General features: G+C 44.4%; 2 protein-coding genes, 3 long non-coding RNA genes and 1 pseudogene across 12 annotated transcripts; 2 read left to right on the top strand and 4 right to left on the bottom strand.

The window, feature by feature from the left end:
- Positions 1-5,104: 5,104 nt before the first annotated feature.
- Positions 5,105-32,733, bottom strand: LOC113976189 (potassium voltage-gated channel subfamily A member 5-like). 5 transcript variants are annotated; one of them, XM_027701139.1, is made up of 4 exons: positions 29,335-32,733; positions 28,718-28,988; positions 8,215-8,346; positions 5,105-5,782 (listed from the first exon to the last, which is right to left on the bottom strand). In XM_027701139.1, the coding sequence occupies exon 1, from the start codon at positions 32,731-32,733 to the stop codon at positions 30,820-30,822; it is 1,914 nt and encodes a 637-aa protein (XP_027556940.1). In that variant the 3' UTR covers positions 5,105-5,782; positions 8,215-8,346; positions 28,718-28,988; positions 29,335-30,819. The 5 variants fall into 5 exon arrangements, with proteins under 5 accessions (XP_027556940.1, XP_027556941.1, XP_027556937.1 ...); XM_027701140.1 differs by having other exon boundaries at positions 28,718-28,963; XM_027701136.1 differs by having other exon boundaries at positions 28,718-32,733.
- A 5,070-nt stretch (positions 32,734-37,803) lies between these two features.
- On the bottom strand, positions 37,804-52,378 carry LOC113976190 (annotated as a pseudogene).
- Positions 52,379-66,866: 14,488 nt separating this feature from the next.
- On the bottom strand, positions 66,867-108,615 carry LOC113976204. Of its 3 annotated transcripts, XR_003537040.1 has the most exons (4): positions 108,582-108,615; positions 108,328-108,401; positions 103,217-103,292; positions 102,118-102,274 (listed from the first exon to the last, which is right to left on the bottom strand). It is a non-coding gene; the product is annotated as an uncharacterized LOC113976204 (long non-coding RNA). The 3 variants fall into 3 exon arrangements; XR_003537041.1 differs by lacking the exons at positions 102,118-102,274; positions 103,217-103,292 and adding an exon at positions 66,867-67,067; XR_003537042.1 differs by lacking the exons at positions 102,118-102,274; positions 103,217-103,292 and adding an exon at positions 77,222-77,348.
- Positions 108,616-108,909: 294 nt separating this feature from the next.
- LOC113976198 lies at positions 108,910-111,489 on the top strand. The gene is made up of 3 exons (XR_003537033.1): positions 108,910-108,995; positions 109,541-109,626; positions 110,678-111,489. It is a non-coding gene; the product is annotated as an uncharacterized LOC113976198 (long non-coding RNA).
- A 6,719-nt stretch (positions 111,490-118,208) lies between these two features.
- LOC113976182 lies at positions 118,209-120,084 on the top strand. Its single transcript, XR_003537031.1, has 3 exons — positions 118,209-118,294; positions 118,860-118,943; positions 119,839-120,084. It is a non-coding gene; the product is annotated as an uncharacterized LOC113976182 (long non-coding RNA).
- A 7,074-nt stretch (positions 120,085-127,158) lies between these two features.
- KCNA1 (potassium voltage-gated channel subfamily A member 1) lies at positions 127,159-133,758 on the bottom strand. Of its 2 annotated transcripts, XM_027701149.1 has the most exons (3): positions 133,414-133,758; positions 133,108-133,295; positions 127,159-132,357 (listed from the first exon to the last, which is right to left on the bottom strand). In XM_027701149.1, exon 3 carries the CDS (start codon positions 131,881-131,883, stop codon positions 130,408-130,410), a length of 1,476 nt encoding a protein of 491 aa, XP_027556950.1. In that variant the 5' UTR covers positions 131,884-132,357; positions 133,108-133,295; positions 133,414-133,758; the 3' UTR covers positions 127,159-130,407. The 2 variants fall into 2 exon arrangements, with proteins under 2 accessions (XP_027556950.1, XP_027556951.1); XM_027701150.1 differs by having other exon boundaries at positions 127,159-132,156; positions 133,108-133,758.
- Between the last annotated feature and the right edge of the window lie 10,421 nt (positions 133,759-144,179).

Raw genomic sequence — 144,179 nt, 5'->3', positions numbered from 1 at the left:
CAGAGGTCTGTAATGCAGTTGAGGAATGTGGCCCACCTATAAAATAGATCCTAGCTAACATATAAATAGCACTGAAGCTGCTGCCACCCCTTCGGTTCCCAAAGGCTGCTCAGCTCATTCCTCACTCTTGGACACTTATCCTTGCTGGAATCCCTGTTCAGATTGGAGAATGGCCTGTGGCACAGAAGCAAGCACTCTGCTGTGCTTCCTAAGCAGGAGGGGAAGCAATCACTCACAGTTCATTAACTGCTGGAGCACACATCTGTTCCTAACTTCCCCACCTCGCCCAGTGAGGGCAGACCCCAGAGACAGCAAAGGAAAATTAATTCTTGCCTTCTACCTCCTTTTCTTCCCAAAAGCTACTTTAAGCTTTGCTCTTTATGGATAGAAACCAAGGGCCCTTGACTCAGCCAGGACTCAGCACAGTTCAGTAAGATCATAGAATCACATAATGATTTGGGTTGGAAGGGAACTTAAAGATCATCTCGTTCCAACCTGCCCCATTGTAGGCAGGGATACACCTTCCACTAGACCAGGTTGCTCAAGGTACTTATTCCTTCCTTTCCCTGGTTGACTGAGGAGGGAATAAGGGATCATTGTCACTAAATGACCTCTCTGCAGCAGCACTGATCCTTCCATTCCCAAAGTAAACCAGAATTTGGCCAGTTCCATTCAAGAAAAGCTCCCACACAGAGCTCCCACATCCCCAGAACCCATTAACTTAACCTGACTCAAAACACCAGGTTCAACTCCAGTCTAAAAGGCACTTTTAAACCCAGAAGCACACAAACACAGAGCTCCTCTGCCTTTACTCTGTGAGTGAGACAGGTTCAAGGTCTGGGTTACTCCACCCTGAAAATGAAGCAGGATGCTCACTGCAGAAACTGGACCTGTTTAACTCTGCAGCAGGAAAGATCACCCTGACCACAAACTAGCTTCAAATAAATGTCTTCTTGCTTTGCCTGCTGCAAAGTACAGGAGTGGGGAACCCCCTCAGAGCCAGAAAAGAGGGCTGTGGTGGCAGCTCCTGCTGCCTAGGAAGGGAGGGAGAGGGAGCAGTGAGTGGAAAGGGACTGACACAAGCAGAGCAGCTTTGCTGTAAGTAAAGGCTCTCCAGCTGGGGCTGCGTGGGAGGGAGCAGAGATTCTGCCAGCAAGCAGAAAGGTGCAGGATTTGTCGTGATGTGGTTATGTGTTTTTTTTTTAAACACGATCTAATTTCATTCTCCTGTGGCCCCTTCCTCGTGTAGAGCTCTTGATGGTAAGAGTTCACAGCTCTTCAGACCATACTAAAGACAAACTGGGCAGACTCGAGTTGTATTAACAATCTCAAGCATTTTAGATCAACAGCAAAGAACCCATCCAAAAGTATCCCCTCCCTATCACCAATAATATATGTTTGGTCATTATCAGATTTCTCATCCTAAGGCAACTCCTAATGTCCTATCCTTGTGGCCCATGGAGCTGGAAATCGTATGTGGGTACATGCATGAGAAACAGAGGAATGACAGCTGAGATCCTTTTAAAGTTGTGGAAATCCAACATGATTTCTGTGGGGGAAAGAATAATAAAAACACCCGAAACAAATCAAATTCTTTATGCTTCTTTCCCATCCTTAGTTTGCTTGCACTCAATAAACAGGGGTAAGAGCTGTCTCAGAGCACAGCATTAGTATTTTTTTGCCATCATCTGCTGTACCCAGACAGAAATGCCTCAAGCCCTGCCCCAGCTGTACATCCCCCAGTGCAGTTAATGTGCTGAGAGGCACTGTTTTGGCCTGGTAATCTTGTTTACACATGTTTCCGCTGTATTTTATTTCCTGCATGCCTGTAATCTCATTTACCGGCCTCAGAGGTAAAGCAAAAATAAAATGAGATCCCAAGAACAAAAAAGAAAAGGCAGGAGGCTCACAGGGATGCCCTCGGTCATCTCACCCAGGCAGTCGTGTGCTTTTTCACCGCTGCCACGTGACTAATTGCACCTCTGGACTCGGTGTTCCCCTGTTTTTCTGACTGGGCAGGACAAAGCAAAGGGATTTGCAGGCGGTTAATTCAGATAATTGTATTTTCCTGCTGCCTGTGTAGCGGAAATGCCAGAGCTCTGAGGGCAGGGGATTCCACGTGCGCTCGCGCGGCCTTATGTAGTGCACCGTATGCCTGCAGCTGCCCTCCCCTAGTCCCATCTGTTGGAGATTGATGTTGATTTTGCTCATCTTGCCTCCTAAAAACCCAGCAATAATAATGAATGAACTCAGTGCTCAGGAGAGTGTTGGCAGCCCATTCAGCTGAGGGCACATTGCAGGCACATGCTCTGCAATGGTTTCTGTGCTGCAAACACGCTCGCAAGGGTATGGAACTGGATCCTGTGGTTAAGTGTCCTGCAGACAGGTCTTTGCACTTGGATTTCAGTCTCTCACCTTTCTTATTGTTAGATTTTTCTGTCGTGTTTCCTGCCTGCCTTGGTCTTTTTTTTTATCCTGTGATTACAGGCACAAAGCCCAAGCACAGGGCTGGGAGCTGGTTAGGGACAGAGTCAACTTCTAAGCAAACTCCCCTTTTCAGGTTGAAGATATTTTTGTCCAAATTTAATTTTTATTGTAAACTGCAAGCTGATATATAGAATCAATGTGATTTGATTGGCCCAATCTGAAACTCAAGCTTTTTAAACCATGAGCATATTTGCTGGTTTAGCTTTTCATCCCAGCCCAAAGTGGAAATCCTCCTCAGAAGCCCCCAGTTCTCAAAGAATGAGCAATTCCAGTTGAGCTATCTATGTGCTTTGATCCTGGCACACAACTTTGCAGGCTTTCAAATCTACCCTACTGAGGAAGGGTAGAACCCTTACTAGAGCAGCCCACGTAGCTGAGATTATAATTCTTCAAATTGTTGTCATTTTTGTTGCTATCTTTTGCCTGAACCCCCCTACCAGTTTTTTTCCTTGAACAAGAAATTCTGTACTGGAGCAACCCAAAATCTACTCATCCTGTGGCAGGTACTTAAGGAGGAATGTTAGAATCAGAATGTGTCCTCCTGGCCCCAGTCAGTCAATAGGGGACTTTCTGAAGTGAGGTCTCAGAAGAATGAAGGAAAAAAGGGAATAGAGAGAAAAGCCATTTGCCACACATAATAAAATCAATTTTTGAAAACAAACAAGTTTCTCCAGGAGGTAAAAACTTGCTTCCTGTCCTCTAATAACGACAAGAAGGAGCTAGAAAGAAATTAATGGACATGCCTTTGGCAAAACAGCAGCAGTAGTTCACCTAAAAGAAAGATGATGTCTATAAATAGAAACCCTCATTATAAGCCGGCCCCAGATGTTTGTTTGCAGGAATGTATCTTGTTTGTGATTGAAGATGTCTATATGTGTGTACTATACCTCCAACATGCAAGAGGAGTCAGAAGCTGTCATTTTAGGGCACATGAGAAAATGCAACTGCAATCAATAGTTGAGTGATGAAGGTAAGTCTTGGTGTAGGTAAGTCAGACTGTCATCATGACCACTGGCCTCTCACAATCCTCAGACATCTCCTGGGAGGTCCCATTGCCCTTCCCCTGTGGTAAATACCCCACAGAGAAGCAGATTGAATTGGTTCAGACTTCATTGTATTTAAACTTTGCAATTTATATGATTTAAAATCCTGAACAGAGGCCAGCATTAAATGGAGAAGGACAAGAAATGTCTTCCCCTCTTTGACTGCTTTGTAAATAACTGTACTTGATGGAGTCTTACTTGCAGCAAGGATATGTTCCTGAGTGTGATGGAAAATTTCCCACTGACTTCACTAAACTTTTGAGACCCAAAGGAATATTACAGCAGTAAAAAGCTAGTACTGTACAATGGCCTCAAGTTTCTCCTGGCAGTGAACATCTCCTACCAAACATGCCAAAAAAAGCTGAGTCTCCCCAAAGCAGAAGAGACATTGAATGGTTTCACGTCCTTGCTCTGAGGGACTTTAACGTCCATGAATGCTTGGAGCGCTCAGAATTTTGATAAGTTCACTCTGAGATCTCAAAGCCTGTGTCCAGAGACTCAAAAATCTCCTCATTAAAGCCCCAGTCCCACATCCATCTGTGCATCTGTTCATGTCAGCTAGGACTGTACTTCAGCACAGAACTGAGCACCTCACTAAGTCTGCCCAGCGAAGGAGAAGCACAGAAAATCAAGGGCGTTGTAAAGAACCACATGACAAGGATGAAGGTCTTCCAGTTAAGGGCCTAAGACTTACATCAGTCCACAGATCCCCCAGGTTGTGTTACTCTTTTCCTTAGTAGAGAGGATTTAAAAAAATAAAAATCCCTTTAAAAAGGTTGTGCTTCATATAAACAAGTTTCATTTAAATGCAGCTAAACTCTCAGGTTTTCAGTGGGTAAAAATCAGAAGAGCTGAACTAATGTCAAGGAAATTAAGCCAGTTCATGCCAGCTGAGAATCTGCCTTAAAGACTTTAAGAAGGCAGAGCCAGGTCAAAGAGCATTAAGTTCAAAGAGCAGCACAGGAGAGTACTGTCCTCACACAAACTTCTCAGAGCCTTCTCTTTTGTTCTAACTCCAAATGGTGGAGCAGAACAACATCCATCTCTTAGACCTGCTGCTTTGGTGCTCACCAGGCTCATCCTGGAGTATATTCCTTTTGAATCACATAATGACTGAGAGCTCTGAAAGGTTACTCCAGCACTCTTAGAAATTTGCATATTCTATGACAAAGGACTTGTTGCAGTCATTTATTTATCCCTGAGCTGTAGTGACATAAAAGACACGTACAGCCTGATGAAATGGGTTGACTCATTTCACTGAAGCCTCCCTTGACTCATGTAATACCAGCTCTAAACTTAGCCATGGTGAGAACTGAAATAAAGAACATAAACCTTTATGGAACAGGAAAATCTATTTTTCAAGTCCAAACAGCCTTAAGAAGAATTATTTCTGAGCTGAGCTTACTGCTCCCTGGTATTTTTTTCCCCATCTCAAATCCCACATCAGAAGAATTTCAGGCTGTGACAGATAGATATAGATTATATATAGATATAAATATACAGATTAACACACATATAATTATCAGTCATTATTATTCAAAAACTGTTATCACTGTTACGCACATGTGATATGGTTCTGCAGAATGGGGACATTATTTTATTGAGTTATAGATGGGGAAAAGGCATAAAGAATACAGGTAATGCACATATTTGAAATAGCAATATAAACAGAAACAGAAAAATGTTCAAGTCAAAGTCACATGAAAAATTAGACTAATCTTCAGATGCATTCTAGACTTGTATGTACAGCATTTTTATGCTAAAAGTAGAAATACAAACTCCAGAGATGAAGCACATCTCAAGAATACAAAATAAATAAACAAAGATGAATGGCAAGAAAAGAAAGAGAACAAACACTCAAATCTTCTTCCAGAATGATGAGAAATTTTGATATGTAAGAACCACGGTAGAAGATGCCCAATCTATGACAAGAACTCATTTATTTCCAAACAGAATCTCAAATAATAAAGTCTTGTGCCTGGGAGCGAATGCAAAGCATTTTAACTTTTATCACTCCTTTTGTGGAGTTGAACAATTCCTCTACAAGAGAGACCTCCAAGCAGGACAGTGTTTCAACAATCCCAGTGAAGAAATCCAACTCACTGGGAACGTGTGCTTGGTGGGAACATCACAGTTATTTATCCAGAAGGAAATTTTTCGGCAACTTCTAATCCAAGGTTTCTTGAGAACGAGGAATAGATAGATGGGTTGGGTTTCAGAGTCTGCAGCAGTGTCTTCCTAATGGTCAGGATCTGCAGGAGGAAAGCAATCAAACTGTCAGGCAAAAAGCTGTAGTAAATATCAAGAGAAAAGCATTAAGCTCCACACCAGATACAAAATTATGGATTACAACTAAGTAGTGGAATATATCCCTGTCCATGGCAGGGGGTTGGAACTATATAATCTTTAGGTTCCCTTTTAACCCAGGGCATTCTACAGTTCTATGATTCTATGAAAGATGCACCATTATTTCACTTTCTTTTCAAGAGCATTACTATTAATTGAATGACACCAAGGACCATCAGTGGTTTTTTCTCCTGCTGGAAATTTCTCCTTCATCAATTTGTTTGCATAACCAAATATCCTAGAGAAAAACAAGCATTGTTTCCACTCCTACAGTCCTTGCAAATTAGATTTTTATGGTAGATTTTTTTTTCTCTCCAGAAAAATAGGTCAGTTCCTCTGCAGTAATACACACAATCCGAGGCCCACGTTTCTGCTTGGAATGAGCACATGGAATGCAACTGCCCCTTTGAGTTGGGCATCTGCACATGGCACCGACCACTTCAACTGCTCAAATGACTATTTGCAAGGCACAGATTTCCCCCGACTTCAGAGCTGAAGTGAGGCCTAAATACTTAAGCCTTTTTCTACTTCCAATCTCTCTCTCTCTGAAAATATGGACCATAAATATCCTCTCCCAGGAGATTAGTCCTGGAACCTTATTGGGCTTAAAGTTACGTTCAAACAATGTCCTAATAAAAACAGTGGCTATTGAATAGTAAATAAAGTGTGTTCCAAGGACATCAAATCATGATTACAATGACTTCCATTTTTGTAGAACTTCAAAACTAAGTGTTTCTTTCTCTACGTATTGGAAAATAAAAAGACTTGGTATACAAGAATAAGTTAAATAGATGGAAATATAAATGTAAAAAATAACAGAAGATTGCTTAAGAACAGCGGTTAAAAACAGAAAAGTTATTCCCAGGCAGCCTGTGTAAGACAAAATAGAAAAGAAAGAAGAAGGAAAAAAGGGATTTTTCCAAGTAGCTTCAACTTAGTGGGATCAAAGAAATTGGTTTAAACAGGGTCTGAAAGGGAACAAGGAGTATTCTGAGCACAACTGCACACCTAACCCACACTACTTCACACAAACACCTGCCTTAAATCAAGTCACCTTAAATTGATCACGATTTAACAGTGTCTTTTTTCAGAACAAAACGTGAAAATGCTTCACTTCCTAAGGTAGCTCTGGAAGGGAGACAGAGCCCTACAAATATTGGTCATCCACATTCTGAGTCCTGCAGAGTGGGAACCACACAGCCACCTCACTCCTTGCCTCAGGTTGCCCTGTCATTTTTTTTTGCACATGCCCCAACTTTCAAACTTTTCCACAGTTTTGACAAAGCCTGAAGGTGACTTACATGAAAAAATAAAAAAAAAGGAAAAAAAGATTTTGAACTGAATCTGTGTGAAATAAAATAAACATTTCTCCCCACTCTGAAATAAAAAAGGCACAGCCTCCATCAAAAGAGCTCTCTATGTGTTAATCTGCAGTGAAGCCTCAGTGCCAGAGCTGGCACCCTTTGAAGTTAAAGGAAAAGCTCCTGCTGTCTTTATGACGCCAGATTCCTGACTGAATTGAAAAATAGGAAACTAATAGGCTTTCTAAGCTCCCAGTAGCTCTTGGAAGATCACTGTCTTGCTCCAGTGATCATAGGAGATGCCAAGGGGACTGGGTTATGTACCTCACACTGGCTGAGCTGACAACCAGAGCTGCCTAGAAGGGCTCCTGATCTTATTGTGAGGGATCTCAGAATGAACCTTAGCCAGGATAGAATGGCAGATTTGAACAGAAGAATAGAGATCCATATCTCAAAATAAAATACTTGGCTTTTCTTTTGATGTCACCAATTCCACTTTTCTTATTTTTTTTTCCTACTGATTCATGTTAGCTAGAATCAAAATTGATTTTATGGCAGTTTTTCATGGTATTTTCATACATTTCTTCTTTATTTTCTCCTCTTGAAGGAAGAGGGAGAGAAAAAAATAGAAATTTGGAAAAAGAAAGGGACTTTAATAGAGATATAAATTAAAGTTTGAATCAATATTTTTTTTCAGTTGATGTTAAATTAACAGAATTTGATGTTTTCATATAAAATATAAAAAATATGAATGCAGCATTTTGATACTCTTTGATTATATATTTTCTACTGCAGGGACTTCTTGATTAAGAATTTTCAGCCAACTTAAAGGCACAAGTATTAGAAACCCCTGCAATCTGGCATCCTGAGCCATAATCTTTCGGAGTAGCAGAGAGAGATCTGTTTTGAGCAGCAGAGCATCCACGGCATAACATAGTAGTGTATGTAATACAAGCTAGGATAACACAGGGTAAGAGATTAATATTCTGCATCATACTGTGCTCTGTTATTTTTATCCTGCTGTTTCTTTCACTCACCATCTCATGACTCACACCCTCCCCACACTGGAATTTCTGTCTCAGTCTCGTGGCTCACTGGTGTGTTACGGAAGACGATGCCGTGGAAAAGCCATCTGGAGAACAGCGCTACTGCCAGGGCTCCAGGTCGCTCTTAAAAACAGACAGACATAACAACATTTACTGATTTATCACATAACTCCTCTGAATATTGCAGTCTCTTTAGCAGACTGCCTTCAGTAGCTGTGAGGGTTGCAGTTCTCCGTGTTTTTACAGCTTTAGTGATGGTGCTGGATATACGTCCAAGTCACCGTCCCATGGAAAGCTGACACTGCACAAGCCTTTAGAAAAATTACAGGACTCATCCTGTGAGGTGATGGAAGGGCTCTTGTGAGGCAGGTGAACGTAATCCAATATTTGTAAAGGAGCTGTTCCTTACACATTTCTCAGTTAACTTTATCACCTCAGGGACACGGTCCTCGATGCCCCACTAGACAGACCTTCAGGGCTTCCTGAGGCCAAGCCACAGTTACTTGATGTGGGCTGGGAAGGCCAGGTCAGAAGAGGAATTAGATGTTTAAATCCTTATTAATAGCACATATAGCTACTGTGATCCAAAATGTAGAACATCTAAATCCCAGTTCAGTTTGCTGCTGTAGAATCCTGCAGTCATGGTTCCTAACAGACTCAGTTTCCCAAGTGCCTCTGTTTAAATCCAGACTCTGGCCCCTGTTTAAATCCAGAGATAATATCACTAGTTATGAACCTAAATTCTGCCACATCCCAGAAATCAGGGTGATCACAGGAAGCATAATTGTTTTTTCTTACCTCCTAGATGAGTGTTAAGAGCCCCTGCTCAAGAATTGCAATTCCCTCTTTTATCTGTATCTGAACTTTCATCTCTACCTTCCTGAGGGCTATTTCTAAGTAGTCACAAGCCAAGATCACAGAAAGTTCACTCTTTATATAAACAAGTAAACATTCCCTAGGCTAGAAGGAGAGTACTTCAATCAGCATTTGGACACCCTATCATCCTTAAAAAAAATATTCCTACCAGAAAATAGCTAGTCAATCTCAGGCTAGAAAGTCATGTTTTCTCCTCTTTTGCCCTGACACTTTGAAAAATGAACTCCACTGGAAGGAGTCAAAGAAGCCTTGTCCACAGAATATTACCAAAAAAGGCATTTGTGTGGGGAAAGGGGAATAACATCCTAATTCAGGTACAGTAGCAAGATTCCTCTCATGTAGGTAGTGAAGCAATGAGCTCTCCAAGGACCTTAGTGTGTATCCAGCCAAAGCAACCTGCCATTTTGCTGAGATAGATGGGAGTCAGCTTGGTTTTGGAGCAAGTTTAGCAGAAGGATCAGTCTTGCTCCACTGTGTTATTCCAGCTTTCACAAGAAAATGTACCAAAGGATGTCAACCAGCCCTTTATCACAAGCTTTTAGATCCACTGGCCTCCTGCTTTCCTGCTCTGTCAAATCTGGCTCTACAGGTGACACTGGAAAACATAAAGCCTGTTTTACTTCCATGAATGTTTTGTTCTCCAGATTTGCCTTGGGGCAGACTACCTTGTCACCTCAACTCGAGTCCTTCACATGGATTTCTGATGGTGACTCAGGACAGACCAGGAGTCTTTTGTTGGTGAAAAAGCCTAATCCAGCAGAGGCACTTTGTCTCTCTGACACCAGCTCAAGTCACCCGTCACATCCTCTGCCCTCTCTTCTTGTCCATTCCCAACATAACTGGCTGCCTGGAGGGGGGCAGATGTGCATGACAGAGAAGGAAGGCTGAAGGCTTGCACATCCATGCCACATTCAAATGTCAGGTCTTCCCTGAATCCAAAGGGCAGAAGCTTCCTTCCCTCAGTCCACCCTCAATCCAGAAACGTGACATCAACTCAACAGTCATGTCCTTCCTCTCAGACAATTCCCCCAGCTGGAGGATGATCAATGCAAGGACCCGAGGAGAGCCTGAGGAGGATGTGATTAGTGACCTGAAATGAAGCCTGTGCAAACTGCAGTAGAAGCTTCCACTAAAATCTCTTCCATTGGAGTCAGCACCTCAGGACAACAAATGCTGCTGCAGTTTGAAAGACGATTACCGAGAAAAAAAAAATTAGAAAAGAAAAAGCTATAGGGAATTGGAGCAGCCAGAGAAAATCTTGTTAATGCAGCAGTGTCCTGCTGGGAGCTTTCTGTTCAATAGTCAGGCTCCTTGGTACTACTGAGTGAAACAAGTTTTTGCTGTCTAACTCTGAGCAGTCCTTTAGAGTGATGTTTGTCCTGAGCTGCAGTTTCTTGTCCTGAACCTTTCTTGGTCTGCAGCTGTTCTAAGTGGAACACTATCTGTTGTGATCTTCAAATGTTGTACATTTGATAGTGTTGCTGTGTGTCCATCCCATCTTCTAGTTTGTATATTTACATCCTTTTGTCACTGTTAAACCACAAAGCCATGTGTGTACTGTTCTCTTCTGAACTCACCCCATCTTAATCCTATGCCTGGGAAGTTTCATCCTTACCTGCTGGAGGATTTCCCATACTCATTTTAAACCAGATTTTTAATATGAATTCTAAAAAAAAAAAAATAAAATTAGTATAATTTTCTATTAGTGATTCAGAAGAAGAGGTTGGGACCTAGAAGGTAAACTGAATACTATAATATATATAATCACTACAATTTCCAGGGAGCAATGATCAAATCACGTAACATCTCTACGCTGCATTCCTTGTAACTGCATCTTCATGGCAAATGAGTGTCTACCATTGGATATAAAAATCATCTGGCACTGAAAACAACAGAGAAGGATGTTAATTCCTCGCTCAGTGCATCACTGGAAAGCCTTAAAATTACTGATGCAAGATTAGAGCCTTAAAAAATAAAAGTGCATCATTCAAGAACAAGAATTTTGCCTTGAACATGAAGTGTCACCAGCTTTAAGACTAGTACTATTTTTGGAACAAGAATTAATAGGAAAGGAATCTGCAAAACCCACACTTAAAATTTCTGTGTGTCAGATATTTCTCCATCTTACTTATAATTTCTGTCCTAAGACGAAAGGTTCACAGTTTGCTTTTTCAAGACACAACAATTTTTGTACTTTCTAGTATTAACTGATTTATGCAACTTTTATAGTTCTTCTGTCCATGAATTAATTAGTTGCCAATCTCACTGTGTTTTAAGTAAGAACAGCACCAGATGGAGACCAGATTTGCTTATTAAGGGGTTTTATCAAAAAAGGAATTCAGCAAATATACGTCTGAAATCCAGTATCGATACTAAAAAGTCTGACAAACTTTTCTAAGAAACTGCCTAATGCTGTGGTACCTGGGTTCAGTTGTATTGACAGAGAACAGTATCCTCCCCTGGAACTGTGCTGTGTAAAATGTCTAAACTGAGCACTGAGCTCAGTTCTGACCCCGGTGAAGTCAGTGACACAACGCCAAGTGTCTTCCATTGCCTCGGGACTGTGACTATTGTTTTTAAGACAAGTACTTGGCAATTACCTAACCTGCACCCTTTGACTGCCACCATAAGGGCTCGATTGGCTCTTTCCTCTCCATATATGCAGGTTAATTACATCAGATACTTTCAGCACTATGAGAGCAGTCACGAGACATGCTTTTCCTCCATTCCTGCTCTACACAGGCTCTGTAAGTGCAGACTTTTTCTCTGTGAACTAGGAGTGTAGACCAGGAGCACCTTCACATCAGAAAAATACAGGGTTTACTGAAACAATGCCAACTCTCTTAATATAAAGTAGCATCAGGTCAGGTTCGCCTGTCAGCAAAGGCAAATTGAGGCTGGCAAGGCAGTGTTGAGTCTGACAGTGTGTAACTTCCCCAGGTGCTGTTGGAGCCTGTAGGAGGTGTTGCTCTGACTCATGGAGGCTGTCAGAACTAACAGGACAGCTTGATAAGACAGTCTTGCTAAAAACTCTGGTGGTTGTACAGAGAACCAGGCCATTCACAAACTGAAAAGGAGAAAAAGATGTTTCAGTAGAGTCCCACCACCAAGGTGCACAGTTTCACTGCAACAGCTGAACATCTCAGAAATAAGATCAGTGCACTCAGAATGAGTAATGGACACAGTGAGTGTCCAGTGGAGTCCTCAATCATTCACTGTGTTGAAGCACTCACAGCCTAGCTTGGCCTGCTACGAGTCACAGAAACAACTAGACCAATGCAACTAGATCCCAGCAGGTCATAACCTCTTTGTTCATGTTCAAAGGACAGTGAATGCATCAGTCATTTCACAGAATCATAGAATGGGTCCCAAAATGGGCTGGAAGGGAACTTAAAAATTGTCTAATTCCAACCCCCTGCCATGGGCAGGGACACCTTCCACTGTCCCAGGTTGCTCAGAGTCCCATCCAACCTGGCCTTGGACACTTCCAGGGATGGGGCAGTCACAGCTTCTCTGGGCAACCTGTGCCAGGGCCTCCCCACCTTCACAGGGAAGAATTTCTTCCTGATATCCAATCTAACCTATTCTCTGTCAGTTTGAAGCCATTGCCCCTTGTCCTGTAACTCCAGGCCCTTGTAAAAAGTCCCTCTTCATCTTCCTTGTGGGCTCCCTTCAGAAACTGGAAGGGATTTGTTCCTGCAAAGTCTGTACCTGCTTAAAGGCTGAATGTCCACTGTCAGGGAGTGACACACTTGGTGAAATCATGGGAGAAGACCAGGCCAGGGTCCCTGGTGATCTTGTTTCACTGAATATTTACGTTTTTTTGGAAAGGTAGAAATGAGATAGAGCAGCCTGCAAATGCTCAATTTTTTTTTTACAGTAGTTGGGACAAAAGGCATTTTGACACCCTTCCAATAAAGAGGAAAAAGCCAGAATAACACAGAGCAAACTGGTCAGTAAAACTTTCAGCTGCTTAATTTGTAAGAAAAAATCCTCACATGTATTACAGCGACCTGAATGTCTGTATATGTTTTGAAAAAGGGCTTGGGCACCTATGGGTATTTATAGATATGCTGTTTAGAAAGAAGCTAGCCCAAATTTAAATCTGAATCAGCCTGACACTTAGCACAGTGAATATTCAAGAGATCTGACTGCCACCACTTCGAGTCAGTGCTCTAATTCTAACTGTGAAAAATCACCAATGTAGTCTCATTACCTGCAAAGGGAAGGTTTGTGTCCACTGTGCAAGGTGCAGTCAAAGCTACAAAGGTGACAGGGTGAATGTGGAGAAGAGAGTGAAGCTGAAAATGTCACGTCATCTTTAATCAGTGCATCAGCCCATTCTGGGATCCAGCTTTAGGTCCTCAAGTTCAAAACACAGAAGGCTTACAGGAGATGAGAGAATGATCCAGGGCCTTGATAAACTGTCATACTGAAAGTTGTTGGAAAGACTGGACTATTTTCCTCACAAAGAATACAAATAAGAAGAATCTAGTCAAAATATATGCTATATAGAGCATGGTAAATCAGATAAACTGGGACTTTTTGTTCTCTGAAAAAAAAGTGATAAAAAGGCCAGGGACAGTGATATAAAAGGCAGAAAATTTATAAACAGGAAAAGAAATTACTTTTTTACACAAAACAGAATTAAGCTATGGAACTTAGTGAAACAGGTAATCATACAAACCTAACTGGATTCCAAAGGGACAGAATACTTAAGGGAATATCCAGATTATAAACTACAGACAAAAAAATCATGGAACAGATTGTTATTCCAGCTATCTTTTCAAATACTTAGTACTAATCTGGCATGCTGTGACGCTATACAAGGTCTTTACACATCAGTTCATCGCTTGTAACCTCTCAGACAAGTTTTCTTAAGGTAAGTCCAAAAGTCCCGTTTGCCTTAAATTCCTCCCATCTTCTGCAGCTCCATTTTCCCCAGATGAGGCATTATCTACTGACAATGACACCCTGACTTATATAATGCCCTGTGGTGCCTTTCCAAAGAGCACAGAAACAGACTGAACCATAATTTAGGCTCCAAGCTGTTAGTGAATAATAATTGCTTCATTCCCATCCTTTTCCAGAATGATTTTTGTCACTAGTTCAGAACATGGCTCAGACCAACCGCTGCTCAATCCAGCCAGCAGTGGGAAAGTTTACTGAAAACGGCAGCAGTGCTGTTTGATCCTCTGTCTGCTGAAGCCAGATACAAAATTTCCATTTAATTCTAGGGTAGAATAGGTCTTCAGAGTCCAAACATATTTTGACTTGAGAAAGGGCGGAGCGGGAATCTCTCTGGTCCATGTTCCAGTCACAGAATCACAGAATGGTTTGGGCTGGAAGGGAACTTAAAAATCATCTAATTCCAACCCCCTGCCACAGGCAGGGACACCTTCCACTATCTCAGATTGCTCAGAGTCCCATCCAACCTGGCCTTGGACACTCCAGGGATGGGGCAGCCACAGCTTCTCTGGGCAACCTGTGCTAGGGCCTCCCCACCCTCCCAGGGAAGAATTTCTTCCTAATATCCAATCTAAACCTCCTCTCTGTCAGTTTGAAGCCATTCCCCCTTCTTCTGTCACTCCAGGACCTTGGAAATAGTCTCTCCCCATCTTCCTTGTGGGTTTCCTTCAGGTCCTGGAAGGCCACAATTAGGTCACCCCAAAGCTTCTCTTCTCCAGGTTGAACAATCCCCACTCTCTCAGCCTTTCCCCACAGCAGAGCTGCTCCATTCCTCTGATGGATCCTCCTCTGGCCTCGCTCCAACAGCTCCATGTCCTTGCTATGATGGACCCCCAGCACTGGAGGCAGCTCTGCAGGGAGGTCTCACCAGAGTGGAGTTTACAGCTTCAGAAAAACCCTATCTCCAATGTCTGGTCTTTCCCTCATTTATTTGGGGATTTGCCTTTCCTTTTTTTCCTCTTTTCTGTTTTCTTTTTTCTGGAAAATATGCTTTTGTAAAATATTCCTTGCTTTTAGCCTGTGTGCTTATAGCATTATTTTAAAAAGCCACTAGGCAGATGGTTCCCAAATGTGAGTTAATAACTTGTAGGTAGCTTTTGGGGAAGCTTTTTGAAATCCTTTCATGCAAAATGATTTCACAAACTGCCTGCATGACATTCTTTGGCTATTTGGGCAGACTATTTCAAAATGGCCAGGAGAAAAATGGCAGATTATTTTTTATTTGTTTTGCAGCAGACTGTTATGTTTCTTTTGCAGTGGTAAAAGAATATAAAGGGAAAACAAACCATGCACAAATCTTCCACTGAAGATTCTTCTGGACCCTGGAAGTCCTGACTGGCTTCAAGGTGAGGATGTTTGGGCCTCTGCCCTCTTTTGCAGCCCTTCTACAGCATTTCTTTCAAAATAAGGCTGCTTGTTACATAGTAGCACAGGCTGAGTATTCAACAATCATGAGTGAGACTTCATGGCATCACAAGATTAATTTAAAAATCGGATTTCAAATATGGGGCTCTTGCTGTTCACCACTGGTCTGTTAAAAATATTGTATGTTTTCCATGGTTTAAAGTAAAAAGTATTGCTAGTGTCTGGTCAGGTGAGCATCACCAGTTTTTTAACAGATTTCATCACCCTCTTTTAACAGATTTCACCACCGTTTTTGAACAGATTTCACAAAAAATCCATCACCACACCGATGACAAAATTTTGCTGTCTCTCTTAACAATGACAGCAGATCAAATGCCTTCCAATCCTGTGAACCAATGTGAACCAATCAAGTACAACTGCCCTCTGTCCTGGGTGATTCATAGCTTTAGAAAATGGAATAGAAAAATAGAAAATAGAATATTTTCAGTTGGAAAGGACCTACAGTGATCATCCAGGCCAACTGCCTGAGCACTTCAGGGCTCACTGCTAAAGCATATGATTAAAGGCATAGCCCAAATGCCTCTTAAACACTGACAGATTTGAGACTCTCTGGAAGCTTGTGCCGGTGTCTGACCAGCCTCTTGGTAAAGAAATGTGTCCTAATGTCCACTCTAAACCTCCCCTGGTGCAGCTTTGAACCATCCCCATGTGTCCACTTCCTGGATACCAGGGAGAAGAGATCAGCACCTCAGCCTCCTTTTCTCCAAACTAGACAAACCAGGAGACCTCAGTCACTCCTCACAGCACATTCCTTCCAGCCCTTCCACCAGCTTTGTTGTCCTGCTCTGGATGCCTTCAAGGACCTTCACATCCTTCTGAAATCGTGGGGCCCAGAACTGCCCCCGGCGCTCCAGGGGGTCCCAACCCAACGCTGGGCACAGCAGGAGGATCCCCTCTCTGACGGGCTGGGCAGGCTGTGTTTGATGCCCCCCAGGATGGGCTTTGCCCTGGGGGCTGCCAGGGCACACATTGCTGCCTCACAATGCCCCTGCACCCCCAGATCCCTCTCTGCAGGGCTGCTCTCCAGCCACTCCTCCCCCAGTTTATACCTGTGCCCGGCATTACTCAGTCCCAGGTGCAGAATCCAGCACTTGTTATATTTCACCCCAGCAATCACAGCCCAATGCTCCAATCTATCGAGGCCTCTTGTCCCTGCAGGGAGCCAACAGCTCCCCCCCAGTTTGGTGTCATCAGCAAACTTGCTAATGGTGCTTTCAATTCCTTCATCCAGGTCGTTGATAAATATATTGAACAGGTCTGGCCCGAGAACTGAGCCCTGAAGAAACAGAACTTTGGCCCAAGGTACTAAAAACATCAGCTCAGAGCTCCAAGTTGATTTTAAAGCAAGATTTTTCTTTTTTTCCTGAAGTTCAACAAAACCTCCTACTAAGAGGGACCTGGAAATAACACTTTCTTTGGGACAGGGACAAAATTTGCAGGACAAAGGAAACTCCAAGATGTACTTTTTTCTCAGAAATCACATAGTGCTAATATATAAGTACCTATATTTTCTTTTTAACCCCCCCCAGTTGCTTCACTGCCCAGAGAAAACCAATATATGAGGGCTATTAGCCATGTTTTATATGGCATTTATACATCATTGGAAGGGTCTCATCCAGACAATCTGTGATGAACACAGTATAAAAATATAAATAAACCAGATTGCATTGGCTAGACCAGAAGGGTAAAGTCTAGTGATTAGAGTGATAAACATGTATGCAGATAACACAGAAAAGTGCATTTATCCCACTAGAGAGCAGTAAATTGACAGTTATTTGGCTGGGTATACCTTAGAGTTTCATTTTAGTTTATGTCCATAAAATATATGAGTAAAAAGTGTGACCATGCGGTCCTTAAAATTAAAGTATTACTTTCCCCACCAGGAAATGGGCCCTACTCTTCTGCACCCCAGCATTGTGTGATCTTGGAAAGTTGTTTAGAGCTCAGTTATGCTTCTCAGTTCCAGTCTTAACAAGGCTCAACATAGTGACAATGCTTTGTTTTTCTTCCTGTCCACACCCAAACCAGGCCAGAGAGTCCTACAACAAATGCCAGCAGTGACATAATAGGTATGGATAGTTGGTTAGTGGGTAGGTAAGAATCAACCAACTCTTTGCAGAGCTCTTTATGCTTAGAAAAGCAAATAGAATGAGCTATTACTCAGCTTCAGGAGGTAAAGAAGCTGCTGTTGTGCAGGTCTCCTAAGCAGATACTTAAACCCAACCTATTTAAAGCCCAGTAGTAAAGATCCATCCTTCTTGTAAACTCTACTGTCTACTTCTGTCCCTCCAAGCTCAAAAGGATACAAGCAGAAAAGGATACAAGCTTTAAATCCATGATTTTTTTCCCCCTCAACTTGTCAAACACCAGGATGGCATGTGCTGGACCATGACAAACCTGACCCCAAACTCACTGAAATCATGAGAGTTCTCTCTCCTTGCCCTTCTGTACCTACCCAATTACAACACACTTTAGAACAAGTTAGATGTCTGAAAAATGTACTGAAAAGGAGGGAGGGAGGAAGGAAGAGAGGAAGGAAGGAAGGAAGGAAGGAAGGAAGGAACTCTGCCTCAAGACCCAAGCCACTGTTTGCCTTATTTTTAAGCACAACTCTGCTTCTTGCTGTTATTCTATAAATCCCATCTATCAGTATTTGCAGCACTTCAGAAGAGTCTGTGTTCACCATGTCTGTCCTTTTTCGATAGAGTAACAGTTTAGGAGAGCTAATGCCAAAGAGAAGTAGTTTTAATTCTGGTCTGTCTTTCCCCCAGGCAGTCAGCTACCTTTCCAAAAGCTGTAAAAAGAAATCCTCTTCAAAGCCAGTGTCCTTTTGCCAAATTTGGCTGAGAGAGCCATCCCACCTGGAGGCACCACTAAGCCTCAGTGTCCCTGTGTGGGGAAGTCATCCACAGCATAAGCCAACCCTTGGAGTGCTGCCAGGGCCAGAAAATGTGCTCCACAGCACATGGGCTGGTATATGGAGCACAGGGCACAGCCACATCCCCTCAGCCTTGTCAACACCTGAGTGTAAGGCAAACAGAAGGGAGATGATGATGATGATGATGATGAGAGAGAGCTGCAGCCTCTACGAAGCAGAGAGAGGGATGGGAAAAGGGTGCTGACAAGCAGAAAAGCACCCTGCCATGCATCAAGCAGCTTGTGATGCATCCACCAAAGCACAAGGAGAGCCACCAGTGACCACGGGGCAGCTCAGCAGGTTCTGCTTCTCACCGAGGCAGGACGCTGCCAGTCAGCAGAGCCGGCTCAGCACTGAGCTCCGCCGGAGCTGGGAGGCCCCGCCGCTCACTGACAACTGTTTTGCCTCAGTGAAAAGCACCAGCTCCTGGCTCCAGGCTCCTACTGAGATCCAAACTCAACAGAGCCAGCAAAGCAGCGGGAGCTGGCTGCAAACCTGAATATAGACACAGTGGATCTGCTCTCAGCGAGCTGATATTGCACCCTCAGAGCGCTTTAACCCCTGTGCAACCCCCTGTGAGCCTCCGAGCTGCTAACGAGACGTTTGCTCTGATGAGGCAGATGATGCGAGCACGCTGCAAAACCTATAAAAATTACTGACATTCATAGCATCATAAATCAGCAGCGCTCATCCTCCAAGCTCCATCATCCCGCCGGGAAATGGAAAACTGCAGGTTTGATTCACTGCACATCAGCTCAGCTCTGCGCTGTTTTTGTCCCGGTCATGTCAGCACCCAACTGGAAGGAACAGCCACAGATCAGGCAGATTTGTCTGAACCACTTTGTTACCCTTACAGTTAAACCTTGGAAAATGCCTTTTTTGCCAGGAACTTTTCCCTGTTGCTGCTTCTGGGAAAGATCTTTCCCTTTGGGAAAGATGCTAATTGGCTGTTTGTCATCTGGTCAGAAAGGGGAATGAGTCACAGCCTGCTGAAATTCATTCCTGCCCTTTCCTTAAAAAAAAAGAATGCATTCAGGGCACACACCTGGGTAAGACACTCTATGAGTAAGGCTTCTTTTCAGTACAGGTACCTGGCTCATGATTCCTATTCAGCAGAGACTAAAACTTTAGAAAATCAGCCACTGGCAGCACTCCCAGGATATTTTTCCATTCGCACATATTTCTAAAAATGTCAACACCAGCCTAACCATTCTCATCTGGGAAGCCTGACATCAGATGTACATTAGCCCAGGGAAAAAAAAACCACACAAAACACAAGCCCCTTCTAAAAAGGAAAACAAATTCGAAGTATGTTACACTGGGTTCTGCCTCTGGGCTCTATGCAAACAAGAGGAGAAAATTTTACAGAGTGGTTTTACACCCCTGACAATGGCATTAGAAAGTCAGACAAGGGTTTCACAGGGATGAGAAGTGGATAGTACGTGAGCTTCTTATTCCTGTATGTTTGGGTTTGTTGCCCAACAGCAAACAAAAAAAAAGTCCCCGGCAGGACCTTAAGAACCATGTGCAGTCCTGGAATTTAATCCAGACAGCTAAACAGCACTGTGTCTGACTGTGGGAGAGCTTCCCCGGGGAGAAAGCATTTTGGCTTGAGCATTTTGTTCCAGTCATCAGTCTCGTATTATCTTCTCTTCCAAATTCAGACCCTTCACACACCTCCCCAGCATCACCTGCTTTGTCTGAGAGACTTGTTTAGACAGGACGTGCCCTGATGCCATTTTGCAAGCTGAGTTCAGGCAATAAGCAATATTGTTCCCACACTGTCCTCACACCACATGCCATCAGCATTTTATCGCTGTTAGGAGAGATCTCCATTTAATTTGGTCTGTCAGGAATCAAGGAAAACAAAGGATGTGACTGCAAGCCTCGAGTCTATCTGAATAGGATTCCTGGAATGGACTAATCTGTAACTACAGAGTGAAAAGAGAGCAGGATGTTCTTCCAAAATATTTTAAATTTATATTTCACTGTCCATGAATGCTGCAAAAATGGTTTTACAATTTCTGTCTCTCTGGGAAATTAATAGAAAGCCCTCCTCCCGCCTTACTGGCTTTGATGATGATTGAATTTTCCTCCCTCCAAGAAGAAGGAAAGCTCTTGCATTACACTTTTGCTTCCTTGCAAATCTTACTTCTTTTCTACACATGCATTTTAACTCTGTGTCCTCTCTCTAAGTATTAACTCATAGATATGATAAACAGAGTTTTTAACCTTACTCATTGTTGAAACAGACCTCGAAGACTGATACCCTGACATAAAAACTTTCACCAGACTTTCCAGAGGGGGGATCTCAGCATTCCAGACTCCACATTCTGGTGGCCTTTTCTACATGACACCCACACTAAACCATCTGCCCACTCATCTGCTGAAGGAAACCACCTCCACATGAGGAATTCCTCAGAAATTCTATTGTCCAGAACATTTGCCATCATCAAAGAGCCTTTCAGTACTCCGGGGTCTTGTCCTGCCACTCCTGCTGAAGAATGACAACCTATGTCAGAGGACTGAGACAATGGAGAAAACTGAGTCACCAGGAGAAGGACTATGTTCAGTGGAATATCATATGGGATGCTTCTGGGGAAAAAAAAAACAAACAAAACAACCCTAAAAAAGGGAAGCCCATTGATAGGTTCACCTGTCTTTAGTGGTTCCTTCAGAGGGACTTCTCACCCACTTGCTGGTGTGGTTGACAGCATCAACATCTTAAATTATTGTAGTTAGAGATGTCAAGATCCATGGATTACAGTGTCAGAAAAGATTTTAAGTGGAAGTTTATTTCTAGACTTGTGCTCTTTCTTCTCACTCTGACTGAATTTAACTCATGATCCAGTCCCTGGGGACCACAGCAGAGCAGCTGCTGGGATCCAGATTCACTTTGAAGTCACAGAAGAATTCTAGTGGTGGTCCTGCCCATGCTGGGTGGTCCATGGTTTCTATAGCACTAAAACACACCTATGCATGCCTGGAATATTTTTGCATCCAGTGTTACATCCAAAATCCCAGTATTTTGTAAGGGAAGCTTAGTGATGCTTCAGTCCTTGCACACCCATTTTTCTGAGGCTCCCTCAAAGCATTTGGAGAAGTCAAAACCACGTGGAAGCTAACGATGCTCAAAAGTACATATTTATCTTTTCCTTTTGTTGTTTCCTTTTCAGTTTGTAATTAGTTTAGGACCAAATTATCCTTTCAGCACAAATGCAAAGGTAAGTAAACTTAGTCCACAGTGAAAACACTCTGGACCAGCACAGAAGGGCCTTGTCCACGTCAGAGAGGCCAGGCAAACATCTTCAGGAGATCATTTAGGGTGAGGCTGACCATGAACTTTTCTGCATACAGTGTGTGTCCAATCCTTTTTTTTTTTGTTGTTTTGTTTTGGGTTTTTTTGTTTGTTTGGGGATTTTTTTTGTGGCTTTTTTGTTTGTTTGCTTGTGGTTTTTGTTTGTTTCTTTCTTTTTGGTGTTTTTTTCCTTTTTTTTTTTTAATTTCCAGTTATTTTATGGTGCAGCCTGATACATAAGCAAGACCAGGGAATGTGCTTGGGCACCAAGGCCTCAGTTCTGATTCCAAGCAGAATTAGAAGATGCAGTGAGTGAAACACAAGGTACACCCTACACTAGGGCTGCGCAAACAGGAAAATCAGTCAAAAAACAAAGCAACAGTATCCCCCTCTCACTTGTGCTCCTCTGTGTGCAGTTAGAAAAGCCAGGGATTTGTGTGGTGACTTTTAGTAGAGTTGAATATAGATGAGCACAGGTGGAAGCAGAGTTAGATGAGAACAGATTTGGGCAGAAATAACTGCTCAGTGAATAGAGACTGGTTATTGTTTAAGGTAAGAATGTACCAACAGGGTGAACCTGTAGAGCTTTTAAGATACTCTCAAGAAATTGCCTGAGGGCAAGATGCTGCAAGCAGGGCTATATTTGCACTTGCCACCTAACCAGTTTGAGAGAATGTTCCCATGGAATTAATCACACTCAACTACCCTGTTAAAGGCTCCTGGTCACGGTGGTAAGTCTGTACCCAAGAACTGCCTCCCAGAATACTTCCTAGGCACAATGTGGGAATCAGCAGAGGCCAGGAACAGAGCCCACTAGGCAGTGTGCCCAACACCTTGTTTTAGAGGGAGCCTCCAACAGCATGAACACAGGCTGCTCCTGCCAGCTGGCCCCAGTGCCAGGGAATGGTCCTGGGCACATTTCATTTTCTAATATAGATGCAGTCAGGATGTCTATGAGAATTCGTATCTCATCCTTAGTGGAATATCCAGCTTCCTTATTAAGAACAGAACCTACCCCATTTTTCCACTAGCAAGAGGCAGTGCAAATTCCATTTTGAAATACACAAGTTTCCAAGCCTCCCAGAGAGTTTTCTCTCTCATGCACCAAAGCCCTAAACTTCTCAGCCTCTGCTCTGTTGTCAGTGTCACTTGTCAACATCACTCGGGTGGAGATCAAGTGGGCAATGGGAATCTGACAGAAACTTTGTCACTTGCTGAGACTTAGTCCCCCAAGTGTGCAGGAAGATGCCAGTGTCTGCTTTGGATCCACACTTTAGCACACTCTCCTAAAGATGGGTACCTGTATCCTTCCTTTCAAAGCACTGAGCGAGCTTTTGACACACGATCCTGAGAGATATTCTGCAGGTATTTTGCCCAGTGGTTGAAATCCAGAAAGAACTCTCTGAGCCACCATTCCTCACTTAGGCAAATGCCCTGATATCTCAGCTATAGACTCCTGCTCTTGCCTTTGCTTCTTATTTGGCTTCAGGAAGATTGTCTCCTTCAAAGCACAGTGGTTAAGCTTTAGCTAGAGGGTATTCCTTCCCAGAATGATCTTTGTCACCTTGCAGACTGACTGTTTCTTTGCCTCATTCTCTTGCATAATAAAACAACATGTATTTTCACATTAACCTTCCTTTAAATAAACCTCTTATGCAGCACTGCCTTGAAAATTATAGTGTTTTCTGAACTAAAAAACCCATAATAACTTGCTCTGCAAATTCATGGTAAAGCCTTCCCTCTATTACACTCCCGTGGATTTTCAAATCAATTTTAAACAAGACAGAAAAAAAGTTATAAGGCTACACTGCTTACATAATTCAAATAATTTTTCACCTCCAGAGTCTACTTACAAACAGGCAGGAAGGAGAGGAACTGGAAGAAGAAGAAGAGGTTTTCCATGTGTTGAACTTGCCTGAGCAAATGAAGTAGCATATAACTAATCCCTGCTAATTCTGAAGGGAACAAGGAAAATCCTGGTATATAGTTGTGAGATTTTTGGGGGGGAAAAGGTGCTGGGAAATCTCCATTGGAGTGCAACCATACAAAGGAAGGAATTTACCTCAAGATTGTAAATTACAGTCTCCATGGCACACCATAGTTGAAACACAGAAATAAGGTATATCTTCCTTTTCTGTCTGCAGCCTGTCAGTCAAGTATTAAAACCTGTGCTGATTTATTTGGAAACATCCCACTGATGAAAGTGAATTTCTAATACAGGAGAGAATTTTGCAGATTACTGTTGGTAAATTCTACATACTATCTGGAAAATTATTAATTCTGCCATAATCATATAGATTATGTGTTCTGGGAAGACCCCCCTCCAACGAAAACATTTTGTTGCCAGCTGGGAAGGTTATTAATTTTACTATTAGATCAGGTCATTTCTGGAGATCAGGTGAATTTCCTGAAAATTCGAAGCAACATTGTTCCATTGGAAAGGGTACCCTCATTTTCATGTCACACCAGGTCAAACTAAGGAGAAATTCACTGAAAACAAAGGATGCTGCAGTCCAAATAAGGACACTACATTACTACATTAAACAAGTAAGAAAGCACTGCAATATATAAACTAATTGTGTGTGAATGCTGTTCTTTGTCTTAAAACAAGTTGATATTTCTCTTTGCAGCTTCTAATTCCAATTAATTTTTTACTCATATCATTATGAGCTTTACTACTTCCCTATTCCAATTAACATAAAGCTTTTTATTTCATATGACTTTAATGACACAAGGCCCACATCTTTCACAATGTTCCATCATACAAAAATGGGGTATGTTCTGGCCAATGGACCCACAGGTAGTTACTGGAGAATTTCTGTGTTTATTTCTCCTATAAACTGACACAGTGATGTCAGAGAGCATGATACTCACTGAAGAGTATCAGCACCCTGAGGTCCCAAATTTAGGCATGAGCAACAGAACTTTAACAAGCAGACAAGGAGACCTGGGGAGCAGTTAATGCATACAACAAGAAAGTGAAAAGAAAAACCCAAAAAACCAACCAACCACAAAGCAAACACTACAAAAGCTACAAATACACTAAATGACACATTCTTAAAAAAATATTTAGTGGTGCTGAAGGCATAAGCCTTGTCAGAATGATCTTGGAACAACAACTTTGGTTGTTCACAGACTCTATTATTATAAAGACCTTTTCTATTTAATTTTTTAGACATTTGTAGCTATGTTAGCCTATGCAATGAGGCTGGGGATCACACAATGACAGGCTAAAGCTGCACCAAAGGCAGGCAGATGCTCTTAAAACTCTGCCTCACAGTTTCCTTGCTGCCCCTCTGTCCTGAACAGGATCAACCTTGTTATTTTGAGGTGTCTCCAACACACCAACTGCTTGACAACACACTGATCCCACCACCGGCCGAGTAGCAAGGCCAAAGTTTTGATTAGGTGCTTAAAGCCCTCCTTTCATTATTCCCCGGGTCTGACAGCAGTCAGCCTGGAGGCCCTTGTCAAATTTCACGACTTGTCATGACATCTTGCTGACTGACTGGAACAGATGTCAGCAAGGGAGCTCGTCCCTCACCACGGCCCAGTGGCACCATCACGTGCCCACAAACAGTCTCCCCGTTTGACCTCAGCACGAGCTGCACTGATACCACATCAGGAAGAAGAATTTCTTCACAGAAAGGATGGTTAAGCATTGGAAGGGGCTGCCCAGGGAGGTGGTGGAGTCCCCATTCCCGGAGGTGTCCAAGGAACAACTGGACGTGGCACTCAGTGCTCTGGGCTGGAGGACAAGGTGGGGATGGGCACAGGTTGGACTCGATGATCTTGAAGTGCTTTTCCAATCTAAATGATTCTGTGAATACATTTCAGAAGAGTAAGACTTTTTGTGTGCACATGTGTCTTCCACGAGACTGGAAGTGCACTGATATTTGCTTTGTTACCTAGTGAGGAGTGAATGTCAGCTGCTCCAGAGCAGTGCTCAGTGTGGATCAAGAACCCCATCGCCACCACCTCCACCACAACAGGGGTGTTTGCATCATGAGAGTCCAGGGAGCAGCCAGCAGAAGTGCCATGTTCTCCTTACAGGGTCCAAATGAAAAAAGCACACAAAAGAGGGATTTGTTTGTGCCGTTCAGAGCAGCATTAGGTCCCCTCTATGTTCAGTGACCCCACCAGATGGGTCACAGTGCACAGCTGCTGGCACACAGCCTTTGCCTGCAGAGCCACTAAGAGCCAGGCAAGGGACCACAGGGTGAATCTCTCTCTTCCCTGAGTTCTACATTTTATATGTCCCAGTCCAGCCAAGCCCATTCCCATTTGTACCTCTCTCCCCCTTTGAAATGCTCTGTCTTCCCTTCCACAGCCTTTTCTTCACCCTGTTTGTATACAGATCATTGTCCTATTGTTCATAAAGCACTCAGAGGTGAATGGTATTATATAACTGCTAGTTACTGCTTTATCGTTTTTTTTAGAATGATGGAAAAATGGAAAGGAAATGCAGACTCCCCTTGAGGCCAGGCAAAGCAAACTAAACTTACATTACCGGTGACCCAAATGAACATTCACCTCAGCATCCCTAACATGGAAAAATCCATTTTAGTACCTACTGTCCCACACAAAATAAAATGACAAGCCATTGACAACTATGGCATGTAAGCATGTGTGGGGTGAGAAACCTTCTGTGTTGTAGCTCCTACTCAAAAGACTTTACAAAAAAGTGTGGGTTTCTTGTTCAGTTGGGTTTGTTTGGTTTTTTTTTTATCTGTTTCCAATGATTTGCTATTCATTAAGCTTATCTTGATGCTTTTGATATGGCAAAGAGGTTTTATTCAGCTTGCTATTCATTCCAGGCCAGCTAAGATAAAATCAATAATAGTTAGGACTGATTTCCTTCTTGTAATGGGCCTAGAATTGGCATATGCAGCCAAAACTCTCTTCTCGTTTCATATTTCCCCAGTTCTCTCTTACTCTCATACTCTTTTCTGGCAGAAGTTTGCATCATTTAGTGTCCTCTGCACTTCTCTGCATCCCAAGCACGGACACCAGCTGCCTGCTGAGCTCAGTGAAGCTTCTTGATCCTGAAATCCATTACAGCAAAAGCAGGTTCTCGCTGCTGGAAAGTGGAATTACACCCTCACCCAGGCCAAAGCTGCAGTTCTTCATGCAGATAATCCTGGTGCTTGGTTTGCAACTGATCCTGACAGGATCCTGACAGGATCAGTGGATCATGTCAAGAGGACTGCTCTGATGAGTTAGTGGCTGCAGAAACAGACCCTCTTTGTAGTAACAATCTGGTGTTCCCAATACAGTGTCCTACAGCACCACTTCTTTTCCAGCTCACAAACTATACCACAAACCTACATATTTGCCCCAAAGCCCAAGGAGAAGGCCAAGGTTTCAGCACAGTGTGCAGTATCTTCAAACAACCACAGAATACCCTGGGTTGGACGGGACCCACAAAGGATCATCCAAGTCCAACTCCTGATCTCAAAACTCACAATCTCAAAGGTCAGTCCATCAAAAACACCTGCTGAGCACTGTGTGACTTTAAGCATGTGCTTAAAGCTGAGCCCACGCTCAGTGCCTTGCTGCATGTTTCCGGTCATATTACTCAGTTTTTGGCAGAAGTCTCTCTCACTAGAAAGCAAATCCTCTACTGCCTTAAAAGCCAATAGAAATTATGCATTATTTGTAAAGAAGGTGTCAAAGCCGAGTTTGCCTGAACTGTGCTGGACAACTCTTTAGAAACACAAGCAAAAAACCATATTTTTAACCATATTTTGAGAATAATTGGTTTTCTTTTTATTGGAAAGTTCTGTTGCATTATTATGGAAAAACATAGTATATTCAAACTGAAGGTTGAGGAATGATTTGATAAGTTTGTACAGAACTCTTTGCAGCAGTCAGGGTATTTTGCTTTCACTAGGCTTGTTTTCTGTTGGGACTAACTCTACTCTCAGTTGTGGCAGGGCACATATTAGAGATTAGGAAAAATATTCTTCCCTGTGAGGATGGTGAGGCACTGGAAGAGGTTGCCCAGAGAAACTGTGGATCCCTGGAAGTGTTGAAGGCCAGGTTGGATGGGGCTCTGAGCAACCTGGGCTAGTGGAAGGTGCCCCTGCCTTGGGGACAAGGTTGACTGGGGGGTTGGAACAAGATGATTTTTAAGGTCCCTTCCAACCCAAGCCATTCTATGATTCTATATCCTAAATCTGAAGATGAATTTAGCAGCTTGGCTCTCATGGGAAGTTAAAGGCCCTCAGCACCTTTCAAGGCTTAGTCCTGTGGTATCTCTGCAAACATGAAGTAGGGTTTAACAAACAGCCCTGATAATGCCACAATTCACTGCCAGGAAGGGTGAGGATTTCACTCCCCCTTGCTTCCCACTTCCCTGCACCACTGACCTCTCCCATCCCTTCCTTGCGCTGTCTCTGGCGCTCACTTGCTTTCCAGCTCAATAATTTGACAGAAAAAGATCTACTTTGTTATTGCTGCATTGGATTTTCTGTCAGGTGAGTGAGCTCAAGCAGCTCCTGGAAGAGAAGGCAGCGCTTGCACTTCCACAAGGATAGAACCAGTTCAGCGTAAGCAACAAAAGGGCACACAGTGGGAAGGGGAAAACTGAAATGGAGGGAGGAAGACAAGGCCTTCCCTTTAGATCACCAATGGGCTTTAAGATCAGCTCATCCCACCCCCCATAGCCCTGATCTCTTTTTAACCTACATCAGCTTAGTGTTACTCCACTAAATGCAATAACTACAGTGATGTAATTCAGATCACTAATATCCATATGCAGGGTTCTACTGTTAAACAAGGGACTGTATGGACACATTGTCCCTGCTCTGAGGAGCTGACAGTCCAATTCAACACAACATGCAACTGGAAGACCCAACTCTGGATGGCAAAAGTGGTCAGGAAGGTGGGGGGAGTAGTTACAGAAAGACAAACCCAACATTTTATCCTAAAAGACTCACTGAATTGCTTAGCACTTCTTCAGCTGAGTCAGATGGATTTGATCACTGAAAGTAAATCAAACTACTCACCTGAGCAAAAAGCTTTAAGTTCATCAGTGATCTAGATCTCAGCATGTGCAACAGGGAATTATAGCACTTCTTTGTTTCATCTTAGATTCAGCCTCCCCAAAGAGCTGATTCTGCACTTCCCCTTGATGCAAAAACTCCCATCAAAGCAAACAGGAGATCTGCCTGAGTCTGGAGTGCAGCTGCACCGCACACTTTGCCTGTCAGTCTTGTTGCAGCTTCTCAGCATATTATGGCATCGCTTCCCAGCTAAATAAACAAATACACAAGAAACCTACACCTCAACGTGAAAGATGCTGTTCTCTATTATGAGATTCAACATCCTTCCTCTCACCCCGGGGGTTTGGGCTGAGCTCTGTGTTCATGAAAAATACAACTTGCTTGGCACTTATTTTACTGAATGGGAAGGAAAAAAACATGATGCATTTGGGCATTATCATTGGGGGGCCACAGTAAGGGGCAGGGAAGCAGCATTTGTGTCTGGCTAAAGAGAATGTCAGAGCACTGCTCTGCAAAGCTGATTTAAATTTACGGCAGTACGTATATCTGAGGTACTTGCATAAATTATAATCCCAACTGAGATTTACTTAGTTATATTAGAAAATTTGTCAGAAACAAACCTGGAGCGTTGACAACCAAGCCTTCTCTTTCTGCTAGTCTCGCTGTGCCACTGTGTGTGGGAAAGGCATGGAACATCCTTCAGCAATAAAACAGGAGTTTGAGGGGGAAACAGAGATGTCCTTTGCAAGAAAAAAAGCTCTTTGAGTTAAAGGAGCAACCTTCTGTCAGTCTTCACTAGCAAACTGTACCACGCTGATGAAGACAATGAATGTGTCACTCGTCCTTCAACGTCATCTTAACTGTAAAATCCACAGCACTGAGAAGGTTTTGTTTGGAAATAAAAAGCAAACAAGGATGTGTTCTGATGAAAGATGATGCTCTCCATCCCAGTCTGAGATATAAGCCACGCGATGGTTATTGAAGTATCACGGCATGTCACATTAGACTCCTCAGGTGCCATCCATTCCCAGTCCATTATTACTAAAATCAGTGAACTGTGTACACAAGTGGTGTGTGGATACAGAAAGGTGACTGATACACGTGCCAAAGTAATCTGGAGCGTACAACGAAAACAGTTTTGCAGATATTGCACTGATATTCTACTTTCTTGTTATGTCTGTCCACTCCCTCATGCTTTTGATCTGTTGTGCACTTGGATCGAAACCAGTAACAGCAGACAGAAAAGATACTTTCAGTCTCAAAAATATAACAAAGGTATAAAACTCTAAAACTACCAAAAAAAAAAAAAGCTGCACATACTTTCAGAGTGGGGACAGTAAGCACATGACTGAATTATTTAGAAATTCTGAAACAGGAAGGTAATTAATAAAATTATTTATAAAGAAGTATATCTACAATATTTAATAATTTAAGGCTCACAAGAAACTAACATATCAATGACAACAGAATTTTTCTGCTACAGGGTTCAAAGCACCAAATTCACTTCACATACAGGATAACCAGATCTGTATTGATCACAAGTGGAAAACTCTGAAAGTGCTGATCTGCTAATGTTCCTAGTGCTTTAATGATGTCATATTTCACAGGAATAAGAAATCCCCTCTCAACCATAAATACACTCATACAGGTATAAAATATATTGGAATTATTTCAATTTGAAACTACAGTACAAAAGCCCTCAACCTCCCTCCCCCCCGATCCATTCATTCTCCACACACACATCCCCCCAACTCTTTAATACTAAACTTGGAGCAACTGAATTGGTTACAAATTACCCATTTAAAACCAACCACCATTGCTACAATAAGTTTCTACAAATTAGATTTTTCACTGTCATAATTTACCAGCTCCTGCATCATGGAGCGTAGCTTATTCTTAGTCTACTTTAAAAATAGGTGACCCTTTGTGTCATGGAAAAAGAACATAAAAACATGTATTCCTGGAGGACTGCTCAGGACAGTGATCAGTTTAGAAAATACAGCCTGACTTAAAAAACTAATTGGTACTAAAAGAATAATTATAGTAGCAAGTTTCTGACACCAGTAAATCTTTCTACATCTCTGAACTCTAACTCTCTCCTCTCCTTACAGGTCTGTTTCCCTGTTGGTGTCCAGACAGAGAGCATAGAGGGATTTTCTGAGATCTACATTGCTTTTCGCCTTGATAGTGGCTTTTTCTATGGAGCTGGTGCCATTGTTGAACTCCTCACTGTTTTCCAAGTGCACAACAGATTTGTTCAGAGAGTTTGTACTGGGTCTTCTCTTCGCATCTGCCCCCGCTGTGCTGCCCTGAGCACTACTGTGCTCATCTTTGAGGATGGATTGCTCTTCGTGATCAGTCTCCCGGTGGTAGAAGTAGTTGAAGTTGGACACAATGACAGGGACAGGGAGGGCGATGGTGAGCACACCTGCAATGGCACACAAGGAGCCCACAATCTTGCCCCCCACAGTGACAGGTCTCATGTCCCCGTAGCCCACAGTAGTCATGGTTACCACTGCCCACCAGAAAGCATCAGGGATGCTGGAGAAATGAGACTCGGGGTCATCGGCCTCAGCAAAGTAGACAGCGCTGGAGAAGAGGATCACCCCGATGAAGAGGAAGAAGATGAGGAGGCCCAGCTCCCTCATGCTGGCTTTCAAAGTCTGTCCCAAGATCTGCAGCCCCTTGGAGTGCCTGGAGAGCTTGAAGATCCTGAAGACTCTGACCAGACGGATGACTCTGAGGATGGCCAGGGACATGGCTTGCTGCTGGCCCCCTCCCCCATTGCTGCTGCCAGCTCCGGGCTGCTGCTGCTCGTGGGCCAGCTCGGTGCCCAGGGTGATGAAGTAGGGGATGATGGCCACGATGTCGATGATGTTCATGATGTTGCGGGAGAACTCGGGCTTGCTGGGGCAGGCGAAGAAGCGCACGAGGAGCTCGAAGGTGAACCAGATCACGCAGGTGGTCTCGATGATGAAGAAGGGGTCAGCCAGGCTGCTGGGGGGCTGCATGGGTGGGGAGTCCCCAGTGGTGCCATTCAAACCTCCACCTTGTGGGGGCAGGGGCACAGGCAACTCCCTCTCGTCCCTGAACTCGGGCAGGGTCTCCAGGCAGAAAGTGATGATGGAGATAAGGATGACCAGCACGGAGACGATGGCGATGGCCCGGGCTGAGCTGGAGCTTTCGGGGTACTCAAAGATGAGCCAGACCTGGCGCTGGAACTCATTGCGGGGCAGGGGCTTCTCCTCCTCTTTGATGAAGCCCTCGTCCTCCCGGAAGCGCTCCATGGCCTCCTCACCCAGCTGGTAGAAGCGGATCTCGTCGGCGAAGACATCGATGGAGACATTGACGGGCCGGCGGAGCTTTCCCCCGGACTGGTAGAAGTACAGGATGCCGTCGAAGCTGGGCCGGTTGCGGTCGAAGAAGTACTCGTTGCGGAGCGGGTCGAAGTAGCGGATGCGCTTGTCCGGGTCCCCCAACAGCGTGTCGGGGAACTGGTTGAGGGTGCCCAGCTGGGTCTCGAAGCGCAGCCCGGAGATGTTGATCAGCACCCGCTGGTGGTGCATGGCGCCCGGGTTCACCGCCGCCGCCGCCGCCGCCTCCTCCTCCTCGTCTCCCGCCGCCGCCATGGCCATGCCCCGGCGGTGTCCCCCTTCCTCCGGGGGTCCCACGTCCGCGCCGGGGCGCGGGGCGCGGGGCGGCGGCCGGGGCGGCGCGGAGGGGGCGCGTCCCTCCGCCGGCCGCTCCTCGGGGCCGCCCCTGCGGGGACCCGGCGGGGGCCGCTCCGGCTTCTCGTCCCCCGGCGGGGGCCGCTCGGGCTCCTCGTCCCCCGGCGGCGGTGGCATCGGCGGCGGCGCGGGCGGCGGGGCTCCCTCCTTGCCGTCGCTCAGCTGCGGCGAGCCCGCGATGTGCAGCAAGTTGCCCCGCCAGCGTGCCCGGGCGCCGGCGGCCGCGGCATCCTCGCCACCCGCGATGGCCGTGGTGCCGCCGTTCTCCAGAGTCACCAGCGCGATCTCCATGGGCAGCAGCGGCAGCAGCAGCAGCAGCAGCGGCGGCGGGAGGCAGGCGCGTCTGAGGCGGCGGGCATGCTGCGCTCGCCGGCCCCGCTGCCGCCGCCGCCGGGCACCTCCGGGCGGCCGCGCTGCCCTGCCCTGCCCTGCCCTGCCCTGCCCTGCCTTGCCCTGCCCTGCCCTGCCCGACCCGCCTCCCCTCACTGCGCGGCCGAGCGCGGCCGAGCGCGGCCCGGGGGAGCCGCCCGGGGACCCGGATATGAACGAGCGATCATTATATTATGGGCGCTTGACGTCAAAGAGGATCCCTCCTGCTCCGCGCCCCCGTGCAGGCAGCGCCAGCATCCCCCGGGGACAACCGGGATGCCGCGCATCCCATCCCATCGCGCCCCGCCCCGCCCCGCCAAAAGGGATCCGCGTCGAGGCGCGGATGAGCTCCGGGAGCGGGTCCCAGCCGTGGGATGCCCACACGTGCCCTGGGGATGCCCACAGGTTTCGCGGCTCGGGGAGCGCTCCGGGGATGCGGGAAGGCGGGCGCCGCGGGTACCTGTGCCCGGGGAGGGAGGGCTGAGCTCGCCCTCCGCCCCCTGAGGCTCTCGCCCGCTCCCCCAGCCCTCGCCCCCGCCGCGCCTGGGGATTACGGAGCGGCCCCCCACGCGTGGATTTGCTCGCTAAAGGGATTGCGCGCAGCTGCAAACCCCCACTCACCTCTAATGAAAATCAGAACAGACAGCCCGGGGATTCCTGGCGCCTCTTGGCGTGTATCTCCCCCCGCGCTTTTCCCGGTGGAATGAGAACAAAGGAAGGGATTGGGTATTTTTATTTAGATTTGCGGTTGCTCTCCCCCTCTCCTCCTCCCCCCCGGTTTCTCATGGAATTAGTGCAGCTCCGAAAGGTGCTTCCCAAGCCAGCAGACAACATTTCTACCTTCATGTGAGGGTTTGCAAACGGGGCTATTCTTGCCCTCTGATGCATTCTTAAACCCATATCCAAGTCTGAAACATTTTAGTAGATGCACATTTTATTAGAGAAAAGGAATCGAAGCAGCTTTGCACAATGACTTCAGTTACAGTTCAGTAATACAGTCCATGCTAAGATCTCACTTTCTGTATTCAAACCATGAAATCATCCATTCTATTCAAGGTCTACAGGTGAACATACTAAACATGTATATAAACACTGTAGGATGAGAACCTATCTGCATATACACCACTCCACTCTTGTGGAGTTTCTGGGTTTCTAACAAAATCGAATGTAAATATGAAATTAGGTGAAAACCTTTTTGCTTTCCAGTTGGCATCACTGCAGAGACATTTTACCTGAATCCTTATGGTAATATTCATAGCTCCATCAAGCAGTTCACATAGATTCACCGTGCGTAGTGGTTTTCCCTTAATTTAAAACATCACCTCTCTGTATTAAATATGCCCAAAGATATTAAAGGCAGTGCCAAAATAGGAAACCATAATTGCATTAAATAGTTTCTGTAAGTGGTGATTTGCCCATGTTCTGTAATTTGCCTCTGAGAACTGAGCACCGAATCACTGACCTGTTTTGCCACCGTGCCAGTGAAGTAAAGGACTGCTTTACTCACCCAAGTAATTCCTAGAAGCAAAATTACAGATAAGTTTTCTAGAGCAGCCTCTTTGAAAAGAACAGCCCTCTGATTTAAAGCTACTTAATGGCATAATGTATCAAATTTGCAAAATGTAGTATAACAGCCCTTGGGACTAGCAAAGTCCACAATAAATACAGACACACCATAAACACACCTGTGCACTCCAACAAGTAGTAGCTGATCTGCTGCCAAGGCATGTCAGGGATTATAACCAGAGAAGGGCTTCCACGCTGGAAAATTAATCTGGTTTTCCAGCTCTGTCAGCTGCTTTAATGCAAGGCATTCTCCCTCCAAACATTGCCTCAGGAATAATAATATTTCAAGAGGAAACATCTCCAGACATTTGTGATGGTGGGCACCACGCAGAGCACAATGAAGTGCAGAGAGGGCTAGAAAACTTGCTGCCTCTCAAATGGTTGTATCCATTCTGTCATTCCTTCATCAATAATAGGGAATGCCTGGGAGAGATTATGCTGAATTTAAATTCTCCCTTCAAACCAGGTTTCCAGCCTTTCTAAATACTGTGTTGCAGTGTTCACATCCTGAATTTGCAGGCAGATGGGATTATGCTAAAGTGCAGAGAAAGACTTGCCCAAATTCATCAGGATGAAAGCCTCACAGAAAACCCTATGAAGAAAACGTATGTTATTAATTGATATCTCAGGAAAATACAGCTTCTTGTATAACATTTGAGTAACTTGTGACTACTTTGCAGCTTTACCAGTTCTGAGAATCTAGCATGGTATCTGCAGATGTGGGTACAAAGGAAGTAGGGAGAAAAGGGTGAAGAAAAAGGGAGAGGATGATGTTAAAGGGGAAGAAACATCTGCTCCAAGCAGGGATTTGTAAAGGGCAATCTTTATTTAATAGCCTTCATTTTTTGAGTTTGGTGTAAACACCCCAAACTCTTTCTTGAAGAGCAGTCCTACCAGCAGAAAGCCAAGGTACTGGAGAGAAAGGATGACATGCAGAATGGGGAAACATATCAAGTGCTGAGATGTGCTGTTAATGTTTTAATCAGGCACTCCCTGATAAAGACTTTATTTGTCCCCATGCTTGTGATTTAGCCCAAAGTACTTCTACTGCGAGCACATGCACACATGAAATCAGTCCCTAACCCTCCAGCACACCCATACCAAAATCTAGCATTCTCTCCACCTCCCACTGCCACTCAGATCTCCTAATCCACTTATAACACCTGTTGTCCGGTCCCGTGACTGGGATGTTCTTTTTTCCCCCTCATCTTTTCCACACAATGGCATTAGTGACTTATCCCTCATTTGCAGGTTTTCTCCTGAGGCTGGAAAAGTGGGACTCACCTGGCTAGGCAGCATCAAGGGGCGGCCTAAATCCAATTCTTTTAAGATTCCCTACTTTACCAACTAACACCTAGGAAAGGTTCATACAGGTTTTGCAGAGGAAATGCTGCCCAAGCTAGAGATTCTCTTTCACCTAAAGGCAGGTTGTATCCACAACACTGCCTTACCAACACTTCCATGGGGAGAAAACAAGGATAACATCCTTATGCCCAGCAGAGCCATCATGTCAGGGACGTGAAAAATATGTGCCTATGGCACAGGTTGGTCAGAGAATCTGTAGCTGCCCCATCCCTGGAAGTGTCCAAGGCCAGGCTGGATGGGGCTCTGAGCAACCTGGGATAGTGGAAGGTGTCCCTGCCCGTGGCAGGGGGTTGGAACGAGATGGTCTTTAAGGTCCCCTTCCAATCCAGGCCATTCTGTGATCCTGTGATTCTACCTACCCACACCCAAACACACCTACACACACACCACACACCCTCTGGTGCACCTGACTAAGGACACCTTTAGGATCAACCAGTCTTTTCACAGATACTCCCTCTTGGGCCATCCCTATGACTGACAATGAGTAGCAGCATCACAAAAATAAAAACAAAATGCTGAGATGTGAAGAGATGCACACCGGCCTCAAGGCTTAATCTGCTCACAGCCCCCCTGCTCCTCTGTGGCAGTGGGACTCTGTGTGTCTCCCCACAGGAGACTCCTTTTTTTCCCTTCTTCACGTGTTGACTAAATAACGGTGCCATTGTGGCAGATGGTGAGGAAATCACGTGAAGCCGAGAAGACACCGAAGGGGTTAAAGGCAAATCCGTGCCCCCACCACTTGGTTAATTCCTTGCAGCCTGATCCCATGTTGAGATGATTCAGGCCAGAGAGAGAGACTGCCACAGTCCCCAGGAGAGACCCCAGGGAAAAGACTCGTATTTCCTGTTCAGGAGGATTAAGTACAAGGCCATTGAAAAAATCACAGTAAACATCTGGATGTGAGCACTCCATCTATCAAGCCCTAATCCACGAAGCTATTCATTAATGAATTCAGCAAATTCACATGTTCTATATATAGGGTTGTTGGCTAGTAGGTGTTTTACATCTATACCAACAGATTTTTATTTTTTGTATGAAGCAATCTGCTGTATTCTGCTTTTGTTTGATTAATGGTTTAGAGTAATTCTTTTGCCATTTTTAAAAAAATAACACACACCACTGTATTTTCTGACAATATATAAAAATCTAGTAGTTAAAACCCAACCACGTTCCTGCCTTTGCTTTGCAATTTTAAGCCCAAGTTCCTCTGGAAACTTTCCATCACACGGGGATGGAAAAAACATTAAATAGTAATTGATTTTCTTTTCTGTATTTTGTTTTGATTAAAATGAGAATCCCTCTCATTTATCTTCAGACAGAAAGTAAGCATTGAGTAAATGGTCTGGTTAATTCAAAAGTAATTTGATCAGAACATCCATAATTTACATTGACTGGAACAGCAGGAAAGATGCTGAGCACTAGCAGATATCAAGCTTATTCATTTAAACAGACTACTTCCATTACGCTTTACATCTTGTTCATGTAAACTACTCTAAGAACTATAATGACCCACATTTTATAAGGGGGAGACTTACACACAACTCTGCCCTTAAATGTCATGTTAAGCTTGAGCAACACCCCAGCCTGCTCACTGCAAACCAGGCCGTGGAGCTGAGCGTGTTGTTTTCCACACAGCTGTGCCAGCTTGTTTCCAGAGAATTCTGCAGGCTCTGTTATTGATACCAGTGGAATCAGCATTTGGCCCAGAGGTTTTTACAAATCCAGCTGCGACAGGATATTTTCAACTCATCCTCCAAGCTTTGGACTCTGCCAGGCAGCACGAGCCACCCAAACTTGCAATTTGTAATTCCCAGCCCTTTTGACTTCCAGTGCTTTGCTGTGGTGTAATCTTAAACTCCAGGGACTTGATCTTAGAGGGGAAATCCCATTCTGTGCCTTTATTTTCTGCTAAATTCAGGGGCACATACCCGTATTCTCAAGTTTTTGCTCTTGTTACAACAGAATGGCCCAGGTAGACAGTTCCAACTGTGACAACACAATTTAAAACAGAATGAAGACAAGTAAATGAACTCTGAAGGAATAAAATATCAAGACCTGCAGAGCCACTCAGATACATCAATCCAATGTTATCTTCCCTGCTAGTGCAAATACTCTCACAAGTGAATTTTGCTTGCATCAATGCTTCTGTAAGGATTGTACTCCACACCAATGCCTATTCCTCTGTGTTGTTTCTGGGCAGACTTAATCTCTCCTTATCAGTCAACTGAAAATACTTTATTTTCATCCTACGCCATTGAAGTGTCACTGACAAAAAGCTCTTACCAATTCAGAAATGCAAGATCAGGCCCCTCATTCAGGCTGTGAGGAAGAGGGACAGGAACAGGTAGATCAAAGGTTGCATGTCTAGGACAAATATTGTCAGTGGTGTCTGATTTAGGTGACCAGTCACTTATTTCAAGTTGTCAGGTGACAAATTCAAAACTTTTGTATTTTGATACCAGCTATGTGGCCAGTCACACTCCAGAATCCATGACAGGAAGCTCTGTCATACACAGATACAAATTCAGCTGCACAGGCTGCTTTAAAGAAAAACAACCAAAACAAACTAGATGGCATGTTTACAAATTTATATATTTTAAGAAGGAGTGGATTTGCAAAAGCATTGAGTAATCTCATTCAAATTTCCTGCTCATTTCTAATCTTTAAGCAGTTGTGAATTATGAATGAATCAAGGAAAATCAAAATATGTGATGCCTACTCTGATATAAAATTATTAGTGAAGCCTTTGAAATTAGTAACTGCAATCTGAAAAAGTTTATGTGAGGGGAAACTGAAGTTGGGACCTACTCATGATCCCCTCCTGTACATGAGAAAGAGCATTAGATTGCTTTGTAAGCACAGATAATTCACCCAGCTGCAGGAAATTATGCTCTACCATGAAATTAGAGGGCTCAATGTACTGCTGGTTTAAGCAAGAGAGGGTTGTGAGTATTTAAGTGGACAGGAGTAATGAAACAGCTTTGCTTGCACTGAGTCTTCAGTGCTGGAGAGCCCCCAGGAGAAACCCTCAAACTGAAAACAATACATGAGATACACTGCAGGTCTTTCTTCCCTGCCTTTCCAACTAAAGTGAAAGGGAAGAACGAAGGACCCACCCAGAGGTCTGCTACTTAAAATTCTAACAAAAGTAGAATTCCAGTATGCAAAAGCAGGAACATTTATTTGGTAGTTAGCATGGAAAAATATTTGACAGGGAGAAAACCAAACTGCACAGTTGTAAAAATAAGCCCTGCTCTGCTTTCCATACTCACCAGTAACAATCAGAAGAAAGACTGCTCAACTCAAAGGAATGACATTTAAGATGTGTCATTGTGGTTCAGACTAGCTCTAGTCCTCTGGACATTCCCAGTGGAGTCAGACTTCTTTACATTCAAGGAGGATTTGGCTTGGCAATGGCAATGCACCATGTTACCAGTTCTAATCCTCTCTTTCAAGACCTTTGTGTTTCAACTGTGAAAATATCACTACTCCATAATACCAGTTTTAGTCAACAAAGCAGAGTGCAATAAATAAATGCCACTTCGTAGTTTAAAATCTGAATTTAGGCTTTTCAAAGCACTGCCACATCAAAACTTTAACAGTAATTAACTGTCTGAAGATGAATATAAGTGCAAAATTCTAGCTGTAATGGATTTAGGAGTAAAACAGAAGCCAATAAGTCATGTGTTAAAGTCAGTGGAGCTATGCAGCCTTGCACTAGGCAATGAACCAACTTTATACATTTGGTATTAATACAGTAATTAGGTAGTGGAGGTGGTTGCTTATAGTGTTGTTAAACTCTTCATGTTTGATGAGAAGCAAAATTTTAAAATAATAATATTAAAAATAATAAAAATTGGAGAAAAAAATGTTATGAATAGGGAACCTCAGTCTATTCATTCTAGTAAAATTATGGCACCTATAAGGAGCAATACCAAGTAGTCTTCATGCATTGAAAGTTCTCTGTTGTTATGAGAGCAACCAAAGGCAAATAAGCATTCCAGAAAAAGGTACATGGTGGTTCTTACTGCACTTCCTCAGGATGAAAGTGCTAAAAATGTCTTCTTTCACTTCAGGACAGTGAAGGCACTTGTCCAGCCAGACAACATAATGTCCAACTTCCTTCATGCTCATGCTTATATAAAGTTAAATCATCAGGGTCATATAGCTGTATTTCACCCCATTTCTAGCAGGAGCTTTGGGATGCAGTGTACAGGTGAGTGCATCCTGCAGTCCCAGTGAGTTCCTGGCTGCTTGGACATTGCTTGGACAAGGCTGGAGGCACGTGGCCCTGCCTGATCTAGAGCAGCAAGCTGAGTTAGTTTTATTAATCCAAAGAAACCCTCTACAGCCTAAGAAATGAGACAAGGGGGTTGTGGTTGGATGCCAGACCCTGGAAACTGATGGGAGGGAAAAAGAGCTTCCTGTGCTAATTTCCTAAAGCCTGCTGTGCTGGGGACTACTTGGCTTAGTTTTGCCTCAGCCTTATTAAACAAGCTACTCAATACCTTAATCCCTGGCTTTGTCCTTCCTTTTCTCTCCCTAACTTGAGGTGTTTGAAGGCAAGACACAAGCCTCACACACACTCCCCAAAACACATTTTTCTTCCTGCAACCACATTACAGGCAGCAGAGAACGTGCAAGTTCCTCAGCCTGTGCTCAGTGTCCTATTTGATTTTCTTTAAGTGAGCTTCTCCTGCTTCCCCCTAATGTAGGTCCGGTAGTAGAAGTGTAGGAAGAGAGCCATGAGGCTGAGGATGTAGAGGAAGACTGCAGTGTTGAAGCCATCTGGGAACGGGCATTCTGTGAAGAGGTTGTAGGAAGAATGAGCAGCAATGGCCACAAACTGGCACTGGAAGAGGGGGGAAAAAGAAGAAGCCGGATTAGGGAACCTACCTGAGATATAGCTCAACCGACCATTAGGGCCACCACAACAACTGCCACAACCTCCTAGTAGTGCCCTCAACCCAGAGCACCACCTGCCTGCCTCTCCTGACATCCCTGGAAAACTTGCCTTTCAAGCTCAGTGGTGTTTTCCCAACATGGAAGGGTGTCAGCTGTCCATCAAACACTGAGGCTTGTCCACTGCTGGAGGGGTCAGGTTTGGAATCCAGCCTCTCACTGCCCTTGTGCCACTCCTCTGCCATGGGCCAGTAGCTGAGATCTTGGAATATGGAAACTAGAGGTTTCCTCCCCATTGGTAATCAGATTATTATACTCAGGAAGATTTTGATTTGCATTTTAGCTTACAGAGAGGAATTACAGATACTATCTTTATTCATTTAAACATTAATCCTCTTCTTTTTTTTTTTTTGGTATGTTACTAAGTGACCTGTCTCAATACCCTGAAGCAATGAGTTCTACCTACCAAAAGGCTGTTAAATAAAAATTTATTTCCTGTGCTATAATTCATGTAACAAATATTTTTTCATTTTAGTCAATGCTTTTTTTGGTTTGCTTTGCCATTCAGTATAAGTAAGAACTCTGGACCAGCCTTCACTGCACCACTATTTTATATATATACCCTCTTCCTCTTCTCTGGTAATTGCATACTTTTTGTTTGCATAACTTCTCTTTGTGTGGAAATAACTCTCCTACAATCACTGCCCTTGTCTGGAGCATTGCATTTGTGGTGTATCTTTGAAAAAACACAGGGTTTTCAGGACTTGTCACCTCTTCACAGATGAGGGAAAGAAAATCCAAAGGGATGCTCTGCAGAAAGATTCAAACTCACATATTTCTCTTTAACTCACCTGTTTGCTGACAGTTAGACATACCCTTCCTTTTTGAAGGAACCGAATGAAAGCTGCCCAATCTCCTGCCCTACTGAGAATCCAAAACTTCCCCAAGTTACTGCCCCACACCTCCCAAAATCAAGCTGAGTTTCCGGGGCTCCAGAGAGGAAACATAGAAGGGAGAAATCTAACTGTAAAACCACAGGGTTAACTTTTTTCCTCTCCTTCCCATTACAAACCCGGGGCTCATTATTTGGTCACTGAAGGGCCCTTATGAGTTTTCTGAAATTCAGAGCGGGTTCACCTGTCATAGTGGTACAGGAGGACACCTAAGGACATGGTGATTTCTGTGGGAAGCAAACAAAGACTTGAGCCAGGTAGGTGCCAGACAGCAGGGGACATCACACCCAACACACAGAAGGGCAGGGATGAACACATGGAACCAATTACCAGCTGCATGATGGTCAGGTAGCGCTTCCACCACAGGTAATGGTGCATCCGTGGTCCCAGGCTGGCCAGGGCATAATAGCCATACATGAAGATGTGGACGAAGGAGTTCAGCATCCCAATAAAGAAGGCTGAGGAGTGAAGAAGTGAGGGTGAACAAGACACACAACCCATGCAAGACCAACCCTGTGAAGCGCTCACAGCCACCATGATGATGCTTTCAAAAAACATCACATCACCCCTGTGCATGAACCTTCAGTCTAGGCTCTGTCTTGGAAGCATGCCCTATTCTTCCTTTTCCTTTCAGCATACAGAATCACAGAATCATGGAATGGTTTGGATTGGAAGTGACCTGAAAGACCATCTTGTTCCATCCCCTTGCCCTGGGCAGGGACACTTTCCACTAGACCAGGTTGTTCAAAGCCCTGTCCAACTTGGCCTTGAACAGTACCAGGGTTGGGGCATCCCAATATATCCAGCCCATACCTAGACTTTGGAGACAGAGGAGAGCTTCAAAGGCAGAGGAGAGAATTTTTTATCTTCTGATCTAAGCATTTCATGACATTCCGGTGTCAACACCATGTAGCCGAAATGGCTTCCCAAAAAGGAACACCCCAGCATCTTGTATAGGGCCTATTTAGTACTCAGATGCTTCTCTTCCAGAGGAGCAAACAGGAGAAGCACTCTGGATCCGGATCAGAAAGAGCAGTAAACGAAATGGAGAGCCAGAACCTGGGCTGCTGCACCAGGCCCTCCGAGTGGGAAGTGAGGGAGTGCTGACTGGGGATGAGACATACATAGACCTTGTGTAGGATGTTATTTCTTCTGTTTGGACACATTTTGTTGGCACATTCTCATTCTGGATGACGCAGTGAATGCAGCAGTCTAAATAGCCCAAAGAGCAGAGCAGATGGTATCATCTCAAATGCACATGTTTTTCACACCTTTGGAACTAGGTGAGCTTCCTACCTGCCAATCAGCCCATCTGCACAGTTAATGCTACCTCCACAGCCCAAAAAAACCCCTGAAACACTAGGTTTTCTCACATACCTTGTCCTCCAGGCACATATTTGACCCCTGACCACCAGTTGAACAGCATAGTGCCATGATGGTACACGTGCAGGAAAGTCACCTGCTCTTGTTTCTTGCGCAAAATAAAGAAAACCTGGAAGAAGCCAGACAAAGGAAAGCCTTAAGTCGATGTGTTTAGACTAAATATTTCGCAATAAAAAGTTATAAAAATAGCTAATGATGATTGTCAGTCTCCCAAACCCATTTGCTCTGCTGTTGATAAAAACTGGTGAAAAACAACACATGCGATAGATATTACATTATCTAGAATGGGGGGAAACTGGAAAGCAGAATTTCTCCCACAGAGCCACGATTTTTATCTTTGGATTCAGGTCCCAAGGTCTGAAAATGACACATTTGAGACTCTGACTGAGCTTCCATACAATTTGCAGCTGCTTGGGTCTGGTTGGTTTGACATAGATTAGATGTTTGCTGGTACCAGACAATGATCCAAAGAAAAAGCGTTGTGTTGAATATCCAAACCTTTCTGGAATTTGAATGAGTAAAGAGAAGGGTTTTGCCAGATGAATATGTGTCAGGTCACTGTATTTCAGCATGCACATGCTTACACACACATAACAAAAAAATGAACCTGCTTTTCAGGGGCTTAGGATTGTCAAAAAGCTGCTTTTGTTGCTGATGGAAACAGAGAGAGGAATGGCCGAACCACTGGCAATGGGCCTAGAATGGCTCTGGATGCTGATTCACATTTCAGACAGTGTGTTGTCCCCAGAGAACACTAGGCTATGAAGATTTAGGGCAGGACACAGCTTTCTTCTGCTGAGCAAGCAGGGAGGTGGGATTCCCTTGTTAGTTCAGTCATTTAGTAACTTCCTTTGTGAAGTGGTACTTCTTTCAGGTGAGCTTTCAGTGTCACATGGGGCACAAACTTGTAGTGCACAGCTTTGGGACAATTTGTGGCAGCAAAGACACCAGGACGCATTGTGCACTTGCAGTTTCTTTGCTGCCCAACCAGTATTAACCAGTATTAAACCACTGTTGCCAGACATGCAGTGGCACAACAGCTAAGATTTTGGGGGACCCCCTGGCAATAGTCAAGGTGAAAGCCTTTCCCTTAGCGCTGTGCCCACCCATAGGAAGAGTGCTGGGGAATGAGGATGTGCAGCCACTGGGATGGAGACAGACAAATCAGACAGCAGCAATTCCTTCCTGGAAAGAAGCTTTTGAGGAAGCCTTGCAGCACAATATCCAGTGGTGCTGCTGGGCTCTCACAGGCCAAACTGTCAAAAAGCAGCCTGCAGAAGCTGAGCCCTCTTCTTTAACAGCATCAGCCTTCATTCCCACAAACAGGCAGAGCACAACACAGGAAATCAGCTCTTAGTGAAAAGCACCGAGCAAATCAATACAGGATCAGCCGAGGACATTAACTTTTGGCACCTTGCCCCTTTCTGACAAGGAAGTGATTTATTTCCAGCACCAATCCTGCTATGGAGCTCAGCCCTCCTTACCGTATCCAGCAGCTCGATGACTTTGGAGAAGAACTACCAACACACTCTTGCCATCTGCTGGGCAGCACAAGGCACCGCGGTTAGACCTCATCCAAAATCAACATATTTTCAACCATGCACTATGTGAACTCTGCCCACTTGGGAACAGGAAAAATTAAGGAGTTCTTCTGGGCTTTATTTTTTTTGTTTGTTTTTGCCTGATAGCAAATATTTGAAAAGCTGAAAAGATAATATCCATGCTTTCATCTGTTCAAAGCCTGGTTACATCTGGAAGCAAAGCATAGTAACTCCAAATTCTAAATGAAAAAAAATCATGCAGCATTTTGGAAAGTTGAAGCTGGTGTGACCCAACCCCCCTGTGATGACCAGACAAGGAATAATTTTAGTCAAATCCCTGTACTAAGAGAAATGTTAAGTAAGACTAATGTCACGCAAAGTTAAGGATATAAAAATTGGTTTTCTTGTTGAAAGTGATCACCCAGAATCCTTACAATCAATGCAAAGAATCACATATATTTCAGAATTAATTTGAAATATCTAAAATAAACATCTATCTTCAGAATGTAAGATCAACCTCTCTGCAGTGATCGAAGAGCAAACTTAGATGACTGTGTTGACTGATAATGATTAATTTTAGAGAACTAAAGCGAAATGCAACAGTTTAAGCAGATAATTTAGTGAAATAGATTTGCAAGCAATAAATTGGAGTAAAAGCCTTCTTAGGCATGCGAATTGCTCTTTATGAGCAAAATAATCTTCATACCCATGGAAGGGCAGGGCCTAAGACAAGCTTTCTGTAGAACTGTACCCGCATTCCTAGATCACTTCGGCTGTAATCCACTGGCTGGCACAGGTAGCTGTAGTTGCCCAAGACTGAAGTTACCAAAAACTGAAACAAAGGAAAAGCAGTAGAAATCAATTTTCTGTTCGAAGCCATCTGTTCCAAAAAGATATGCATATTAATGCTAAGGTAATAGAGTATTAATCTAATTCTTGCTGACAGAAAATCCATGTAATTTATACAGCTGAGCAAATAATAAAAACCTAAAACAAAGTACTTCACATCCTTGTTGGAATCTCAAAAAGAAAATTTGTCCTTGGCATATTTGTAACTCCTTATGTAATCACTGGAGTGCTCAAACTTACTTCATCAGGTATAGTGAATTCTACTCCTCAGATGAAGCAATGTTTGCTCAAAGAAAAAAAAAGGCAATTTGTGTTAATGTAACAATTGTGATACAAACTAAAAGGGCATATTTGTCAACATCAAAGTGTTTTTGGAATCTATTTGGCTGTGTTCCCTTGAAGAGTTTTTGGTGGCCTAAATAAACAAGGGAAAGGCTTGTAGAAAGAAGAAGCAGGAAACAATGTCCTCAACATTCCCAGCAGCAGGAAGCCACAGCGTGCTTGGCTTGACTCCTGGAGAGGACTGCCCAAGTCTGGAAAATCATAGAATCATAGAATGTTAAGGGGTTGGAAGGGACCTTAGAGATCATCTAACCCAAACCCCCCCTGTCGTGGGCAGGGACACGCCCCACTAGAACAGTGTTTCTCACTTTCAGAGACAGGTCCCCTCACCAGCCAGCCACGAAACAAAATGAGGTTCCACGTCCTCCATACGTTCTGTGTTTAATAGGGAGATCTCAAAACCTTCAGCTCATTCATTCGGGGACGTCTCAGTGTTAATTTTATGAATGACAGGAAGATTGAGAAGCGGGAGGGAATGTGGTACAGCAGGGCAACACTGCTCCTCTTGTGGCAAAACAGGGACACGTCCAACCCAGCTCCCACTCCCTTCATTAAAGTCCATCAGCAAATGCTGTTTCAAATGGTTCTGGCTTTCAAACCCTTCCCAGGGGCTTGCCCAGGAGCCAATCCTGTCTCCTCACCTCATAAAACATGTAGCTTGACAATGCCATCATGGCTAGATTGTAGGCCACCAGCAGACCCCTCAGCTCCAGGGGTCTCTGCTGCCGCATGAAGAAGGGCCCCAGTGCCACGATAAGGAGGTAGGAGGCAAAGATAAGTGCGACTGGAAGTGGAGAGTAGACGAGTGGCCATGGGTCTGTCCTTGGATCTGAAAAGCGAAACACACAGCCAAGGCTGGCACACCCCACACGCTGCAGGGCAGATATCTTTATTTACCTCCCTTCAGCACGCTCCCTGGCAAACAGAAAGTTGGTATCTTGTGTGTCTTTACAAAGCTGTGCCACAGTCCTTCTCCCGCCCTGGAGTGCCAGACTCTGCCAAAAGGCTTTAGCACAACACTGGGGCTGGGACTGCAGTACTGGAAGACCTTTCCTGTGATGAGCTGGAGCCCCTTCCCACAGGCTGCAAGACCGCCCCACACCTGGGCAAAAGAAGAAGTCCAGGGCACTGTGCAGGGATGTACAGAACCAACCAAACCAACAGTGGCTCTTCAGGAGTGTAAATCTTTCCTACTTTTCCCGTTATTTCCTTTCTGCAACACAATTCTGAAGACATCTGAAATTCTCCACACCTTCATTTTTATACCTGTATTCACTAGGAAATGACATTCAAACTCTTATCTCTGCTAAAACAGCCCTTCAGTCCTACAGGAAAGGGAATCTCAATGGACTTTCTGTCACGCCACCTCCTCCTAATCCTGCCTCATCACCCACAGAAGTGCAAGATACATTTTATTTGCAAAAGCATCCCAGTTCCCATTCAAGCTTTCCTCTCCTGTTTCCACTGTGGTCACTGCTCTGTTAAACTTCCTCAGCATCTCCCTTTGCATCCTGACCCGCCATTCCCAAGCTCCAGACCCCTCACACTGTTTTAGCCCCGGGTTGCTTGTGGATATCCTCTATTGAATTTTAGTCATTGGCTCACTGGTGATTTTTTCTTTTAAATTCTACATCTGTCCACACAACTCTGTTAATCCCCATCCATTCTAAACCTTCCAGTTCTTTGCTATGGCTGTAAAGGGCTGTGTCAGGAGCTCTTTGGCAATCCATTTCTCTATTTGACAGTTTGCTAGAAGTCCTGAATCCTAATTTACGCTCCCCTCTGAAATTCAAATCCTGAAACGTTTACAGCCTGAGCGTCATGCCCCACGTCCTCCTCCTGCCAAAGCCAACATGCAGACCTGCCATTCTACCTTAATGGCATTTTGTGGCTTTTCCTTACATCCAGGGACCCAACAGAGCCCTTTTGGACCAAACTGGATTGGCAGAACCTCCAGCTATTGAAGATTTGAAGTCTCCTCACTGCAAAATGTCAAATGTCAAGCCACTGAGGACTGGTTTCTGTCAATATGTCATTTGATAATGGGTTTTACTGGCATCACAAAGAGTTTAAACCTCAAAATATTAACTCTTTGGTCTAATAAGTTTTTCCATGGCACATGAATATGCACTTCCTTTAGTATTCCAGACTTAACAGGCAATCCTGAGCATATATTGCTCCTCGTCCTGTCAGAGACCATTGTACACTGAACATAAAGCTGCTGAGACAGGGGAAATCCCCCATTCTTTCATTCCTTCCTTTGATCCAGCTGGAGTGTCCCTAAGATATATTTAAAGACTTAAGGGAAGTTTGTCACCTTGGAGAAATCTGCCAGATGAAAAAAATGTGGGCTCCTGTGAGGATCATGTTCCCTCTTGGTTTGTCCTTGATCAAGCTAATTATGCAAAAATTCCTGTTTAAAACAGCATTTCTACCTACCTCCACTTTCAAGAACCCAGTTGTAGAATTCCTGAGTTTTCTGCCAGGTTGAAGCCATCACAAGTTCTGGAAAGAAATTAGAATTAGCATCCTCAGGATCATATTAACCCCATTTATCCTAGCCTTGACTGAGTCTTAAATAAGGAGGCTCCTTAGACAAAAGCTCGGGACCACAGCTAATGGAAAGAAAATAGCTTGCTTTCTAGGAACTGAAATTTTAGACCAAGATTAAAGTCACATTTAAAAAAGGAAGGAAGAGAACCCCCTGCAATGATTAGCTATTTAACTTCCAGATTTTATTTATTTCATCAAATTAATAATAATTTAGTATTTAACTTCTAGATTTTGATATTTCGTTGAGGTTTCACCTCTAGAAAGTACTCTGAGTAGCTGCATGTGAACTACCAGAGCCAGGAGCTTCATGTACTATGCTGGGAAATCAATCACACAATATTTTGTGTAAAGCATTATGGTCACAACTTTCACATGAGGACATACACCAGGTGGCATCACTGCATCCTTCTTTCTGCAGGCATTCTTGGATTTTCCCAATGCTAGAAGGCAGTTAGGGATTAATTCAGCACTGCTGCAACTCCAGAGGTGTTAAAAGAGCTACGTTTGTTCTTTGGCTTTCTGAGGTCCAGTTTATACACTAACTTTGTTTTATCTTGTATATATTCTACAATATGGTATATTAAAGTAGAATACTCACATATATAATGATGCTTCTCCTCTTCCCTTCTTTCCTTTAGCAGGGAGACATTTTCAATGGCACTTGGAAGTTCACCTAGAAAACACTTTACTGCAGTTACTTTCAACAGCTCATGTTATCTGATCCAGTTCTCTCCATTAGCAAATACACAGGACCAGCTTCCTCCCAGTCTCATCCCCTGCTGGTATTGAGAAAAGCACATTTTCTCCCTTGACTCTAATGTGCCTCTGCACACACAGGTGACAGACGTGCCCAGATTTCTCTCCTGCAGCCAATCATTGCAATCAACCCCCTTTTTGGTTTCCCTGACACACACCCCGAGATGCACAGTAGGTCTCATACACCTCCTGACACACAGACACATGCCCTTGTAATCCGAGCAGGATCTGCCAGCACTGAGATTACTCGGCGATTATCAGCTGGCACAGAGTCAATCCAGCAGGGATTTCACACGGTTAAATGCCCTCCAACAATCCATACACATTCCAGCTCACTCCACCTCCTTTCCCTCCCTCCCAAACAGTCGGGAAAACCCAGGAAGAAGGGACAGACTCACCCCAGCAGTGCAGCTGGCTCTGAGCATCCCTTTCCTCAGGGGTGTCCTCGGGATGCAGCCACTGGTCGCCTCACTCCGGGTACATGTAGAAGCAGCAAACCAAGGAGCTGCAGACACTATGCTCAGCTTTCTTCTCCTCCAGTGAGGTGAGTACATCAGCTACTGGGTCCCACACAGCTATGGTAGATCTTCATACCTCCTGGGCATGGATCTTCCTGCCTCTTATTTAAGTGTCCCAGAGGCAGCCACCAAAATCCCACCGTGAGCCGCGGGCACTGAGGTGTTGTCTCGTAACTTTGCCAGAGCAGAGGTTACATCACACACTCCTCCCCCACCCTCTCTTGCCTCTGCCCACATGATCTCTCAGATTAGGAGACTGGTAAAAGGAGGGAATAGAATGCAGAAGAGGAATGGGATTCCACAGGAGGGAACAACTGACCTTTAGTGTCACGCTTGGGAGCCTGGCCAAGTGGGAACCAGGCCAGCATTTCTTCTGCAGGTTTCTTCAGGCCATGGCAGCTTTGCAAGCAGTAAAAGATGAGGGATCATGCCTGGAAACTGGTCTGTTTGGAGCACTCCTTCAGCCCATCACAAGGGGCTGTCAACAAGCCTTTTGTGTGCTCAAAATATGTGCAAACCACCAAATGAGGGAGCAGAGAACAGTGGGAACACTCACTCACTCACTCACTCACTCACTCACTCACTCACTCACTCACTCACTCAGGGGAGGCAGAGAAAACTCAGCTGGAGTCATCCCCTCATATCCAGCCTATGCCCCTGGGGGAGTCACATTTACTGTTTTTAAAGGTACAGGAAAACCTTTATTGTTTTTAAAAATACAGAAAAGTATTTTGAGGGGTTTGACAGTGATACCAGGTATCCCCCCCCGTGATCTCCAGCAACCATATCAAGGAAAATGCAGCGAGTCACAGTCAGCAGCAGGTCCAGTCAGCGAGTGCAGTGCCTGTGACTCAGTCCCATGGAGGTGGGAGTGGAGGTGCCAAGGCAGAACCAGCACCCTGGAACCCAGTCCCCACCCACCAAGAAAGAGCTCAAAGCCAAGTGATGGGTCACCAAGCTTGGTCACCTGGGGTGAACCTGACCCTAGGGTGTGGATATGTCCTTTAATTTTCCCAGTGAGCACATTTTATTAGCAGAACTCCCCCCAAAAAAACAAGGGTAACCCCATTTCTCGTACCATTGCCATGTGCCTTTCATCAGATACACCACGAGCATTTCTGAAGGGCAAAACACCAAAGATTAGCTTTTGAAAGCAGCTTTGGGAATTAGGCATATCATGTGGTGGTAGCTTTTCCTTGAAACACATCACCTGTTGATGGTGCTGGACAATTACTCTGTTTCCATGATATGTGGAAACTATGAAAGAATTTAAACAGATACTTTTGGGAAAGGTGATTTAGGGTGAAGGTTTTGAATTTGGGGGGTCAGAAGGGCAATCCAGTTAAGGAAAAGATTTGACTGACCATTGGTATCATATTGTTGATCCAGGTTTTTTTTGATTCAGGTTCAGGGAGACAGTGATGGTGAATTTTACACACTTTTTTTTTTGCTGAGCTTCCTAAAAAGTTGAAGTTTTTTAATTGTTCATGAACCAACAGGTTTCATTTCTATAGTGTTGGTGCCCCAGTCCTTAAAAAGATTCAGTGATTTATCTGTGCAAATCAGGGGAAGTAATAAATCAGACCAGCCCTTTCTATCTGTTATGTGTAGATGGGACTGTATTTTAGTATATCTATCTGGTAACTTCAAGTAATGTTTGCTGAGCTATTTATATTGATGTATAAGACTCAGAATTACAGACACAAACTTCTCCATCAAACTTCTTTTTTACCCTGGTGAAAAAATAAATCAGCTGAAGTGAATTTTCACCAATTTCATTTGGGACAAAGTATTTTATTGTTCATGTAAACTGGATTTTCTTTTTTTAAAAATACCATGAAGCATATTTCATATTTTAAAACGTGTCCTGTTCCTGAAGTATTCCTAGTGGTGCTGCTGCAGATGTTCACTAGCCTGGCTGGCAGATGAAGAGATGACATCAGGAACGTGGTACTTTTACACTCTAGGAATGGGTGTCCTTTGATGAATGACAGTACAACTGTGAGGTCAGCTCTGTAGGGACCACACACAAAAGCCTCAGGGCTTTCAGTTTCAGCAAAAACTCAGTAGAAAAGAAAAAAAAATAAACATTGCTCCTTCACTGGAATAGTATTAGGGGAGCTCTGAATGCCAGAGTGAACTGGGTTTTTCATTCAGTGACTAGTCAAGAAAAAAGGGAACTGCAGGAACGTGGATTACAGCAACTCTGTTGTGCACAGTATGTGACAGCTCAGAAAACTCCATCAGATTTAAGAGTTGGCATATTTTAGCTAATTTAAAACCTGCCTATGTCCTGCATATATTAGAGGTGTTTGCCACAAAATCATTATCAATAACAAGTACCAACAGTGAAACAATTCCGAGAGTTTCTAGACAATGCAATTTTTGCTCTTTGGTCCTCTGTTTGCTGTTGCTTTCAATCAAAACTGTACTAAAAGCACAAATTAGCAAAACAGACCTGCTTCAATACTTAAGACATGGAGGAGGGGGCCAAGCTCATCTGGATATCCAGGCTAGATGATTCTAGTCATAGAATCATAGAGTCATAGAATATACTGAGTTGGAAAGGATACAGAAGGATCATCAAGCCCAACTCCTGGCCCTGTGCAGGACAGCCTAAAGATCCCACCATGTGCTTGAGGGTGTTGCCCAAATGCTCCTTGAGCTCTGTCAGCCTTGGTGCTGTGGCCACTGCCCTGGGGAGCCTTTTTGGTGTCCAACCATCCTCTGGGGGAAGAACTTTTTGCTGATAGTGTGGTGATACTCCCAACACCACAGCAGAGACTTAGCAGATCACAGAATCATGGAATGGCCTGGATTGGAAGGGACCTTAAAGATCATCTCGTTCCAACCCTCTGTCATGGGCAGGGACACCTTCCACTATCCCAGCTTGCTCAGAGCCCCATCCAACCTGGCCTTCAACACTTCCAGGGATGGGGCAGCCACAGCTTCTCTGGGCAACCTGTGCCAGGGCCTCCCCACCCTCACAGGGAAGAATTTCTTCCTGATATCCAATCTAAACCTGCTCTCTGTCAGTTTGAAGCCATTCCCCCTTGTCCTGTCACTCCAGGCCCTTGTAAATAGTCTCTCTCCATCTTTACTGTGGGTTCCCTTCATGTACTGGAAGGCCACAATTAGATCACCCCAGAGCCTTCTCTTCTCTCAACCTTTCCTCATAGGAGAGGGGCTTCATCCCTCTAATCAGTGTGACCAGCCTGTGGGCTCTGCTATTCCTACCTCCACTTCATACAAAGATGATGTACTGTCGTACACACCTGAAGTCCAAAACCTCATCTCTTGTAGCAATGCTCTTTGTAGCTGTCAGCAATTTAACTCTCATCAATCAAAATTCCTTACCCACCTAAAAAGTTTCATCTAATACAAATAAAATTGCTTGAAAAATGAGAACAGCTTCTTGCTGTTAATCAAGCTGTTACAGCAAATTTAAGACATCATTTTTTACTTTTTCAGTCTTTAACCCCTTAGTATGTTATTATTTCAGTTACCCACTGAATCCAGGCCAAGTCCTGCAGGGCAGGACAGTCTCAGACCTGACATCCCATTTATGTTTTTCCCACAGTGCTACAAAGGTGCAAGGCATGTGCATACAACACCAAACACCAATAAGCAACAAGAATATCTAACTAGTTAAGGCACCACAACTTTAATTACCAGCACATATTTAAAGATTTGAAGTGTTCTGCTACCCCCTAAAAGTGGTATATACCAGGCCCTTGGAATACCTGGCATTGAATTCCCTTCCTGTGCAATTTAACTGAACTGAACTTCTCAAGTGTTTTATGCATGCAGATATTCATATTGATATGCAGATATTTAAAATTACTAGTAATTTAAACTCTGTATGAAACTGGCTTCAACAAGACGTAAATGCCAGAGCTGTGGATGCCACAGGACTGGAAGGAAGGTAAAAAACCACACAAATCTCTTATTCAGCTCATATCTACAACTGCACTCTTGCTAAGCAAGGTCTGCAGCCACTTATGGGATAATGTACTTCCTAGTCATGAGAAGTTCAAGGGCAGGATCAGATTGTCAACACTACCAGCAGATGCAGCACTACCTTGTTCCTTGGCAAGACTGTCCTCCAGAGAAAGCTCTGAACTTCTGGAATGGCATTTTCATGAGGACATTTGTCAAGGGAGCTTCATGTGATCTCCCCCTACTTCATTGTAACAATCACATCAGCTTTCAATTGGCAACAACAGAAACAAATGAGAGCTGGTTTTATGAGCAGTCTCTCAACAAAGGGTAACACAATAATAGATGTTTTAACAGCAATAGGTGTTTTAACACCTGCAGAATAATAATTAAATTGCTACACTTGTTTTGCTAATATGCAATTACCAGCTCGTATGTGTTTCTGGAGAAATACAGTGATTTCAGGTGACAACCAACCATCACGAAAACCCTCTGAAAACCTAACCAAATGTTTTTGGGTCTAGTCTGCAAAGCTCTTGTGCACGAAAAAGTCCAAACTCACATCTATTTAAAGCAAACAGAAGTCCTTAAGATGCACAGTGAAGCAGTTGAAGGAAGAAGCTCCTTCTGGCACAGGGATTCTCTTTCTCCATTGCCTCACTTATGCATCATGCAACCAATTGCACAGACCTTGGAAGGTTTAGAACAGATTACAGGAAGAAAGATTTGACAGAGGTACTGAGTAACCTGTCTCTATGTATAGGACTGGAAGATTACAGCAGTTCTTGTGTAAATTATGGTCCTAAAAACCAGAATGTTAATTTTACCAACATAGATTTTTCTTCCGCGTACGACATATGAAGTTTACTCTGAGGTCTCAAAAAAGTCACTCAGCCTCCCCATGCCTCATTTCCCAGACCTATAAAGCAGAAGGAAATCTTGCCTCTCTCACAGGAGTGAGGTGAAGGTGACCTGCAGTTAGTGGAGAGCCAAATCCAGCGAATTCCACCCACTTGTGTGCAAACCAGATTCTGGCTCTGAGGCTGTTATCTTCGTGACCTTGGGCAAGTGATTTCAAGTGTGAACATCTTACAAGACACCTTAATTTAGTTGTCTACATCTAATTAACTTCTACAATGCTTAGAGGAGTTCTAAGGACTGATCCAGCTGCCCACACATAGATACCTATGGACATTCAGGATACCCTAAGGCATCTCACCGACCTCCTGCTGTTCTGGTAGTCCAAGGACACCTGCAAGTTCTGTGCCATATCTGTGAGCTCCACGTGGATCTTAGAGCTATCTTAAGGCATCTCCAGTGGCCCTAGATACCTACCTATGCATAGGCATCTGAATTGAGTCCTCTTTGCTTCTATACCCACCTCTTTTTAGTCTTGCCTACTTACTTGAGCAGTTCTTTGAGGTAAGAATCTTCTCTCATTGTGTGCTTTCGTGACATCAGTCTTGGCTGTAGGAGCCTGAAGCAGCCCTGTCTCCCAAAATGAATTCCCAAAAATCTCCTAAGCCTAAGCCTAGAGAATTCAGAAACCTTTGGCTTTCATCTCCAAATCTACTGTCCATTCAGCATGTCTTGAATCAGTATTGTTTCAAAGTTGCACTGTGACTGGTAAGTGACTTCATGCTGATCCCAAACATCATTCAAAAATCTCCCAGAAATGAGCTCAAAAACATGTCTTGACCAGTTAGGTAATAGCATGCTCTTATTAAAAAAACCTGCAGCCCTTAGGCATGGTGGCAGCAAAGAGGTTTTTATGCTAAAGTCTTGGCCAGATATGAGAAGCCAAAAGAAAGAGAAGGTGATGATTTAGACATTAGGTTGGGGGTTATCTCACCAAGCTTTACATGCTCAGTTCTGAACTGGTGACTCCAGGACCCAGGAATGGTTGGAGAGAGAAACAGGATGCTCTAGTAACCTACTTATCTGCCACAACTCAAAATGTCAGTCTTAGAAGTGTCCCCTGTACTTGCGCCTCTCTCTCAGTTTGCTATAGAAGGAGTTACTGAGGATGAATTGTGAATCAGGGCAATAAAAGTGGAGGAAGAAATCCCAATCCAAGGGATTCCAGGAACATTGTTCTAGTCCTAGAGCTCTACAAAGAACACAGAAGGAACCAGATTGTCCAAGGCCTCTGGTACAAGCAGCATATGGATATCCAAACCCAGACCTCATAGCATTTCCAACATGCCTGAGCCATGGGCAGAACATACATATAATTCCTGATACAACTAGTGAAGCATCCACATCATGAGACTACAATGTTTGATCTGAAATGCTGATCCCTGCCTCTTGTTTTCCCATGTGAAATCAAGGGAAGTCTTCATAAAACTCTCTCTTGGTAATACTTGAATGCTTCAGTCCTTTTGAGAATTTTCCTCTTCCATTTCACTCCCGCACAAACCCACCAACAGCGCTGGACTGAGAAATTAATTCCGACCAGCTGTTCCTGCAGAAGGGAAATGACATACTAGAACTTGCCACTGAACATCCACTGCCACAGGAGAAGGGATTCTCTCTTCCTTTGCCTCTCCCCCACCTTCTGATGTTCCTCCACTCTGTGCACCCAGCTGATCAAGCAGGCCCATCAAACCAGACTTTACTTCAGAAGCTGAAGAGAGATATAAATGGTGCACAGATGTTGTGCAGGCCACCTGCAAATGACTGGGGCTCCCACCACAGGAAAGAGGATGCTCTTGTAACTGAAATGCTGCTGTTAAAAGAAAATTATGTGTATCTGGGTTTTACAATCAGATGCTCTGCATTACCACACCAACATCTATGAGCCTCATGGTGATTCTGAAAGTCTAAGGCATCTCTCCCTCTTCTTGTTCACCTGGCAGATACCCATATCATCTCCCCTCTGCAAAGATGTCCCCACTAAATTAGTCTTAGCTAAGTCTCTCTGTGATGGTACCATGCTTCCATCCCATTCTGCTTCAGCCCTACACCTGGAGAAACCTCCCCACAGAAATTAGTAAGGCTACTGCCTCACTCCTTCTCATCATCAAATCTTTCATTCTCATTATGCCTGAAAATCCCTGACATGTTGTGGTCAGCAGGCAGCTGCCAAACCAGCATGTGATGTCTCCCCAACTCTTACCACTTTACTTTTTATTCCCATTTTGCCTACTCTTGCCTTTATCCTACCTGTGTCTGCAAAGCACTTGATCGTGTCTAACATGCAGATTGCAAGCTCTGCAGAGTCTGGTTCCCCATGCAGTGACTACCAAAGTATTTATGGTAGCAATAAAAATTGAGGATGCAAAATCCTCTTTGCTCCCTTAATGATCTGGTACATCTGCTCCCAGTGATCTGGAAGCCAAATAGAGCAGATATTTATAGGAGCCAGAAAATGAGCAGTTCGACTTTCCAATTTCTAATGGTGAATTGTGTAGCCAATAGGTAGTACAGAATGTTCTAATCTCTGTCCTTCTGATGCAATTACTGTTTGGAGAACAGCAAAAACCTCCCTGAAATTGCCTTACATTCACAATGGCAAAAAAGATTCAGTTTTATCATGGTCCATCCTGAATCTCTGTCTATGCATGGCCTGTGTGAAATAGAAGACTTTGCCTTGAGTTAAGGTAACTCAGAACAAAAGGCACAGTGACATGGAATCTTTACTGAGGCAGTGTGCCTTCATTCACACTGAAAGAGTGGTGACTTCCCCACTGCAGAGAACTTTGGCTGGATTTTATATATTGCTCTCAAAGCAATGATTGTGTTCAAGTGTCCAAGGCCAGGCTGGACGGGGCTCTGAGCATCCTGGTCTAGTGGAAAGTGTTCCTGACTTGGAACAAGAGGATCTTTAAGGTCCCTTCCAACCCAAACCATCCTGTGATTCTATGAAAAGAGAGTGGAGAAAAAATGCTACTCCCCCTCCATTTATTGCAGAAAAAGGATGAGGCTGTGACTCCAGTTCTAGCAGACTCCGCAGTCAATAACTAGCAGGGCCATGTGCAGTCAAACAGCTGCAGGGCTGCATCATAAAAGTAACTGATGTGAACCCTTTAGAACTCCCTGAGGTGTTAAGAGGCTTAATTACTGTTTACATATGCTTAGAGAACTTCATATAAAGACAATATGTCCATGGGAGGCATCATTAATAATACTGCTCTTGCTGGCTAGTGCAGTCCTGGTAAAGGTGACAGCAAATTAGCCAGAGTAACATACAGGAATTCCCAGTCTTCCTGCTGCAAGATGCAGCAGGGGGAAACCTCCTGGTTTCCATGCTCCTGCAGTAGCATTACCTACTAGGGCAACCCAACCTACCCTACTGGCACAGGTCTTGTCATACTTCCAGGCTTTAGGCCAAACCCTGAGGGAGGATGTGGACTAGCAATTCTGCTTTGGTAGCTCACTGCACTTCCAAGTTGCAATATACTTCATCCTTCCTTCTTATCTTAATTACTGCAAGATTTTGGAACTGATCCACTGGGGATTGTACAGGGTCCTGGGTTGGTGGTTTTGTCCTTGTTGCCCTTATGGGGCTTTAGGACACAATCTTCTACATCCCAGTATAGGAAAAACACTCCTAATTATAGAGAGTTCTCCTATCTGGAAGTCAACGAACTACACCTCAGAGAGGAAAAGGTTGATCTCTGCCACAGGAGATAAATAGAATACAGAGTATGCACTGCCATTGGAATGAAAGTCTGCTTCTGACTATGCAGGTCACATGCTGTGTCTCCTTTTTTGTAAAAAAAAAATGGATGGTGTTCAATTTTTCTTCAATTGTCCTTTAACAGATCAAGGAAGCCTTTCAAATGACTTTCTGTCATGAGGAGATTTAGACAATTAAAACATGATATAATGGCTGTATAGCTAGCAGTGCCCAAAGTCATGACATAAAGAAAGCAGACAGAAGAAAAAGGGCCTTCTTTTGCAAAAAAATGTCCACTTGGCTCATGGGTTTCCTTAAGACTGAAGAGACTGTGAACTCAAATTAGAACAATATGCTGAGCCCCAGGTAGGTAGTTCCATCTCTGTGTTAAGTAGGTAAGGCAGAAGCACAGATTTAAAGGTTTCCTGCTGCTCCTTGCAAAAGCATATCCAAAGATATGCATTTAGGACTCTAGTAAGTGCCAGCACAAGTAGTCATCAGGCTGGTTTGTGCAGTGCCAGAATGGCCCTCAACATAATTCATCAGTAGGTCTCTCCCACCCTGCTTTTAAATGTATTCACTTTGGGATTTCACAGCCTCGCCTGCCCAACCCCAGGAGTGACATCCCAGTCAAAAAAACAGCTGCCACGGTCAAAAGTGATGAGAGAAGGGCCGAATGTCACATCTGAGTGCTTGCAGTCATATCCTGGGAAGCTGGTGAGACAACCTGAGAGTTCACTCAGCAGCATGTGGCAAGAAGGTTTCCATCCCTTCTATCCCCATGGAAAGCACTGATTTGTCACACAGGGGATAGACCAGTTGTGGTCCAAATTTGTAGAATAACCCACCCCTCAGCATTGTCAGAGAATCACTTCTGTCAGGTCCCTTATACATCAGTTTAATGCATTATCAGAGATATCGTGTAGATCTCAGGCAAACCTTCATTCCCTCTGAGCCATCCGCAAGTCAGCCATGGATGCCAGGGCTCAGTTGTGGACTAGGGACTGATGCTGGTTATTTCATTAACTGAACATTTTTTTGCCATGTAGCCATGAGTCTTTATTCACATCACAGACTCTTCTTTTGTACTTGGGAACATTAACAGCTGTGTCTGCTGCACAAACAATCTGTTCAGAAAGTTGGCATGAGTTGACTTAGCAATATAGAGCATCCTGAGTGTGAAGGGACCCACAAGGATCATCGAGTCCAACTCCTGGCCCTGCACAGGACACTCCAAGAACTCCATCATGTGCCTGAGAGTGTCCAAACACTTCTTGAGCTCTGTCAGGTTTGGGACCTTGACCACTGCCCTGGGGAGCCTGTTCAGTGCCCAACCACCATCTGAGGGAAGAACTTTTTCCTGAGATCCAACCTAACCTTGCCCTGACACAGCTCCAGCCATTCCCTCAGGTCCTGTCACTGGTCACCACAGAGCAGAGATCAGTGCCTGCTCCTCCTTTTCCCCTCATGAGGAAGTTAGACAGCTATGAGGGCTCCCTTAGGATGCCCTGCAATTGGACTACTGGGATAAATTAAGGGGGTTTTTTGTCATAATCAGGTACTACTTAATAGTATCGTAGAAGTTTTCCCTTTTCCCACAGAATTTCATTAACTGTATGTGATTTCCATCAGGGGACTGGATTTCATCTCACTGGACAGCAACTGAAGACACTGAATTTGTCTTCAAATATAGCTCCAAACAGGTGTGTGAGTACAGGTACCACAAAGAGTGGTGGTTTCCAAGCTTGTGGCTGGAGATCACTGGAATTTCACGGTGGATCATGAGAAGGAATGTTTGAGAAATGTTGGTGCTCTTTGTACCAAAATGATACAATTCACACATCCCCTGGGCAATATTGAGGAGTGTAACAAGGAAAGCCAAAAGAAAGCAATCCATGAGTGTATGAAAGGATGAGCAAGTTCTTTTTTACTCTACCTGGCAGTTTTCAACAGTGCAGATACTTCCTCTCCTGTCTGATAAGCAAAGATAAATCATAGAATCATAGAATGGCTTGGTTTAGAAGGGACCTTAAAGATCACCTAGTTCCAAGCCCCCTACTGTGGGCAGGGACACCTTCAACTAGACAAGGTCCTTTCCATAGACCTATGAAGATCCAAGAAGATCCAAGATCTTTTTTCCAAGAAGATCTAAAGGCATTTAAGCCCAAGATGACGCCTCTAATAGCAATGCATTCACTTCCAAATATGATGTTCTGACTTGAATGCCTCCCTCAACAGAATTTTACCCTCTTCTGCCACCACTTATTCCATGGCCTGTGGTCACACAGGGATTTTGATGTAAATTCTGCTTACACATCCCCTCAGGCACCTGTCTTCCAGAATAGCCTTAAGCTTTCCTCCACAGCTCTTTACTCCCCCAGATATGTAGCCTTTCAGTTGATCTCTTCTGAATCCTCTCAAATTTGGTTACCTCTCCACTACAATGCAGTGCCCAGTGACGAACTCATGGTCCAATAAAGAACACCAAAGTGGAAAAAAGAGTGGAATAATTTATCTTTATAGTTTTTGATCACTTCTGACACTTCTCACTTTTTTGTTTGTTTGTTTTTACATACAGTACTCCTTGGAGACACTATATAACAACCCCTGACCTTGTAACCATCACTGTTTGGAATATGCAGGTATTCCCAGCTCTATTCTACCCAGTTGATGTAATTTTCCCCCACACCTCCAATCCTCTGTAAGTTTCAAGATTACCTTCCGTTTAATACTACCCAAAACACAGGAATCACTACCTTCACATCCTCCAGATCATCCCTCTTTCTGTTCTTTACCTGCAGTTCTCAGCTCCTTTTGAACTCAAGCTTGAGAAGAAAGAAAGCAGTGGGCATGTTATAGAAATCCAGCCTTGGGAGGTATAAGTTCATATCATATTTATCTCAGAAATGAAGCTTTGTTTGAAAGTATTATTATTAATATTAGTGAAAAACCGTAATTTAAAAAAAAAAAGAAAACCAAAACCAAACCCCTCTCTGGGAATTGCACAGTCACTGTCTTGTACTTTGCACAAGACAAATAAATTTGTGCTGAGCAAATAAAATGTTAAATGCTATGAGATCAGCCTGGCAGGATGGGATGCTCTTTTACAAGGACTGAAAGGAGAATGCTGCTGGACAACTAACACCTGGGAATTTGCCAGGGAGGTGGTACCAACCAGGGTTTGAGGTGCACTGACAGGGTCCAGGCACACACAGACCTGGCAGAAAAAGTGGTGGTAAGGCAGATATGGTGTGTCTTGGTTGTAACCTGCCAGACTCACACCATTCTACCTCTTTTGGCTACTACAAGGAGACATTATTGAGCAAGAGTAGGGCTATTCACCAGGTTCTTTTCTTTCTTTTTTTTAACCTAATTTGCTTTCTCATTGTGTTTTTCAGATTAACAGAAAATTGTCACTGGTATCTCTGACCTCTGCAGAATTTCTATTTCCCTCAGGTGAGCAAACTGGCAGGCCAAATCTGTAAACAGGAAGCATTATGCAATTTATTAAATCTGGAATTAAGTACTATCAGGAACTGCTGCAGTTAGGATGGATCCTAATGTAGATTTTTTCATTTCTACCACTAGAGGCCCGTAATGTGCTGCACATTTGGAAAAATACACAACAGTACCAAGAGTACAAATCTACAGAATGATTTTAAAGAAGTTCCTACATATTTAATTTCAACTTCTGAAGACAACTTTCTGCCAATGGCAGAACAAGTTCAAATAAGCAACTGCTCGGCAGTTTAATAAGAGAAAACCCTTAACAGTCAAATCATAAACCATCTAAGCAAGTGAGAAACTTTCCTCAGCCCTCTTTAAAACTCTGATCCCTTGTATGATAGTGCTTAGGTTGGGATCTGCTGAACAAACACCCAGACAGCTAGTTAGGAATAAACAGAAATTTAAGAATAAATATTCACATCTAGCATGTTTGTGCATTTGATTTGAAGCTACAGCATATCTGACATCTTCCCTGGTGTTGGTAGTGTGAAAAAAGTCTATGCATGAAGGCTGTACTTAATGCTATCAGAGAAATAATTTTTTATTCTAAAGTAGTCATAAGAGATGGATATTTCCAAAACAGTAGTGTTGTTTATAATGTTGGGGGGGTTGTTTTGGTGGGGGTTTTTTATCACGTTGATTTGGCCGTCCTTTTGGCAAATTTTCTTCCTGCATAAATAAAACTTTGGTGTGGATTTCAGAGAAACCATTGAGATCTCAGTCTGTAACTGAATCTCTGTGGGTAGAAACAAACTGGGCACTCAGACTGGTGGTTTTCTACCCCTGACATCCCTCAGGCTGCCACTCCAGCTCTGAGAGTTACTCTCTTACACGGTGGCCACGGGTACCTGGGCAGAGCCACTGACCTTTCACAACATTCATTTCAGAGCTGCTGCTTCACACTGAAGAGCACCTTTCTCCACAAGTCACTGCACGCCTTGCACTGGAGGTGTTTGCAGAGGAAGGTGAGGGATGGCAGCAGAAATTGCTTCCTGGGATAAGATTCATCTCACCTAAGTTTACCCGCAGGAAAGTTCGACGTCTTTCAGCAAACCCACAGCCAGTGGAGACAAACCAGCATTATAAGGGGGTGAGTCACTGTGCCTGTCAGATCTACCATGAATCACCAGTTAGCAGTGCCTGGGATTTGTACTCACAAAAGAAAGAGCCTAGACAATTAACTGAGACTCTATGCCTAAGTACTGTAGTTCCAATTAGGCAAGAGAAATGTCCCTTTTCTTGCCCTCAGTCCTGCGTATCGATGGCAGTGCTGCAAACACACGGGTCTGAGGGCTCTGTGAGGTGATTTCTCTCTATGGATCATAAGCAAGTAAAGTCTAGTGTAGAGAAATGGAGAAGCTTTGATTTGCTGGCGCTTCCTCCCCCGGGGCAGTGGGTGTAACTATGCATAAAACATGAGAGAGTCAATGTTACACACAGCCCCATGGCCAGTCCTCTGACAGCCACTGGTGGCACGGGGGAAAGGAGGGACTGTGAGATGCCCACTGCAGGGGCTGTGCTTTTCTGCTCTGCTCTTCCCACACGGGTGGCACTGCCACTGTCCCTCTCTGAACAGAGAATCCAGGGTCACTGCAGAGCCTGAGCGCAGAGAGGCAGTGACAAAGCAGAAGGAGGAGGCATTCTGGAGGTGGGAGCACTTCCCCTGCCACCCAAGCCAAAGCCTGAAGGTGACTCATCCTCCTCTGCACTAACTCTCGCACAGCTCCTCTAACGAGGAGCTTCAGGCGCAGCTCTTCCCTCCCTTCCACTTTCTCTCCCTCCCTGTAGAGGTGATCCAAAAAGTCCTTCTTTCCCCGGAAAGTGATCTTTGTCACTTGGTCACTGGTGTCCCCAAGTCCTGTTATCATTCATTGCTCCAGGCACCACACACGTCTTTAGGCATTTACTGCAGAACAGGGCAGCAAATCTGACACACTTGGTGGAACAAACATTCCAAATCAGGGGCTCAACAGATATAAACTGATCCGGCTCCAGAGAAAATATGACCCTCGGGACTCACTTTGTCACTTGAGACAGCAAATGCAAAATGCCCCTGGTAAAGACTTTGAAAGCAGACTGGTTTAAACTGGGTGCAGCTTTGCTGATTTTAAAGCTGTGCTGCTTCTCATTCACACCAGCATGGGAGTGTTCGATAACAGCCTTATTGTGCACTTCAGTGCACAGCAAAACCCGCCTTCCCACACACTGAAAGGAGGTGTCTTCTAAAATTAAAACGTCACTCTCGTTAGCGTTGTAACACACTGAATTTTCATATCGAAACATGGCATGCTGAAGAGTTGATAAACAAATCCTCAGGGCTGGAAGCTTTGAACAGGAGAAGGCAGCAAAGCAGAGTTATTCTGCCTTTCCCCAGCTGTAGGTTTGGTGCCGTAACTCGAGGGAACAGAGACCATCTGAGCCTCAGTGTCCCTGGCACACTTGTGTTTTTGCTCGTTCTGACAATGCAGAAGAGTCAGAGGACTCAGTGACCCTGGGAAGCTGATCAGATGCTACCTCCAGGAAATTCTCACCGTGGGAAGCCAGCATTCCCTTTCTGGGTTGTTAAAGAGCACACGCACCCCTGGAGTCACCAGGGAAGGCTTGGCTTTTCCCTTTCCCGAGACTACATCAGTAAGCTGATGCAAACATTGCAAAAACCACATGGGAAGTACAGAATCATCCATCTCATCCTAAAGCAAGTCCTTCAGCCTAGCTGAGGCTGCCCTTTAGGCAAACAGCTTAGCTTTGCACACATGAGACAAGCTCCCTCAGCTGCTCTAAGCAGGTGTAGTTGGTCTGACGTCAGGGGACACCAGCTGAGGCTCAGGTCAGACCTTTCTCCTGGGTCCATATGTTTCACAGGACACTGGTGCCACACTATTATATTTGAAGCAGTCACTCAACTCCTGTAATTAATAAAAAGCAAAAACAAGCCTTCTGGCAATGGAGGCAGAACACCTCAGTGTGACTGCACTGCAAATTGTTCTCTTCCCTAAAAAAAAACATGGGGAGCCATCAGATGAAAGGGAGGTGATAACAACCCAGCAACCAGGACCGGGGATCAGACCCCATCTGTTTGCTTCAGCACTTCTGGAAGGCCCTTGCCTACTCACACAAGATGGATATTCACACCAATATCCTTCAGACAAGTTCAAACCACCACTGAAGGATGTACAAGTATCACCTTCTCTGATTCTGTTCCACCTTCTTTGGGAGGGAAGGTGTTCATACTGTCTCACTGGAGACTTCCCCTCATTCCACAGTCTCTGTACAAGAGATCAAGTCTTTAATATCAATTTTACAAATTACTTCTAAATTAGGATCTTAACACAGCTGAAGAAAATACCTGCAACTGGCCAAGGAGAGTTGCTTTTTGGGAATTTGAGCCCTTATTTGTTGAAATGAATTTTTGCCACCTCTGTAAAGTGTTTAAATTTGCAGTTGGTTCAAACCAAGCAATTTGGGGGGTCATCAGGGGGAGGCAGACACCTCTAGTGGAAAACCAGATCACAGAATCACAGGATGGGTCACATTGGAAGGGACCACAGTGGGTCATGTGGTGCCACCTTTCTACTCAAGCAGGGTCATCCCAGAGCACATGGCACAGGATTGTGTCCAGACAGCTCTGGAATATCCCCAGTGAGGGAGACTCCACTCCCTCTCTGGGCAATCTGTTCAGTGCTCAGTCACTGCACAGCAAAGAAGTTCTTCCTCATGTCCAGCTGGAACTTCCTGGGCATCAGTTCCTGCCCGTGGCCTCTTGTGCCATTGCTGTGCCCCCCTGAGCAGAGCCTGGTCCATCCTCTGCCCCCTCCCTGCAGACACTGACACACATGGATGAGGTCCCCTCTCAGTGTCTCTTCTCCAGGCTGAACAGCCCCAGCTCCCTCAGCCTTTCCTCCTCAGGGAGATGCTCCAGTCCCTGAATCATCTCCACAGCCTCCACTGGACCCACTCCAGGATCTCCATGTCCCTCCTGTCCTGAGGAGCCCAGGACTGGACACAGCACTCCATATGTGCCTCACCAGGGCTGAGCAGAGGGGCAGGATCACCCTCCTTGTGCTGCTGGCAATGCTCTTTCCAATGCCCCCCAGGATCCCATTGACCTTCCTGCCCCCAGGACACACTGCTGGCTCAGGGACAGACTGTTGTCCACCAGGACCCCCAGGTCCTTCCCCGCAGAGCTGCTTCCCAGCAGGTCACCCCCAGCCTGTGCTGGTGCCTGGGGTTATTCCTCCCCAGGTGCAGACCCTGCATTTGCCCTTGTTGAGTTTCAGAGAGTTCTTCTCTGCCCATCTCTCCATCCTGTCAAAATCCTGCTGAAGGGCTGCGCAGCCCTCTGGGGTATCAGCCACTCTTCCCAGCTTTGTGTCCTCAGAGGACATCTGAGCTGCCCTTTCTAGCTGCTTTACAGAGAGGCAACAGAGGGACAAGGAGTCACTAACCCACTCAGAGTGGGCCAGAAGTGTGAAAGAAGAGTTTGCTTCTAGTAGGACTGATGTAGATATCTGTATCTCATCAGGTTCTCCTGTGGAGCCTGGACTTTGACTAACTAGCAGGTTTGGATCCAAGCTAACTCACGTCTCACCAGTGCCCATTTAGCCCTAACCCTAACCAGCACCTGACTGTGCAAACCTTTCCACAGGCTCTCAAACTGATACAGTGGGATATGTTTTGACTAAAACATCTGTTTTGAAAGAAGCCGCAATACACTGAAACACCAATATAAAAAGTGAAGAGTTGGCTCTGGTAATTTCATGTGAAAAATCCTCCCAAATGTTTGAAGTTGTTAAAACAGTATTTGTCCAAGTGAAAAAGTGAACATGTTGTTTCCCTAATTTTAAGATGACTGTGAGCTTCAAATTTTACTTAAAATTAATTTCATTTTAAAGTATTCAACACATTAGCAAAGATCCAAATACAAACAAAGTATTTCAGACTTTGCAAAATGGAATTATTCCAGCAGAGCCGTGGAGGTACTTCAGTTTCACAAAACCTGAGACAAAATATTCAGCTTAATCTATGCTGATTATTCAGAAGTTTTCAAGACTGAATGGGGTTCTGGGCAACCTGTGCTGGTGGAGGTGTCCCTGCCCATGGCAGGGGGGCTGGAACGAGATGATCTTTAAGGTCCCTGTCAACCCAGGCCATTCTGTGATTCTATGGATTGCAGCAGGGAGTGTATTTACTAGATGTAAGGCAATTAAATCATGGTAGGAGAGGGTGCTTATAATCCCGTGATAGGGAATTATCAGGAAAATAAAACAGACAGGACAGATACTGCTGCAGCAAAAACACGAGCAACCCCTGCCTCTATAGGAAAAGAATTGGTCACATCAATTTGTGCTTATGCAAAGCATCGAGTCTTCCAGGAGCATCATGAACCCTTACTAGTGCTGAAACAATGCGTGCTTTGCTGAGATGATGATAATTTTATTGCAGTGTATGATCATTCACCTGCCTGAGAAGAGAAGTATGTTGGGACTGGTGAGAAAAACAGGCACACAGGCAAACACACTCACTCTTACTGTGCACATACACAGTTATCTAATAACAGGAGTCACAGAACCACAGAATAGTTTGGGTTGGAAGGGACATTAAAGATCATCTCGTTCCAACCCCCTGCCATGGGCAGGGACACCTTCCACTATCCCAGGTTGCTCAGAGCTCCATCCAACCTGGCCTTGGACACTCCCAGGGATGGGGCAGCCACAGCTTCTCTGGGCAACCTGTGCCAGGGCCTCCCCACCCTCACAGGGGAGAATTTCTTCCTAATATCCAATCTAAACCTCCTCTCTGTCAGTTTGAAGACATTACCCCTTGTTCTGTCACTCCAGGCCCTTGGAAATAGTCTCCCTCCATCTTCCTTGTGGGCTCCTTTTGGGTACTGAAAGGCCACAATTAGGTCACCCCAAAGCCTTCTCTTCTCCAGGCTGAACAATCCCCACTCTCTCAGCCATTCCTCACAGCAGAGCTGCTCCATCCCTCTGATCACCTTGGTGTCCCTCCTCTGGCCTCGCTCCAACTGCTCCATGTCCTTGCTGTGCTGACCCCCAGAGCTGGAGGCAGCACTGCAGGGAGGTCTCCTCAGAGTGGAGCAGAGGGGCAGGATCCCCTCTCTGGACCTGCTGGAGTCCATGCAGTAAAACATAGGTACAATGGAAATAATGACAAGTTTTATTCCCCCACCCCATATCTATTTCTTATCTTGTGGACATAACTAAGGAACAATTCTTAAGCTGATGGAGGTTCTGCTACTACCAGCTTTCTGTCCAGCACAGGCACTCAGAAGGGGTAAAGCTATTAAACAGAACAGGCATGGAAAACACAGAGATTCCCTGAGTGCAAACACAACTTCTGTCTTTTCTGGAAGTGGAAGCCTTCAGAGGGAAGTGACGGAACTCCCACCACAATGGCACCCTTCCTGTTCCCATCTGGGAGCAGAGTGGGTAGCAGGGATTGAGCATCCTGCTCCCAGCATCCCGCTACCGGCCCACACAGCGAAGTCACTGAGGCAAAAGGCTCAGCGGCAGGGGAAGAGGAAGGGGGGAGGAAAACCAAGTTCCTACATGGTTTTCAAAACTACAGCGTAGGTTTAGAACTCCTGAGCAGCCACAGGCTGTATTTTATTCAAGCCAGGTTCAAAGCAGGCAGGTGCTGGGTAAGCAGCCTCTGCAGTGCCATTAATGCCTTTCACTCCTGAGCTGCATTTCCCTGACATCTTGGCACGTGTGGACTGCTCTGACATCTGCTTCCCTTCAAATCTGCTGCCCACGGTCTCAGGGAACAGCTGTGCCCTTTGGGACTCTCATTCCCTTTTCCCCTCCATTCACCTAGGAGACAATGACAGCAAAACCAGAATGGAATAGAACAGAATATTTCAGTTGGGAGGGACCTACAATGATCATTCGGTCAACTTGCCTGGCCACTTCAGGGCTTGGCCAAGAGTTAAGATGTGTTGTTAAGGGCATTGTCCAAATGCCTCTTAAACACTGTCAGGCTCAGGCATTGATCACCTCTCTTGAAAGCTTTTTCCACTGTTTCACCACTCTCTTGGTAAAGGAATGTTTCCAAATTATCAGGTGAAAAATTACATAAGGCAGGAGAATATGCTGCATTTTCTGCTATTGCTGAGGCAGAGAACTGGGAAAATGAAGGATAAAGGCTCCTAGGTACCTTTCTCCTAAAATATAGACTTGGATATCTAAACTATAGCTGCTGTTGTGCCATCATTCATGTTGATATTTGGTGTTGTGGTCAACTATTAAATGCAGGAATCTCTGAGTAAAGGCAGAATGAAGACCAGTCATTTCTTATCTTTCCTTTCTGTTTTCTATGGGTATATTTGTTGAGACAGTGGTATAAAAATGACTACTTTCTTTCCTTTCAAACCTTTTGCCAATCTGGAATTTCTAAGTTGATTTGGAACTTTTTTCTATTATAAATAGGATTTACCTGAAGCTACTTTAGTGAGCTAGAAATGAAAGACTGGTTATTACTTTGAAAGCTGCTTTTACTTCAGTTTTTGACCCTGATTGTGATGACCTTCAATTTCTTGTGGGAAATGCCTGTAAATGACATCCAGTCTTCTGGATTTCTGACTATGACTGTCTGGGAAGAGACCTGCTGCACTTGTAAACTAAAATTAAGTCAGCCCTTCCAGAAAAAAAAAAAATTCAAAAGACTGGACACAAAACCCTTCTGGCACTTCAGTGCATTTGTAGAGCACACACAGGATACATTCCTTTTGTGAATCCATATGGACCCTTCTGTTGCAATTCTCCATGCACAGGAGGTGACAGGATTTCCTCTAAGAAGAAATGAAAGACCTTGTGTGTCCCCACACCGGTACATCCTTTAGGATTCCCATGAGAATTTGGAGCAGCTTATTTGTCATTTGTTAATCCAATTCAAGGGGATTTTTAATGGGAAAAGAGTCCTTTGACCATGACAGTCTAGTGCATTCAGTGAGGGTTGCTCTAGGATACAGGGCGACAGGAATGTTCAGTGCAACTGATATTTGGTTCCAGAACTTTGACCCAAAGACTGACAACTTTTTCTAGCATTTCTTTGAATTCTGTCTATGAAAAAACAGAGTGATGAGGGGGGAAATTGCTCCTTTTAAATCTCCTGCGTGCTGCCACAGTGCTCAGAGCAGCAGACTTACCAATATTTATAACTCGGGGGTCAGCATTGCTAATTGAATTAATTGAGGCTGTGCTGATTTGTGCCACCAGAGAACATGACCCCAAAACACTGCATTTTAATTCAGTTCCCCTCTCCAAGCTTCCTGTTTCCAAACAGCAGAGTACTAATGAGAGACAAACTGCCTCCCCCCCAGCAGTCATGGGGGCACAGCCCAAGCTGTTTGACTCTCCGTGCACAACCAGGAGCAGTGGATGAGGGGAGAACACGCCGAGGATGAACAGGAGGTGGATGGAGGTCTGTTGTTACTGACAGTGTTTGTATGATCTGCTTATCTCCCCCAGTGGCATCACGCTAATCCCATCACTACCAAGGCACCTCTTCCTCCTGATGGAGCACCACTGACGTGGTTTCTGTGCCCCAGTAGAAGCACAGAGCAGAAGTTCTGCTGTAGGAAGCAGTGTTCCCTTTCCCTGTACATCTCTCCAGGATCCAGCCCGGCAACTCAGTCTGACAGTTTGTCCCAGAGACTAATAACCTATTGTCCTGCTTTACATACTGATGCCTGCTCAGCTGGTGCTTAGAAAAAAATCCAGGAGCCATTAGTTGGGGTGAGATAAGAAAGGGTTTAATTGTGCCAAGGCAAGAGATGGTAAACGACGCACAGCCCGAGATGTTACATTTATAACAATATCTGGCCAATCCCAAGTGTGTCCTCCCCGTGGCCTTTGCTCTGGTCCACCCCCTGGCCCACCTCCTGGAATTGGGTTGGGGGGCTTTTTGGGACCCCCTCTTCATCATCCTTCATCATCTTCGGGGTACAGAGAGCAGAGTCACCCAGTTCCTTGACTCTGTCCTGCGGTTTAGGCCAAGATACAGGCGTTCCCCAAACAAGACAGGCTTGCCTTGACAAGAGACAAAACATCCTCTACTGGATATGGGAATAGGGTTGATATGGGGAGTATGGAATGGGGTAAGAGGCTTAAGGAATGTATAAACTAAGGGGTACTATGGGGAGGAGGGAGAAAGGAGTGTTTCTAAAATCTACTTCTATTACCTATAAAACTTATAAGGTAGAAAAATAAGAAAACCATTGGGGTTTAAGGCATCAATACCAACACATAACCTTCTGACTACTCCACTTCTACAGGGGCTTTCTGGCTGCCCATCCATCCAACTGCTCTGCATAAAACCCAGCTGATGCCACGCACCGTGCCCTGTAATGCCGATGAACTCCGGTTCACCCTGCTGCTGCTATCTGTTTACACCTCAGCTGTGTTCCTCCAAATGATGCCTATTGACTTGGTAATTTAAGCCTGGTCTCCCTCCACATGATTATATCATTCCTAGAAACTTCAGTTGACTATGTAATGGAGCAGGTCCTCTTTGCAAGCTCAAGGGTGCTTTCTAGGATGCTGTGATGATCCTCTCAAATTCCCCTGTACTCCTGGTATCACCTGGAGTACCACCAGGCATCACTCTGCTTTGATGCAGAGTGCTGCTCAAGCCACGGATTTTGCATGGTCACAAACACAGAGGAGCAAGTTCCAATACCAATAAACCACTTGCTCATTCCTCTTGCTGCTGTTGTTCATCAGAAGGATGGAAATGGAAATTTAAGCTACAATTATAAGCAAAATATTTATGCCATGTCCTCATGTGATTCCCATGAAAACAGCGTGGGAGAACTTCTAATGGAAGGTGTCCCTGCCCATGGCAGGGGATTGGAACAAGATGGTGCTGAAGGTCTCTTCCAACTCAAACCATTCTGTGATTCTGTGAACTCTGTGATCTTTGGGGCTAAACCTTATAGACACAAGAAAGAATTATCTCCTCATATGCAGAAATTGAGGTACAGGACACCTTCCCATTTTCAACAGGAGATAGAGGTTTGTGGTGTCAAAGGTAGTTAATATACAAGGGATTTTCCACCCCTCAGTCCCTGGAATGAGCTCTGCTGAGAGAGGCCAACTTGAACTGCTGCCTGAATCCTGAAGAAATAAACTTGCCAAGCTGTCAGATGCTGAACCACCAGTAGTCATTCTCACAGAATGGCCTTCAGCTGCCATTCCTTTGACAGGAATCCAGCATTGTTTGGTGGCATTTACCTTGGGGGACAGACATTCTCAGGATAAGGGAAACCAATTTAAGCTTTCAGAACTGTGTATGTATGTTTATTGCTTTTTCTTGTGCTGAAGAATTATTCATGTCACTCCTTATACTCTGACTCAACCTAATTAGCATTGGAAAGGTCATCTCACAGAAACTTAGGTAGATGAAGGACAGGAAGTCTTACACCATTTCCCTTCAGGGCAAGTCTGTGCAACTCTATGCTTGTGCCTGGCTTTGGTTTTGGTCTGAGGAGATGGAATTTATTAGCCATGATTGTTTAAGATTACCTGTAGATAGAAGAGTAAACTTCTAAAACACTGGTTCTACTCTTTTTCTCTGGCTATGCAATATGTTTGAAAATCAGCAAAAACTACTGGATTAGATGGGAACACCCTCTCTCAGGCTGTGTGCTCCTGGACATATCAAATTTAGTAATGTGTATTTAATAGGATGTCATTAAGATGATGTTGAGTTGGCTTTATCCTCATAAATCACACATCTCATTGCATGACCTAACTGGATTGTTCCAATTTTGTTTCAATAATATTTCATAGAGTAGGCAAAGCTATCCCTGTATAGAACAGGCTGATTTTCATGCAGTCCATGCCTACAAGTTCAGCTTTGCCTGATATTTCTATGTCTCATCCAGTAGCTCCCAGATTCTTTCTGAGATGGCAAATGGGAGGTAACTATAATTGATTGTTATTTTTATTTCTGCTTGCAATAAAAACCATCGTGGTTTTGCTGTCTGTGGAGAGCCTGTGGAGAGCCGTTCCTGGAACAAAGACCCTGAAGAAGTTAAAAACTAACTTTCAATCAGGAAAAATGGGAAAAAAAATACAGAGGATGAACTAAAGGGCTTGATCCACTGCTGCTGGTATGGCAGGGGCTACAGCCTCTTTCAAGACTCATACAGGGGTGATTGATAGTCAATAGGTGCCCAGGAGACTAAAGAGGCACTTTGAATGGTAGCTATGCCCCACAGAATCCTTTCTTCTGTCAGACCTTCATTCAAAAGGGACCTTAAAGACCATCTTGTTCCAAACCTCTTGCCATGGGCAGGGACACCTTCCACTAGCCCAGGGTGCTCCAAGCCCTGTCCAACCTGGCCTTGGACACTTCCAGGGATGGGGCAGCCACAGCTTCTCTGGGCAACTTGTGCCAGGGCCTCCCCACCCTCACAGGGAAGAATTTCTTCCTAATATCCAATCTAAACCTCCTCTCTGTCAGTTTGAAGCCATTCCCCCTTGTCCTGTCGCTACATGCCCTTGTAAATGGTCCCGCTCCATCTTTCTTGTGGGCTCTCTTTAAGTACTGGAATACAGTAAGTTGTATGGATGCTGAAGGCTGCAAAAGGACAGGGGGAGAGAACCAGACACCTAGTTTTACAGGCACAGCCTCAAGCCACTAATTTCCACAACATGACATGATGGCTGGTGAATGCTAAAGAACTCCAGAGTGGTGACTCTGAAAGACTGAAGCTGACACTCATTGTTTGGTCCAGCAGGCCAAGGCAAGCAGGCTCATACAGCCACCTTTTTCACTTGCCCCCTTCCCCTAGAAATCAGGGTTTCCTAATGGTCTGAGAACCATGTTACATGATGTTCCTGCCCTTTGTTCCTTACGGGAGCTGTTTTTAATCTAGTGATTCTTACAGCTTTGGGAGTGCTTTTCCTCTGCCTTAAGGCACATTTCAAGAATTGCTTATGCAGTACAAGTTATTCCAGCAGATTATGACATGATGAGGAATCACTGATAACAGAGTACAATGCTGGGGGGAAACAGTGGCTGGAAAAAGTCCAGGATCAGAACAGCAGACCCGGGAAGGAGAAGGCTGCAGACAGTCCTGAGAGCAGAGTCAGAGGCAATCTGCGTGTGTGACAGCTCAACACACGATGGGGTCGAGGAGAGCATCTCTGAGACACAGCAGAACTGTGCTTAAAACCACAGGGTCTCTCTCCCCTGTGTTGGCTTTCCTTCACTGCATCATCTCATAATCATGGTTACATTCAGAAGTTACCAGCAACATCTTTCCCCAGAAACATATCTCTCTCATCTATTTCCACCAGTGCTCCCCCCGGATTTCAGCAAGACTGCTAAAGGGAGACAGAAAATCTCTGGAAATTATCATCCTCAGAGGTCTTGGGATGCAGCTCATCGTGTATGCAAGCACAGTCAACTCTTGTATTCACAGCAATCCACAGTTCACCTGGGGCTAAACCCCCTTTCAGCGTCTGCTGAGCTGACACTCACCTATAGCTCAGGATCAGATTGAAGTGTGGGGGTGGTGACACATGCTTGGGAGCACTTCCAGTAACACACATACACACATCCAAAAGAAAATTCAGAGAGGACTTAACTGCCACCCACTGGGAGCCACCTGCAGCAGTGCAGTCACTGTGAATGCCACTTCTCTGCCATCATGGAGCATGTTCAAAGCACAGGGGTTGCCACAGGTCAGGAACAAGGCAAAGATAATCTGCTGGGTATTAGTGGAAGAATATGTGTAATAAAGGGTCAGCTAGTTCAGGAGAAGCCCCTTTGATGTTTCAGATCTGCCTGACATCTGAGAAGTCCTCTGCCTTATAGAGCTGGCAGCAGGAGCTACTGTTTTTCTCAGGCTCTTTTCCCCATGCCTGTGGCATGCAAAGCAACGACACAATCAGCACTGCCAACCAGCCAGCCTTGAAAACCCTGCTTGCTGGGACAAGGGCACTCCAAGTCCTCACAGGATTAGTGCTGGGGAGACAAGTTTTAAACAGAAAAGGTCCAGAGTTCAATTTCATTCCTGTTCCCACATTGCTCAGCCAGTACGTCCCTTTCCCTAGCTAGGGCTGGCATCCAAGAACACAGATTCAAAACAGCCCTGCTGCTAAGATACTACCACTCTGCCTCCTTAGTTCTTCTTCCACCCAACAGCAACTACCATATCCCCAGCCTTGCTAAAGGGGTTAAGTACCAGAGGGGCTTTTGCTGGAGGCTGTATGTGGCTTCAAACTGACAGAGAGGAGGTTTAGGTTGGATATTAGGAAGAAATTCTCCCCTGGGAGGGTGGGGAGGCCCTGGCACAGGTTGCCCAGAGAAGCTGTGGCTGCCCCATCCCTGGAAGTGTTGAAGGCCAAGTTGGATGGGGCTCTGAGCAACCTGGGCTAGTAGAAGGTGTCCCTGCCCATGGCAGGGGGTTGGAACTGGATGATCTTTAAGGTCCCTTCCAACCCAAACCAATCTATGAGTCTATAATGATTCTGTGTGGTTCATGACTGAGAGACAAAGGCTGTCAGCCAGCTCAGGGAGCTGAGTCCTTCACATGGGAGGTGGGGAGTGAAACCTTTACAGTCCTCCTTTTTGGACCCATAGCACAGCTTTACTGTTTTTAGCCAAGTCAAAGTCTTGCTTTGAGGGAGCAGAGCTACAGATAAGCCAGCAGACTGAAACCTGTTCTGAATTTATTCAAGTGAGCATGTCTTCGTATGCTTTGGGTATGATTGTACTTGTGTGTAGGGAGGGCACAAGGAGCACATTCCTGATTGCAAAGTTAATCCTTCATTAGAAAAGCACTTGCTGGCTTCTCAGCTGGTGGGAGGGAGGGAGACAGATGAAGCCCTGACATTTTGTCTGCACAGAACTAGAGACATGGACTTCCATAGGGAGGAAATGGTGCTGGATACTGCCAAGAAAGTGTTTTGATGTGCTCAGGTTTCTCTTAGATCCAGTGCTCAGGATTCTCTTAGGGATACAGAGAGGAAGCTGCAGCTACAAATTGTCTCCTACCCACAGAGCTCATGGTAGCATTTTCCTCATGGATCCCAAGCTCCTCTGTCTCCTTTATTTTTGACAGAGGGCAAAAGAATATCCCCACTGACCTTGAAACTCAGATGCATTCTCACTTCAGCCAGCTGCATCAATCCCAAACCTTTTGCAAAGGAAATCCTTTGTGAGGAACTCCACTTCTAGCAGGAATGCACTGCCTTGTTCCTCTGGGTGAAGCGCTCCAGTCCTGCCCTGGAGAGCTGCATCATGGCTCATCTCAGGTCATTTCATGCGCAGCACCGGCATCTGCAAAGTCATCTCGACTTGGCTGCAGTGCTGTGCTGAGCTGGAGCGCAGCTCCCGGCTCCAGGGGCACTGCGCATTCCTGCTGGCACAGGGAATCTGGGCAGCCTTGCCACGACCTTACAAAGTCCTTACAGAGGAGCCAGCCCCTCATCCTTCCCTCTGCTGTGAGCCAGCCTCCTGCAGGGGGGCACAGCACGTGGAACCTGCCACAGGATCCATTTTGAATTCCCCCAGTTGCTCTGCTCCCTCTTCCTTCTCGTGTCTGGTGGAGGACAGGAGAAGCTCCTGGATCACCCAGTCATTCCCAGCTGCCACCATGTCCCTGGCTACTGCGATTTAATTCTCGGGAGCGGATGTGGCCCAGCTCCAGAAGCCAAGACTCCAGTCTGATATCAAATCATTTCTCTCTCCCAATACTCAGGGCATGGGCCTGAGCAAACATCTCTAGGTTGCTCAGACTACTAGAGCAGTTCTTTACAGATGAATGTCTCTTGGTTCTTAAGAGACAACTTTATTTTAAGGGATTTTCCAGCCAGATCACTATAAAATAATGATCACACAATCCTGAAAAATGAGCTGCAGTGACATTTTCTGTAAACAAAACAAAACAAAATTAAAGAGGAAGGAGAAGAAGAAAACACTGATCACATCTGGGTTCACCCACAATGTCAGTACTGCACTGGTAATTATGCCAAGCCTCTACATTTTTTGAAAAACAAAAAGAGGATATGTCCTTTAATCCCACACCTCTTCTAACACAAACAAGGCTGAAAGGGGTGTCTGTACAGCTGTGTGAAGCTATTTCACATACCTGTAACCCCCATATCTTGTATCTATAATACTCTCCTGCTTATGTAAGAGAGGGGGATGAAAATCTCTGAAGTGACAGCTGCGATGTAACAGATTACTTTTTCCCCTTATACCAACGCAGAATTCCCTATCTTCTAAACTGGGAAACAACACTTCCACTTGAGAAATGTTGCTCTTTCAGGTACCAGTCAAAAGTCAGAGCTGATTTCTTGGTCTGAGGAGGAGACAGAAGACTCCACATCAGCGAGTTGCACACTCCCCACCACTGGCAAAGGAACAAGGAGCTCAGGGGGTCCACAACAGCATTTGACAAAAGAGCTGGAGAAAGCCACCCCTGCTGTGAGTGCAGGCACCATTCCTGCTGCAGGAAATGGAACACTAGGGCAGGCTTTCTAGGGACACAAGGATTAGCTGGGACAGATAAAAACGACAGCAACAGAAAATGATATACAAGACTGTAGTGGTTTCATTGCAAATTTGATTCTCCTGTTAGTGATGCATGTCCTTTTCATTTGTGAGGCTGGTGCTGTCACCAAGGTCAACACAAATGTGCTGTCAGCTGCAGGAAATCGGCGGGAAGCTGAGCATATCTGAACATGCCCCGGGTTTCTCATGGCTTCTGCAAAAGCACACAGGGCTTCATCGGCTTGTCACAAGCCCCACTAAATAAATGTTATCCATTTAGGGTAGAGAAGACATCTCCATTTATCTGATCTGCCTGTGTCCATCCATCCCCAATTCCCAACCAAGAGAAGCTCTGCTCATACTGTGCTAACACAGAGGGTTTGCTACAATTTTAGAAGGGGTAAGAACATCACTCCACAGGTTCTCCTCTCCTAAGAACACCCCAGTAGCCAAGATTATTTGGCTTTCTTCCCTATAGTCTAGTTTTCACACTAAATGGCAGAGCTGGTCCGGCCAGAGCAGCACCCCATCTCCATCAGTGCTGTGCCAAAAGCTGTGCAGGCAGCTGTGGAAGAAAGAGATGCCAAGAGAATACTGGTAAAATACCACTTCTGAGATGAGCCAGTTCTCTGAAATGTAAGAATATTTCTATTGCATTGTCTGCCAGCACCACGGCACTGCAGAAATCATCCTCTCTGTAGGCACTCTCCAGAATGGGTGGGCTTCACCATCTGTCTCCTGTGCACTGCAGAGAGCACAACAACTCACTCTGCACATGCTCTGGCACGCACCAGCCGATAGTAACGTCTCCAGCTCTGTCTCAGAGTGGGCAGATGCAAGCAAATAGGATTTATCAATTCATCACGGTGTTGCTTTTAGATTTGCGTTGGTTATAACTCCACTGAATTTCACAGAGCTAAGCTGGAGTAATACCCTACTGGATCTGCTGTTCCTTCCCCTTCCCACACTCCCCACTCCAAGTACAGCTTTCACCCTGTGGACAGGTGAGTTTAGGAAGCAAACTCTTTTTAAGAATGAAGCACTGGCAGAGGAGAAAGCTTGAGGAAAGTTTCTTTCTCAGTGAAGTCACCTACGAAATGTACTGGGGAACCAGAGCATCAAAGACCAGTGATAACACTTAGCACCTAGATAGTGATTTTTATTCCCAGAACTCTTTTCATCTCACAGCAGAGGGCAGGGAAATGTCACCTGTAGTCATTGAGTGGACCAAGGATGGCAAGCAACAGGATCCATGTTCCCCATCTCCCAGACAGGCTATTCCATTGCCTTATAGACACTTTCTGAAGTAATTTTTTCTGAAAACCAACATTCAGCCGGGCAAAAGGAGACTGGCCACTAGGTCGTGTTCTCTCCATCAAACCCATCCCAATGCAATGTGAGTGGAGGATGTCAAAGATGTCAGATTTACAGATGCTGCCAACTCCTCTCTTAGCAACCCTGACAGTTGCCAGGAAACAAGGACTCGCTGTTACTACGGTGACACCGGGTACCAAAGCCACACACCACACGACACCCACCTGCAAGAGGAGGGGAGAAATGCTCACCCTGCCTCTCCCATCATTTCAGAGCTGAGGAGGTTGGTGAGGAAGGTCTCCACTCAAGTCACAGAAATTCCAACAGTGTCAACCAGGACCAGCATTCCTACCACATCTGGTCTAAAAATGGCTTTGACCACCAGATCAATAGGCTTGGTGTTGCACTGCTTTCTGCCACTACCCAGAAGGTGTTGGCCCCAAGGCTGCCAGAGCTCAAAGAGCATTTAGACAACACTCTCAATCACATGGTGGGATTCCTGGGTTGTCCTGTGCAGGGCCAGGAGTTGGACTCAATGATCCTTGTGAGTCCCTTCCAACTCAGGGGATTCTGTGGTTTTAGAACTGAAAGAACGAACACCCTGCATGAGCAGAGGCAGACAGAGAGCCTGCTTCAGGATTGTGCAGGGCATTGTCTGCCTACCCTGGCAGCTGTAGTTTTCCTCTGTGCCACCACATCAGCACAGAAAACTTACAGGATTCCAGCCCCTTGCAAAGGTGGAAAGGAGGTTTCCTGCAGCTCCTCCATGTTCACGACCCCAGATACTGCAAACCTGTGGCCTCACGTAGAACAGGTGCTGGATTCCTTCTCTGGCTTTGCAAACATACTAACTCTGTCTTTTTTTGCCTCAGGAGAAACCAAGTGTCAGTCCAGATGGAGACTTTTGGAAGAATGAACTACCTGTGCCAGCGAATGGGAGCCTTGACGTCAACACAGATTTCTGTCCCCTCTCAATAAAAGCTGAGTTTCCTTTCCTATATAGGAAAGGGAATATAAATAATAGGAAAAAAGCTCTTAGGTGTTTATCTTGTGGCCTAAAACTGGTTGACTACACCTCACACTCCAAAAACAAAGTAGGTGGAATTAAAGAGGGATGGGAAGACAAACTCACTGATATGTTCACTCTTCCCCATCACCAGCCTGTGTGGAGATAAGAGAAGATGAGCACGGTGTTCCAGCTGAATGGATGGTGCACAGTCCTTCCCTCCTGCAGAGGGAACAGCATGGGATACTTTGCTGTCACTCCAGACAAAACAACCCAGTTCCTCATCACATCCCACCCACTGGGTGAGGTCAAAAGCTGCAAAAGACTTCAGACCTGCCACTTTGCCACACATCATAGCCAAGAGGATTATTTCAGCAAAGGCTGATCATCTTGTTCCGAAAGTACAGATTACTGCAACATGAGCCATGGAAAAAAAAAAAAACCAAAAACAAAACGAGAGAACATGAAAACCAGCTGACAACAAATCAAACCAAAACATTTTTCTCAGAACGAGAAGCGATAGAAAAAAAACATACTTTTTTTCTTTTTTTTGACCAGCTCAGAAGCTGATTAGAAATGTTTCACTCTAAACTCTTAACAGAAAACAGAGGCATAATATTTTCTGTAAAATCTAAGCACGAAGGAGCCATTTGATCTCTTTTTCTAATCTCTTCATCTTCCATGGGCTTCAATTTCGTCCATTCACTCTTCACTAAGCACAGTGAGACATATTCAGCTAAAGCTTCTACTTCCTGAAAGCCATCCAGTTTTGAAAACATCAAGAGGTGGTGATGTTTCCCTGGATCATTTCCTCCAGTGTATAACCACTGGATTCAAAACAGGCCCTAATTTTCTGTTCTCTTACACACAAAGGACAAATCATTCACAGGGCATCTCTAAACATGCACCTATGGCCATCCAGTACATTATATAAAAATTATTAGCACATTTCAGAGACAGCCATCATTGGGGCCATTTATTATTTATCCAGCCTTGGAAGGGTATCAGCTCCCAGCTGCAGCTGAGATCACCAGAGACATTCTTCCTCCATCCTCTCTGATCAAAGAGCAATGGAAATCCTACCTGGGCTTTCTGACTGTGGGAATTAGGCCAGCCGACCTCACTTGGTGCTTCCAACAACCCTATTTCTGTAACCACACAGCCATCCTCTGCCCTGGGGCAGTTGGCCAGAAAGCTGATGGATAATCTGGAATTACAGTAAATTTAGATATGAGGTATGACTTGTGTCAGGAATTGGGAGCGTCTCCCTATGGCTGAAATAAGCAGGCTGGGATGTAACGACCAAACCGTCAGGTTTGCAAAGAGCAACATTCCAGATGGTTACCAGAGAAATCAAAGTCTTAGATTTTCGAGAGGAACTAGGAACAAAGGTCTAGCTTAAATTCAACGAGAATGAATGTTCTGCTTATCCTTGGTAAGTCCCAACCTGACCAGACAAACCCAACATTTAGCTTGAAACTTCAAATACCACCCAGGGAGCAGTGGAACTGGCATTTATGTGATGATTTGAGCTTTCTCTGATATTTAAGGCAGACTCAGTAAGGAATAAATCTCTTAGTGAGAAAAATTCTTGAACAGATTCCCTGTGATTCACTGTGTTCCTTGCTCCATCTGTTTCCTTTAATATCCAATGTAGCTACACATTAACCTCACATTTTAAGAATGAATTATGAAGGCTGTAGCCAGCTTTATACTCTGCAGTGAAAAGGCTCCATAAGGCTAAGCTAAAACAAGTTAACACTTCTAAGTGGTGTCTTTCAGTGTAAACCTGTCAAACCCTCCCAGCAGTACAACCCTGGAACACTAACCTGCTTTAATATGCAATAAGCTGTGGCAACTGTTTGCTTCTGCTGTGTTGCCACTTCTTTATTTTTCTTTATTTTTCTTTATTGTCCCCAACCCTTATTTTCTGTTTGTGAGCTAAAGCCAGCGTCTCTCAGACACTGGAAGGGTTTCTGTGAAAGCAGTGGTCACCCTTCCCTGGTTTGGGCTGGCCAGTGCAAGCCAGGCCTGACAAACCGTAGGGAAGAAGAGGGGTCACTGAGGTGTTTTGCAGCACAACACAACTCTCAGGAGATGTTACATCAGGGGCAAAGACTTGCAGGAGGCATTTTTTTTCAATGCTCTCCTCTGCTATGTGAGAGGGAATTGCTTCTAGCACAGCCCTGACCATTCAGACCACGCTGTCTCCTCCTGCTTCTTCACCTCACACAAGCCTAGAAACTCCCTGCACTCCCAGCTTGCCTGGGAGGTAATTCTGTGGCATTTAGGGATTTTGTACACCAAAAACATCTTGTTGTTAGGTGGCTAAACCAAGAATAATTTAGCAGTTTAATCCTTAATCTTCAGAGGAAATATTCTGTTCATGATACCCTATGGTTCTACCTAACCCTGTAACAGAGCACAACGGAAAATCATATAAGGATCTTTATTTTCAGGAAGATGGATTGGCAGTGAGAGAGGTAACAGATGGCCCACAAGAAAGATGGAGGGAGACTATTTACCAGGGCAGGTAGTTACAGGACAAGGGGGAATGGCTTCAAACTGACAGAGAGCAGGTTTAGATTGGATATTAGGGAGAAATTCTTCCCTGTGAGGGTGGGGAGGCCCTGGCACAGGTTGCCCAGAGAAGCTGTGGCTGCCCCATCCCTGGAAGTGTCCAAGGCCAGATTGGAAGCGGCTTGGAGCAACCTGGGCTAGTGGAAGGTGTCCCTGCCCTGGCAGGGGGATTGAAACTAGATGATCTTTAAGGTCTGTTCCATGATTCCATGAGTCTGTGGGCAAATTGTGCTCACCCTTGCCTATGTCCAAATTACATTTGGAATAAATTGAATTTAACTAAGCAAAGCTGCAGTTGTCTATCAGTAAGCAAAACACAGCTTGTGCCATTGGGTCTTCCATACAAAAAGACCCCCTCTTTATCACAGGTATTTGTGATGCAGTTAATCACAGTGAGATTCATCTCTCTTAACTCCAGGCATTTGATATGGCAACCCAGGCCTCTAGAGTTAATGAACAGAACTAGGAACTTCTAGGATGCCCCTCATAATGTCCATCACAATATGGACAGCTCCATTACACCAGACAACCTCTGCTCCTTGTTTCTGGATATCATGGGAGGTGAGATATCTTGCTCAGAATTCTGCTTAAGTCTTTGCTACAGATATCTACAGTTTAATGAAGTAAACCCTGCTCTAGTTGCCTCTGAGATTGTAAAGGAGTAGCTTTGTATCTATGGAGTTATAATTAAATGTTTAATGTAACATGGGCTGATATCCCTGACTCCTTGGAGATTTAGGAATTTAAGGTTCTAATCAGGGCATTTCATATATTCCCAGTCTAATGCCCATCTCCAGAAAAAATTCAAATTGCCAGGATCCACGGCTGCATAATGATTTGTGTGGGAGAAAGTGTTTCTATGTACTCGGTTTAGATTAATGTAACTATTAGGCTGCTATTGCTTTATCCTAAATCTTGTCATACAATGCAATTATTATTGTTTTGGCAGCATCTTCCGTGAAACTTGAACCAGCAAAGTACCCAGCCTTGAGCAGAGCCTGATATCTGGCTGTCATCTCGTCACAGCTGCTGGATATTGATTATCAGCTCATTAGCCAATTGACATCCCCCCAGTTTTATAGTTTTGTTAAGGAGTTTATCATAAGATCTGTCAGACAATCAAAAAAGACTTCATTAGCATAGCACTAATAATTGAAGACTTCAGATGAGTAATAAAACACAAGACACACATTTCTTATCACTCATTCTTCCTACTTCCCTCCTGGTGTGACAAAGCACAGTAGATGATGATGCCTCACAAATCTGTTTCCCTTCTTCACCTCAGAGACTGTATCTGGTTGTATCTAATTTTGATAAAGAAAACATTGCTAGAAATAGGGCTAGAAATTAGAATTGTTTGCTGGTACTCTGAAAGTCAATCCAAACCAGTCTTTCCATAGTCTTGGAAGGTATCAATCAGAAAATCTAACATCCTTGCAGAACTATTGTGCAAGTACATCTCCTTTGTCTCCAGTGAGCTACTGACTCATCCTTGAGAGGATTTTCCTTATCAGGATGGCACCAGTTGGCTTATAAATTGACTTTGTTCTCTCCATAAAAAGAAAAAAAAAAAAGGCATAGGATTTGAGATGTATCTCATTAGTTTTGAGATATTCAAAACATAACTTGACCAGCGCTGACCACACTGGTCTAGCTTTGAAGTTAGACCTGATTGAAATACAGGGTTGGCCAAGATGACCACCACAGATTCATTTTAAAGTAAATTTTAGGGTGAGTCATTATGGCTGAGAGTAATTTCATAAGTTTACAAGTAGGCAAATGTGAAATTCTGCATCTGCTGCAGACTAACTCCACAGGTTTACAACAGGCAGCTTTTAAAGGAAAGTGTCCTGGTGGAAAAAAATACCAGCAGTGCATCCTTGTAGTCATGAAGGTTAACTACATAGCAACCAAGGAAGTAGAAAGCAGGTCAAGGAATTGCCTCTCTCTCGTTCTGTTCACCACATCAGAACTACTGTGTCCTTTTTAGGGGTTCCCTGGTGATAAAATAGCTGACACTGTGAATGCCTACGGGCAGCAGGTGATTGGTTGCACGTGTGTTGTGAGTGGGCCGGTGAACACCAGAAATTGAGTGTACTCAAGCACAACTCTGATGCTTGCTGGCTCAAACCAGAAAGGGATGATCATAAGGGATGTGCCCTGGCAACCAGGAGGGCAAACCCTGTCCTAGGGGGCATCAGGCCCAGCATCACTGGCCGGGCCAGGGAAGGGATTGTCCCGCTCTGCTCTGACCTGGGGTGGCCTCACCTGCAATATTGGGGCAGGTTTGGGTGACACAATATAAAACATAAAGCTCTTAGAGAGCATCCAAAAGAGGATAAAAAGGTGGTGAAGGGCCTTGAGGGGAAGTCATGTGAGGAGTGTCTTAGGGCACTTGCTGTGTTCAGCTGGAGAAGAGGAGGCTGAGGGGAGATCTCACAGAATCTGCAGCTTCCTCAGGAGGGGAAGAGAAGGGGCAGGCACTGATCTCTGCTCTGTGGTGACCAGTGACAGGACCCAAGGGAATGGCTGAAGCTGTGTCAGGGAAGGTTTAGGTTGGATCTCAGGAAAAGATTCTTTCCCCAGAGGGTAGTTGGGCACTGAACAGGCTCCCCAGGGCAGTGGGCACAGCACCAAGCCTGACAGAGCTCAAGGAGCATTTGGACAACGCTCTCAAGCACATGGTGGGATTGGGGTGCCCTGTACAGGGCCAGGAGTTGGATTTCGTTGATCCTGTGGGTCACTCTCCACTCAGGATATTCAATGATTCTATAACTTTAGATAGCACATGAGCTAAACAAAAGTGGCCCAATCTCAAATTCTCCCATTAATAAAGAGACATGAGACAGAACCTCCAATTAGGAGGCCATTCATGTGTTGTTGTACTGTACATACACTACTTGGATTGGAAAACTCAGGGGCCTAACGTCCAGAAAGAAGATGTGCCACTGAAAATAAGGTTTTTCCAAAAAGAAACAGGGGTCTCGGAAAGAACAAGATGAAGATCTTGATTGGACAAAAAAATCCTACAAGTGGAGGAAAATTGCAGAGATGCAGATTGCTGAGTGGAGACAAGCTGGGTGATGTTCAGGACCCTGACCAGCAGCCCCTGAGACTGACACATGCAAGGAGCTGCATAGCAGGAATCGACCTTCCCGGATCAACAGTGACGTCCTGCTGGGAATCAGAGGTGAGACCTAAGGGTTGTAGCATTGGCTGCAGGGAACAAGGGAGTGACTGAGGGTGTGAAACAATCAAGAAGAGTAAGAGCTCTAATGCCACTGGTTATTAAATAAAACCCAGCTGAGGGAGCTTCGTTTGCAGAAGAGAAGGACTGATGGATCTGCAGGGAGGGGGCAGAGGATGGATCAGGCTCTGCTCGGGGGTGCCCAGCAATGGCACAAGAGGCCACGGGCAGGAACTGATGCCCAGGAAGTTCCACCTGGACAAGAGGAAGAACTTCTTTGCTGTGTAGTGACCGAGCACTGAACAGATTGCCCAGAGAGGGTGTGGAGTCTGCCTCACTGGGGATATTCCAGAGCTGTCTGGACACAATCCTGTGCCATGTGCTCTGGGGTGACCCTGCTGGAGTAGGGAGGTGGGACCAGATGACCCACTGTGGTGCCTCCCATCCTGACCCATTCTGGGATTCTGTGGTTGCTGCTTGTTGCTGACTGTTGGCAGATGAGAGCTTAGAGGGAGACAGACTCTCCTCAGATGTGCCCAGCAACAATCACTGATATCAAAAAGCCAAATTTTACTTAAATATAAAGAAAAAAACCTTCCTCTGAGGATGGTTCAGCACTGAATCAGGTTGCCCAGAGAGCCATGGATGAAGTATTCAAAGTTCAACTGGACAAGGCCCTGAGCAACCCAGTCTAGCTCTGAGCTGGATCTCTGAAACTTACCCTACTTTGACAGGTGGTTGCACCAGGTGGCCTCTGAAGGTGCCTTCCAACCCAAGTTACTCTATGATTCCATAGTACCCTAAATGTACAATCGTCACATATAATATCAAAAAACTGTAAAATATCAATAACAAAATGAGACACAAACCCTGTGAGACCTGACATGTTATCAAAGGGCTTAAAACAGAAACTACAACATACACAGAATGTCCATTCTCTAGGTCAGTACAACACCCTGGAACAAAGCCTGTGAGTCAGACCTCAGTTCACACAAGATACTTCTCCACATCTTCTCCCCAGTCCCACCTCAGCAGGGCACACTTGTCATGTGTACCACACAGAGCCAATGTGCACTTGGCATGTTTGCAACCTCCTCATCCCTGAGAGGGGATGGTCAAATTAAATTTGAACCCTTCAGGGTTGGGGACAACCATCTTCCAGATCTACATAACAAAAATTTTACTTGTTTCACTCAATATTGAATGCAAACAACACTTTGTTTTAGCTCTGTGAAACAACCTCAGCCAGATGTGATTCAGTTTAGTTCATAAATCAACAAACTTGAACCTGCCCACTCAGAGCACAAACTTTTGAAATCTTCTTTCCAGGATTTCCCTTTTATTTCTTTTGGCAAAACAGAGTAAAATGAGCCATGCACTTGGAGCAGCCTTGAGTTAGAAGGGTTGAAATAATTTCTCAGGGTACAAATGAAGTACCAGGAAGCTTTTCTTCTCTAAAGAAAGACAAAATCAGAATACAGTAAGCTGCCTGCTGATGCCAAGGGCGAATCCAGCCCTAAATTTCCTTCAATGGATAGTAATTTCTATCTATTACTATTTGTTATGTGAGTAAATATGGATCAAGTTGTTCTCCCAAATGAGTTTAATCTGGTAGCAGTTGTTCAGTCTACAGGTACTATCAGAGGCTCTAAATGCCTCCTTCCCAAAACATGAAAATTTAATTTCAGAAAATGAAGTTTTCTGAAATACAGACAAGTGCAGATTTGATTCTTTCCTTTTGATTAAAACTCTTTTTTTTTTTTAATGGCTACATCCATATGTGCTGAAAGCCATAGGTATTTCCATGTTTAAAAGCCCCATCTATAAATATCAAATAATTTAAGCAAGATTCAGCATATAAATACAGCCCTCACCAGCAAAAGGGGAAGGTTTGAAAAGCATGGCAGTTCTTTGCCCAACTCCTCTTGAAAGTGAAACACATTCCCCAGATGAATTGTTGCTTCTTTGGAAAACTTCTGATTAGACAGTAATAGAGGGGCAAAAAAAGAATTATTCAAATTTCTGATAACTTTATGTCAATAGATAAATCCTGGAGTCCCCAGAGCACTGCTGGCATAAATTCCCATGATGACTTTGGTCTCAGGAGAACTGTATTCCCCTGCTTAAACTCTGCCTAACTATTTAACCAGGTTGTGTATCAGCAGCACAGATCAAATTACTCCTTGTGGTGCTAAACCTGATGCCTGGACAGGGCTGAGATAAGAACAAGCAAACCTTTTTTCTATAATCACAGAATCATTTAGGCTGGAAAAGACCTCAGAGATCATTGAGTCCAGCCTGTGACTGATCACCACCTTGTTAACTAAACCATGGCAATGAGTGCCACATCCTGTCTTTCCTTAAACACCTCCAGGGATGGGGACTCCACCACCTCGCTGGGCAGCATTCCAATTCTTAACCACCCTTTCAGCCAAGAAATTCTTCCTGAAATAGCTTCTTTCTTCCAGAAAGAATTTCTTTCCCCAGAAAGAACATAGAAAGGAACTGTATCCAGTGCGAGCTAACACCTGTAAATAATGAGCCCAAAATCCTCTCTGGATAAAAGCACATTTTGAATGTCATCATGCTTTCAACTCAATATCAAGAAGGTGAACATCCTCCAAACAGGAAAGGTTTTCCAGAAATGACTTAGCATTGTCAGTGTGCATCATTCAATTCCAGTTCAGCCCTGGTCACATCAGTCACTCAGAATCAGTGACTACAGACATGGAGAGTCATGTGTGCAGTAATCCCACGCTTTCTCATCATGTGAGCCTATTACAAAAAGGCTAATTACATGCTTTTGAAAGGGCCTGCTGCTGGAAAGACTCACTGATGTCTTCCACTCTGCTTTTTAAGAGCTACTTGTAAGAATTTTTTCCCCACGGTAAATGCAATTGCCTGATCGAGATGATTAGCTCATGCTTGTGCAGTAAATAACATAGGACTGAACTGGTGAAACATTTACTTTTTTTTAATCATTTATAGGAAAATGAACAAGAAATAAACTGTCTTTGTAGACACCCTTACTTCTACTAAAACAGGTGGCATCTTGCTTTATTTCTGTTTGAATACCATCCAGTGAAGACCAAAATGCTTTACAGGCAAGTGTCAGCTCAGGATATAGGGCTTGAACCAAGGTCAACGTACTTTAAGATCCTCAAAGGCACCTAGCTCTCAATCAATTAGCTCCAAGCAATCTTTTAGCAATCATCACAGGCTTGAAGCACCTGAGAGACTTTGGAGTCTTCATATAGAATTTGGACAGTTTGAAATCCAAACCATTTCATCTTTAACTGGATTTTAGCCTCTTACATGCTTAAAGTACTTCTGAAGCCCAATCTTACTGATGGAACTGACACCTTTAAATTGTGCCCTTCCAGTACCTGAAGGGAGACCACAAGAAAGATGGAGAGAAATTATTTACGAGGGCCTGGAGTGACAGGACAAGGAGGAATGGCTTCAAACTGAGAGTAGGTTTAGATAATATTTTCATAAGTCAAAGTCCTGGTTTCTTGACTCCTTTTTGTGTTTATCCTGCGAACAGGATGGTCATGCACACGATATTTATCTTCCTTTATTTCTTCCCATCTAGCTGGCCTGTCATTCAAGGGTGTGATTAGTTTATCAAAAGAACAAAGGGCAGCCCAATCTGTCTGAAGAGAGGTGATGGAAAATGTAATCTTTGCTGACATGAGCAGCAGGACAAGGGTCACATATTGGTAGAAGTGATGAAAGCTCCTGCAGGTCTATTCAGTCGGCTGTTCCTATGAGAGTGAAGAGATTTGCTGGACCAAAAGCAGGGAGAGGACACAAATACTGTTTTGTTCCATATCACTTACAGATTCTGGTCACTTGTGTAAGCTAATACTGTCCCAACTTCTTTTAGGCTCATTACAGCCCTTCTTCTGTTACAGCTTGGCAGCACAGTTCTGCCTCTCTTTCAACATGGAGAACATGCTGCCTTCTGCCCCTGACAGGCTTGTGGTTGTAAAGGACAGATTTTAATCTTTGAACCTGCACCGGTGATACCACCAGCTCCACGTAGGTAACTCAGGTTTCCTGTCTGTGTGGAAGAGAAAACCAACCATCCTTCACACAGGTACAAGCCTCTACTCTCAGGAGCGCTCACCCTTTCCATGCCAGCACAGTCTGTGTCTCCCTTTGTGCTGCTGAGAAAGTATTTTGGCACCACTGTCTCCACAGGGCCTGTGCTGGGTCACCTCCAGCAATGTGTTGGGTAGATTGGGAAGGGAAGAAGGACTTAATTCTTTCTATCCAGATGAAATAAAAATATCATAACTGTATAAAACAGTTGAGCTCCTGATACTGGGCCTCTGCTTCATTAAGGTTATCCAGTTAAGGAGCCTTTCACTTCAAAGGGAATATTAAATAAAGGAGGAATAATAAAACAAGAACATGCAGAGGCACCAGCCAGGTGCACGGGATAGAAAGGCAGAGGGAGGAGCCAGAAATCCTTAGCCACTAATTGATGGTCCATCAAGGAATTCAGGCACAGCTTTGGAGAGGGACAGTCTGGAATTGTAACTGCTAAGAAGGAGGAAACAAGAGGAACAGGACAGGGACAGTCTGGAATTGTAACTGCTAAGAAGGAGGAAACAAGAGGAACAGGACGACTCAGGGTGTTTGAAGTGGGCCTGTGGGACTGAACTTAAGGAATATTTAGTGGATCAAGGCAAAACAAAGGGAGAGGAAAAAAACAGACATGAAAGTGTATAAAGAGGGGCCAATCACATGTAAACCCTCACTGGTCAGTGTATTTGTCTGACCAAGCCTACACTCAACCACTACAGTCTGTCCTATATTCTTATTAAAGTCTTTTTAGCTGTCTTTCTGTGTAATGTCAGGCAGTCTGTCCCATGTGTGTGGAAGTTGTAAGGACAAGGTGCCAGCTACTGGGGACATTGGCACAAATCTTTCCATGATTTATCATACCCCACTGGACTCAACGCTCTGAGGGGTCAAGGAAAATAAAACCCTGGAGCAAGAACAGCAAGCTTGTCATTGTGAACTATGTAAAAGCTACTCCAGGTACATACAGTACTGATTTCACACATCCCTGCTTTGATCCAGAGTCCTTAAAAAAAAATCTGTGAATAATATATATAACTAATTGGTGTTTACTTTCTTTTTCATATGCATATACTTAACAATAACACATTAAGAAGCAAAATGAGCCACACTTCTGCATGTAATATATTCAAAAGGTAAGTAGGGTGAAATGTTTGTTTGTTCTCTAACCTCAAACTGATTTTTTTCCCCAGATAAGATCTCAGATATTCCGTTTTGGCAAATTGCCCCTCAAAAATTTTATTTTCCCTCACATGACAGTTACTGAGGCACCTCTCAACAAGTTTAGATGCTTAAATAAAAAATGTTTCAAGTTGTAAGGACCATATTTAAGGATAAAATAGGTGACCTTTTGATTTAAACCCTAGGCAGTAAGTAGGTGATGTTTTCTAGAAGAACTCTCCAATCAGATGGACTGTACATATATTTTTTATAGAGATATAAGTATATACACAGTGTTAAAGAATAAAAAACAAACAAACAAAAACAACAAAAAAAGAAAATCCTTAAAAAAAAAAACAAAAAAACCCCAACCAACCAACCAACCAAAAAAAAAAAAACACAAAAAGCCCTGATGATAATATAAATTCAAGGTAATATCACATTCTAATTTTTTTCTGAGCCCTTTTTCCCAGGCAAAGGACCTCTCCTGAGCAGTACTATGGCACCAGTGGGAAAGGCAACAAGTTTCTCCTGTGAACACATTCCAGCAGAAGTGGTTTAACTGCAGACACACAGATGGAAGCCATCTATTCCTGAGTCTCTATTGATAGATTCCTGATTTGAATACCTTTTAGTTGAGAAAGAGAAAAAATATACATGCACAGATATGGCTTTATCCAATACAGTAAAGTCTTGATTTTGTATGGGAAGCAGATGAGGAAGCAATACCCACAAAGGGTTTAAACACAGAGGCTTTAATAGATTCCCCAGTTCTCTTTGGTTCTGCAATTCTGGCCAGATAAACAGGTGCAAAAGTTCCTGAAAACCAGGGTCAGCAAGATGATCCAAGATTGTACTTTAGTACTTGTCGGTACATCCAGAAGCATCTGGATATTAAAAGCACCAGGACATCAGGGAAGGGACTTCTGGAGGGATCTGGTGCAATCATCTTCTCCAAATAGGGCCAGCTCAAAAGCTGGATTAGATTGCTCTGCCTGTCCAGTTGGGTTTTGAATGCCTGCAAGGATGTATATTCTACCACCTTGGGGGACCTCTTACACTACACTGAAGACAAAAATACTCATCACAGGGAACAGTCATGCTGATGGATTACTTATATTTCATCCATGTGTTCAGTCTGGATTTTCCCATTGCCATCTAATTCTACCCCAGCCTTGTTTTGGTGTTGGTTTTTTCTCATGAAACAAAATAAGACCAACCCCTTTGCTTATCTAGAAGTTTTTCGCCATGAATTTCTGCTCAGAGATTCCATGGAGATAAGAAAATTCCACAGGCAACCACATAATAATGTCAGTATCAATCATCAAACACATTAGAAGAAAAAATCTCTTCCAATATGTCAATGCAATAAACAGTGATCAAATTCCACTCGATGCAGGCCATGAAGACTTGCTTGTACTTCCTCATGATTTTTACATGATAACTGCTTAAATTTAAGGGAACTGTCCTGCCCTATTCCCAAAGGAAGGAATCAAAGAACAGTAGGTATTCAACTAAATAATCAGGAAAGATAATTCCCTCTCTTCCCAGGGACAAACGCACAGTCATATAACCTACAAACCAGATAAATGTCGTTTCTAGGTTGCTTGAATTTTAAGAGTATGGGCTCAAATCCAGCAGCAAGCAGGCTCAGGAAATGAGTGCTGCTTTGTGATGGAACAATGTCTGTGCTTTGCTGTAACCAAAGCTGGATCAAGATCCCTCAGATTCATTTCAGACATGGCTGTTTAGGAGAAAAAGAAGTTGCTTGTAAGTAAAAAAGCATATTCCAGAAGCAGCTGCACACCCAATGCTCCCTGCAAGCACAGTAGTGCCACGGCAAGAGTCACTTCACCACAGCTCCTGGAGTTACACTGCCCTGCAAAGTGAGTGACATTCCCTTCAGGATCCTCCCTTAGAAATCCACCATCCCCGGAACCTTGGGAAGGGAGAAAGTTGAGCTTCATGGTGAAACAGTATCTCATTTTGGCCTCAATAACAACTGTTTAAATACAAACATAATATGAAGGCAAGTTTTCCACAGAGAACATGGCTGTGATGAAACAAAAATTATATTACCTGCAATTGTTGTCCAATTTCTTTTCAGGAATTTTTACCAATGGCCAAGGTATCCTGTTGGACTCTCACCTATATAGGTGCCACTAACCTTTTCCCAGCCTATGGGGTTTTTTTACTTGTTTACCAGTATATTCCACGATTCCACTGCCAGTTTCCTCCAGTGAAATTAGGAAGTTTCTCCACCATGCCATCAGCATTCCCTAGTCTAGGGAACCTAAGAATTGCACTAGTAGCATATTTCTTGCATTAAAAAAAAATGAGAGACCAGAAGGCTAAATTCCCTAGAACTATTTCCACAGACTCAGCACAACATTTTTTATTTCAGAAGTAAATATTCTAAAATCCAATTTCATCTTCTACCAAGATTTCTATGCAATATTAATATGCATAACAGATTTTCCTAGTATTGCTTCCACTCCTTATCTTTTCTTCCACTGCACTTTTTCTTTATATAGTTATTATTTAGAGCGGAGAGGCTTCTTACATATAGGGCCCAAAAAATAACATTTTGATTCCCAAAGGCCTTCTGGTGATATGGTAATACAGATAATAGAGACAAAAATTCTCTGTGGAGCTTCTCAATACAGTATTACCCACTCACCCCAAAAATTTACAGCATAACTCTCTTTTTCCTAATGCTGGTATTCAGGAGACAATACAGGAATGACAGAATTTAAAACAAAAAGACAGATGATGCAGACATTTGTCACACAGTTCTTCCAGAGGATTGTTACACGTTCTCATTCTACTTTTCTTCTTCCCAACATAACTCATTTGATTTGAAATGCTTTCGTTCTGCCGGGAACCTGTACCATGAATTCCTGACTCTTTTTAGAACAAACCATGCCCTGTACATTTTAAAATAGGGGTTTCTATTCCACAAGACCTCAAAACCCATCTCCACTGCCTGCAATCTGTAATAAAACTTAATCTCTTCACTCCACTATCTCTTCCAGCCAGATACTAGCAGTATTCCCATCCTGCGTTACTGCAGCATTTTTCCTGGGATCTCTCAAAAATTCCCACCCCACCACCACGCAGGTACCTCTGCAGTACTTCCACATCCACATTCCTCAAGTGTTTTCATTGTATTTCACAGCATCTCCGAGTCTCACCAGCACTCCCCAGCATTCCCTCAGCCCACCTTCTCTGGAGACAACACAACACTCACTAGCAGAGCCTGAGCTCCTTCATCTCCTTGCCAGAGAATGTGGAAAAGAGGACAGAGAGTCTGTGTAAGAACTAAAAGGGAACTGAGCACTAAAAACCCCAATGCTCCCATTTCCACAACTGACTGATGCTCTAAACATAATTTCTGTTGGGACAATATATTTAAAATGTAGTAAGTACATAAAAGAGCTTGATCTTAGTTTCCATCAAGGGGCAAGAGACGCCATCCAACAAGGCTATACTGAACTTTCTAGACTAAAAAATTTCCTCTCAGTTCCTTCTCCAAGAGATGATGTCACTGCTATTGGACAGGTTAATTACAAGCAAAGGCTGGAGGCCAAGGGTTGCTCATCCTTTGATTTTATCAACTGGCTCAGGTCTTGCAGGTGCCACAGGGGGTGGACAGGTTAGTCCAAGTCACCTTAACTCACCTTCATTCACCTACCCTCCTCCCAAAATCCTGAGCATTATGAAGAATTGAAAACAAAATCAAGTCACAAAATCACAGAATGGGTCAGGTTGGAAGGGACCACAGTGGGGCACCTGGTCCCACCTCCCTTCTCCAGTGGGGTCATCCCAGAGCACATGGCACAGGGTTGTGTCCAGATGGTTCTGGAATATCCCCAGGGAGGGAGACTCCACACCCTCTCTGGGCAATCTGTTCAGTGCTCGGTCACTGCACAGCAAAGAAGTTCTTCCTCATGTTCAGCTGGAACTTCCTGGGCATCAGTTCCTGCCCGTGGCCTCTTGTGCCATTGCTGGGCACCCCCGAGCAGAGCCTGGTCCATCCTCTGCCCCCTCCCTGCAGACACTGACACACATGGATGAGGTCCCCTCTCAGTGTCTCCTGTGGAGGCTGAACAGCCCCAGCTCCCTCAGCCTTTCCTCCTCAGGGAGATGCTCCAGTCCCTGAATCATCTCTGCAGCCTCCTCTGGACCCTCTTCAGGATTTCCATGTCCCTCCTGTCCTGAGGACCCCAGGACTGGACACAACAGGACCTTTGCTGTTCAAGTGAGGATGCTAAAATTCACAGGGTGCTCAGATCAGTGAACATGGGAACCACTATAACTCACCCAACCTGTTCACTATTGCTGCTTCTGCTTGTACTGTTGGCTACACTGTCCTCTCAGGGCCAAAACCAGTTGCTGTGTGTTCAGTTGTATAACAAGTCAAAAGGGTGGTCAGTGAAGAATCAAACTGTCTCCATCAACATTCAAACCATTTCCAACAGCTTATTTCCTTCTAGTTTCTCTCAGAGGAAGTTTATATCATTTATAGCCCAGTGTATACTGATTTCTTTTGTTGCCATAAGCCATTGTAAATCTAAACCTAAATCTCCCAGTACTCTTCTGACACATGCTTATTTTGAGAGCATTAATTTATTTATTTTTTTTTTTAATTCAGGAGAACTCTAAAGCTTATGATAGGAATACCCTGATAGTTACTAGATACATTTTGTTCACAGCAGTACTGTTGGATGGACTATGGTTGTACTCCTGTGTATTTCCACTTCTACTTTTAGCAGTGCTTTTGGATTTTCTTGTTTAAGAAAGATTTCACTGCTTTGTGTTGGAAATATAGAAGTCCACAACCTTTAAAGAAGGATACAAGAAGTATAGCAGGACTTCCCAAAGTTCAATGTCCAAGTGCCGAGGGACTCAAAAATGTGGAGGAAGGGGATGTAGGTAGAGCATCTACACACTTTTAAAGGCTCAGAAAGAACACAGTACATTTTCCCTGTTACTGGCAAGCACTTATTCATGGTATTTAGAGCATAAATAGTGGCAAAGTGTAGCCAATAAGCTGGTTTTGAACCACTGCTAAAATCAGTTATATTTGTGGTGTAAAACAGACCAGAAGAAGGCCAGAAACTAGTCTATAGGCAAAATTAACATATTAGGATGCCTACATTAAACCCTGCTAGAGTACCTATGTGCAAAGACCTGGCATTTGTCAGGACTACTGTGATTTTTAGGTTCAGGATGCCAGAGGGGCACCACCAGGGTTCAAGACACTGAGAATTATACAGTCCTCTCTCTTGCCACCTTCCAGCCCTTGCTCTCACTTCAGAGGGAAGCTTTGATCAAACAAGGATCATAGGCAAAAGGCTGGTGAAACCCCAGATGGAAGAAGGCCAGTGCAATTAGACACAATCCTGCTTTGTAACTCATGATGTTTTCCCTAAGTAAATTATTGCTAATTTGATATAGTAGGAAACACAGCTGATGCTTTTGAAAAAAAAAAAAGGCAAAAAAACTCTGCTAATAAAGGCACAGGGCTACAGACCACAAAAAGACTAAGCCATGCTTAAGAAGCAGCAATATTAGTGGATTATTTGAGTACCTGAATTTACCCCATGACCACAGCTTTCTTGAAAGGTGCACAAGCCAACTAGGGAAGGTGAATGGATTGAGAGAAAAATCTGTAGGGAAGGAAATCTGTATTTAAATAATAAGATAAATGAGTGTTGTGACTGTTAATAGTACATTTTCTTAAGGCTACCCATCAAAACATTATGCAGAAATAGATTTCGTGTCACCAGCACATACAGATATCACAGAATCACAAGATGGGTCAGGTTGAAAGGGACCCCAATGGGTAATCTGGTCGCACCTCGCTGCTCAAGCAGGATCAAAATATATAGCCTAGATGGCAAGAACAAGACGAGCTTGAGCAAAGACCAGATCTCATACAGTGTTTCAAACTTTTCTAAATGTTGTTTTTAAGACTGTGAACTTTTGGGCACAAACCTCACAGCTCTAAAATAAAGAAATGCACACACACAGAGTTCCAGCTGTGGGATCAGCAAACCCAGCATATCACTTACACCGAGTCTGTAGAAGATCATTTTTGAAGAGGCAGCTTGTGCCCCCTCACTATAGACCAAATGTTCCACTCTTCCCTCATCCAAATTTGAGATACAGATGAATTCATCTTCCTTACTCCCTGTTGCGCAGAACAGGTTGTTCACTAAGTGGAAAAGCCCTTTGGAGTCTTTATTAAGGGAAAATAAGGGACAGAAGCTCGCAATTAATAACAGTCAACTCCTGGAGTGACAATGACTGTGGCTTGTCCTCTAAGTTACTGCTTTCCCACCCCCCACAGAGATCTAAAAATCGTGCTTTTTTGTTTGCATGCTTTCCATCTGCTGCAAAGACGGAAAGAAGGAATATTCCACATGCATTTCTCCCACCATGAATGAGACGTGAGAGAAGCTGATATTCATATATTAGCTGTGCAGCAGCATCCAAAGACTTCCCTCTGGATCAATATCCACTGGGAAAGGCTCTCTGTCAGCTTCAATACAATGTTGTTTATATCTTTAGGCCCTGATCCTTGAAAAGTTAGTGTAAATGTCTGTAAAGAGCACTCTTGACTTAAAATATAAGCATTAGGATTTTTAAGCACTCATCCAAAGACATCAGAAAGATGCAGAGGTGGGGACACATCACAGTTAAAGACCAAGACTCTCTTTCTCAGACAAAACACCACAACTTCCAACCAACCATCAGTACCTCACCTCCTCAGCCTTCCACACTTGTGTGCTACCTCTGTGCATCAGTGGGGGACAGCACCATTTCCTACTACCTAAAAAACCCATTTTATTTATTCTATAACACATTTGTTGATTTATTCCCTCCTTTCCCCCAAGACAGAGAGAGAAAAAACCAAGCCACCCAACCAGCTCCACAGCAGTTTCTGATACACCTTGAATGGTGTGAGGTGGGAGGACAAACGTTTATTTTGACAGATGCCATAAGAAGGAAAACCCCGAACAGTCCTCCAGGAAAAAAAAGCTCCCACTGAAGCAAGTATGTGGAAAGTACTTCAGCCAGAGACTGGGAATCTGCTGAGACCCCCCCTGCAGTGCTGCCTCCAGCTCTGGGGGCCCAGCACAGCAAGGACATGGAGCTGTTGGAGCGAGTCCAGAGGAGGGACACCAAGGTGATCAGAGGGATGGAGCAGCTCTGCTGTGAGGAAAGGCTGAAAGAGTTGGGATTGTTCAGCCTGGAGAAGAGAAGCTTTGGGGTGACCTAATGGTGGCCTTCCAGGACCTGAAGGAAACCCAGAAGGAAGATGGGGAGAGACTGTTTCCAAGGGCTTGGAGTGACAGGACAAGGGGCAATGGCTTAAAACTGACAGAGAAGAGGTTTAGATTGGATATTAGGAAGACATTTTTGCCTGTGAGGGTGGTGAGGCCCTGGCACAGGTTGCCCAGAGAAGCTGTGGCTGCCCCATCCCTGGAAGTGTCCAAGGCCAGGTTGGATGGGGCTCTGAGCAACCTGGAATAGCGGAAGGTGTCCCTGCCCATGGCAGGGGATTGGAATAAGATGGTCTTTAAGGTCCCTTCCAAACCAAACCATTCTGTGATTCTCTGAATGTCAAAGAAATGCTGATTTTTCTGTAAGGGCATTAAAAAGATTGGGGAAGTGGGTGTCTGCATTCATGTTTTGTATGTGCTTTAGTAATAGGGACTGACAGCACACAAATCTCTTTGCTGGAAACTCACTTCACATATCCAGAAATTCCAGTAAGTGTTGTTTGCCATGTTAAGGAGTGTCTCCCTGGTTGCCAAATCACATCCAACACTCGTACAACTTACAGAGCTGCTTGGATTGGATTTTGATCAGCATTAAGAACTTCAGATTAACCTTAGTGTCTATGATGGTGCATATGGACTACACTTACTCAAACGTTTCTTTAATGATATCCAAATCCTTTGTTATGAGATTAGCAAGTAATTATCCTAGTATCTTCATCTACAGTGAGCCCACCTCACACACTTGCATAGCTTGGGGATCACCAGGCTTTGTGCTCCAAATGGCAGGAGGAAAAAAAAATAGACCTAAGAGGGTTAGGAAGCCAACTGGCTCATTCATAGGCACCAGAACAACAACCCCTTCCCCCAACAGTGCTCAAAGATACAAACCCTCCATTACACACATAAGGTATGCACAATTCTACATGTATCTATATTCCTTCTCAAGTACAGTGGCACACACACATTCTGCTCCTGTGGGTGCTTGTTACTACCAAATTGCAAAGCATTAGTGGACTTCCCTCCCACCTCCCTATCTTTGACAAAAATACTCATCTGACTCATTCTTTAAGAAGTGCTCTCTTCCACCTCAATCTGGTGTATTTTTGATAGAGCACGTAGCTCAGCCTTCCTATTTTTTAATTTGGTGGGCTCATTTCCATGGGGATGACTGGAAGGTCATTGAAAAGCACAATCTTACCCCTCCCTTCTACTACCCCTATTTGAGTCTACTCTGCTTCCCTCCACATTTTCTTTTCATCCTTTCTCTCGCTGCACTTGTGCTTGACTAGTAGCCCATGTTTACCTCTACAACATTCTCCTGAATCATGCAAAATGTGAGAGCTAATATTAACACAATTTATGACAAGGGAATTGGAGAACAGAGAAAACCATGTCACACTCTCCATCTCACCACCCACTCCATCTCAGGTCCTTCTGTGGCCTCAGCTAAAGCAGTAACTGAGCACTTCAGTGCCTATCACTTAGAAGATTTATCCTTACGAGACTCCATGTAGAAATGCATTCATACATCTGTTTAAGTTAGCAATGAACCATTAAGCATGAGCCAAAAAGAACTCTGATGCTTACAGAGAGACTAAAAAAAAATGCCTAAACCGCAAAAGATGGTTCTGAAATGCCACCACATCAACTGAATCACAGGCTCTTTTATAGATGTTTCAAACGTGTGCTCTACAGCCTCCCAGGTACTTAACAGGTCATCTGGGCCTGCTCAAAGTGACTGTCATTCTTTATTAGGCTGAAAATTTGCATCAGACCTGTATCTAATCTCTAACAGGTTTTAGGAGCCAGGGATAAGATTTACCCTGGTTATCTCTAGCAATCTATGGGCTCACTAGAACATCTCAGCCAGTCATCTGAACTCCCATTACAGTCACCAGAGTCAAACCTGTTTCTGCAACATGATCCACTTATTGTCGGGGCAACACTTAAGGTTGTCACCCAGCAATTCCTTTTCCTCTCAACTGATTGTAAAGGTCACTTAAAGGGAGCCCAGTGAAGTGCTTATAGATGTCTATAAAAGACATTTTTTTTGCAGCAACCTGGTCTAGGGGAAGGTGTCCCTGCCTATGGCAGGAGGCTTGGAATGAGATGATCTTTAAGGTCCATTCCAACCCAGGCCATTCTATGATTCTAAGATTCTATTATTAGGTAATTATAAGAAATACATAGAGCAACCAGCTTGATGATATTACCACCAAAAGAGTCCTAGGCTATGTTATATAGGAGGGTATCATAACATAATCAGTTCTGTAAATAGAAAATACCAGAAAGATACTAAGCTATAACCACCACTATCTATATCTTGCATCATTAGACAGGCAGACTATCAAGTGATGAAGAACAAGAACTGTAACCATCTCCAGGAATTTGGCATCCTCATAGGACAGACACAGGATGGAGAATAAAGTGGGAGTCTACAACTAAAACTAATGGATTTAGGTGCAAAAAGAAAATGACACAAGTGTCATCAGAAATGCCCTAATGGCAAGGGCTGGAAATATCTCTTGAAAGGGGAAAGGTTAGAAGCAATACCGCATCAGCTACTAAAAAAGTCTGAAGAATGCCCTGGAAGGAATGATAATCTCATTATGTGGGTGGGAGATAGACTGGGACACACAGAGATCATATTGTCTGGGAGATAAGGTTCTCCAGAGTAATCAGGTCTTTCCAATCCCAAACTAATGAAATGCTGTAATTCTCTATGTTTCCCTAAAGAATATCTATATCAGCTGCTAAAAAGCAGCAGGTTTGAAGCCATAAGGCAGGACAGTCAATCCTCAGCCTCAACTGGACCAAGCAGAATTCCCCACACAGCACTTCCCATTTGCTAAAGAGCAACAGCAAACAGTAATTTAAAAGCCCAAACCTGAAGTAAAAAGCTGCAGACAGTTCTTCACAAACTCTGTGGTTCTCCTGGAGGCAGGTACTTGTGTTTATCCAATATAAAAAGCAGTCTACATACTCATCTTTTCTTAAAAGGAAGAAAAGAGGTAACTACTACAGGGATATAGGTCATGTTGTTACTTATAAAATGGTGATTCCTGTCAATATTTCCACTATATTCCCGAACTTTCATCAGTGACAATGACAGACTGAGTGGCACAAGTTTCAGGTTTCTGTTCTGCAGAGCTGTACAGGGCAATTCTGAGGAAACTCAAGACTTAAATACCCAAACAGTCACCTTCAGCAGAAGCTTACTCCAGGTCAGATCCTGTCTCAATGCACTGAGAAGGAACCCAGTGGGTTATTTTCACTCCTAATCACAGACTGGCTGAAGTTAACAGGGACCTCTGGAGGTCATCTGGTCCAATTCCCCTGCTCAAGTAGGACCAGCTACAGCTGGCTGCCCCAGATCATGTCCAAGGATGAAAACTCCAAAACCTCCCTGGGCAACCTGTGGCAGTGCTCAGTCGCCCTCACATCAAAAAAAACCCCAAAAAGCACACCAGTTTTCCTGATGTTCAGGGAAAACTTTGTGTTCCAGTTTGTGCCCGCTGTCTCTGGTTCTCTCATGGGGCACCACTGAAAACAACTGGCTCCATCTACTTTACCCCTCCTATGGCATCAGTAAGAACCCCCGAGACCTCTCAAGATTTACAGCACTCTCAGCTTTTCCTCACAGGAGAGATGCTCCAATCCCTTCATCAGACTCTCTCCAGCACATCCACGTCTTTCTCGTACTGGGCCCCCAGAACTGGAGACGATATTACAGGTGTGGCCTCACCTGTGCTAAACAGAGGGAAAGGATCCCCTTCCTTGACCTGCCGACAATGATCCTCCAAATACAGCTCAGGATATTTCAGCCTTCTTTGCCACTGTTGGCTCACGTTCACCCTGGTGTCTGGCAGGTCCTTTTCTGCCAAGTTGCTTTCCAGCCAGTCAGTCCCCAGTAAATACTGGTGCATGGGGTTGTTCCTTCCCAGATCTGCAGGACTTGGCACTTCTCCTTACTGGAGGAACTCCATGAGGTTCCAGTCAGCCTGCCCAGGTCCCCCTGGATGGGAACACAACCCCCAAGCACATCAGCCTCCACTCACAGTTTTGTGTCTGCTGTGGGAATACTCTGCCCCATCATGCAGATCATTAATGAAGATGTTGGACAGGACTGGACCCAGTTACTGCCAGTTACTGGCCTCCAAATTAGACACTTCATGCCACTGACCACCCCCTTCAGCCTGTTCTCAGTCTACTCATCCAACCCACCCTCCATCAGCTTCACTGTGAGGGAAGCAGCTTTAAAAGCCTTACTCAAGCCTAGGTAGACAACGTCCACTGCTTTCCCCTCATCTGCCAACCCAGTTATTTCACCACAGAAGGTTGTAAGGGTTGGCCAAGCACAGCATCTCTTTCATTAATCCATGCAGCCTACTCTGGATCACCTCCCTGTGCCTGGAAATAGCTTCCAGGATGAGTTTTTCCATCACTTCTCCACACATCAAGGTAAGCATGACCAGTCTGCAGCTTCCTGGCTTCCTTCTTCTTGCCTGCTAATGTAAGGGAGTGGGAAGAGTGTGATGATACCCTTTTTAAGAGAAGAAAGCTGACAAGTGTCTGGCATCTCCCCTGTGTTCCAAAGAGGGGAACACTAGATCCAGCCATACAGAGAGCCCCCAACAACATTACATTGGTAATTTGAGGACTTCATTGCCTTGCAAATGATGTTCTTCAGTTTGAACTTCCCCAAAAGTGACTACTTTTCCCTCCACAGGAATAAAAATGTATGACATAAAGGCATATAGCAAGAAAACAATAATTTTATTCTCAGGAAAACAAGGAACTCCACATGCTGATAAGGACATGGTGTGGTAGGCCAACATGGAAACAAAAAAGCATATAGAAAATTAAATAATTAAGAAAAGGCATCTTAGATTTAAGAGCTATTCCTTTTTAGAAAGCAGATGGTCTGGAATTGGAAATAAAATCAGACTTCTCCCTGACTGCCCCATCCCCCATTACTTGATTAATTTTTCTCAAAGCATTTGGATGTAACTGAACTCCAGTATTTGAATCAGCTACAAAATAAACACGTCTTCTTGTCCTTAGGCTGAGCTACTGCATCTTGTAATAATATTCCAGTTGAAGTCTATTCAGTGTAAGGATTATTAATATTTTCTTTTATTAACATTCCTTTGGCTGAACTGTTTGGGGTCAGCTAAAAATGTTTTTTTTCAGTAAGAAGATATTCTGGATGAAAAAAGGTGTTCTATCAGTTGAGGAGGCAAACCCAGTGAAAACAAAGAAAAATAAATGATGAATAGTTGGATATTTTGATTGCTGTTACCAAAAAAGAATTACAGTATCTGGCACTTTTTTGTGTTTGGTCGTTGGGGTTCTTTTTTGGGGGGGTTGGTTTTTGTTTGTTTGTTGGTGAGGTTTTTTTACTTACAAGTCCAGACCAAAAATATGTTTTAAATATTTTTCTCAGATACCTGAATTAGCAGATTCTCTCAGTTTAAATAGATCCATTTCTTCAAGTCCACTTGGAAATGTGCACCCAATCAGTTGCTGCCAGGAAATTATTCATTACTTGCAAGATGAAGCTACAACCAATGGCACAGCTATTTCTGCAGCATTATTGATTACCAACAAAGATGACAGCTTCATGCATCAGAGCATGGAGAGTGAAGTGCTGCCCTGTTTTCTGTTTGCACCAGAAGAACCACTCAGCATTATCTAAGTGGGATTATTACCTGACTGGCAGCAAGAAAGCTTGATGAATCATTTTTCATTCCAAAAGTCATTAAAATGTGAAAGGGCACTACATTAGGTCCTTCCAAACAAATCAGTGGAAAACCTTACTTCTTCATGGAAGAACCTCCATCAGTATCAAATTTTATCTTCTACACAGCACACTGCAAATCCAGCCTGCGTGCCAGAACAATTTCTACCCTCACTGGTAAGCAGCTAAAGCTTCTGTCAACTCCTTAGGAGAAAAGTTGCTCTCAAAACCACAGCTGGGACTTGCATAAAAGTTCAATTACCTCTGAGGGGCTAAAACTACTCCTGGGATTCAGGAGGTTCCCACTAACTTAAGCACAGAAAAGCAGCGCTGCCATCAATAGAAAAGAAAGCCCCTTCCCACTTAGATCCCTGCACAGAAAGTATGCAGCAAACCCAAAATTGCTTCTGTGATGCATTCACACTAACTGCAAACCCAGCCTTTCCAAGAAAGCCCTGATTAAGTGCTGGAGACAAGCCAGATAGAAAATGAAGCATTTCTATGAAAATGATAGTCACTGATTCACTTCTATTGGCTGCAAAGTTGTTCGTTTAAAGATATTTCATTCCCACCACACATTTAAAGTAAGCAGGTACACAGAAAGCTTTAGGACTTCTTTACCCTTTCTCCTTCTCCCTACTTCCTCCCCACCTCCCTCAGTTCTTAAGCTTCTCTCAGCAACTTGCGAATGGTACATCCTTCTACTGCTGTGCACATCCACCAATTCCCTTTTTCCAGCAGAACTGTGGACGAGCATGAGCTGGGCATGGAATCACAGAATGGTTTGGTTTAGAAGGGACCTTAAAGATCATCATGTTGGGGTGGGCAGGAACACCTTCCACTATCCCAGGTTGCTCAGAGCCCCACCCAACCTGGCCTTGGACACTTCCAGGGATGGGGCAGCCACAGCTTCTCTGGACAACCTGTGCCAGGGCCTCCCCACCCTCACAAGGAAGAATTTCTCCCTAATATCCAATCTGAACCTCCTCTCTGTCAGTTTGAAGCCACTCCCCTTTTCCTGTCACTCCAGGCCCTTGGAAAAGGTCTCTTTCCATCTTCCTTGTGGGCTCTCTTCAGGTACTGGAAGGGCCCAACTGGGTCACCCTGAAATCTTCTCTTCTCCAGGCTGAACAACCCCAATTCTCTCAGTCTTTCCTCATAGCACAACTGCTCCATCCCTCTAATCAACTTGGTGTCCCTCCTCTGGTTCAGCACTGACAGCAGAGGGAAATGGTGACTTGGACAGCCTGGCCTCAGCATTTCAGAAGAAGTTGATTTTATTGCCTCTTGACTACATACTGCATCTGCTACATCAATAAATTTATCGTGGGGATTTCGTTTGCCTGCTTTTGACCAAAAAAAATGAAAGCATTTTCTTGGGAAAGAAAAACCACCAGGTACAGTCTCTAAAAATGGGCCATTTTCAGCCAATTCAACTTAATTCATAATTCATCTTAATTGATGAGACAAGGAGTCTGTATAAGCAAGTGCATATTAGTGAAAAAGTAAAACGACTACAATGAATCACTTAATACATCTTCATGTGAAGTGGGGAAAGTATTTCTCTGACAGTGACTACTTTCTGTGAGAGCAAGGCAAGCTGCCCTGCAGAATGGAGCAGAGCACATCCTGCAAGCTCCAACCCCACACCTCCCACAGCAGGGGCTGCAGCTGGAGCCTCCCAGCAGCTATTGCAGTGCAGTACTTTCAAGGCAAGATCTCAGTGACCTTCAGAATCACCAAATGGAATCACAGAATCATTAAGGTTGGAAAAGACCTCCAGAATCATCGAGTCCAACCTTTGACCGAACACCACCTTGTCAACCAAACCAGAGCACTGAGTGCCACGTCCACACATTTCTTGAACACCTCCAGGGATGGGGACTCCACCACCTCCCTGGGCAGCCCCTTCCAATGCCTGACCACCCTTTCAGTAAGAAATTCTTCCTCATGTCCAACCTGAACCTCCCCTGGCACAGCTTGAGGCCATTTCCTCTTGTCCTGTCCCTTGTTCCCTGGGAGCAGAGCCTGACCCCCACCTGGCTACAGCCTCCTGTCAGGGAGTTGTAGAGAGTGAGAAGGTCCCCCCTGAGCCTCCTTTTCTCCAGGCTGAACAACACCAGCTCCTTCAGCTGCTCCTCCTATTATTTACTCTGTAGACCCTTCCCCAGCTCCACTGCCCTTCTCTGGACACCCTCCAGCACCTCAGTGTCTTTCTTGTAGTGAGGGGCCCAGAACTGGACACAGGATTTGAGGTGTGGCCTCACCAGTGCCCAGCACAAGGGGACAATCCCTGTCCTGGTCCTGCTGCCACACTATTGCTGGTCCAAGCCAGGTTCCATTGGCCTCTTGCCCCCCTGGGCACATGCTGGCTGTTCAGCCACTGGCAACCAGCACCCCCAGGAGAATGTTATGGGAGACCCATGTGAGGCTTTGCTGTCACTTAAAGGAACACTCTTCACTTTTTGCCCTGCCTACACCTTTGGGTACCCGTTCCTCTCCCACTCCCCCATTTTCCACCACTGCCACTAATGTTCTGTGTAGCAACTGGATCTAAAGAATTATGAAGCTGGAAACCAGTTTTCAGCCAAGCTCAGGGAGCCAATCTGACTCACAGCACAACTTCAAGAACACCCAAGTAGATATGGGCCCGTTGGTAACATTAGCTGAGCGCAGGCAGAAGAACTGCTCCTTTTGGCAGCAGATCATAACTCAGTCAGGGTAAGCTGGCTGTGAAGCCACATTCTCAGCCAAATACTTCTTTTAACTCCTCTCCAACAGCTGGAGCCTCAAAGCAATGTACACTTAGCCAAGAGGTTGCAGATCTCCCTGGACTAAGGACCACGTCTTCATGTACCTTTATACTACCCCCAAAACAAAAAGGCACCCGAGTTCAAGTGACCTTCTTGAGCCATCTCAGCTTTCAAACATTAAATTATTATAATCACTATCCTAGACCCAGGCTGATCGTGCCTCATCAGAATTCAACTCTTTCTCCCGTGCAGAAAACTGGCATATGTTTTAGGAGCATGTTTCACTCCTAAGCATACCCTGTCCCCAATAACCAAGATCTTGGTTCTTTTCCCTCTGAACCCTATTAGGGCTTTCTGCCATCTGCTAGTCTGTGACAGATGCTTGTGTAACTGACAGATCAAGCTAAATATAAGATATCAACACCCCCGTATGCTCTAAACATTCCAAGTTTAGTATTCCTATTGTACGTGAGGACTAAATATAGCAAGATAAAACAAAAACATCTTTATGTTGAAGTATTCTTAAGACTGATGACACCTCAGCACAAGGCCTCCAAAACTGAGCAGGGAAGGGTGGGGACAACATCTCCCGAGGGCGTTACTGGGAGATGAAAAGCCTAATTTCCAACGCTGTAGCAAACACTTCCCCCAAATGAGGATACTCTGTCCTGACCAGCAGCACGGTTGAACTTAGCTATGTTTACCACCATGGCTACAAAGCCAGTGTGCCATGGAAGCTCCCTGTTGGAGAACAGCACTGCAGACAAGACCAGCTCAGCCTGGGAGGGGACTGTCATATTTTCTAGGCCTGTAGGCCAGAAGCAGATGTTTCTCCTCTTGCTCAGCAGAGCAAAGCTGGCCTCTTTTCCAGGGCTCCAGGGACCCACAGGGGTAGAAAAACTATCCTGTTGTCCTTCCCCAAAGCCACAAGGCTCCTGTGTCCTCAGGGACAGGAAAATCAAGGAACAGAGACCCTCTACAGGCTGAAGAACACCCAGCAGCCACAGAAACTACTGTCTCTGCAGAGCTTTTCACCTTGAAGTAATTCACAGTGCCACTTACTGCGAACAAAACCAAGTTGCCTCTTCTGACTCTGCATTTCAGTTCCACTGAAGACAATGACTAAACTTTGGGTGATTTCAGCGAGCTTCAGAGTACAGCCCAAAGGGCTGAACACCCATCTCCAACCACAGAGAGCTGGCTAAAAAGCAGGATACTGTGCACCATTAACCAGAAAATCCTCCCTTCCCTACCAGTTTCTTAAACATAAAGCACAATCACATTGAATGAAACAGTGAGGACACTAAAGAGTTACATCTCATTTTATTACAGGTCTCCCCTTCTGCATGTTGATAGAAGTTAACAAGCATGAAAATATCCATATGAAAATACCCCATTTCTCTGAGCACTCCTGTGCTTAAAACAGACAAAGCTACCTGCTGCATACATTAAAATTCTACTCAGGACAGCCAGTCAGTAAACCAGGACAGCAAAAGACAAGCCTAGGTACCAGCATACCTTCAACACAAGTCAGACTGAGCCTAAGTGCCTCCTGCCAGAGCTTCAGGTGAGCTGTCAGTGCATATCTGGTGTGTGGTGGAAGCCTCAAGTGATCAGGTTAATTAAGTCCTGTTAGCGCCCTCAGGATTATGACACCAAGCACAGGAGGCAGCAACAAATTGTAAACAGAGACACAGAAAATGGGTAGGCAAAATTCCTGCACCGTGTTCAACACATCAAAACATTCCAAGGGCTGACAGACAAGGAATACAAAGCCTGGGCTGAAGTAGTTTGTACAACCCAAGCCTCTCTGCACCAGAAGAACGTGATGTACAGCACTGAAGTCCTCAGAGTTCACCTGCCCCTCCAACCCTGGCAGATCCCACAGTGTAATCTTTCCCCTGCAAATCATCTGCAGAGCTTGCTTTGTTCCTGGCATGCAGAGGATAGGCAAGGTGATTTCTGAGCTGCAAGATGCAGCTCCACGTCTCAGAACAACTTGTGATGTCTTGCTGTCTCCCATCCCTTTTCACTCACGTAGCACCTATTCCCAACACAAAAATGTTACCTGGAACTGAGTGAGTTTTGGCTGGGTTAATTGTCTTCACAGTAGCTGCTATGGTACTATGTTTTGAATTTGTGCTGGGAACAGAATTGATGACACAGGGGTGTTTTAGTTCTTGCTGAGCAGGCCTTGCACAGAGCCAAGGCCTCTTCTGCCTCCCACCCACCCTACCAGTGAGGGGCTGGGGGTGCACAGGGAGTTGGGACAGGACACAGCTGGGACAGATGATCCCAGCTGACCACAGGGATATCTCATACCATATCACACTGGCTGTCCTGTGCAGGGCCAGGAATCAAACTCTGGTGATCCCGGTGGATCCCTTCCAACTCAGGATATTCTACGATTCCATGATTCTATGATCTCACCGTGCTCAGCAACAAAAGCCTGGAGGAGGAGGAAGAGGAAGTGGGGATGTTTGGAGTGAATATGTTTGTTTTCCAAGTCACTGTAATGCCTGACAGAGCCGTGCTCTCCCAGAGATGGCTGAACACTTGCCTGCCCATGGGAAACAGTGAATGAATTCCTTGCTTTGCTTGCAGCCCACGAGTTTTCTCACTTTTACTCTCCAATTCTCTCCCCCACCCACTGTGGCTACCGAGGCTAAACCGTGGCAAGAGGTCATCTAGACCAACCTTCTACTTAGAGGAACTTCATTATCAATGCTAGATCAGGTACCTGCAGCTTCATCTAGCCTAATCTTGGGAATTTCAAAGGCTAGAATTTCCAATACCTCTCCAGATGACTCATTCCAGTGCTAAACTACCCACACAGTGACTTCTTTTTTTTTTTTTCCCTAATGTCCAATATGAACCTTCATAATCTCACTGGGGATTTTTCTCCATCTCAATATTATTTCTCTTTCAGGCAGCTCCCATCCTTATCCATCAAACTCCCACACTAACACACACCACCTTGCCCTTATATTTTCAAAGGTTTATATAGGACATACAGCTGGAAAGTTCCTGTTAAATATGACCTAATTTGGTTCCAAGTTTAGCACTACCAGGACATTTTCAGGGATGGGAATTTCACGGGTTTGTGACTGTGCAGCCGTGTGATTTTATGAAATAGCATCCAAGTGCAGCATTTTCAGCGAGGCACTGCAGAACAGGATGTTTACAGGGGATGACTATTTTCCAGTGTTTCCAGGGTCCCCAAATCTATCAAGGACCATTTGGCTGCCTCACACCAACACAAATTTGTGATTCTATTTCAGGCCTGCCTCCATCACAGAAGGCCCATGGAGCTGTCAGACACCTACAGCATTATTTTGAAAGCATCACAGAGAGACTGTGCAGAAAGGTTAGGAGATCTGAGCATCAAGTGGAATACCAGCCCTTCCAAACATGAAAGAAGCAAGCTGGGCAAGTCCTGCCTCTACGTTCTCAATGGAAGACAATAATCAAAGGAAAGCTGCAAACTGTGAGGATATGACTGCCCTTGGTCACACTGTGCAGCTACCTTTGAATCCAGAAGGACCACAAGAGAATCTACCTCTGAGATAATGCAGTGGTACCTACAGCATTGTTTTACTTCAGAGGAAAAAAAAGCCCCAGACCTCAAAATCCACGTTAGAAAGATTTGATTCTATATTCTGACATGAAGAACAAAATGAATGGGCATAAGGAGGCAGGAGATGCAGTGTAGGTGATTCTCAGCAAAGCACTTAAGAGAAGCAAAAAATTATGCTTGAAATATAATTTGGACATAATAAGTGGATTGAAATCCAAACATAATTGCAAAAATGAACAGTGGCAATGAGCCACATGGTATCAGAGAGCACTAACACCACCTTGGAGGTGATAAGAGCCTCTTAATTCCAACAGTATAAATACCTGGATTTCAAAGGATTCTTCACCGAGTACATCAAGGCTAAAGGAGATTCATGGATTTCAAAACAATTTGGCATATTTAGGCAATGAAAAACTGGGTAAACTCTGCTGTCTGATAAGGCCAAGCTGCCTGTATCCTTTGCAGGGTTTGTCTACACAGGGAAACGTGAGTGGGCAGAGAGATCCACTTAACCAGGGAGCTACGAAAGCAGTTTTACAGCCACATCAGAAATGAAGTGCCCAGAAGTCAATGAACTAATTTAAGACACAGCTTCTCTGCAGACATAAGTCCATGTCTACATAGTGCCTTAAATAGCACACAGTATGGATTCTCCAGCTGGGGCTGTGTAGACACGCTGCACAGATACCTCAAATTATTGCATTGATTTCTGGGATCATCTCCACTGAAAGCAGAGAAGGAATCTGGAACAATTCCATTCAAGTGTGACAAAAAGACCTCAAGGGCTCTATTTATGAAGAAGTTATTTCTGCCCTAATTTTACTCTCCTTTTTGCTTTCAGAGATCTGCCCAGTCTCTCTCACACAAAATGTTACATCAAGTCCTGGTAAAAAAGCTGAGGGAAGTGACAGACATCTGCCATGCACCTTGAAGAACCAAAGAGCAGAGTAGGGAATTAACTGTCACTACAGGAAAAAGTCACAGTAAAAAGACACTGGGGAAAAGAAAACACAGGATGTCACACTTTCCAATGATTAAACACTTTCTGAAGATGTTTGAATGCCAAGAGAGATTGCTGAGGATTTTTGCATCCCATGTAAAACCAGGACAACTGGGAACTGCAAGGTTCCATGCTCAAAGGACTGGATTTGTATCTTTTAGATGTATTAATCAAGAGTTACTTTTAAATGAATGGGCAAGCGGGAGTTCATGGAGCACTGAATTTCTTTAGGTCTAATCGCTAAGCTGATGGGATTTCCATTACAAGAAACTTATGGCTTCAAGCCATGTAAACCCCGAAAAAGATCAAAATATTAATCATTTAGTCTGACCAACAATTATCCATCAAAGCCTTTTTCAGCCAAAAGATGGATCAGAAGTTGAGTTAGCTTGTCCATAAAATGCTGATGTTCAGAGAGTCTCTAAAGCCTTTGGGATTTCTGACCCTCCAGTAAGTTCTATTTTCTCTACATGACAAGATCTGCTCCCTCCCCCACAGCAAGCAGAGCAAGATGTAGCTGAACTGGAACTGTGGGAGGTGGTACCCTCTGGAGAAGCTGTGCCTGTGTTTCAGCAGATCTACCCAATCCCCTTCATAATGACTTCAATAAATCAGGGAGCTCACTATAATGAATCTGCTAAATATGTGAACATTTTTTTTAGCTCCCTTTCACCCTCATTTTTGACTAGAAGTCAAAATAGTTTTTTGTTTGGGGATTTCTTTTTTCTTTTTGGGCAGCCAAAGGTTTTCTTCTGCCAACAAGAGAACTCTTGGGTTTGTTGCTGAAAATTTCTGGAGAAAAGAGAAAGCTTCTACTTCAAATCATGTTTTTGCTTGTTTCAAAAGATCTTTCCAGCTAGTTTTCTCTAGCTGGGATTTTTATATTGTTGAAAGTAAGTAAACTGAGGAAAGTGAAAGCTCCTCACTCTTCTACTTCAGTGGCTGGTTTGTGAAAACATCCATATTTCCAGAGTATTGATGGAATATCCTTTAGGCCAAAGTTTCATGTCTCTTCTATCTGATAAGCAGGGAAGTTCTGTGACACACCTGCTTTGTGTGACTCCTGACCCCTTCTTTATTTTCTCTTACTCCTACATTCATACCAGAACTTCTGCACCTGGACAAAAACACCTACCCCTCCTTCTGCTCCTCTGGAAACTAGTTTTCAGGTCAAAAAATTCCCTAAACCAAAAGAATCTAAGCATCCTTTTTTTTTTTCCTGATTCTGCAGAAACTGCTGGTCCCAGATTAGGATGAAACTCCCAGCCTATAATTTTGTCCATATTCTCTTTCATAGACAACGATTGATGAAAAATGAAGATATGAGTGATTTATGCCTGGATTTTAACGGTGGCAGCATCTGTTTCACACTGCCATCAACTCAGAGCGATGTTTCCACTATCTCCTCAGGCTATGATGAATATAATTTTCCAGTGTTTGCCTGAATCCCACACAGCAGTAATCAGCAATTATCAAAAGCAGCAAACACAAATAATTAAGATATTTCCATGACATCCAAGCACAGTCTCCTCTGGGATGTGTGCCTCACACTGCAGTGGGTAGAAATGTTGTCTGTACCACCCATGAGGGAAAGAGAACCTTTATCTCCATTTCTGGAACCCAACTCAAGCAACTTGGACAAAACAGGGGAGGTGAGGCATCCGAGTGATTTTACATTTTCAAAGGAAACCAGGGGCTTAAAAGTGACAACCTCTGTTCCATAATCAGCCTTGTAAACATGGGGCAGCACAACCAGTGGATGCAACAGCATCAATAACCTTTAGAACCTCATGTCATTGACATTTACTTTACTACTTGACACAATTACATATACTGTGGCAGATCAGCTGATCAGTCAGTGTCCTTCATCCCTTCACTACCAATTTCTCACAAATACAGTCCAATACCAAGAGATTTCAGTCTTCATTGTGCTGACATGTTGTTTATTAGTCACATGCTCCTGTTGTCTGCTCTAGTTTGGGCTCCTTGGTCATTCCTGTAATGCACTGCAGCCAGGAGTCCCCATAAAACTTTGACCCAGAGGATTTATTTTTGTTAGTGTGTAATATTTCCCACTGCTACAATTAGAAGGATACTAAATAAGCATGCTTATATATTCGAGTGTACTTATCTCAAACTTTAATGAATAATCAGTGTATACTGAATGGGTGGGAATGCTTACTGACAAACCTACACACCCATCATCTCCCCTCTTCTCTCTCCAGCTTATTTCTGCTGCTAGAATCACCAGAACCAATTTGCACCTGCTGTAAACTGGCATCGCTTAGTGTAAATGAATGGACCTACAGGAGTTCCCATTACCCAAGACCTTTTAGGTTCCCTATAAATCTAGCAGGTTTGATTTGACCACTGGTCTACTAGAAGTCCATTCCTGAGAACATCTCTTCCCAGAGAATTTGCATCTTTGCTCTTCTCTTATCAACATCTCTGCTTTAATCTTTACGTGTGTAAATCTGCACAGAACCAACTCAGTTCAAGGAAATTGAATCAGCATCGGATCAAACAGGTCTTGCCCATGCTAATAATTCCTTCAGGGACTAGAAACATGAAAAATTTTGCCTCCAGATTTTGCATTTGTTTCTTGCCTTGACCAAGGCCTTGACCCTGTATCAAAAGAAAGATATCAAAAAAATGTGTGCGTTTATATACATATATATATATGTTTACGTATATCTATATATCAAGGGTATTTCTCATAGCTATAATTACCTGTTTAACTTTTGAAAGAGACACTGAACCTCACCTTTTAGGTTTTAAAGCAATCTCTATGTACCAGGAGCCAGGATGAGACTGCACATGGGAATATATACAAGGTGACTTAGATGGCCCTACATGTATATTCTCTGGGCTTCCTGTGCACTGAGGACAGACACCTGGACTCCCAGTCATACCAGCCTGGGACTGATTCCATGGTCCAAATCTGCATAGATGTGCAGAGATGGGCTTCCAAAAATGCCTCTGTCTGAATTCACAGTTACTTGTGATCACACTGCCCCACTTGTGATCACACATCCCACAGAGATGATCAAAGGACCAGCAGCATCTGTCATATGCTCTGGGAGAGGCTGAGAGAGCTGGGACTGTTCAGCCTGGTGAGGGAAAGACTCAGGAGGACCTTATCAGTGTGTATAAAACCCTGATGGGGGAGGATGTAAAGAGGACAGTCAGACACTTCTCAGTGTCACCCAGTGACAGGACAAGAGACAAGGGCCACAAACTGAACCACAAGAAATTCCACCTGAACAAAAGAAAAACACTGTTTTTAAATGTGAAGGTGATCTGAGGAACACATTTCTCAGAAAGGTTTGAAGTCTCCATCTTTGGAGGTATCCAAAACACAACTGGACACAGTCCTTTGCAACTGACTCTAGGAGATCCTGCTCATAGCATGGAAGTTGGACTAGATGATCACCAGAGATTTCTTCCAAACTCGGCATTTCTGTGGTTCTGTACTACTGCTGAGCAAAAAAAAAATGGCTTTCAATGTCTGACCCAACACACATGAAAACAACACTGCTCCTCATCCCTGAGAACCACACCTGCTTGTTGTTGAAGGGTGCAAAATATCCCTTTGTGAGTCAGTATGTTAATTCCCCCTCTATCCTCAGACTTCAAACACAGATGACCGTGTCCTTGGATAGCCAAAGTGAGGAAGCAGAAACAAGTAAACCAGCTTTGTCTTCCCTACATTAAACTTCCCTTCCCTGCTTTTGGCCATGCTACTGAGCTGCATCACTCCAGAGCAATGATCCCTCTCCTCTAACTTGGACATGGTCATGACCCAAACCAGCTGCAAGCCACTTAAATCACAGAGGACGTATGTAAACAGGATCAGCTTGCAGCTGGAAAAAGCGTATTTTGCCCTCTGAGAAAGGGTAACTACCACAGGTTATGGAAATATTTGTAGAAAACATCAATTCTGAAACTGGAGACACGAGGAATGAGGAGGGAAACAGTGAGGAGGCAACAGGAAGGGAGGGCAAGGACTAAGATGTCCAACACAATTGCTCTTTATAGTGTAGCATTTCTTCACCTTCCTGAGCAGACAAAACTGTTGACCCCATGAGTCACACAGCAAAATATCCACATGGCCCAGAGCTGCAAGTCAAGGACCTTAGTCCTAGGAGAACTGCAAAGAAGAGGAGCGCTAGGAGTAGTTTCCATCCATCTCTCCTCTCCACTACAGAATGAGGATGGGGCACAGCATTCAGTTTTCCTGACTCGCTCATTTTGCCACGGGAAGGAGAGACAGATTCCACAGCCCTGCTGCCTGCCATGTGATGCAGCCCCATGACAAGATGCAGGCCCACACTCCCTGTCAGCTGCATGTGATTAAAGGGCCAACCAGTGGCCAAACTCTGCCTCAGCAGTGAGGGCAGCCCGATCACTTACCCCTCGTTGTGATTCTCCTCCATGGGCTGAAGTTCAGGTGACCGCACGGACGACAAGAAAACTCCCATGTGCCCTAGAGACCAGCACATCAGGAATTTTCTGTATCTCTATGGGCAAGGACTCTGAAGAGTCAGGTCATAAACTGTGAGTACCCAAGTTTTCTCAGAGCAAATTGTCATGTGTGTTGTACAGTGTATTTACAGATATGGCTTTTTTACGTAGCTATTTATGCTACAGACTGGGAAGGCTTGAACAATTACTTGGTAGGCTGTAACTTGGTCACATTATCAATAGATTACAGTGTCTCTGCACAATATTTATGAATAGAGAGACATTTACCAAATCCATCTCCTAGCAGACCCACAAAACAACTAGAATCTTATTACTTCTACTGAGCTATACTTCATGTTACTCTACAGAAACACCGAAAGAAAGAGTGCAGCAAAGAATAAACCACTCTTCTATTCACCCAATAAAAAGTATTACCTGGAAAAGTTCAAATAAATGAGAAATAGCATGACCTTTTTTTATCTCAGTTTCCCCATCAATCACAATCTCAGCTCCCACAGAGACGCTGCTCACACAGGTTGTAAATCAAATGAGTCAGAGAGCTTTTCTCCCATTTATCCATAAAACACCTGCCTCACTCCAGATGTTACTGAATAGTAATAATCAGAGAGGGCTTTATTTGAAACACTAATCACCAAGATTATATTAAAAAAATAAAAATCCTTGTTTTAACCCATGTTTTTAGTGTAGTCACACTCTGGGATCCAGGGCTTCATTTTACCTGGTGCTTCACACCAACAGTTCCTGTCTTAAACGGGTAGCAAAGCACACAAATTTCATCTGGACTAACTACAGAACACCACTCAAACAAGAACATCCACTGCTTTTCTGCATGTCATTGTTAATGTAATTCCTGCCCAGTAACATATTAAGAGGTGCTGAACTCAACAGGAATTTAGGGCACTTGGAAAGATCAGCTCGGAAACGCACAGGCATTCACAGACAAATGCCCTCAATTGCTCCCTGCTGCCATAAGCTGCTTTGTACTACGATTTCATGGCTGATTCGTGCTCATTCACTTCAAACTGGTAATCACACAGGGCCACTGGCTTCCCTGGAACTCAACCTATTTAAACCACTTGAGCATCTAAGTGGTTCTTAGCCTGCCTCCCTGCTACAGAGCTGGTGGCTTCATTCCCTCCCTTGACACCTCCTATAAGGGCTTGGAGTGACAGGACAAGGGGGAGTGGCTTCAAACTGACAGAGAGCAGGTTTAGGTTGGTTTTTAGGAAAAAATTTTTCCCTGTGAGGGTGGGGAGGCCCTGGCACAGGTTGCCCAGAGAAGCTGTGGCTGCCCCTGGATCCCTGGAAGTGTCCAAGGCCAGGTTGGATGGGGCTCTGAGCAACCTGGGCTAGTGGAAGGTGTCCCTGCCTATGTCAGGGGGTTGGAACTGGATGATCTTTAAGGTCCCTTCCAACCCAAACCATTCTATGATTCTATGGTTCTGTGATTCTCCCCCACCCTGAAACAAATCAAAAAATTCCTTGGGATGTATCTAATAACTTTCTGTGAGATGTAGAGGAATCAAGTCACACCCTACCAGCCACAATGCTCTGAAAAGATCCAGCTGGTTTGATTCCTTTATCATCATCACTGCTCAGCACCATTTCACCATGGACAGTAAGAAGTCCTGAAGCTGGGTGTAAGTTTCAGTACAGTTTAGACTGCATTTGAGAAGATTCACTTCCAAAGTGCATGTAGGTTATGTTTGTAGAAAAAAAATGCTGGTATTTATTTTTAACAATGTCCTGCACAAAGTAAGATACTCAAGCAGATTTAAAGTATTGCAGCAGACATCTGCTGTGAGAGAAGCAGTTACTTTCTTCTATTACACTTCCAGATAATATTAATCTATAGGATGTTTTAGGTTCTCTTGTAAAAGTAAATAAGGCCTGGAGCACATTAACTCCCACTACAGTAAATCATCTTTTTGATACTGCTACACTAGCTTTATCAGGGGAGTGTTAAAAAATTCTGGAAAAGAGCAGGAATTAACAAGTTATCTTCCTCTGTAGATGTCCTCACGAAAGCTGACATTTTCCATGTATCTTAGATAATATCAAATTAATTCTCCAGCTGTCACTCATGTTTTTCGTAAACTGTTCCAAGTGAAATTCAAATCTATGCACAGTGAAAGAGAAGAATTTAAGTTGTCACTAAAACAGCACCATGGTTTTGAGACCTATGGGCAAAATAAAGGATGTTCATGTATATATTTCATTGCCTCCAATTTTTAATTTTATTATCTTAAGCATACGTTCTCTGTGATCACAGAACACTGTCCAGAGTCACAATACACCAATAGAGAAAAATACATTTAGTGTCACTTTAACACATCTCTCCTTTAAAAGAAGGGGATTTTTTCCCTACTTATTGTATTACAGTGGTACTTGATGGGCAGGATTCTTCCCTATTGGCCAAATGAAAGTTCTTATTTATGTAAAACTTTCCCAGATGTGAATAGGAAAGAGAGACCCTCAGCTAGTTATTCAGAAGAAATGAGTAATGTTGACTTGCACCAGGGAGTTTTTAATTTTATACAGGAGCAATGAGCTGCATAAGATGCTGGCAGTGAGGTCTCAATTCCCATGTTCTTCACATTCCTTTTGGAACCCAAGTCATAGGAGTAAGAACTTCATGAGTATTTCCAAAGACAAACACAGAAATCAAAAGACCAACACTCCTCCACTCTGCTACCTGTCTCCCCATCACTAATATTCCAACCAAGATGTGGGATTGTGTGGACATATTAATCTGTTCTGAAGCAGGACTGAGTTGCTCTCCATGTTGGTGGATTTTAGCAGCCTTTTTAAAGTGTCATAAATGGATGAGATCACAGGCATTTGAAGATCAGGAAAAGTAAATCACAGTCCTGTCAGGCAGAATGCATGCTTTGAATATGCATTAGCAATAGTGGCTCCACACTATGCAGTGATACCCAGCTTCCATTTGCTACTTTTAATTAATAATTGAAGGTATTGACTACCATAGTTTCCGGCTGCTGTTTAGCATCCTCTAATACATAGATTGATACCCTATATTAACACAGCACATCCTGAACAGTCTCCAAACCCTTTACTTATTTAAGGAACTGACATACAAAGCTCCCTTCCCATTTTTGAGATGCAGCTACTCCCGAGACAAAACACTCTGCTCTTCAACAGCACACTGGAATGCTACCAAAGGATGAGAACAGCACATGCAATATTCACAGGGCAAACAGACACAGAGCCAAAGCAGACCAGAGCAGAACTCCAGTTCTGCCAAGACACCAGGAAGGCCTCAGTTTATAATGACACCAAGATCTTACTGCATTCCTTATCCCAAGTATTGACAAGATGCCCCTTACTGCCATGCAGGAGAGCAACTCGATAGTACCCCAGGAGGACTGAATCAGTGGCTTCACAGTCTCCACACCAAACACAGAGACTTGCTGGAGCATTCAGCAAAAAATTTCACACAACAGTGTTTCTGACAGAGTAGCCAAAACACATAAAACATGGCAGTGCTCTGGTTCATGACACTTTGTCTCAAACACAGGAGGATACACAAAAGCATAAAGGTGCCACATGTTAAAGAGCCCAAAGGCCAGAAGCCAATGTGGTTGGAAGTCCATGGGAAGAGGTTAGTCCATCATGATTTATTGCCCAAATTTGTTCAGGACAAACAAGTGTATATCAGATCAGTGTTTTCCTCACAGGCATAAAGATTTCTCATTTGCTATTTGGAGCCTTAAAGTTAATCCATTCTTTTGTTGAGCCGTTCCTCACTGGCGCAATGACCCAGGGTGACTTTGGGGTCTCATCTCCATGGGCAACACTCGGTTCCAGCTGCATCCCTACACTCCAATGACCACTTGTGGCTGTTCCTGCAGAATTGCAGAGCCACCATGCTGCAGAGACACTGCCCTTTAACACCACGTGGTCGCTGTTCACATCCAGCAGCAGCTCCTGCAACACTCATGTCTCACTCTCCTCAGGGTTTAAATATCAAGTATCACAAGAGTTTACATTAAAGCCCCATTAGCAGTGAATGCTCTTCCCCTGGAACGCCAGCCATTTTTATCATCTAAATAATCATAACAAAGGTATGCACCCCAAGTAACAGAGATCTTTTTTAATGGTAGGAGCTTTTTTATTCTTTCCCAAATAATTAATGCCAAGATACCTCAATTTAAGCCAAAAAAAAAAAATGCCCCCTCTTTGGGAGGAAACTACCCAAAGTACATTTTTGGAAATATTCATTTACACTTTTATCTTTTCTGATTCCTATAGAAAAAAGTTTGCAACTAAAAAAAACAGACTTAGTAACACTAATTGAAGCTGCCTGTATCAGGCTTGAGGGAAATAAGTGTATCCATGAGTATTTCAGGAACATTTGCAAGTGATTTATTTGCATCAAAAGTCATGGCAACAGTCAAAGTTCAGCAATCCAAGTTCATCACAATGTTTGGATAACTAGAAAAGGAACCAAAGGAAAGGTACCTCCCCTGTAAATTGAGACTGGCTTTTTTTTTCAGCTGAAGAGGAATAGTGCACACTGAAAAAAGAATGGAAGGCTCAAAGAGGAAAGGAAAACACATCCAAACACCTACCATCACCTGAGTGATTCCACTTGAAGGCAGGACCCTGTTGGCAGTGTCAGCTCTCACCATCAATCCAGAATGTGTAAGGAACAAAATGCCATAAGAATCTAGAAGATCCTTCATTCAGAATTTAGTGCAGAACTTTGCACGTAGATATGTGTTCAGAATGGCTAGGCAGCAATGAGCTAAACATTCAATAAATTAAATTTTTTTTTCCCAACCTGAAAAAATAGTTCAAATCTATGTTGTGTACTCAGTATTCATGGAAAAGTACTTGGACAATCTTTCCATGGCTTGTCTGGGAAGCTAGGGTTTTGGATGGCTGTTTTTTTCTTTTTCTTTCTTGCTCACCACTGAATTATTCATAACAAAGTTTAGCCTTATACTGAGCTATGGGCTTGATGTATTCCTTGCCAAACAGAAACAGCTCTACTGTAAAAGTAGGATGTGACTCCACGGATGTGGATGTGTGCACCACCCTGGAGTGTAACTGTGGGCTCAGCCACTCCTTTCCCCGTTGAACATGACTGTACCTACCAAGACGAGAAACATGAGATATTTCTTACATTAGGGACTGAAATGCCAAAGGAAACTCCCCACAGATGCAGGTACCTTGGAATTGTCAAGCCCTCTTATCATTTGTACACAGCAAAGATGTTTAAATCTCCTGCAGTGACTGTGGGCTGTATGGATGATGATGGCAGTCTGGGGGACTGGGGGACTCTAAAGCCACTTCCCACTGCACCTGGATTTCCCACAGCAGGGAAACTGGCCGGGGGTGAGCCTGCAGCATGGGAATGGGGACCCATAAAACACGTTTGCCCTTGACCTGTCCTCCTTCTGAGGATCAACCAGCCTTTTTTATGCAGCTCTCTCTCTCACAGTCAGTGCTCCCCTGCTCAAAAGCCAAATGTGCTACTGTTCCTACCTAGTGAGAGGAGGTCACCAAATATACCATTTACAATTACATTTTCATCTTCTAGCTGTAAAAGGTTTCTATTCAAGAGTCATAATTGTCTTCTCGTTGGAATAAAATGTGAGGTATTTTAGGAAGCTCTTAGAGAAGCCGAGTGGATTGAAGTATTGTTGTGCTAATTAAAGCTTCTTTGATTTTCCAACGCTGAATCTCAACACTCTATTAAGTGAGCATTTTTTATAGCAAGACCAACCATGGGATACAGTGCAACTCTAAAAGTACCTGTTAGAAGCCTCAAGTACAGAACGTTTCTCTTCTTCTTAGCAGACTGAAAAGGAGCATGAAATCATGGTCCCTCTACAACCTTCTGAGGGGAAAAGATACAATCCTATTCACTTCTGTGGGCTCTGGCTTACTCCAGGAGCACATATTTGCAGAGTTTGGCCGTGGCAGTTCATAGCAGCTGCTCTCAGGGACAGCACTGAATCAGATGGTCTGATTTTCTTTGGCAGTCAGACCATCTGACTTAAACTGTGAGCCCTGAAGGCACCTGCTGCAGATGCTTTAGAGGATGGATAAAACTTTAACAGTGGCTAAGAGTGTACCTTTGTGAAAGTTTATTTTTGCTAGCAGAGGTTAAGATTAATTTTGTGCTTTGGAGTATCAGGATTCTCACTCATTGAGGTAGAAATACTCGGTTTCTGCATGGCAAGGGAGAACATATTCACACCTGAGATTCCTAGGTTTCCATAAAGCAGTTATTTTGTATCCATTAATCAAACAGTATATGCAAGCTGGGTGACCTCCAAGACTAACTTTTAGGTAAATCAAATTTATTTTGAAATCATCTATAATCTATCAAGAAGGTAACATATAAAAATAGCACCTTGTTACTGACTAGACTGTATCTCTCTGTGTTGACAGTCTGCTGAATTATTGCTCCCCTTATAACCTGTGTCAGAGCAGCTGAAGAAGAAAGAGGAGCCTTTTCCAAGGATCATCTAAACTATATTTGCAGAGCCACAGTTTTTGCCTCAATGTAGGATGCTTCAGAGGAAGCCTACAAGATAAGGAAGTGGCCTGGTGTAACCAAAGGAAGGACTCAATATGCAACATTTTTGTAAATGACGAAATATAAAAGATAGCATGGGTGGATTTGCATTTTGGGGGAAAAACCCACATATTTGCTTCTGAGATTAAGTAAGGAATTAACTCAGACACCCAACTAACCCAATACACAATGCTGATTTACTTTTTTATAATGGAGTCATTATAGAGGGCAAAACCCCTGTCCTAGGACCTGGGCCTGAATGCACCAAGTTTTGCCTGAAAACCCCCACTTAGCAAAACTGACCACATCCCAAAAAGTAGTGACTGCACAGATTGTGGGAAAGATGAGGAATGACACAGGATGAGATGCCATCTTGGCAGCATCATGGCCAAAAGAACCTAGTGGGAGCACTTTCTACACTGAGGAGGCAGCACAGATAAAAACAGGCAAGGTCTTTCTTCCAAAAAAACTGATTGTGGTACAAGAACTGTATTTCCAGTCCTAAGGAAAAGGAGCTTTTAATCTAGATCCATGTGTGGTGAGACAGACCATGCAGGAACCCAGCAGTGAAGGCTCTAGGGTCAGTATTTCACAAGATGAAGTGTGGCCACAGTGGGAAGAAAATAGCAGAGAGATACAGAAATAGGTTATACAGCAAGTGAATTGGAGACTCGGGGAAACAGGTTATGCAGCAACATTAGAAGCTGATCTAAACAGTACAACAGGAGCTTGAACAAATGGGAGAAGATTCCTACATAGAGATGATTAACAGGCTTTTCTTCTACACAAGAAAGAGAAAAGGATGAAGCAATGAGACTTTAGACACACCTAGAGCCAACCAAACTCAATGACAGTGATCACACCCTTGAAGTGAGGCATGGACACAAGTACCTCATTGAATTAAGACCACCACCACAGAGCAGCTAACAGACAAATGTCCTGGACCAGACCCATTCAAGACTGACAACTACAAATCCCCGCTGACAGCTCAACACAACAATTTTTGACAACCTGTAAGTGATATTCAATCAGACCAACTAAATACTTGAAGCTACTGATGAATGAGGATTTCATTGACGGAAGGTTTTCTTGACCAAGAAAGCAAAACAAGTAAGTAAATTAAATCACATGACAGGCCACATAAAATGTTCTGCTTCGTGTAGAGGTCAGGGTATTTTCACTTCATTTCACCCATATGTGAATCAACATTCATTCCACTGTTACAAACTGCACCTACATACAGAAAGACCTGCCAGCCTCTGTAGATGGACTCCCAACACACAACAGCTTTGGCAGAAAATAATTAGCATTCATCTCATTGCCCTCTTTGTACATGACACAACACTGAGACACGGCACACGTGGCTGTATCAGACTGGTTTGCACAAAACACACCTTGAAAAACCAACTTTCAAAAGAAAACAAGACAAAGTCCATTTAACTTGCTGACATTCAACCCAACCCTAACCAAACCCCGTGATCAGTCTCACCGTTGTTTGAAACCTGATTTCATCTGCCACAGGCAGTGATTGATACCCACAAGCCTTTGGAGAACGCAGTGTTCACACAGTCAGGAGGTTTAATCTTATTTCTACTTTTTTTGGTGGAACTGAGTGATGTCTCAGCAGTGAAGGCAGCAGAGTTTGGCCCCAGAACATTACTCACTCGAGGCTAGATCCAAAGCCTATGGAAGCCAAACCTTTGGATTAATTGCACTGTAAAGCTTGAGTTGACATTTACAAGACTCTCAAAGCCCACAGCCCCATTTCCCACTCACTACATTGCCACTTCTTATACCATTCAATAAGAAAACCACCAATAAACCAACCATTCCTTTCAGATGGAACTGGCCAACAGTGACAGCAGAGAAACCAGACTCCAGAAAATAACCAGACAGAATAAACCTGGGTAAGATCCTTAAAAATTATCTTTAATTGATGCCAAGTATGAACAGATGAACGAGTACAGAAGCAGGTAAAACTGCATAGATGAAAACTATGCATTTCAAATAGTTCAAGAACTCATAACATCAGATGTTCTAAAAATGGTAAGTCAAACAATTTCACTACTGGAAGTAAAATGAGCTGTAATGTGACAATGAAGTACATACTTGACCAAAGTATAAGCGATTTGTAAATGGTGGAAATAAGTACAGCTGTGTCAGCTTAAATGGTTTGTTGCCCTGATGGTGCACTTTCATACGGAGACTATTCAGTTTATATATATCACATCGGCAATATTTGATCTTTAAAGTCAGAGGTATGTCTGAGAGGCCATTTACAGTTCCATTGACAGCTGTGATTTATTCATTTCAAACCGACATACTGCAAAAACAATGTTTTACATGGAAAGGAAAGGAAAAAAAAAAGATTTCATCTTAGCAGGTTATAGGTAAGGGTTTGCTGAATTTAGTCATAAAAATATCATTTTTACTTTTGTACAAAAGTAAAATATACATTTGATCCCAATTACATTTATAGAAATGTCACTGAAACAATAACATGGATCAAAGACTGATGCACCTAAAGGAACTGAATGCAGTGTCTTCATTTTATTATAGAAACTAGAAATGGAAGATGATTTTTTTTTTTGTAACTTATAGTGACATTTGCTAGAGCCTGTGAACAGGTAAAATATACAGAATTACACAGATATTAACAGAAACTTTGAGACAAATTTCAGTTAAGACCTCAGTTTCATTTTATTTCCTTTGAAAATATCAAAGCATGCTATGCCTTGACAGCATAAATTGTTGACCTCACCGGTGGCAAGTTCACCTGTACTGAGCGAAACAGTAGAACACCCTGAAGTTTCATGTTTTGCAGATACAAATACTGACACCTTTAAGAATACTTGGTAAGCATTTCAGGAAAAATAAATTCTCTACATCTGATTAAGTAAAGCCAGAACAATGGAAAACAGAAAAAAAAAAAAAAAAGAAAGCCTGAAATAAGTCCAATAAAAATTGTAGTGCAGGTCCCTGGTCAAAGCATCTCAAGGAAGGAGCCTGTTTCAGACTTGCAATGGGCAAGTCTGGAACAAACTTGCCATGTTGTGCAATTGCAAGCACAGCTTTCCAGTTCTGTCCAGCTCTGTGGCCACAGAGGGTAAATCACACCTTGGAGCTGGTTCCGCATCCATGTGGGTCTGAAATTACTGTGAATATCATTGGCATCAGGCTGCTGGAAGCCTATAGGATCAGACCATCCCTGGAAAAGCTGCAGTAACTCCCTCTTCTTCATGTTAGGGGAAAAGATTAATCCAGAATGGCACCCCTCCAGTAAGAGTTATCCAGCTAATATTTGGGAAGGAATATATTCTCTCCGTAGATTGCACATGTATGCAGAAGGTTTTGTTCTAAAATACAATTTTCCACCTTTTTCTAATTAATTTCAGATGTTCCTGTCCTACTGTTCATCGTGTTTTGTTTAATATTTGAGCATATAAGAAACTGCACCGTTCCAGTGTGAACTATGGAAAAGTGAAACACCCTCAGTTCCTCATGCTTAGAAATAAAGAGGTTACACTTGGGCTTCAGCTCTCTCCTAACAGAAACTAACTTTCTGTACTTCTGCCTATTTAAAACAATTGTCCTTTAGTAAAAAAAAAAAAAAAACAAAAACAAACAAACAAAAACCTGTCAATAAAAGTTGCCACTGCTCAATCAATTGTTGATCTGGACCAAAGCAACCTCTAACAAGTGATTTGCTAAGAAGGGTCTGATCCCTGAAATCTCCATTTGGGCAAAATCACTGCTGCAAACAAGAGGACATTTGCTGAATTTTGTCCTGTCTCTAGTGCTTCGTACTGTCTTTCAAGTGCTCGTCCACATGATCAACAGTAAATCAGGTTGAGCACGAGTGCAGTGAAGAGACTTTTTTAAGTGGAAATTAATTTCCTTGGGCCATGATCATTGTCAGCATTGACCCTCCTCACACCTACAAATGTGTAAACCAGGAACAAAGGAAGGAAATCACCAGAACCGTTGCCAGGATCAGCGTGTTATCCCCTCAGTAAGCCAGGCTGTGAATTTCCAGCACTCATGTACTAAAGAGTTTTGTTGCACGTGGGCACATTCTGCCCAGCCACCCCCTGCCAAGCAGGGTCAGTTCCAGTCCATCTAATGATTACCAAAGGCTTATCTGTCTGAATGAACTTGTGAGGCAGATGAGGTAAACTGCATTAAGCCCCATTGTGTTCAGAATTAAAGCAGCCTTAATTCAATTCAGGTTACTTCCCTTCAAAAAGAATGACTCCAAATCAGATTAAGGTTGCTTTAATACTGCAACAGAATGTCCATGCTGGGCTTTAAAGCAGTTTAACAAATCTACTTTGAATGCACACCTTTCATTGATTCGGATTAGCTTTCCTGAAGTCCCCAGTGGAGATAAGGCTTAGGAGACTCCATGCAGGGAATCTGCATGGGTTTGCTGGGATGCTGGGAACTCACACCCTGGCTTACTGCACGCTAACTTCCTCATAAGGGCAAATAAATCCAGTTCATTGTCTGTGCTGGAGCTGCCACACAGAGGGTTTGAGCTTTTGGCAGTCTGGCAGCAACCCCTCGGTTCTGTGAAGGAACGGGGTACAGAGTCTTTCATTTTCACTCTCCTCTGCCTGTTCCTTAGTGCTCTGGAGCAAAGTGTGGTAGGACCAGATGGGGAATTCTGGCAGTGATTCCAGCCTGCTGGATTCCTGCCTCTGCACTGCAGTGCACTGGAGCCTTGCTCCTGCCAGGTAAGTTCCCTCATCCCCTTCACCAAGTGGATGAAGGAAAAGCTCTTTGGAGGCAGCAAAGAAGCACAGAGAGGCAGGGAGCAGTGGCTGGGGAAGGAGGCTTGTGTGGTGATTCCTTATGATGGAGTAGCTGCTTTCCCTCACCAAACTACAGCCCAGCTAAGACTGCCATATCTACTGGTTTCTCTGTCCAGCTTAACATGGGCATCGCTTCTGGAAGGTCCCCACCAAAAGAATTCTCCCTACCAAGTGAATTCTCTTGACTCTTTCAGAGAAGCACTAATAAACTGGCCCTCAGCTCATTTCCAGTCCTCTTCCAACTACATAAACAATCCCATCGAGTCCATGTGTGGCAAAAAGAAATGTAAGGGCCAAAAGAGGAAGAAAAAAAGAGAGGAAAGAGGGGGGAAAAAAAAGAAAGAAAAAAAGAAAGAAAGATGCTTAGTGGTAAGAACAGGCAGTTTTTTAAGTGCACCTTCAAGCCCACAAAGACATTTCAGCACTCCTGTGTATAGGGAGTAAGAGCCTTTTTTTTGTTGGTGGTGGCATTTTTTTGTGTGTCAAACTTGTTGAAAATGCATGCCTATGCTACATGAGGTTAATTCCTGTACTCCATATGTATTGAGATCCTTTGCAGTGAGCTATAAATGGACAAAGCAACATTCAGGCTCCCCAAACCACCCTGGGCCCTGAAGACCTTTTGTCTCCTGACAAAGAAGAATTGCTGCATGCAGCACTTTTCTCTGCATATATGCAGAATGATTATCACTCTGCACATTAAATTAAGGTGTGCAATACCCAGCTGGGGTTAGAAGTTACCAAAGTGAGGCCTCATCTCCCAAATACATCTTTCTGATCATCAGTCCTGTAGCACTGAAATGATTATTGCTGTTTAGTTCAGTTGGTGGTTTTATAAGCTGAGTGCAGCATTCAAGTCCATTTTGACATCAGAAGTCACACCCTAGAATTCAAGAGTTTGGGAAGATCAGGACCACTAGAATTTAATGGGGAGAGAGGAGTGCAATGGGCAGGGGTGTGAGCAGGGGACAGGAAAGAAGCTTTACAACATCTACCTAGAGGATGTAATGCCCTGTTGTATCTGATGCTTTGCATTTCTTGCAGGAGTTAGAGCTCCCTCAGTTCTTAATCGCTTCCTCATCTCTAAGATTGACAGAAGTCACACAGTGAGAAATAAAGTCAAGTCTTTCTGGAAACCTGGCAGGTCAAGCTTGTGCGTAACTGCAGAGTTAGGATTGTTTTATAACTCTAAGTGCCTTGATTTTATATATACATGTCTGCATATGTATGTGACACACACAGGAGCAGACATACATATATATATATATTTATACACATATGTACATATATCAGAAAGACAGGGGAAGAAAGGATCTGTACAATGCGGAAGGAGAAGTGTTCAACAGCAGTTGGCCACATGCTAAGTGCAGAACGAAGATCCTCAACTTTGTCCATTTAAAAAACAAAGATTAGTGCCTACATTAGTTCAGATCAAAGGTTATTATCTTCCAGGGCCTAGCAATCAAGGCTGGCATATTGCAGAAGATACCTTCTCCTAGCATTGCTTCCTTCACCAGATGATGCTGGGAGTAAGAATAGGGACCAGAAAGAAGAATATGGCTCAAATGATCGGTGATGGGATTTAAGATCTGACAGTCTGCCAAAAGGGGATGGAGGAGGAGAGGAGACAGGGATGGGAGGGCACTGGAAAGGCTTTCCCACCCACCCACCTGGCAAATGTACGGGAAAGAAAAGCACAGTCCTCCAGTCTGGTTGCCTGACTGGGCGACACCGTAGCTCATGCTGGTCCCTAATTCCTCCTGCGTCCTGCCATGAAGGGACAGGCTACCAAAAAGCCATCTCAGGGAAAGGAAGGGCAGATACAATGATAGCTATAAACAACCAAGGGGAACCTGAAGCCTTGCACAAACACAACTATGAGTTACTTGGCAGAAGCAGATGCTGAGCCCTGTGGCATGAGATTGGCTGGGGAAGGAAGGTATCCCATGGGCACTGGTGGTCTCTGCCCACCTCTTCTGCGTCCCTCTCACTCACACTTGGTCCTTCTCTCTCTACCCCCTCCTGTGCTGTGCCAGGGGACAGCACAGAACACCTGTGACAGCGTGCCTATGCCTTGCCCTTTCCTTCAACATCTCGGATCAGCTCAGTTCCTGGAGGCACTTTCAGCAATTTAGGGGATGTAAGATAAAGGCACTGCGCAACTATCTAAATCAATCTGTTGAGTCTCTTCAGCGAGTTTTAGGGGAATACAAAAAAGTCTCAACTGATGACTGCAAAAGAAACCAGCTGCTGCAATTTGGATGCATATAATAGATAAGTTTCATTTACATTCTGAGAATGCACCAAAAAGCATGCATCTGCACCTTTCAGCTATAAAGGATACTAGGTTTTAGGTGTTGCTATATATAACTGGACTTCTTAATTTTCCATATAGCTTTCCCTTTAAGGGATGGGATATGTTCCTTTCCGACAACACCTGGACAAAAGCCAACACATTTCCCTGAGCAATGCAGGAAAACAATCAGGTTTCTCTAATCAGTTCATTCAGGCCCTCAGTCTATCAAGCACATTTTTTTTTATTTTTATTCTTATCATTATTGTTGTTATTATTATTATTATTATTATCATTGAATTCATGCATTAATTAGTTCAAGTTACATTTTAATCAAATAGGCCATAATGCTGAATATTCGAACATGCTTTGATCTCCAAAAGTTATTGTTCCCATTTGACTAACATACGCACTTAAATACAGTACTTTAAATTACTAGTCAACGATTTAATAAATTAAGGAGTGCACTTCTGGTGAATGCAAATCAAAAAGAAAAAAAGAAAAAAAAAGAAAAGAAAAAAGAGAGATAAAGGACCTATTTTTAGAAGATTCAGTTCAAACGAAAGCTTATCCGCTATTGTCTGAGGTAACGTTTCAAGCATGCGATTATAAAATAAATAGTATCAAATTCAAACATGCTTATATTAAACTCCATTGTGCTATCTTGCAACAGAGGGGCTTAAAGTTTTGTATCCAGTTCCAAACAGGGTGGGGGGAAAAAGAAAAGTGTGTTTTTATCATCTGCACGTAAGAGAACTTAGCAGCATTGCAGATGTTTTGTCTTCAGTTTCGCTTGTTATTTTCCTTTTAGAATAGTTCTCCTACTGACAGCAAAAGAGACCAAGCTAAAGTACGTTTTTAATAAGGTGCTGTGTGGATCTGTAGGTTGGAAGTATGGAATCCTTCACAGAGGGGGTGGAAGGAAAAATTTGCGCTCCTTCATAAAAGCCACGGCAAGTGTTTGCCAAGGGTTTTGGCTAATCTTTTTTTACTATTATTATCTGATGCACTTTCTTGCAACTGTGCAGTGTTTTGCAGAATATTTTTACTGGAATCCATGCATATGCTTTATAGCTCTAAAAACTGTCTTGCTTAGTTTTAAGTTAACTTTATCCAAAAAAAAAAAAAAAGGGCGATGGGAGAGGAAAAGTTTAGGTCTAACGTCATACGGCTTAAAACTAAACTAGTTCAAATGGTTATCAATAGCCAGGTGGAAAATGCTTTTTTGAAAATAAACAAAAATTTTATCTTTCATGGATCCTGGAAGCTTCTTTATCGCAGAGCAAAGATTCGCAATGCAACAATGCATTTACGAGGTAAATAAAGCATTCAAAGACTATCAGTAAAGCATCTACAAACTGTGACTGTGTCACTAAAGTCTTCAAGCTGTGAGTGGGGATTTTGGTTTTTGGTGGTTTTTTTTTTTTGTTTACACATCAGTCAGCAGCTTGCTTTTATTAACGCAGTTTTGGTTGGCTACAGTGCAGTTGCCAGTTCTGAGATTAGCCTCTCTAAAATTGTCTATGCTATTATTCATATCCTCTTCGATTTCCATGTACTCAGATTTGCTGATTGTGGAGGAGCTGCGGCGACTGAGATCACTGTCAGATGCTAAATTAGGGGAGCTAACGTGAAGTAACTGAGCCTGTTCTTCCCCTTCTGTTTCTCGGTGGTAGAAGTAGTTGAAGTTGGACACGATGACAGGTACAGGCAGGGCAATTGTCAGCACACCAGCGATGGCACACAAGGAGCCTACGATTTTGCCTCCAATTGTCACAGGGTACATGTCACCATAGCCCACAGTGGTCATGGATACCACCGCCCACCAGAAAGCATCAGGGATACTTGTGAAATGAGACTCAGGTTCTTCAGCCTCAGCAAAATATACAGCACTAGAGAACAGAATCACCCCAATGAAGAGGAAGAAGATTAGTAAACCTAGCTCTCTCATACTTGCTTTGAGGGTCTGTCCCAAAATCTGGAGGCCCTTAGAGTGCCGGGAGAGTTTGAAGATTCGAAAGACTCTTACCAGTCTGATGACTCTCAGGATGGCCAAGGAGGTGGCCTGCTCTCCTTTCTGAGTCCCCTCCCGCTCGGCCATCTCGGTGCCCAGGGTGATGAAGTAAGGGATGATGGCCACAATGTCAATGAAGTTCATTATGTTCTTGAAGAAATCAGTCTTGCTGGGGCAAGCAAAGAAGCGCACCACCAGCTCAAAGGAGAACCAGATGATGCACAGGGTCTCCACAACAAAGAAGGGATCTGTGAAGATGTTGGATTTGTAGACCTGGGTGGTGTTGTCAGTGCGATGCACTGTGTACTCCTTGTCCTCCTTAAGCTCAGGTAATGTCTCTAGGCAGAAGATCACGATGGAGATGAGGATCACCATGACAGAGACTATCGCAATAACCCTTGCCGGCCCAGAGCTCTCTGGGTACTCAAAGAGGAGCCACACTTGGCGCTGGTACTCCCCCTCCGGCAAGGGCCTCTCCTCATCTTTGATGAACCCTTCATCCTCCCGGAACTTCTCCATGGCCTCCTCACCCAGCTCATAGAATTTGATCTCCTCAGAGAACATGTCCAGGGGGACGTTGACCGGCCGGCGCAGCCGCCCCCCGGACTGGTAGTAGTAGAGGATGGCGTCAAAGCTGGGCCGGTTGCGGTCGAAGAAGTACTCGTTGCGCAAGGGGTCAAAGTACCGCATGCGCTTCTTGGGGTTGCCCAGCAGCGTGTTGGGGAACTGGGCTAAAGTCTTGAGCTGCGTCTCAAAGCGCAGTCCAGCAATGTTTATCACCACGCGCTCACAGCACTCGTGGTCGTCGTGGGCAGCGGGCTGGTAGCTATCCTGGGGGTGGCCAGGGAGCGCCGAAGTCTCGTCCATGTTTTCTCCGGCCATCACGGTCATGGTGACACACGGGGAAGGGGCCACGGGGCAGGGGAGGAGTGAGGGAAAGGGAGGAGGAGGAGGAGGATGGAGGAGAGCAGAGAGACCCAGGGCAGTTCAGGGATGAGGGGGGTCGGAGACTGCAGGGAGGGATGATGAGGTGGGATGGGGAGCTTGAGGAAGGGATGGGTGAGGAGCCTAAAGCATGGAAATACCCAAAAGGGGACAGGAGGGGTGGGATGAAGGGAGGGGCATTAGGGATGATGGGAGGGTGAAGAAAGAGGGAAGAAGTACCTTTGGGGGGGAAGAGGGCAGGTAAGGTGAGGGATCCTGTCCCGTCCCCCAGGCCGGGAGGCTGAAGGTCTATGGAGCGCACCCCAGGCCGGGGTCCCCTCCCCAGCCGTCTCCTTTAGCCTTTAACTCGTTCCGTCCACTTTTCTCGCCGGCTCGACCATCACCGCAGCTGCTGTCACGAAGCTACCGCACACACACACACTACACACACACACACACACACACACACGTACATACACATAAAATAAATAAATATATATATAAATAAATAAATCATGGGCCGGCTGGGAGGCAAGTCCTTGCAATGCCAACTCAGCAAATTTCCATCACCTGCCCCCCCCCCCCTTCCTTTCTCCTCCCCCTTCCACTGCCCTGGTCCTCTCCTCTTGCCGGGAAGGGAGGGAGGGATGGAAATGCTCTGCTTTTTGAGGGCATAAAGCTCACTTGCAGGATGGAGGCTACCAGGGAGGAAAGAAATAGAATAAACCAGCCCCCGAGCCCCACCACACACACACACGCTCAGGCGCAATGGATTGGATTTCACACGAGCAAGAACATCCCGCTCTGCCCACTACGGCAGCACATGCGGAGCCCTACGCGTTCCTACACATCCCCGGACATGCACCAGGGCCTCCGAGGCAGGAATGTGCCCTGAGCTCTTCGGGAGGGCTTCCCAAGCAACTTCAGCGGGGTCAGCTCCTGCAAGGAGTCTCCTGAGTACCGCGCTCCCCCTCTTCACAGGCTGTGGAGACTTAGCTGAGCTCTGACAACTTCATCACACCAATTAGGGGGATTAGGGCAAGGAGAGCAAAGCACCTCCTGTCTTACTTTGCAGGAGCTAAACACAACTCCGAGAGAGACGAGGGGAGGGAGATCGACATCCCAGACCCAAACCGTCCAAAATAGAGTGTAACAGCGCGGGGCGGGGGGCGAGAAGGGGCTTTTCCTTACCTGCTCCGAGTGAGATGCGCTGGTCAGGAGTAGGAGCCAGTGCCGGAATGCGTCAAGTCGCCTTGCAGCAGCATCCAAAAAAACCAAACCAAAACAAAAACCGCAGCGGCAAACTTCACCCTCCTCCTCCTCCTCTTGCGCCCCTCTTTATAACACAGCGATCGCTTTACAGGGCTGCCTGCGAGACACTGAAATATTCATACACTGTCTTAGGCTGCACCAAGGGCGAGTGGGTTTAATTAGTTTCTGCTGAGAACCGCAGTGGGGGGTGGGGGGGGGTAGTGTGTGGAAAAGAGTGCAAAGTACCTTTTCCAAAAGGCTTGAGTTAGTAAATAAAATCAAGGAGTCCTAGATAGCCGCTGGCTCTCCAGCTCTCTCCCCTTAGGACAGCTGGAAAAGGAGACGGGCGCTGGGCAGCGGCGGCTGGCGAGATGTCAGAGCGCCGCAGCCCTGCAGCCGCATCCCCGGAGTCGGTCTTGGCTCGTCCCAGCAGCAGAGGCAGCAGGAGGAGGCAGGAGCTGGGCGCGTGTGGCAGGAGCGAGAGGGCTGCTGAATGCATAAGAGGAGCGAGGAGCAAACTCGAGCCATTTCTTGACGCTGCAGTATCAGCAGAAACCTGAGAGCTGTTTGGTGCAGCTCGGGGAGCGGGAGGGCGGGGGAGCCGGGGGGCCGGGACAGGCGGGAGGAGGGAAGGAAAGAGGGAGGGATGCACGCTGCCCCCGGGCCGGCCGCCCCCGCACGCTGCGCGCCGCGCCCCCGACGCAATGCGGGCGGCCCCGGCCCCGGCCCGCTGCGGGATGGGCTGCGGGGAGCCGGCAGGATCCCGCGAAACGCGGAGGGGATGCACAAGCAGCCCGCACAGGTGCGCGGAGCAGCCGCCCCCCGGCGCGCAGAGGGGCCCTGCAGACCCCCCGCAGCCCGTCCGGGGCTGCCCGCGGGTTCCCCCGCAGCACCCGCGGCGGTGCAGGACTGAGCATCCCGCATGGAGCGGTGCTGTGGGGCTGAGCATCCCGCACGGAGCGGGGCTGCGGGGCTGAGCATCCCGCACGGAGCGGTGCTGCAGCCGCGGAGGGCGGCGACAGGGCCCGCAGTGCCCAGAGCTCTCCTGGTCCCGGACCCCGGTCCCGCAGCCCGGCCCGCCTCAGGAGTGAAGGGGCTGCACATCCCGAGCCTCCTGGACACACCGGCGGAGGGTAAATTCCGAGCGGAGCGGCTGGAATTGGGAGGGAAGAGTTAATCAGGCGGCAGCGTATTACAGGGAAATTGCCCTTTCATGCTGCTTTATCCCACTGAATTCATTTAATTGATGAATCACATAACTTCGAGATGTAGAAGACCCATTATGTCATCAGCTTCCCTCCGCTGCCACTGCAGGATCGTTCCCCACCGTGTATGATCGCTTACATTATATAAAAGCCTGCTGCTCACTTTGTCAGGGCGGGAGCGGTGATCAAATACAACCTGGGCCTGTGTAATTTGAAGCACTCCAGAGCTAAGTAACACCAAGTCCATGTTTAACAGACCTGGTCTCATTAGCTTTCCACTGCATAATACATTATCTTCACTTAAGATCACCACCTTGGCAGTCCAAAAATACTTAATCACCTGACCTCAAGGATGCTTCCTGTCTCTTCTTCCCTTCCCCTTACTTATCCCCGTGTTTTGTTGTTTTGGGATGAGAGGTTTTTTGACGATGTTTTGGGTTTGTGGTTGTTTTGGTTTTTTTTCTCCAGGGTAAAAACCATTCTAAAATCCTCTAGACATAACAGTACTGCAATCTCAGCTACTTTGCATGCTGCATTCACCAGCCCTGTGGAAACATAAGTGCAAAGAAACAAACAGATTTCCTGTCTGGCCTGACAGGTTTTTCTTGGGGTTTTTTGGTTGATTTTTTTTGGTGTGGGTTTTTGTTTGTTTGATTGTTTGTTTGGGGTTTTTGTTTTGGTTTTGTTGTTGTTGTTTTTTGGCTTTTTTAGTGAGTGTCACATATGCTGAAAGTTTTGTGAGAAACTTCTGGTGAAGTTCTGAGCAAGAGAAAAGTCTCTTTCTGCCACTCCTGGGCAAAACAAATAAAACACTAAATAAAAAAGAGAAAGACTTCTTCTAGTGGAAAAAAAAAAACACACCACAATCACTAATTTTTTTGTCTGGCAGTTCAGCAGCTTCACATCAGCACCCAGTCTTGGACTCAGCAGCCCTAAACCCTGTACAAAATGAACCCCTCCGCCCAAAAAAAGAGAAAGGCAGCCCCGTTGCCTAAACTAACCAGGCTGTTTTTCAATCCTTCAAGAAACTCAGTTACAGCCTTTGACTCAACATCCTCTTATGGCAGTGAATTCCATGCCTGGATGACATGCTGCACAGAGCTGACTGTAAAGTATTCAGAGAGCTCTGCATTAGGAGCTGCTTTGCAGAAGGAGCTCTGTGAGTGAGCACTCACTCGCCTTTGGTGCAGTGTTATATCGCCCTGGACGAGTTCAAAGACAAACAGGGATGCTCAGGAGTGTGATGAAAATGCAGACCTGACAATCAGAGGCCTGAGTTCACGGTGCTGCTCTGCCCTTGGTTTCCTGCTTGATTGCAGACAAGTCTGCATGTTCTGCTTTTATATCTGGAAAACTGGACTAAAAGTGCTTCCTTTGCCTGTCACAGCTCCTTAGGCTGCTTGTTTCTGAGAGCTGCCTTAGCACAGCAGAACCCAAATCCTCACTGGAAGCAACGCATACAGCAGTAGCAGAAGGGGAAAAAAAAAGTAGTAATAGCACCCCTTGTTTTCACATTACAGGGTGGCAGAAGGACAAATTGGGATATTGCTCTCCCCTTCCTCTTTTTGAGTAGCTTTGAACTTGGTGATTTTGCAATCCAACTAACATTACTGACAAGCAGTTGTGCTGGAAGGTAAGGATCTTTCTAAGAATAGTGGGCTATTAGCCATGGGGTCACTGAAAATCTTGTTAAACTGCACAGTCTAATGAGCAATATAACTAGGGCGTGCAAGGAGGTCATATGTTACACTTTACAGTGCTAAGTAGGTGAATTAAATGTTGAGGAGTGGAAGGAGAATCCAACTTGCTGCCAAATTTGAAATCAGGCTGCTATTTCCTACCTCGTGTATGACAGAAAACGGCCAACAGCAGTTGAGTAGGTGACCTCCCCAAAGAGTCAAACTGAGAAGTCCTTTTCAGGAACGAGATTTTTCATAAGGAAACTGCAAATTGTACAAAAAAAAAAAAGGAAAGAAAAAGAAGCCCATCATTGTGTGGTGATACAACACGAATGGCGTTATCCCTCACCAGTAACAGCTCGCTGTGAGACACTCTTCCACTTGAGCTCCCCCATGGAAAGTGCAGCCAGCCTGGAGTGGTAGTGTGGATGAGCACAAGCAGATGGGGAGGCAGCAGGCGCTCTGAGTTGCACAGGTTGAGGAGCTCCACTGCCATCTTTGGTGGCTGCTGAGGTAACTTTTCACGGGCAACCAGAAGTGATAGACTCCTTGTGTCAGAGGTAGGTCAGCACAGCAAAAGTAGAGCTCTTTCTGTGAGTTCAGAGTCTTGCCTCACAAAAAAAGCTGCAGTTTCCCATGTTTCAGTCTGGCAAATGAAAGATTTCCCTCAATGAGAAATTGTGGGGTTTTTTTAAGAGAGAAAGAATCGAGTTGATTGAAAGTCCTTGTGTATCGTAAGGATTACAGGAAAAAAATTGTATTGAATGACTGTAAATCTGAAACTGGATTAAAAAATAACCACTGGCTTTGCATGGTGAAATGGGCTTTAAACACTGTCACCGGGGAACCTGGAAACTCCTGGTTGAAATCAAAAGAGGCAGAAGCAGAGAGAGTTTCCCTGCATGACATCATTCCTGTAGGTGTCAGGAGTGACACTCTCAGTTTCCTCACCATGAAGAGACAGTTCATGTGACAGAAACCATTGCAAAATCCAAAGTGGCAAAGGATGTTCTGATTGTTTGAACACTGTGGAACTTCATAGGCATTGTAATCCCAACTCATCTAAGCCTGGAAAACAACCTAGTAACATTATTGCTCCATTTAGAGCTGCCTAAACCCACAAATGAGTTGTGCAGGTGTCACCACAGACATAATTTAATGGCCTTGGAGGCAGAGGATGAAGTGAGATGTTTTGGCCTAAATTTGCCTTGAAGAATCTCTGTCAGTTGTTATGGTTGATGACATGGAAAGAGTCAACAGATAGAACCGAAGGTGAGCTTATGCTGTTGACAGTTGGATTTTATTCCTTGGGGGTGCAAAGGATCTTTTAAAAGGTTTTAATCTTTTAACACTGATTTATGAGCCTTGCTACTATCTTTCAGTATTATTAGGCATTGTTATGACTGGGATAATCAAATCTCATGCTTCAAAGCATACAGATAGCTCATGGGAGATGACAATGACTTTTGTTCCCTCTTGTCATATCATTTCATTGTTTATCCTGCTGCTTTTTAGAGCCTTAAATATGGGCCCTCTGTCATGGAAAGAGGCAAGGAGTAGACCCAATCCTGTTGCTATCCAGAGGGAAGAGGAGAGCTTGGGAGTCATCCCTGTGAAGAAGGAAGCAGAAACTGCCCTCACTCATGGGACTGTTTTGCTACAGGACCAACCTGGAGAGAAAAGATGCCACCGCCTTACTGCTTCACATCCCACATCAGTGGGGCTGGAAGGGGGCAAGGTGGGGCAGTGGAAGGATGGCTGGGTAGGGGAGTACAGAAATTGTGCTGTATAGGACAGGGTCGAGCCTTCTTATGTCTTCCTCATCTGTAATCAGATTAAATGGAAGGCAAACTGCTAATCCACCCCGCGATGCCCAAGATACACTACAGAAAACACCAAACTCTTGTGGACCTGTACCCATAGGAGGAACACAACCGTACATGAAATGTAATTAGAAATGCTTAGCAACAGTATTTTCATGGGTTTAATAGCACTTCCTTCTTCCCTGACCTCTATTCCCGGTCCTGGATTGCCTTTCCCAGAGGTTTGCCCAGCTGGCTGCTTGCTGTTGAGAACCCCCCGCTCAAGCAGGCTGGTCTGGCCTCTGCAAGGAAGAGTTGGGTTTTCTAAGAAAACAAAGAATGGTTTGGGAAATCAAGGAATTTCAGGATACTCACAGTGCTCAAATAACATACTATAGCCATAACCACAGCTACCACACTGAACCAGAGCCAGTTTTAGCCCTGGCTGGGCTGCAAGGTCACCTGCAGTAGAGCTCCAGGAACACTCATTAGCAGCAGCGTTAGACTGCAGTAATGGGACTTACAATTTACAGCAGTGACTTAGAGTTGAGGCTATTTTGAGCCCAGTTGCAAGCTCTTGGTAGGTTGCCATGAAATATGGCACATTATCACTTGGTCTTATGACAAAGGACACTCAGAAAGACCATCCATTGCTAAGCAAGCCATGTGGTAAGTGTAGTGCACCACTAGGACATCTTCAGTCTGAGGGAGCAGAGGAAAAAGTCCCCATAGCCCCTGTTTAGCCTTCCAATGAAAAGTGTTGCCTCATAGTTTAGGGAGGCTGAAGCCTACTTCAAAAGGCTGATTACAAACCTGAAATTCAGGCTGCCAAAACATGAAAGTCTGTTGGCACTCTCAGTGTTACTGAGAGAAAACTTTATAAAGGAGAGATGTCAAGAGACCTATCGAGAAAGGAGCAGAGAATACATCAGTGGCAGAGGAAAAAGAAAAACTACAAGTATCTGCATAAAATGAGAACCGACACTGATGCCAAACCGGTGTCTACAGGATTGAAGTCACCAGTCTGCAGCAGCAACAGAAGTCAGGCTCAATTTGATGTATCAAATTCATCCGGTGTTTCTTATGAGTCAGGACAGGATCTTAAACTGGATTCATGATCATCTTTATCACACCTGACAGAATGTGAGTGCTGGGATTATGATCACGATTACAGTGTTCCTAGCAGAAACTAAGACACAGAGTGGAGGGACTCCCAAGGCACCAAGGTGGTAGCTGATGACAGTTTCTACTGTAACTGGAAGTGTTGAAGAAGAAGGATTCCCAGCTGTGATTCCAGACTGTGAGCTGCCCCAAGGAGATGCTGAGAACAGCATATCAGCCTGAATGCAGATAAGATGAAGCTTGCAGAGAACAGTGGCCTGAATGTCTATGAACTTTTGAGCATTTCTAGTTATACCTGAAAAACCATAGAGCCACTAAGGAAATCAGACAATCACGGAATCATTAAGGTTGCAAAAGATCTCCAAGACCATAAAGTCCAACCTGTGACCAATCACCACCTTGTCAACCAGCCCAGAGCACTGAGTGCCATGTCCAGTCCTTTCTTGAACACTTCCAGGGATAGGGAATCCACCACCTCCCTGGGTAGCCCCTTCCAATGCCTGACCACCCTTTCAGTGAAGAAATTCTTCCTGATGTCCAATCCTCTCCTGACACAGTTTGAGGGCAGTTCCTCTTGTCCTGTCCCTTGTTCCCTGGGAGCAGAGTCTGCCCTCCACCTGGCTACAACCTCCTGTCAGGGAGTTTTAGAAAGCAACAAGGTCTCCCCTGAGCCTTCTTTTCTCCAGGCCAAACACTCTCATCTGCCTCTCATAGGACTTGTGCTCCAGACCCTTCCCTAGCTCCATTGCGCTTCCCTGGGCTCGCTCCAGCATCTCAAGAAATGCTCCAGCACCTGAAATGATCAGAGCAAAAGTGGTGAAGGATTTCTAGTGGCTCATGGGGAAGATAAAAAGATAAACCTCTAGATTCTTCTTGTTTATCTTCCCACCTCTCAAGACACAAGAATCATCAATGCAGCTGTCACACAGAGACAAAATTTGGCAGCAGTCAGGGCCCCAAGCGATAGGGCGAAGGCAATCCAATGCAGGGAACCAGTCCCAAATTGATATAAACCCCTGAAACAGGCAGAGCCACAGTGAGCTTGGACCCACACTGCTGCAAAGTCAGCACCTGGAGCACTTACTGGAGGAGCCCTGGCACAACCAGGATGGAGTCAGATAAACAAGGAGCCACTGCCCCTCCGGGGGATGGGACAATCCCATTGTGTCACTTTGGGCCATGGCATAAAGATGCAGCGTGAGCTGCAGCACAAAGAAAGCAGCTGAGGAAGTGCTGAATGCTCCTGAAAGCTGCCTGGGTGGGATGATAAAGGCATTAAAACAGTTTGTGTGCAGTGTGTGGCTGTGCTGGGAGGACGAGGGACCACAGGCATCTCCCCTCTTGTTACTAAGCAAAGGATTGAGTGTTTGTGTGTGCACATGTGCAAGATGGGATTTTATTTAAAGCAGGACAAGCACTAATCCCTGTGGATATAAGAGGAAATGAATAACTTCCTACCTACGGATAGAGGGTGCTTTATTTGAACCAGACTGTTCAGCTGGCCAGGCACCAATATATGACCCAGCATGACATTTGTGCAGGGCAAACTGATCAGTTGTGATCTTTCTGCCATTCCAAGATGCCTTTGCAATTGGTCATTTTTAAGGACAGGAGATGGATGTTCTGCTCTCTGAGAGGTGTCTCTGAAGGAAGCTCTGGCAAGGGCTGATCAGGATCAAAGAAGTGCCTTCCCACAGCATGACATGCCTAACGTCCTCTGCTCTGACGTGGCTCAGAGCATCCTGCAGCAAAATTTACGCGATTCAGCACTAAACGGGCCAGATTTGAGCACCAGATGTCTTGCCCTGGGTATCAAAAATGAAGAAGAGCGAGAGCAAACAAAGTTAGCAGCACAGACAGTGGAGGGACTGATAGCAAAAACCAAGACTTTCAGGAAAGGGATCCTTACCTGCCAAAGCTGGGCCACAGCAATGCTTCTTCCCTAAGACTTAACAGGGAGCAAGGAGTGCATCAACTGAAGAGAAGGTGTGGAGGGGAGTGGGTTGCAGTCCAGCAGCCAGGCTTTAGTAGCAGTTACACTAAACAAGTCACTCACACTAAAAAAAGGAAGAAAAGAGACAGTCCTTTGTGGCTGCTGCTCAGGGTGGAGCAGACATGAGGGCAGACAGAGTAGCAGCATGGGTAAGGCCAAAGGAAAGCAACTGCAGCCTGGTAGGATCATGAGTGACAGCTACAGTGACAGGACAGTGCTAAAGGAAAACCAAAGGGAGCTGCAGAGCTGGGAGAATTGTCCTGACACAACCTGGGCAAAATCCAAGCAAGTGCAGAACATCACAGAGGACATCAGCACCAAGCTGCTTGTGCAGCAGAGCCACATCAACGGGGAATTGGGGATTACTTGAAAGGCCTGAGGGAAATCAAAAGCCTTACACTGAGGGGCTCCATCCCTCTTGGAGGGATTCAGGATCTGCAGCATCAGCTCTAAGTCTACAAAAAGCTTGAAAGAACCACACAAGGGTAGAAAATGATGAGCAGGTAGTTCAAGCGTCTGTGTTTCTGGCACAGGATTGGAAATGCTCCCTCCGACTGATGTCGTTCCACGGTGAAAACTCCCGGTGCAGGTTGCTTTGTGGAACTGCTTTGGCTTCCACTTGCATCATTATCAGCGTGCAGGATAGACAGAAATGCTTAGCAGGGTGTGTTTCAAATGTATACAGCCCCAGTTTAGAGTCACAGTTGTATGTCCTGTGTCAGGAATAGGGTGCTTGCTGACCTGCCTGGCCAGAGCGCTTGTTGTCTGCTGGAGAGGCAGATGAAGTGAAGCAGAAGCAATTATTTATATAAAAAGAAGGAACTTGAATAAACAAAAATACTGGCGGCTACTGTGTATTGAGGAGAAAGACCCAGATGCTTTGAAGCCTTGTCCTCAGGTGATTTAAGTGCTTCAAAATAATTCTAAGTCTTACCCAAAATGAAGGCAGCTAGGCACCCCTCAGACACTATCAGGCCATCAGTGTCCAATCTTTCCTGTGCCTTGGGCACTGCTGTTATTCTGGCTACTCAGTCTTGCTTTTCTGTATCTTGTCCTACTTTTATGTCTGTGCCAGGGTCTGTTCTGGACTCGAGAAGTTTGTGACCTCTTCCTTTTCTGGAGGACTGGAACTTCCCCTCTTCTGTGCTGTCTATGGCAGAAGGGAAGGGTCTGCTTTCTGATGGTTGTATTTCTTAAGTGTTCTGTTAGATCTTCACTCTTGAGTTCTGAGCACCACTTTTTGTGATTTATTTTCACTTGAAGTCTCAAAATCAAGTCCCATGATGTTTAAAATGCCACTGAGTGCTTGGTGAGCACATTGCAGCAGGGCCATTACACTTCAGACAAATCTTTCCTCCCTACGTGGCAACTTGCTGATTTATTTACAAATTGCTTGCCTTTTGAATTTCTAAAGCTTTTGCCCCCTTATGTCCCACATTTCAAATCCTTTTGCATTATGTAGAGACAGAGAAAGGATGTTCAGCTGCATTACCTCCTGTCTGTGTCCCGTTGCCTCAGAGCAATAGTTGGTGACTTAGTATTCAACACTTTACAGCAGTATTTTCTGTCTTTAATAGTGTCTAAGGACTGATTCCAGGATAATGATCCCATTGTACTGTGTAGCAGAGAGACATACTGCTAATGCAAGACATGCCAGGAAGAGCCTTTCAACGAGGTACAGAGAGCAGTGAGTGTGGCAAGATGGATGTTGTAGGGCAAACATAACAACACAGTGCAAAATTACTTGCCAGCAGCTACTTCAAAATGTTCTGCTAATAACAGTGTGTCATAAAAGGCCAAGACACACACTGGGATGCTCCAAATCTGAGTCAGAATATCGAACCACTCTTCTCACTCAGTCAGACTGAGTATCTTCTTCTCCTGCACTCCGAGATGTGCTTTGGAGCCGATAATCTGCTGGTCAAAGCCAGTTCCCCAATGTGGCACAGGCCTCCCGTGTCTTGGCATGTTTTATACATGGCAAATCCATCTCTTTCCCCCACTGTGAGTGAATACGCATTTATTTTACCCATTCATTTGGTTTTATAGATGGCAAATCCATCTCTTTCCCCCACTGTGAGTGAATATGCATTTATTTTACCCATTCATTTACAATTTTACAGAGTTCACAAACTACTACTTACACCTCTATGGATTTATTTCAGGTTTCCTCATGAAAATTTTACCCAGACCTGTAGGAGGTCACTGTGTGTAATTCAGTGAGGCCACTTTCCTACAACAACAAAGTAGTAGAAAATTAATTATGGTATTTTGTTTGATTAATAAAAATGAAATAGAAATATAATCATTAAGACATAATGTTAGATGATGTCTTTGTCTGTAACACTGTGTCCAGAGTATCTTGTATTGTGGGGAAAAAGCAGAGAGTGAAAATGAATATAGCAACTGAAGATGGTGAATCATATGGAAAAAAAAAAAGAAAATGTGTAAAAATAAAGTATTTCAACATAAACCAAATCCTTCTTTGACTGGTCACTGAAATTTATTAAATTTATCACAAATCAGATTATCCACAGCTGTAAATATTCAGAGTTCACTTTATTTAAAAAGTCACCCTTTAACACAGGGGCACTTGTGACTGCACATATCTCATTGGATTGCTACCAACTGGAGAATCAGCAAGTGGAGCAGAACTCTGACCTCTGTGCTGCAAAATCAGAGGAAACAATCAGCTGAAGGAGATAAAGGAGAATCCTCATTAAGGAAGAAGTGGTACAGAAATCAAATTCACTTGTGCAAAGATACGCTTTGCCAAATGATCCACCAAGGCAAAGAACTCCACTTATCCAGCCAGCAACATGAAAGATGTGTGAATTATAACTTGGGAGCATTCAATTAGTCAGAATACTCTTAGATGTTAGTACAGTAGGGGTTGGAGGGCCCATTTGGGTGTGGAATCCTGCTTCGGAAAAGAGCTGTAGGAGCAGACCAGGCTGCTCTTTCTTTCATTCCAGCCAGGGGAACAACAAAGACACCCAGTGACATTAACACCAAGTAAATACAGAACAATCAAAGGAGCTACTTCGTCACATAATATGAAAGTCACCACTGTATTGAGGACAAGCACCAGTCATATGTTCCTCTTAAGTCCTACTTAATCCCCGCTTTGAGGATTTAAAGGACATTCAAGTGATTCATAAACCCTGTGCGTGTTCTCCGCACAAGAATGATTTTTACCCACCATAGAGAC

Source organism: Neopelma chrysocephalum, unplaced genomic scaffold, assembly GCF_003984885.1.
Source record: "Neopelma chrysocephalum unplaced genomic scaffold, ASM398488v2 Primary Assembly neopelma1_149, whole genome shotgun sequence".
Taxonomy (NCBI): domain Eukaryota; kingdom Metazoa; phylum Chordata; class Aves; order Passeriformes; family Pipridae; genus Neopelma; species Neopelma chrysocephalum.
Note: the sequence above shows the minus strand (reverse complement) of the source record. Positions and strands in the feature narration are given on the sequence as shown.

What these genes read in the sequence shown, in the direction of transcription:
- LOC113976189 (XM_027701136.1), bottom strand. Translation starts at nt 32,733, where the DNA reads ATGGAGATCGCGCTGGTGACTCTGGAGAACGGCGGCACCACGGCCATC.
- KCNA1 (XM_027701150.1), bottom strand. Translation starts at nt 131,883, where the DNA reads ATGACCGTGATGGCCGGAGAAAACATGGACGAGACTTCGGCGCTCCCT.